The sequence below is a fragment of the Perissodus microlepis genome, chromosome 4 (genome assembly GCF_051167445.1).
Source record: "Perissodus microlepis isolate ML-2025 ecotype Zambia chromosome 4, ASM5116744v1, whole genome shotgun sequence".
Taxonomy (NCBI): domain Eukaryota; kingdom Metazoa; phylum Chordata; class Actinopteri; order Cichliformes; family Cichlidae; genus Perissodus; species Perissodus microlepis.
This window is the reverse complement of record NC_140464.1, coordinates 21118882-21263060: the sequence shown is the minus strand read 5'-3', so window position 1 is coordinate 21263060 and position 144179 is coordinate 21118882. Positions and strand designations below refer to the sequence as shown.

Genomic DNA, 144179 nt, shown 5'->3' with positions numbered 1-144179 from the left:
AGCTCTGAATAAAAACCGAGAAGTAGCGCTGTCAGGGCAGTCACCACAGAGTTCTTACAGTAACAGACGGACGAGTGTCAGTGAAATGATACTGAAATGTGAAAAATATAAAAATTTGTTCTGTGATGATGTTCAAATTGGTGTGAATAAAACAAACATAACCCAAAAGTTTAAGTTAGTGTCTGATCAGTGTACGCATCACGCATACAAACATGATGAATCATACGTTTTACAATGCAGCACACTTCAAAGAAAGCACTACAGGCAAAGGTTTAGAAGCATTACGGTAAAACCAATATAAATATGATGACTCTTTTTCTTTTAAAATAGGAAACAGTTGAAGATAAATTAGACAAAGAATGACGGCACAGGAAGTGCTGCTCTGTTGACCCCCAAATGGCCAAACAGTGATAAGTTTCCTTTACCAGAAGGCAGATCTAATGATAAATACTGAAAGTGAATCATTTATTGCATAATAAAGCTTCGAGCAGGACTTATAAGGGCTGATAATGAGGCCATGACACCCCCACCCCCAAAAAACTCCCAGAAGAACAGGAATTAGTTCATATCAGTTCCATTTAATTTAATTTAGTTCATGTTTAAAGCACAAAGTCAAAACAAAAGCTGCCCCAATATGCTTTGTGCTATAAGGTAAAACACCAAATATTTAGGAGAAAACCCTAAAAGTCAAAAGCCCTGCTACGAGTTAATACCTTTCAATAGTGGGAAGGAAAAACTCTCTTTTGACGAGAAGAAAGCAGTAGAACCAGAGTCAGAGAGAGGCGGTCAATTGCCACAACCTGTTGGGAGAGAGAGGAACGAGAAGAGAAGGACAAGAGGATACAGTACAAACCACAAACAATGGGCGACAGAAGACAAAACTATGAAATGATGAGCCACCGAACTGCGTTTGACTTGTTAATCAGATAGACAAACTTTCCCGGTTTAAAGAATTTTTGAGATGTCATTCTTAAACTGAAAGCTTATCTTATCCTCTGCTTTGTTTAGTCACTTTGTATTAACACAATAAATGCCTCTCATTGTCAACTGCCATTGCAAAATACTGACAGCGTATTTCTATTCAAACCTGCTCAACTGCATTACTTTTCAATGTCTATTCTTATCTTTTCACGTGAGAATCAACAGCTGCGTGAAGGGGACACTGAGGAAATCAAGAAGAATCGACAAAGCTTCAGTCAAATGAGTCCCATCATTTAAATGTACTTTAACTATTTTAACTATGTTATTAGATAGTAGCCCTGTGCCCTTAGATTTTTGCATTCCAAACAACTGCTCAATTACAGCCCCCTTAACTAACAAACAAACAAACAAACAAACAAACAAACAAACAAACAAACAAAAATCATGGGTTAATTTTCCACTTTTCCAGCGCCGCCTAAAGCTATGTTATCTAAATCATCTGTTACTATGTGGAGTGGGCAGATCTGAGTGCTTACTTTCGCTTTCGTGTTCCTTGAAAAAGGCCATTTCTGCTGATGGAAACCGCAATCTGACCACACACGCAAACTGTTAGGCAAATAGTCCGTAATTGTTTCTGCGCGCACGCAAGCCGTGTACAGACAAGAGGCACGTGCAGTGGAATTCAAAAACCCAAACAAACGAACGTATGCGCGTGCTTGCAAATGTCAACAACGGTGAGTTCGCTGTTAGCAGTGATATTTATCCTATGCGTGCCTATGTGCCTGTGCTCGCAGCTAGGTGTGCCTCTGTCTAGCGTCTGAGTATATGCTCGCATGTTTGCACTGATTACAAATCTGTATGTGCAAAGATGCAATCCTCCATCCTCTTCCCCTAAACCCTGCCCTCTTTGCAGCTTTGTGTCTTAAACCGCCTTGCCATTTCCCAGAACGTGGAGGTGAAACAGCAAAGTACAAATGAACAGGACTCCCTACCTCAACATAAAGAACAGGTTCAGGAATTGGTAAAGTGGTTCGATTTGACTCTCATTTTGAAACCTTACAGCTCTTTTTCACCCTCGCCATACATCAACTGCATTCAAATGCTCTTATTTTTCTTTTACTCTAAAAATGCTTGAATTCTCTAGTGACTATGCATTTATAGTTTGAGATTCCAATGGCTTTTTTTAACAAAGAGGGTTTGTGAAAAGGTCTCGGGCTGTAACCTCAGCTCTAACCTTTAACCTGTGTATCACAATATGCGATTTTTGGCTGCTGTCCTACAGTGTCTTGGCAATAACTTTAATATTTATTGATTATTTCCTGAAAAAACTCCCCTTAAAAAAAAAAAATCCAAAACAGAGGGTTAAAAGTTGGTTTCATTATTATTCTCAGCAACGAACGGGGTCATCTCAGTCATTGTGTGTTTGAAAAAAACAAACATAAGAGTGCATAAACATTACAACCCATATGCAATAATTTTACAACCAAAGATTTATTTTTGGAAGGAACATTTTGGACTTCCATTACACATGTGCCAGGATTGTCCTTGCTCTGCCATTTGCATCCACTTTATGCAGGCAGGGCAGAAGGCCAAAGTTTAAACACAGTTCCCAGCATGTCGAGCCTGCAGGAACTGATAGCAAGTTGAAATCCCTGTTCACCAAATTTCCAGCGTGTTTTAAAAATTGTAGTGTGATGAGAAGTATGCAACGTGTCCATGATGTTACAGATTAAATAATTAGATTAGATGACTCACAAATGCACTGAAAGCCAACAACTGAGAGCGGACTGACTTGGTGACAGTAAACAGAGGTAAAATGTTTGCTTATCACACACGCCAATGTAAAATAAGCAAATGCATATGCATCATTCACAGCAGTATAGCCAGAAAAATGGAGTGGTGTTTTTGGTGCAGATGTTCATAATGTTGCAGTAGCAGTATGTTACTTCAGCATCTGGCCATCACTGCTAACTAAAGTTACAGCTGATTCACTGGATTCCACCTTTTTACTGTAGCTGCGTGCTGGGTTTTAAATTCTTCTCCATTTTCTTTTTTTAGAAACAGGTGGGTGGCCGAGTGAGGCCTTGGCACACAGGGTTTTCATGGTAGGCACACCTGAGGACTGTTTGGCTCAATTAAGCTGGTGTATTTAAGGAGTGGAGTGGCAGTTATTCTTCGCCTTATCGTTGTATCTCCTTGGGTGGTAACCAAATGGCAAACTTACAGCAGCATAAAACTAACTGGCAACTTGCCAGACAGATGAAAGAACACACAACACGAGAGAGATTACAAGAAGGAAGTGAAGCCAACTGAGGGCTTAAATACCCACATGAGGTAATTCGGGAGATAGAACACACCAGGAAACACAGGTGAACTAAATCTGACTAACAAGACAAAGTGCACAAGACAGGGGACTGACAAAATAAGACAGGAAGTAAACACACATTGAGACTCAGACTAAGATGCACAAACTTGACAGTGGGACTGGGAAAAAGAGATACGACAGACTGGGGAGTGCAGGAAGAACATGGGAACAGGAAAGATAAAAATCACACAGACCAGGACGATGGACATATTAACTACACAAGACAGGGAACAGGGACAGCCACAGAGACATGACTGAGGAGACGGGGATCAGTTTTTTGTTAAAAAGTTCGTCAGACACCAGGAAGAGTAGCTGCTGCTATTGCATGAGCTAATTCATTCCTCACTCCTAATGTAGTCATGCTTCTAGAATTCCCATAGCTAAAGTTTCACTTTTATTTCTTCTTAAGTGTTTTATTTGTGCCTCATAAAGTGTTGCAACGCCTTGTAATTGAGTGGCTATATAACGCATTCATCTGGACTGCGCTGTTTGTAAAAAAAATAAATGAAGTACTGCTTGGGGAGGAAGCGTTCGTCCTTTTTTACAGAGCCTGTCAGCCGGGGTCAGTGTAGATATTTTATCTCTGACATGATCACAAACTGCACAAACTCTTTCCATAAACAGATGCTTGCATGAAAACATGCAGAGTCATTGCATCCCTGAACCTTGTTAGGTGATGGGCTCACCCTTGCAGACAGAAGCACTTCAGGTAAACATAAACACACAAGGTTTATGAGAATAAATCACATGCTAATCATGCGCACGCGCACACACTCATACCCACGTGGCGTATTCATCAAAACATGTTGCTGGACAGGGTCATCATTATATATAGAGTATCACTTCATGTTTCCCTGATGTTTCAGCATATTTTAGGAAGTGGCAGAAAGTACATTCACTGAGGTTTTGGATTATATGTGGTGCATTTTTGTTGTATTCATTTCTCCTATACAGTGGGCATATATTACAGTATTTGCTTTAGCTATCAGACTGCTAAATTTTAAACTAAATAAACAAAGCAGGGGGAAATATAGCATCAGTGAATATTTGTAAGCAGTTCCACCACATTCCTACCCTCATAGTCATTTTGCAACTAATGCGTAGAATAATATTGCCATAAAACAAAACAAATATCTGCTGAGGATTATTATTTTATTTTTCTTGTCCTTTCTTCCATAAATCATCTCACGGCCTTCCAAAATGCAACCCGTTTCACAGGGCCTACCCCTGCAACTAGAAAACATCGTCTGTATATAGTGTGTTTGTCCGGATACCGGTTCTTTCCATTTAGTAAACAGAAGTGGTCCATTCAAGAACTCTGGGTGAATTTCAAGACATTGTAGCTCACGTGATTAACGTATACCAACTATCAATCAGTTCAGTTTGGAATCTCCCCAAAAGGCCCACCAAAAGAAATCAAAATTTTCCACTGCATGATGTCTTTTGTAGTCCCGATGCCAGTGATACATCAGCAAACAAAGACAGTCACAGACTAGACACACAATGTCCACTTTAGCCCCTTTGTCAAGCACACGACCGAGAGCTGACCCGTCGCTTTGTTTGACTCTCCACGTGTTAAAAACTGTTTCATGCATGTCTGATTAGTAAACACCCCAATAAAAACACGGCTCAGATAATAGATCAGAAGTTAAAGTTGGCAGCAGACCAAAGCGGATTTCTGAGACAGTTTGTGTGCTGCGTTAATAGGAAATGAAGATCTTCCTAGTAGGCTGTGCATTTCTCCGGAAAACATTTAATGTTAATATCACAATGGGGAAGCTCCTTTCATGTTTAGTCAGCCAGCTGACTGGCCGGTTCGTCGGAGTGTCCCTTCTTATGAACCTGCTGTTCTACTGGCTGTAGCTGTTTTACAGTAAACCTTTGCATCTTATAAGAGAGGATCCAAAGAGTAGGTTTAAGAGGAATTTCTGTACAGGGCCATTCTGCTGATGGCTCTTTGGAAACAGCAGTTTAAAAGCACATAGTTAAAAGCACAGAGAGCCTTAGTAGCAGGAAACAATAAGCAATTAGCAGGACTAATAAGTGAATCAAAGTCCACACTCTTGTCATGGAACAGGAGAAATATTTCCTTTAAAAAGTGTCTGTTTGTGCAAGACCAAACCCTAGGAAGCCAAGAATAAGTCTGTGGAGCAGGAAAAAACACGTTAAGGCTCAGGAACGGATCTCAGAACAAGCAGATTGAAAATAAATCTTAAAGGAAAAATAACAATCTAATCTTTTTGTTTTTTTGCAACCTGATAGAACAAAACTGTTTAACATCAGGCAGGAAAGGAGATGACTGAAGGATGAGGGATTTTTATACGGCTTCCAGTAATTTTCAAAATTCTGTAATTGCTTCCAAATGTTGCAGGAATTCGTGGAAAGCGGCTTTACTGTGATCTCATGCACAGTTGCTTTTTTTCGTGTGTCTTGTGTTTTTTGTCCCAGTGCCTCCTCAGAACCTCCTTCCTATAACTGCCGAAGATTAGCCGAAAGGCAGCTTCGCATTTCACTCTAACTCCACTTCCACTTTCATTCCAGCTCAGTCATGTTTTAACAGAATACAGGAAGGACTGGATCAAATTTACCCTGCTGGAACTTCAGACAGGCATGACCGAGGCCTGCCTATTCTTGTCCTGCCTGTATCCAACCTTTGCACACAATAACATTCAGAAAGATAAAAAAACCAAAACTAAAAAAGTAGACAACAACTACAAAAACAGTCGTGGGTGCTGCTTTCCTGAGAAGCTTTTTGCTCTGCTTGTTAAGAAAATGATTAATTATTAACTCATCTTTGTTGGTTGCCAGCAAAAGAAAAAGCGGATAACACTTCTGACTAACACACAATTCCTTGCAAGATCATCAAAACACAACTCTTTCCCTGAATTTTAGAAAACTGCCCCGCTGACTACCCAAACTCCTACGGTCTTCAAAATCTTTAAAAGTATCCGTCAGTGGATTTCGCTCTCCTTTTTATTGTCTTGATTATTACTATTTAATCTTTCACCTCTTCAGTTATGGTCTTATGATTGGGATTTTTCATCTTAAATGAAAATGAAACTGATGAACATAAAGTAAAAGGCTATAATAAAGTTTATACACCACTAAAAGTGATTCGCTTTATGATTTACTGCACCACTGCGCACTGGCAATTACAGATGTAGCATAGCAGTTTTACAGCATCCAATGGAAGCGTTGCCTAAAAGATAACTGTGGTAGCTATTCATGTATTATCACAGTCAAAATGCAAATAACATCATCCAGGGCAAGTGAAAGTAGAACGAACAGTGTTTTCCAGAAGATTATGAATTATTGTAAATGATTTCAGGTCCACTTTTGAATCTCCTTTAAAATGAAAGTACAGACACAAAAGGACATGAGTTGACACACAGGCTGTTTTGTGAAAGGAAAACCGATTAAAACGCTGCTTGATCATTTGTTTCAGGACTACAGGACAAGTTGAAACATTGTAAATTACTGTTGCCAATATCTCTGCAGACCCAAAAAGAAAAAGTAAAGGTGATAAAGGACATTAAAACAACAGCTTGCTGCTGCAGAAATTTGTGCGGTGCTGGGACATGTTCATGCTGTTTTTCATCTGCTGATTTTTGGCAACTAATGCTTGTTATTGTGCAGGACATGCCGTACTGTGCAAAAGTCTTTTGATAACCTTAATTTTTCTTTATTTTACTGAGGACTTTGGGGAATAGGTGGTGTGATTATTTGAGATATGCACAAGCATGAATAAACAATAAAGAAGGCAAAAACAGAGTTTATACAATTCTAAAAAGCTTGAAATTCAATATTTGGTTTCATCACCTTTATTCTTTAACACAGTCTGAACTTGCTTAAAAAGCTTAGCAGTCTTCAGGAATAGTTCTCCAGGCTTCTTGAAGAACATTCAAAGCTCTTCTTTGGATATTGGCTCCCTTTTGTTTCGTTCTTTGTCCCATACTGCTTCAGTAATGTTGATCTACAGGTATTGGGGAGGCCAATCCATGGCCTGGCTGTGTGTTTTGGGAATCACTGCATGCTGAAAAAGTGTTAAGTGGCTTAACAAAATAAAGAAAAGGAAAAAAAAAAACATCCCTCTGGAAATGGTCTAGTATGCAAATTAGTGAACCAGTAGAGTTCCAGTTTACATGAATGTTTTTCAGAAGGTATGAAATTCCAAAAAAAGCTAACTATTATTGGCACAACAACAGGCAGGGCTTACAATATGGGCATGGCTGCAATGAATCTATAAACTTTGTATCTTCATACACCAATTCAATATCTGACCACAGGTGAAAAATGATGAAACAGTGTGTTTCTGTCCCTGAGCTAAGGCCAGAAATAGCCTTTTGCACAAATGTCATAATGTCACAATAATGTTAACTTTTTATTTTTGGGATGCATCACCACTTCATTGCGTCATGCCGTGCAGTGGCATGAAAACAACAAAACAAGCTGTAGTTACTAAATGTACATGCAAAAAACAAAACAAAAAAATCTCTGAGGAAACGAGGAACTCACGTTATTATTTCATAACACTGTGAATGGTTTTGGATTGCATGCAGGCTGTTTCAGTAGCTGTAATTTGTATTTTTCTGAGTCATACTGCAGTAATACAAGCAAAATGTTACCTGTTGATGTCTTTGCTGAAATAAAAAAGGCCTTCCTCGAGTAAGCTGTCATCTGCATTTTGCTCTAAAACCCATATATCACCGCCAGGATTTCGAGAACCCTCACTGTTGTGCATGCCACCCATGCTATGTAGACCGTAACACCACTGATGGCTTTTAGATGATTAAAGGTGCTTGAAAAAATGCAGCTGTTATTGAATTTAATGGGTGCCCTGGTGATATCTTGTATGTATTCACTCCTCCATGGACGTTCTGTGCAGCATGCAGCGTGAAGGTGTGCATCTGTCTCTTGATTCTCTCCCTGTTTCACAGAAATGAAACTCATGGAGCATGTGCAAACATTGAAGTAAACACCAAGCGCATTATCATGTAAATGCAAGACACGTGTGCATACACTGTTGCAAAACTGCATTGCTCAATGTATCATGATACAAATTTAGAGTACATCTGCAATGCATGCAAGGAAATCCAACACTGACATGCAGCACAAGCAGAAGGAGCTGTGGCATGCGTCCAGTCTAATAAAATGAATGTGTTTCTCCTCAGGGCTAGAGCCTTTAACTGGCCTATCAACACAGAGCAGAGACAAGTAGACCCAGAAGCATTACAACATGCAGATAAGTGTACGAAAAGTTTGATTAAGCCTGTGAGGTATTTTCTGAGCGCAACCAAGAAATACACAATTTGCAAGCCAAGCAGTTATTTATCAAATGCAGCAGTCGAACAAAGACTCAGTAGCCTGTTTGAAGGTCAGCTGTGCTGCTGCCTCAGAAGACAAAAACCCTGATAGAAGACCGTGAAGTTTCACAATGAGCCGTGAGATCAGTTCTTAAAAATGTAAAGTGATGATTGGCCGTTCTCAAACATCCTCTTCAGTTCTGTGAATTGTTTAAATTTGTATGTGTTACTACAGCAACTTGCACATGGACACTAAAGTTTTCCACGGTAATGCTGTGTGAGGGGGTGTGCGCCAAATCCCAACAACAGTCGCTTAAAGCCGCTCTTTAATGTAACATAAATATCCTGCAATAACTCAGAGAAAACTCCAGCAATCAAACAACCAACTCCCCGTGAGCAAGAAATTGGCCACAGTGGAAAGGAAAAACTCCCCTTTAACTTGAAGAAACCCCCGGCACAAAGAGGTTGGAGTTGAGGGGACAGAGACGAGACAAAAGATGCAAAGCTTATCATGGATGTGAAGCTCAAGAGCTCACAGACAGAGTTGGGATATATTTAGAACTATTACTTCTGCTCGTGCAAGCACCAGGCTGATCTGACTTGTCCTGTTATAAAAAGAAACACGCTCACACTCCTCACACAGTCTGCCTCTGCTATCATATGCCTAACCGTGTGCATCTTCCTGCCCCTTTAAGTAATTCACATCAGCTGATCTCCAGCCTTTTCCTTAACTTTCAGTTTACTCGTTTTCAGCCTGACAAAAATGACCAGCTGAGGACCGGTTCCTCTCTCTGTAATGTGATACTGAGTATCAACAGCTGCCACCAATAGTTTCATTTCTCTATGTCTGGCAAAACTGTACTGAGAGACGTGAATGCTCGCAGCTGTACGAGCAGAAAAGTAAATCTGCCCTCTTTGTTGTTCTTCACGCTGCAACGACACTTCTTTAGAAACTAAGCAGAAGTGACCTCACTGACCACTTTGTCATTTGTGATACAAGCCAAGCCGAGAAGCCCTCATTCCAGATAAAGCATCGATGAAGTACTTTATCCGCGGTAACAAGAAATCTGGGAATTCTTGAGTTCAATCGGGCATCGAATGAAATTTAAATTTATTGCCAGATTTCCCTGAAAACATGCTTCACGTTACAGGAAACGCAGGAAGAAATGCACCTTGAGAAAAACACTAAAGCAAGGTTTTCTTTAGGATTCAAACACGAATGAAGCGCCACAGCTGGCTGCTGCTGCCTCCACGCCATGTTACAGTTGAAGACACACACAGACACGGGCACACACTCAATTGCTGTTTCACACACTTATTGTGAAACAAATGGCAGGCATAGTACCCTTTTCTGAGAAGTACTACACCTCACATAATCTCATTGGGCAATCAGATTTGAATATTCAAGATAAGACATAAAAAAGCCACCATGAGACTCCAGTTAAAGATAATTATTAACTTTAATACAGCCACTAGCTATCTGAAAATCTGATGACTACATATAACTACTCACCTTAGCTGCAAGGAAGTGAAGTTCTGCAAGCAAAACAGTGAAATTACTGTAAGGATGTCATGCTGTGCACATTTCTGCAATGAATTACCCCCAAATGTAAAGACCCTGCAGAAAAGAGCCAAATACAAACAACAGAGAGTTGCATCTGCAGCACAAGCATGACTAATTTACAAGCCCAAACCTTTTTTGCTATATGTGCATGTATGTTTTCTTTTTAACATTATTTCTGCAAAAAGATGTGCATATTTGCACTTCTTGGACATGTTAGGACACAGGAATGCTACATGTCATCTTTCGCCATTAGTATTTGATGGAAAGGGAGATGATTATCAACCTGCAGGGGCAAAGTTACAAAGAAAAAAAAACAAAAGGACTGAGCCTGATTTTTGATGCCATCTCTGAACATGAACCGGCATGCATGTTTAGGCAAACAAATCTGAATTTACATCATTTGAATTTTTTTTTTTTTTTCCAAAAAAATATATAATTAAGAAAAACTACAAAAACTACAACCCCCTAATGACGAAGTCAATCTAAACACCAACAAAAACTGCTCCCATTACTCGAATATACCACCTCTTTCTGTAAACGTCCTGCTGTCATGTGGCTTTGCGGTTTTGTTTTTTTTTTAATTCTTGAAATTTCAGTTCAAAGAAGTGAAAGAGTAAGCTAGCGATCGTCCTCTCTTAGTTTCACTTTCGTTTCTAGGAAAGGAGGAGGAGGAGGCGGAGCAAAGCCTGTTAAAAAGCCTGTGAACTGTTTACCAGGCTTCACACACACAATCTAACGGCTGGAGCTCAAAGCCCAGAAGGTGTAAAGGTTAACCCCAAATGCAACTGTGCACCCTGCATCCTGACAACCGAGGGATTATTTGCAAGGAATTCTGCTCTTTGCCATCACAGCTTTCGCACTTTGGGATTACAGACCATACGGATCCTTAAACCGCTGCATCAGTCAGAACAAAACGGTGAGCCTTTATTTCTCTCCATATATATATATTAAGAAAATAAAAAAGAAAAAAATGATATATTTGGTTGGGATGCTTTTGGGGGGTGGAAAATGGCGATGGAGAATCGTAGCTGCTTTTGTTTTATGGGAAAACAGCGTTCAGAAAAATGTTAAACCATGGATCAGGCTCAGGTTTCTCTGAGCGCAGTCTGGCTGAAGTGAACGGTAATCATAAGAAACTTTACAAGTCAAGTATTCGTCTGAAGGGCTTCAACATGTGATCGTCTCGGATTTAAGAGTAAACGGCCGGATATCAGCACAGGTCGTCACCAGTGTTAATCATTACTCTTTCCTTGAATTTAGCTCAACTTCCATCCACTGGTGGCGCAAGTTTTTTTTCTTTTCCTTTTAGATCATTTGCGTTAAAGAAGGAAGGAAAATACCATTAATCACACACAGGATACTGTTGATTTTTTTATTTATAGCTTATAAGAACAGGATGCTTTAAAGAAATCAAGTCAATGGATTTTAGTGTAAATATTTTATCTGAATTCTTAGTTAAATGATGCTTAAGTCATTGCAGAAGAAGCAGTAAAATACTTGTGTGTGTGTGAGTGTGTGTGGGGGATACGGATTGTACAGTAGTCTGGCTGTGGCAACCATCACTGTCGATTTTATGCCGGCTTAACCGCAGATCCAAGTCATAACAAAGCTGAACTGCTTAGTGGAAACTACAAGGCGTTTCTCGTCTATCTGCGCACACCAGCGCTCTTTGTGCTTTGAGAAGTCTGGGTTTTTTTCAAAGCTGCTGTGAAAGTGATGCTAGCCTCAGTTGTGAGTGAAAAAGTCAATGACCTTTCTGTCTGTTTGTCTCTCAGGATGTCAGTGTGGTGGTTAGAGATGGGAGAGGGTCTGGGGCCTCTCTCCCCTGTAGGATGGTAGCCGACGGCACGGTCGAAGGCCATGACAAGACCCGCTTGTCAAGCTTGTCATCATCATCATCCTCATCCTTGTCTTCCTCCTCCTCCTCAACACTTCGCACCGAAGTGGAGCAGCTTCAGCGTCAAGCCAATCAACACCGTAGAACGCCCTCCGTCTATCTGACTCACTTTCCGACGTTCACCTGCAAGGAGGACTGCAGAATCATCACAGACACAGCGTCCAAGCTCGAGCGCTGCGGCTTCTACTGGGGTCCCCTGGGAGTGGAGGACGCTCACCGCATGCTTCGGGACGCCCCGCTGGGCAGCTTCCTCATCCGCGATAGCCGTCAGAAAGACGTCTTCTTCACGCTGTCCTACCACGCCAAGACGGGACCGGTCAGCGTGCGCATCGACTACAAGCGCCAGAAGTTCTCACTAGCGGGCAACGAGCGGTCTTTCCAAACACTCTTTGCCCTCTTGGAGCATTACATCAATTCTCCTAAGAAGAGCTTGAGTGTCCCTTACAGGAAATGGGAACCGACGCTGCAGGAGCTGTGCAGGAAGCGCATCTTGGAGCTGTGTGGAGGGGCAAGCCAGGTTCCAGAGCTGCCGCTGACACATGTCGCCCAAGACTTTCTGTTGGAATTCCCTTACAAACTGTAACCAGCTTACCATACAAACTGTTGACAGTATTATTTATAATTTCAAGAAGGTTGCCCTTACCAAGTAACAGCAAGGGATTGGTAAAGCCTGTCTGCGACTCAGTGGAGATTGAGACTGCTGTGATATGGTTACAGGGAAAACCCTTTGAGCTGAAAAGCTCCCAAATGCTCGAAAAGGGAGAACACGTTAGCAGTCGAGTGCAGACAGCCTCCAGCTGGAGTGGGTTTGTGGCTGACATTTCAACATATATTACCTCTAGAGACTCAACTCCCAGTTTCACATGGACAGAGCACCTGTTGCTCTTGAGGAAGTATGAAAAGTTGGGATGTGCTGCATTAAAAGAAAACTACAGACACAACAGAGCTGTTATAGAGATGAAAGAACCGGTGGGCTCGCCTGTGAATGCCGCTGTTCCACTGGAAACTGTAGTCCAACATAAATATTATCCAAGGACGTTAAGAGAGCGGACATTTAGACGCATGGAGGGATGGCGGAGGGTACTGTTGCCATGCCACAAAGGAGATATATTTTTGTAGCAGGTTTAAATACTCTAATAATGTGGAATGTTTACATCACACATGAATGTCAATCAGCACTGACTCTCGAACTGTCATCTGTCTCATTCTTGAAAACCCAACGGAGGATGTCAGATTGTGTCGAAGACAGGCCTCAAACACATGTACTGTAACTCTTAGCTCTCCTGTCTCCCTCACAAAGCTCACATGTGAGAGTTTCGTGACTGAATTGAACATATTTTTTTAACTTGTCTTATTATTCTATTTTAAATAAAGTATTTAAACTCACTGCGATAGTTATGTTTTACTTTTTAACTTATCCTGTCATTCCGCACTGACTTGTGGGAGTTTTGTGGAAGTTAAGTGAGAGAAGGAGGGACAAACACACACACACACACACCCTCACATTACAGACAGACAGACAGACACGAGGAAATGGGGAAGGTTATTGTACAGTATACCGTCACTTGGTGATTCATCTCGGTAGGGCAAAGTGACAGGTGGGTGGGGTTACTTTGGTAGTAAATGGACTGTTACGCTTAGATACAGACACACTTACCAGAATCAGGGGGAGAGGTGACACGTAATGAATTGTGTGTGTGTGTTGCTTTTTCAATCTAATTTGGACCCAGTACAGATTAAAATGCTCTCAAGAGGAAGTGGGAAATTTTTGGGGTTAGTGGTTAGACAGATACATGATAGATCAAGGTCAGGCTTCGAGTTATGAGAAATAAACTTTGAGTAGGGTAGGAAATGCATTAATCGTATGTTAATGAATACAGTGAGTTGAAGTAATAAAAGAAATCAGGTGATAACAGTGAAGACAAACTAAACAACAGAAGCACTAACTTAGAGGCTTGCTTTCCAATCAAAGCTGGGTTTGTCTTTTCTTTTGATATAATCAGTACGGCAACAGCAGGTGGGCACGCCTGGTTGAGTGCGACTCACATGACTGGAATGTGTGCGTATTTTTTTTTAAATGAAATTAGCATTCACACTTCATTGTTACTACCACGCTGCCCTAAAATGAACTAAGGGGTGTGACTAATACCTGATGATAGTGATGCAACTGTGACTTTACACATACTTAAATAAAGCTCTAGAAGTAGCAGTAGTAGCAGCTCTAACTGAGCGGCCTCAGCCAATAGTTAAGGGACTTCCGTCTGAACCCACAACCAGACTTTTTAGACCTCAGTATGAATGGATTTAAAAGTCCTTGTTTGCCTGTTTACGTGTTGAGTATCCGGCTTGTGAAGACATTCACAGACTGCCAAACACCAATGAATCTTTACAAGTGTGAGTGTACGCAGTGTGAACAGTTCACAGCTACCTGGCAATGGACTAAAGTATTGGGCCGTGCCACTTAATCTTTGGAGTCACATGTTTTCTGTCCCTTTGCTACAAGTGAATAAAGTCAGTCACCTAGAAATGTGGTTTGCCTTTACAAAGATTTGTGAAAGCCCCAAAGCTCACTAAAATAGAGTGTGGCGTTGTAATAGGATGCCATTGTTGCGGCAACCTTTGTGGCATGGATTCCTATGGCTCAGCAGCTCCCGTGGACACAATGGCTCAGTACTTTTGTCCTACCTTTTTTTGGCCTACCTTCCAGCCTTCCAAGGCTTTTTCCTGTTGGCATGTGTACTGCTTAAAGGAAATCTGATGTAGTAGTAGAGAATGCTATGATGGTATCCGCTGGTTTACACTTTGGTTTTTACAGAAATCAAAGTGAGGTGGAAGTAGAGCAGGTGATCTACTAACTGGAAGGTTGGTGGTTTGGCCTGGTTGGCTACTGGCGGCTCCAGTCTGCACGCCAAAGTATCGTTGGTGAAGAAACTGAAGCCCAGGTTGGTCTCTGATGTGTTCATCGAAGTGTGAATGTGTGTGACTCTCAGTTAGAAAGCACTTAGGTGTGGAAAAAGTGCGTGTATTAATGGGTGAATGAGGTATGTTGTATAAAGTGCTTTGACTGCTGAAGCAGAGTAGAAAAGCAGTATATAAGAATCAGTCCATTTCCATTTACAGATATAAAATATAAGATGTTCACAAGTGACCGTATTAGTTGGTGTCAATTGTATATTGTCATATTGCTAATTACTGAAAGAACCAGGCTACGTGTTAGCCCCCCAGGTGCCAGTTTCCCAGCTGATTAAGCCTTTCCTTTCCCTTCCTAAAGTCTGATTTCATGTAAACTGATGTTGTTTTTGTACATGTAAAACTGCAAATGCAGAATGTGTGGGAACTGTGATCTACATGTGACTCCAAAAAAGGTTTATCGCCTAAGAGCATCACAATTTGGCTGAATTTAGCAGTTTCATGACATTTGTGAGAGCAGTGTGTCACCGTTTCACACTGTGTAGAGCACATTTCATTTCTGCGCTGATGTTGTCAGCTTACCTAAACTCCTATCCTTTCCTCACAGCTAACCAAAACTCCAACGCTGAAAACCAAACCTTACCAATAAAGCTCTGTGTTCTTTAGGGGAATTTTTTTTGAGTCTAGACAATTGAAGCCACACACACACACACAAACAAACATAAAACAATGAGTCATACTGAATATAATACTCACAGTTGATTCAAGTAAACTTGACTAGTTTGAGGATATAATTACCTCAGCTTGAGGAAGAGGAACACACACCAAGTCATAGAGTGGATTATGAGTAACGATAATGATTGTAATGCCCTTGCTTATATAGGCGCTATCAGTCATCCATTCTTATAAAGACTTATCTTAAAATTATATTTGATATTGACATTTGAGCGCAAGCTGTATCTCGTGGAGTGGGGAGGGAGGGAGTTGAAGGCTGGTGACGAGTGAGTCACACAGTAGCGCAGTTTCACTCTGAAGCGTCTTGGTTTTAAGGACATTCCTGACTATTTTGAGAAGTGAAAGGTGAAGTGAGGTGTTCTGCAACTATGTGCTTATCAGCTGATTTCTGTGGAATCCTCCGCGTGGAGTTTTCTGTCCTTTACTTGCACGCGCTTCTACAGAAATCAATTGACAATCAATGCCCAAGGGGAGAGAGAGAGAGAAAGGGACGCTCAGAACGAGGCTGGCGGAGAAGCGTAAAAAGAGGAGGTGTTGCATGACGTTCAGTATGAATGCGATGCTCCATTTTCAGAACTGTGATTCTGCTGTACTTTTATTCGGAGGGTTCTGATGAAAGAGATCCTCCCATCATCGCAGCACATGACTGCTTCTGCGGTGGAGGCTATTAGCCCCCTTTTAGCTTCCAGGCAGGTTGCTGGAGAGCCTCGCTGCTTGCTTGAGTTTTCTTGGACGAGTCTTTCCTGTTACTTCTTGTTGAGAAGTGATGAAAAAACAGATTTCCCTGAAAAATCATTAGTCATCCATTTCCTGTTTTCCATTTCCTTCTTCCAGTTCTTGTTAGTGGGGATATTTCACAATGAATGATGTGGTGATGGCAGATCTGTGGAACTGCTGGTCATCAGATAACCACAGCAAGCTTCAGAACTGACTTTGCCAAAAGTGAAGAGGCTCTTCACTGAACCAATCTTCTTATCATTTCACAGATGACCACGTTGTACAAACAGCTTTCTGGTCATTTTTTCAAAGAAGTAACTAAGGAGCAGAAGAGGAAGGGTCTCACACTGAATTGACGACACCAATCCTGACACTAGCTATAGCTACGCTCCACTGCTCTATGAATCATGTGAGTCTGGTGAAAGCTGCAACCAGACTGGTTGGAGGAGGTAGAAGCGGTTTTTCTAGTTTTTGCTTCATACGATAGTGTGGGAAAAATATGTTCAATGCTAATGTCTAAATAGTTCCCAGCTAAAGCATTTCCAGACTTCTCTCGTAAAAGACTTCCCTCATAACAAGAGGAACGCACACACAAAAGATTAAATTTTTTCTCAAACGACTAGACAATCACATTTGATCTGATTCCGTTGTTGGATTCAAGACATATGACTTTCATGAGAATAGCAGGTACAGTAGTAGCAGTAGCAGTTGTAGGAGTAGTAGGACAAATTTATATTATATATCCATATCATCTCACTGTGACCTAAACAACCTACTAACCAAAGCTAACCAAATAAAGCAAACAAGATGTGATTGCAGTGCAGACTTTTAGCTTTAATGAATGGGGTTTAACAAAGGTGCTAAGATCATTTTAAATCCTCCCTTGATGTCATATAGCTGAATCTGAGTACACTTCAGAATTCATCAGCACTCACATCTTCAATTAGTTGTTTCTCTCTTACTCTAGACTTTCCCCACAAATGAATCTCGGTTTCATGTGTCAAGAACTAAGCAGGCAAGTCTAATCTGGCCATCATGTTCTTGAGTGTACTGATATTCAAAGTATCTTCTCTCGCAATATCTTCACAATCTAATGTAAAGATACCAAATGCAAGTTCAGAACTTGAAATCAACCTCAGGTCTTTTACCCACTTAATATGTCATTGAACAACGAGGAAACAGGTCTCACCTGTAACTGCGATTCAGTCTATCATTCAATAAAATTCAATAAAATTAAATTTGTAAATGAGTTCTGTGTAGGAGTTAATTGCTGTAACTCCTAAGCAGTTCATACAAAACAAAACGAAGACCCTTGAAGTAAAGCTGAACATCGGAGACAAAATGTCAATAAAGTGTCATTGTCCAAACGTGTATGGATCCAACTGCGTATGTATTGAACAAACAGACAGTTTCATGCTTAATTATCCTTCAGTAAGCATATTTTACTAAATACTTAACCTACATTGTGGGTGGTTGCAACTAATAACTCATGATAGTGAGGATACCCCATAGAGCCTCGTAACTAGTAGTAGGATTATGCAGTATAACACAGAATGTGCCAGCAAAAGATAGAAAACCATCGACTTTGTGACCAATTCAGTAAAAAGGACTAGATATTACAGTCCCTGCATTGCTTTAAATAGAGAAAATCTTGAGGGATGGCTGTTATGAGGAAAGGCAGCCCAGACACTTTACCAGTTTGGGACACATCGTCAGTAGTGGACCTTGGATTCATTGGGTGTTTCGGCCATTATCACTAGACACCCTCATCCAAGGAGGCCTGACATTATCTGAATTTCTGATTCATCTATTCATGCCTGCCCTCAGATAAATGAAACAGGCAAAAAAAAAAGAGAGTATATTTAAGGTTTTCCCCCTAAAATAAAGCTCAGAATTAAAAATTTACTATATAAGAGAAATCGCATTAGGTGCTTGTTATCTTTGCATTATTATGCAGAGACGTCACAGAGACTTAAATGGCGCATCATTCATTGCTTTGTGTACTCATTGAGAAAATTTTGAATTACCGACACTTACAAGGAACTTGACATTGTGCAGTTACCAGAACAATTTCAGATCCTTGAGTCACAGAATAGCAATTTATGTTTATGCTTTGGCCTCCCCCAACCTCCCCCCCGACACCCACACATACCCACACACACTTGGTTTTGAAATGAATTTGTGCGTGTCTTGAAAAGTGTCAAAGAGGCACACTTTGACTTCATTCCATGATTTATCATATCAGAAATACCTGACTGTCATCCATCTACAGCCTGTAGTTAGCATGAGTGTGTTTACCAGAAAAGGTCATAGGGTACTTTGGCCAGAACAACACCTTAACTAACTTAGCCTCATCATAAGGTAACAAAATCTGCCTTCTAGGTCTCCTAATATGTTACAATGTTGTGTGAAAGTCTTGAGCCTACACTCGTTTCTCTATTTGATTAATTAAAACATGTGCAAAGATAAATGGAAATACAATATATAAGGCAAAGACAGAGTTAGTATGACTGCCTTTATTCCTCAACATAGTCTGATCTGTCTTAGGGAGCTTTTTTGTCTTTTCTTTAAGTAGTCCAGGCCATTCAAAGCTCTTTCTTGGATGTTGGCTTCCTTTTGTTCTGTTCTCTATCAAGATGATCCCACACTGCTCCAATGATGTTGAGGTCCACGCTCTGGTGAGGCCAGTCCATGACTGATAGTGTTCCACTGTGTGTTTTTCTATCCAGATATATTCTATGGACAGTGTGTTTGGGAAAATAATCAAGATGAAAAGTAAAGCATTGATCAGCTTTGACAATATCCCCAACATGAGTGTCTGAAATGTACGCCTAAACCTTGACGGAGCTTCCCTTGCGTTTATGGATGGCTGTAGACACTCACTGTTGTCCCTCTCTCTTGAACTCATATCAGTGATGATTTAAACCAAAAATTTGTCATTGGATTTGTCATGACATGACTTTCGGATACTGTTCCTCTTCTGTAGATAGGCTTGATGCTTTTTTGTCCTTCACTTGTCCAATTTCCTCAAATATTTTAAGGACACACTGCACACCATGTTGAGATAGGCCAAGTTTTCACCTAATAACTCTTTGGGAATCACATTGTTGGTGAAAAGTTCTTATTTTATGTCTATCAAACTGTGTCACCTTTGGCATTTTTTACAGATTAAACTAAAGACATGGAAATTGTTGGGACTTTCCTCTAAAAACAATCAGGTACAAGAGCTGCACTGAAAATGAGTGAAAAAGCAGCCAATGTCCAAAGAAAAAACTTTGAAAGACCTTCAGAAAGTCTAAAGAACAACTGCTGTGATAAGTTATTGCTGATCAGATAAAACAAAAGAAAACAAATCACATGAAATCTTGTTTCCTTGGAAGCAAAATATAGAGAAATGAGGGGTGACTCAAGACTTTTGCACAGTACTAAATATCACAGTGTAAAAAAGACATGGTGCGGGTGGGGGGAGTCAGGCGCTGAACCATTTCTTAGCGGAGTGCAGTCACTTCCTGGAATTTGTGCTGTTTGCCTGGTGATACTAAGAGCTAGCCGTTTCCCGTCTTTGGGCCAAGTTAAGAAAAATTACTTTTGTCTGCTGCACAATGTGGCACACAAGTCTCCTTAAAATATTATAACTGTTCTACACGTTATACTTAATCCATTTCTACTAAAGCTGCCAAACGCTCAAAGATAACCTCAGTTCAGCTGCACCGTGCACCACGAACAAAACCAGAGCGTAAGTGCACCGGTTATCTTTGATCAACAGCATCATCTTAAAAGTGGCACATGTGAAGTACGATGCACTTTTAAAGAGAATCATTGTTTCATACATATGAAACACATATGAGTGCACAGACTAATCTCCAATCATCGCAGTCACTGCGGTTAGTACAGAGAAAACACACACACACAGAGTGTTGCTGCAGTACCAGGAACCTCTTCACTTTTACGCACACATCACCAGACTTCCCTGAAGAGAGGAACCGCGATAAACAAAAAAAAAGTTGACACGTACAGACCACACAATGACTGAGGGTTCCTGCAGCAGCCACAGGACCATAACATAAGGGTGCGAAGCGTAACGTCATAAGCTCCAGCAGATTACCTCTCACATGCACATTCAAGTCAAAAAGACTCATACTTGGAAACATCCTCATTATATCTGTTAGAACTGCAGAGCGAAAAATGTTTCTTTTTAGAGAAATGACAGACATCCCCGTCGAAGTTTCATAGTGACATCGAGGTGGTTGTTTCACCTCTCTCCTGATGACTCCCCAGATTTTAGGACCAGATTTTGAGGGCCTGATTTCTCAGAAATCACCATGTTTCAAAACCAAATACATCTGAACTAAAATTGAATCAAATGACAAATCAGCCTTAAAAATATTCTGCGAATTCCTTGTGTGTGTGTGTGTGTGTTACTTGACACCAAACTCAGTCGGCGGCAGAAAGGAAATGCAACCCAAACATCAGTGGAAATCTTCCCACACTCTCAGAAACACAGAGGAGAACCTCCTCTGCTGTGCTAGAGTATTGAGCTGTGATTCTGTGAAGAGGGGAAAGAAAACCACAAGCAAAAGAAATGAGCACCATCCTCTCTCACTTTCTGTCTGCAAGTAAAACCTGAAGGGCACTCGGAGAGCACAGACCTCGACCAAGGCCAGTAGTCCACTATTGTCATTAGTGGACTGGGCTAAATGCATTTTTCTTTAAAAGTGGATGCCCAAAGTGATCAAAAGCCAGACAGGCTTTTTTTTTTTTAGCTTTCTCAAAACAATGTTTCGATTAAGTGCAGTGGAAAAGTACTTTTTAAAAGCCAAAATCCATATGATAATGTGACTTGGTCTAGGGATCATCTGTCAAAGCTGAAAACAGACTGATCCACACACCATATAAAGTTTGTTGTATGGGGGTTTGAACACAAGGTCATGGACTGCCTGGTGATATAAAATGTATTTGTCTTGAACTCTCATACCACTCACACAGAAGTGTAAGTGCTAGCCTTTTTATAGTCTGTAAATATCCATCAATGCGTCCACTTATCAGAGTCATGTCTACCAAGTGGACATGTTGGCAGTCTATTGCAGAGCTAGCAAGTCTGAGGATAATCTGTGCGCATTTTAGAGATATGTTTTCATGAAATCCAACGAAGGGATCTGTGAACTTGCCCTGATTAATTGATTTCAAAGGTACCTCATGTGCTACATTGCTTATGGCACAGAAAACACCATTTAATCAGTTCAACATTTGTAGCAAGAACATGTTATATAAAAATTGAAGCTAATGCTAAAACGCTCAGCTTAAACAGCCAATCAGTCGGCAGAGGATTTTTTATTAAAGTAACTACCTTTACTTTTAAAACTCGCCTGTTTAAATTTTAATATTGCTTAAAATTATACATAGTTAAGCCTGTTGCAACACTGAGTAACAGGTGAGGGCGGACTTGGCTGCTAGCTGGAAGCTAGGTGTCACCTCAGCTAAACCCTTGTCAAACACAGGCCCAGAGAGTTGCCAGTGACTCCCTGCCAACCACCAGTTGGTAGGGAAAAATTTGCAACTCGCAAGTGGTTGGTGAAAGGTTGCTGGAAGTTCCGGGTTGTCGCCAGGTGATAATTGTCCCAAAGCTGGTGCTGTCCAAACTACTACTGTGGTCACCAGTAGCTTGTACGGAAGGCGCTGATTTGTCTGTAAAAACTTACCTATTTACTCTCAGAGCAGTAGTGAAACTTGAAAAAGGATGACACAACGTAGGGAAGTATTGCTCAAGACCACTTTAAAAAAAAAAACACACACAAAAACAAAACAAGTCTGGTGCCTGGGATGTGAAATTTAAAGAAATGAGGTGCCATTTGCACAATACTGTAAATTACAGTGTAAAAAAGATCTGGTCATGTGCTGAACCATTTCTTAGCAGTGTGCATGCACTTCCTGGAATGTGCAGTTTTCCAAGTGATAAGTAGAGCTAGCAGTTTCGCCATTACCGGCGTTGTACCAGGTTAATAGAGATGACTTTTTTTCTGCTGTATATTGTGGCACAGAAATCCTTTAAAACGTTAGAAGTCAGCACCTGCCTGTACTTCAAAGTGCTAATTATGATGCATTACTTTAAGCGTTAATGAGACTTAAATGCGTGGGTTTGGAAAGACGGTTTATCTTCAAAGTGCCTTCAAAGGAAAATTTATACCTCAGCACAACTTTTACTTTGAAGGTGAAAGTTCTCCATTTATGTTTTTCATATTTTCACTGCTTGTAGTTTGTAGACAACTCTTCCATCTTCCATGCACGCTACTGGCAAATGGAGCTACTGACCAAACCAACCCCAGGCAGATGTTTGCTGTAACAGTATGTACCTCTATGCAACCAGTTTTATTCTAGCAACTACCAGCAACCACTTGCCAACTAGTTGTGGAATACACACTTTTCCCTAGCAACTGCTGGTTACCATGGGGTGACTGACCAGTCTGTAGGCATGTGTGAATGGGGCTTTAGTAATCAATTTTGAGTGACTGCCAGCATCTTACATCTGGGTGGGAAATGCACATTTCTACCTTGCGACTGGAGGTTGCTGGATTGTCGCCGACAGGTCTCTAGGCCTGTGTGACTAGCAACCCAAAGGTGACATTTCTTTGTGGTGCTCATTCCTTTTAAAGCATCATCATATTCTGCTGATGTGAAATTGGGATGCAGTGGCAGAAGGCTAAGCAGGTTATTCCAGATATCCTCCTCCATAAAACACCTCTTTCTCCGGCATGCCCAGGCCTGATAAGATAAGGTTTCTCAAGTATAACCAGGGCCTCCTGCTTGAGTGCGCAGGGAAAATCCCAACAACTGTGTGTTTAATTGTAAAAGGTTGTACTCTGTACTGTTTTACACCATTTAAGCCTAATTTGCAGTATCTGTTGACCTAAAAAGCTAGCTAGCTTTAGGTGATAAGTATAAATCCAGCTTCTCATAACCTCTGGCTTTACAAACCATTGGATAATGCACATCTTTTATATACAGCCTGCGGCTTGCCCATCCCGCCACCTTTTCCCTGACTCGTGAGTCAGTCAGCTACATAATCTCCTTGGCAGAGATAATAATAAGGTTCACACTGCAGTGTCACTGTAGTTAAGTAGAATAATTTATTGCATTTCTTTATTTAGTCATCTGTTTCAGTTCATTAACAATAATTACAGGTTTAAAAGCTCATAGCATTTACAGAGCAAACAAACTTGTCTCTCTCACACACACAGACATGCACACAGACACGCACGCACACACACACACGCACGCACGCACACACACGCACGCACACTCTACAATCAGAGACTTATGGAAGCTTGTGACTGCATGTTGTGGTAGAGATTGGTAGTGGCTGCAGGGAACATGAAAATATGCTCCCTACAAAGCCTCTTATCAACTCTCCAAACTGTGCCAAGCCTCTTCAGCATGTCCGTGAACTTCACTATCATTCGGCTGCTATTTACAGTAGCAAGATGGAAATAATAAGAGACCGTATTGCTCCGAAGTTCTCATTTTAGAAACTTGTTGAGGACTGTACAGTTAAAAAAATAAGAATGTTCCGAGCATTAAGACTTCAGCTGCGTGAGGATGGCACAGAAAAAGATGGTGTGTGAGCGAGGAGGAGGTGAATGGCAGGAAATTATGGGAATAGATGGACTGAAGAATGTGCTTTAATCCTATAATTTACAAATCAAGTCACAAATTCAAGTTAAAACACACCAGTTTCATTCAAATTGATCAAACACTGCTGTTTGGAGAGACAGGTTACCCATTACATTCATTTCTCCCCTCGTTGGTTAGCTCTTAAGATTATTGCAGTAGTAAAGCTTCATTCATCTGATTAAAAGAAAAAGGAAAAAGAAGAGGAGCATGTGAGGGTTTCCCCCCGTGACACTCATGTGAGAGCTGTGACTTGTTCCTGAAAAAATTTATCTGTAATGCCACAAGAATAATGAAAAAATCCAAACACTGTGTTTTAGAAATTTTTGGAGGCAGTAAGCTCTTTTTAAAAATAACCCTCTTTTTCAAATTAAGGTGTGAAAGCATTCATCTAGTAAAAGCCAGATCCATGGAGAATGAGCTCACGTTAGCGTGTCAGGAGGAAACCAGCAGATACATTCAACCCAAGTGTTGTTTTGTGCAGACTTGAACATCCAACATCACTAACATTAACTTGTGAGTTTAATTCAACAAACCAACTTTTACTTTTCTAAAATAAACAATAAATAGCTTCTCAGTTAGCAACCTGTGTCCCTACAGACTCTCAGAGTGAATGAATAACTGAATGAACAGACTTGAGCAGTACTATTCCAGTTATTTTACAGCCCTTGAGCGATCCCGATCAGATTTCCCATTAATTCTTTTGGTTAGTCATGGCACTGATTGGTTATTCAGCTTTATGAATTAGATGAGATGGTGAACATTTACAATTTGAGACCTGCTCCCGCCTAGCTTATGCTAGAGATGACTTGATAAATTTTTAAATGCACTGCTCACTAAATGGAAAAATATGTAAAACCTACAAACACACCCCACCCAACCCAGCAGCAGTTGCAGGGTGACAGAAACTGCTAACCCATCTGACTTGCAGTGGTGTTCTGTGTTTAGCATAGTCGTGAACACCACCGAAATGCATGTGGTGACCCGGTATGTGAAAATATGACACAAAAATAGGTCTTCGAAAAGTGCAGCTCGCAGCAGTAGCGTGTGGTATGTGTTTGAGCTCATACACAATCAGAATGAGTAAAAAACGTTGCTGGTTGCGCGCCTCGACACACGTGCCAAAAAAAGAAGAAAAAGAAGAGAAAAACACGAGCTTAGAAAGCACGGAAAGCCAAATGTGCTTTGAGCCCTCGTTGACCAGTGTCTGTTTTGAGTCTTTCTTCATGTGCAAATACAAAATGTTGAGATGCCTCCGAAAGCCTCTTGGACTATTCACATCACTTTCTAACCTACAGTGTCCATCATGAGCTTGGTATATTATCTATCACACTGGTGACTGCACGAGTACTGCATGTTCCTTAATCCAGCTCAGGTGAGTCTGGTGTTTCAGTGTCTAACTCTGCATTATCAGACTCTGCAGCTGTCACGCCTTCTCTTTCTTGCTCGAGGTCCCCATTGAGCTCTTTAGGTGTGCCTTCACCTTGTATTTCATCTGTTCTCTCTGGAACCTCATCTGTGGGTGTGACCGTCTCAGTCGTCTCAGTGGTTTCCTCTTTTACCGTTGCATCTGTTTCAGTCTCATCTATCGGCGAGCCGTCCTCCTCGTCTTTCCTAACCAACTCGTCGTCCCCCTCCTCCTCCTCCTCTGCGATAGAGGCATCTGGTCTCTGTAGGGACTGAGCTGCTGTGACGTGGCCGGTGCACAGGTGCAGGCGAGGTGGGTCGGCAGGCGGCAGCAGGGTGAGCGACTCGACGCTCAGGGTGTCTGCGCTGTTGTCGGTAAGGAGTGAGATAGTGGGCTGGGAGGCTGGGGTGAGGCTCGGGGCCAGGGCCGGAGCTGGAGCTGGGGTTGAGGGAGCAGAGGAGACTAATGTTACTTCTCCACCTCCTCCTTCACTTTCTCCGCCTGAGGACGAGGGCGGAGTGTGCTCCAAAAGTATACCGTCATCTAGGAGAGCAATAGAGAAGACAGTGAGGGAGCTAAACTCAGAGGCAGACATTTCTACGGATTAGCACTGGGGTGGGAAATGATGTAGCTTGTAGCACAGTCCACACAGGGGACTGTGGGTAAAAAGAGCAGCTTCTAATTAAAGAAAACAGATAAAAATACAGAGGCACAGGGTGAGTGTATCAAGGTCAATTTAAAGAAAGTTCATATCGGAAGTCTTTGCATAACAGACAAAAACCTTTCAGTGCTCCCTTATTCACAGGGTGTCAGAACCACCGCTAACTCTGCACGTTAGATTTGGCAGATTTTCACACTAGTGCCCTTCCTGATAAAACCCCAAATGAATCTGTGTTTCCTCCTGGGATCAAACCAGGGATCTTTCACTTGTTGGTTAAATGTGTACAACTGTACCATATTCCATTTTGGCAAAATTCAGTATTTTCCAATTCTAAAGGTTTCTGAAACCTTTAGAATTTTAAATATACACAGCCAATAGGAACCTGAGACCACTGAGGATTTGCATCAACTGGAAATTGAGGCACACAAAGCGCTCTGTTTACACTGTAAAGAATCTGCCAGTCCCCGCTGACAAGGTTAAGACTATTTTCTAAGCCTCTTAGAGCCTAAATGTCCTCCATCATGGAACCACTGCACAATCTGATTTTAGTAGCTGTGGCAACAGGAGCAATACTAACAAAAACCCAGCCCTGACTGTATACTATAAACTACGATGTAGGCATACTTACATCGTAAGAGTGTGAGGTATGTTTCACAAGAGTAAACAACAACAGAAAAGCTGTTTTAGAGCAATAAAATAAACTAGACGAGTATGTTTGCATGATTTGGAAACATTTGGTCTAGCCTGCTCCATCTCCACCCACATTTGTCTTTAAAAAAACAAAAACAAAACAGTTTCATCTATTCAACTCCTGCATCACAAGCATCGCTGTTCTACTGTTATCAATCCCATCAGTGAATCCGATCAGAGCAGCCTTTACCTGCTTTGGTATTCAATTCAATGATTCCCAGTTTATCATGTGGTTGGTGGTTCAATCATGGGCCCTTACATATAACAGTGTTATTGTGTAACTACTAAACCCCAAAAATGATCAGTATATCATCAGACATGTCTCTGTGTAGAGGGTGCACACGCAGATTATAGCTTTTTATAATCTTCTGTGTAAAGTCCCTTAAACAGCTGATAAGCCTCACTGTTTTCTCTTTTATCTTATTCACCATTCAAAGACTGTCTCCCTGCACATTCAGAAGATGGCCATGCTGGAGCACCTCTTTTCTGACGCACAGGTTGTCATGCCAACGTTGCTTTGCAAGCTTGACTATTGCTTGGAAAGACATAACAGTGGACTCATGAGCAAGAAAATGGCTGTTAGTCAATTTTATTTATTCGGCACCAATCCACAACAACAGCTGCTTCATGTAGCAGGAATCTACTGAATCTGCAAGGGAACAGTGCTGTGTTGTAACTATTTAACTGATGTGGGAGGGAGCCAATATGATTATTTACATTGTCACGTCGACCACACATAGGCATCTATACGACACAGTGAAACACCACTGCCAGCTACTGTGGTTTTGGAGGTTTGTGTATGTAGTTGTATTATAGTTACACCCAAAACTCTCCATATGTCAAGGAGGTGTGTGTGCATGCATTGTAACACAAATATAGTTGCTCAGCACACTGGCGTGCTACAATAATTTGCAAAGGAGTTCCTTTGTCACTTAAATGTTTTATTTAAATTCAGAGCATGTGTAATATAAGTTTGTCTTCATGCTTACGCCTGCAGGAGCTGTGGTGGTTTGTGTGCGTCCGTGTGAGCGTTACCTGCAGGACTCTGAGCTGATGTCGTGCTTGCAGTAACAGAGTCGCATCGCCCCGTGCTCCCGCTTCCACTGGAGGGAGGTGAGGGTGAGGAGAGGGGTGAGGGAGTGTGCTGGGGCACGCAATGAGCCACTGCAAACCCTGGAATGAGTGCAACAGACAGACTCTGTTTACCCTTGCCATTAGCAACTCAAACGGTCTCTTAAGTGTTCTCTGCTACAAACACACATAAAAAGAGGCGTTTTTAGTCCAATATTCTACAAAATAAACTAATTAATGTGGCTCGTAAAAAAGCTTGGGTAGAATTTAGAAACCTCTACGCTTGGGCAGATCCCACAGCTTGCAAACATTTCCCAAGAAACAGTGTCTGTTCTTGAGCTAGAAAAGGCTTGATTTTAACTTCATCTGCATGCTACATATTTCCACAATGAATCCAGCTCATCCAGATGTTATTTTGCTTAACCTACATATTCCTCGCTCAGTTTCTTAGAAGCCCATGGCTGTTAAATATTAGCATAAGGGTCAGCGTATCACAAGCATTTACTGATGTCATGATAACTTTTACGTACCCACTGGGACACCTGTGGACAAAGCCGATATGTTTTTGGATGTCTGTCTGTCTCCTTTTAAATGTGGAATCTCTTGAACATCTGAAGAGAATTTCTTCAAGTGTGACACCAACTTTTACTTGCAAGGATGAACTAATTAGAATTTAGTGAACAAATAAATAATAAAGTCAAGGTCACAGTGACCTCGAAGTTACTGTGGAGGGAAGCTTCATTATCTTGCACGAGACTCCATTTGGATAAGAGGGTGAACTGAGTAAAATCTGATGGTCAGTCAGACCTGTACCTGAATGAAAACCCTGCGGTCGTACCTCAGGATGTTCAGTGCTATTCGTTACACTATTTCACTGCAAAAAACGATGAAACTATGATTTCACTGCGACACTTTCAGGACATTATTCACCACCACAACACAGCAACAGAAGTAGCAGTTGTGAGCATATTTAATATTTGGCAGATACAGATTTGGTAACACTAGCCCTTTATACCTGCTTACACACTACACACACTGGACTGACATGGTAAGGGCATGCAGTCGTATTAATTCAAGCTCTAAACTGTTTCAGCTGAGGTAATGATACCGTGTCAAGATTTAAGAACAGGCTTCTTAATCTACCCCACGTGTTGCCCTCTGGAAAAATAAAATTACTAATTGGGTGCCTTGTAACTCCAGAGGAGATTCTCCTGCTAAGGAGGACAAAAGAGTCGTATTCAGGAGCTGAAGATACAGTGAGTACAGTGATATAACTCACGGAAATCCATTGAAAAGGGATTATATTAGTGTACTCAGTGGGACTTACTCACAGGGATTATATTACAGGGACAGACGGAGCGACCGAAGTAAAGCACAACAGTATGAACAGTATTCACTGCTTTATCGAGTGAGGAACCATATACAGGGAACTTCACAAGATCTCAAAATAGGCCTTGCCACATCACTGTTAGGTTTTAGAACCACATGGATTTCTCTAAGCCAATCAGCATAGATCAGGCTATGTAACAGATAGTGACATCATTGTTTCTAACCAATCAGCAGTAACCCACAGCATTTCGACTTCACAGTTCTTTTGGAATTTGGGAAATTCAGTTTTTCGCCCCTGCCCACTCTTTCATCTGTGGTCATAATACTGAAACTAACAGTGGTGGGTTGATGAAACTCACACATTATGTGGTTGAGTAGTTGCCCTAAATGTTCAGATATGTGTTGTTTGTGTAGGATTTCTTGAAATGAGTGAAATTTTGGAATGAAAACGGTGGCGCCACATTTGCTCGTTTGACACGTTCAACTAAAACTGGAAAGTCTATTTTTAGATGTACACCAGATGCATGTAGTAAGCCATACTTTGGGTATTACAAAAAAAAAAAAGATATCGCACATCATAATGTAGCGCTCAATAAGTAAATCCCAGTAAACTGGATGTTGCCACAGGATTGTGTACTATTATACAATGAGAAATTCAACACATTTAGACATTTCCAAGCCACGAATAGTGAACAGTGTCATTATGTTTAGTTTTATGAGCTTATAACACCTTTTATTGCACTTACATTGCCTGCACTGGTATCTTGTCTGCTAAAGTTGATTTAGTAATTCAATATGTATGATTTATTTAGTTAAGATTGACTTTGTGTTCTATATTTACAATTTAGATCTCAGTATTTTTCAGTAGATCTACACTTCACTGTTAATGTTTTGTTCAAAGTGGGCTCAGTATAGACTTCAAAGTGGACACTCTTTTTCTTTAAAGCCGTCTGCTCGGCTTCTTTATGGAATAAGGGAACTGCAATTCAATTCAGGTTTATTATAGCAGAAATCCCAACAATACCCAAGGGAACAACTTCTGTGCTACAGAATAGAACATCCTGTGTTTGAGAGTACACACATACTCAGTTTTAGAGTTGGAGCGATCTTAACGCTCTGAATACGAGTATAAATATCTCAGCTGGGTTTGATTTCTCTTGAACCTTCAGTTGTGTCACATTACAGCCTCACTAAGAACCATGAAGAAGTTAAGTCACTGGGCAGGACTGTACTTTGATGTGTGTGATATATTTGTGACAAGCAGACATGTCAGTTAAGGAAGTTAAAATAAACATTTCTATGTGTTTTCTTGTACATTTAACATGTAAACAGTGTATATTAACTTAATTGACCTTCATTTGTAACATAAAAATGTCAAAGTATTTCGATGAGCGCCCTGTAAAGGATGAACAAATGCAAGAATTTTTAAAATGCAAGTAATATGAAGGGACTTTTCAGTTCAGTTTTGAAGAATCCCTTTTCTATTCAAAGCATCTAATCATCTAACACTTATCTAATGTTCAACCCCAACACTAAAGAAATAAAAGCAATAACAAAACCATAGTACCACTGGGTCAGACGCTATAAACAGCTGGTCTGAGATAAAAGCTGAGACGGTACGTGCATCTGTGTGTTACCTGGTACTTTATCGACAGAGGCAAAAACTGATCTATTTGCCGTGGGATCATTTGGTGCCCGCCTAGACTGCTCGTAGAACCGGAAAGGCAGGCCACTGGCTGAAGTGTTTGCAGTCTGAGCGAAACCCAACACCTCTGTTGCACTGGGCTGCACAGGCAGGTCCAACAAAGCTAAAGAGAGAAGGAAAAAGTGAAAGTGTAGCACTGACCTGTGGGACAGGTTCATGTTACAGTTAAGGATCTAGTGCAAACTCCAGGACACAAAATACCCACTTGTCTTTAATACAATGACAGTATTGCACAAGAATCTTGAACCACTCCTTTTTATAATTTGCAAAGTCAGTGCAAAGACGCCATAACATGCAAACATACATGGAAATAGTATAAAGGATACAAGGAAAAAATGCAGCTGATGCCAGGCAGAAGCTTTTCAGATGGTATTGCATGGTGGTACAATTGTTCAAATTTGGATTCATCACTCCATCAGACCTGTTGCCACTGACTTTCAGTGCAATTCTTGTGTAATTAGGCACAACTCAGCCTTTTCTCCCAGTTTCCCTTCCTTAAGAATGGCTTCTTGGTTCTTGGCTTCTTCTATCTTTCCACTGACATCATTTCTGATGAGGCTTTTTAAAGGGCACATTACATACCATACTCAGGTATTCCAAGGGTTTGGATAAAAGAAAAAAAATACATTCAGCAAGCCTGGAGAACTGTTGCTCAAGACTTCTGTAAAATTAAAAGCGGAAGTCTGGCTCCATGGAAGCAAAACAAAGTCATGAGTGACGGCTTTCTGTACAGTACAGTAAATTTTATTTAAGCAAGAAATGTTTTTGTATGCACAATTATATCGGCAATGAGTCAATCTGACACTGTTGTTGTGACCACACTGCTATTTTGGTGAGGATCACATCCTCCTCAACTTTGCTGCATTAGCAAGATTTTATATTGTTATGAGTTTTGTGTAATTCTAAAGAATCTGGACTTCAGGGGGGGGAAGTACAAGGGACTGACGGGTAAATCCATCCTTATTTGCCAAAGGACTTTTTAGTAATTTTTGTGTTAAAGGAAACACCCACCACTTTAGCCAGAAAATGGTCAAACATATCCTGGCATAACAGCAGGCTTATTATAGCAATGTAAGAAATGACTTTGAGATCATCAGAGCGCCACAAAAAGAAAACAGACATACGACTGACAGCTTTTTAAAAAAGGGGAAGAAATCACTTTTAGAACTTAGAAGAAAGCCAGAAGCTAATTCAGGGAAATGACCTACACTACGTCAGTTAACAAAGAGATGAACTTTCACTTCTCTTGGACTGAAGTTTCCCAAACACAAAATTTAGTAAATTGAAATGTCTTTTAATAACTAACTAACTAACTAACTAAATAAATGTCTCAATTTATATTTTGCTTAAATTGAATTTTAGCATTTTGTTGAGGCTGTGAAGCCTTCCTAATGTTTGCTTCAGTTCTGGATTACTGATTTAATTTTTCACTGTTAAATTCTCACTGTAGGTTACTTCTGTTTTTTAAGTTTCTGTTGGCCGTTTTACCATGTTCACCAGAAAGCAGCAACTTTCTGTTTTAAATAAAGTGTGTTTTCTTGTAAAAGTTGCTGTACTGAACAGTTTCACAGCAGTTTCTGGAAGACTTTCAGTCTCAGCGAAAACAAGCCACTAGCTTAACGAGAAAAGTGTAATTTTGGGTAAAAACAAAAGACTTAAAAGGTGGTTTTTCTCTGTGTGTTTTCTAACCGGCAATCCTTTGCATCTTCATCCGCCGGGCCTGGATACGGCCTTTGGCTAGCCTCTGTTTGGCGATGATGCAGCGAATGTGGTCTGCAAAGATGAAGTTGGCCTGCAGAATGGGCAGGGGCTTGGCGTGGGGGTTGGAGCTGGGCTTATGAATGACGATGTTTAACGCTCTGCTGTCGTCCTCAACGCCGGACACCTGCATGTCCTGTTGAAAGAGGACAAAAAATGCAAGATAAGATGGATCAAATTGTGTGAAATAGATCTGCATTTTAGTGTCCCCAGAGGGACAACAAAAGCTGACTTCACAAAGAGTCAATAAACACTGAAACAGAAATAAATCCATCTGTAATGTCAAACCACTCAACATAGTAACAACAAACACGCCACAAAACCCATCCTGCAGATATGTTTTAAACTCTTATTCAAAAGTTCAACATATCTTGGGCAAATGCATTTTTGAAGCGATTCAGCACGCTTTTTAGAGATCTTCTGCCAGAAGGCAACAGCTCATATTCAGGTTGGGAATATTCAACGGGCCTGATAAAATCCTCTGTGCCTCTCTGATTACAGACAGCTCATAAATGGACTGGAGGGGGAGGTCTTCAGTCCTCCCATCACCTTCATGGCAGACCGCACCAGATGCGCCAGCTTTGATTTTCCCTGGACAGAAACAGTGCCATGCCATAATGGTATGCCATACCTTACCAGAAATAAAGTAGTAATCGATGTGAATGCCAAAAACCCCTATATGACAAAATTAATTAGTTTTGTTTTAAATTACATTTTTATAGGTTAGCATTCCTTTAATTTCTTCATTTTTGGGCCATAGTTTATGGCTATTTGTGTGTATGTTGGAATGAATGTCTGACAGTAGGGCTGATTATGTGTCAGTTTACGGTTCTGTGTGTTTGAATTTGTGCTGCTGTGTGGCTACCCGTTGATGACCGGATGGAAATCATCACACCAGCAGACAAAATTGTGTACCTTAGTGAAGTACACTTAGGGATCTGTGTTTCTGTATAGTGTGGCTAAGTGTGGCAGTGTCATCCAAAAATGTAACAATTAAGTTACCTTGGTTATTGCTAGGACATCTATTTGTATAGTAAGTAAGTATAGTAGAGATGGACCGATCCGATATTACGTATCGGTATCGGTCCGATACTGACCTAAATTACTGGATCGGATATCGGAGAGAAATAAAAAATGTAATCCGATCCGAAGTATCACAAAATCACCTCACAAAACGCGCTACTTGGCGTAACCCAGCTCGGCGCATCGGAGCAGTTTGTGTCACGTGATAGAGCGGCTGTTGTCTGCGAGACCTGTCGGCGGTCTGTTGGAGCATTTGGAGCTGCTACATGCTTCCTAACCGCGGCATTTCATCTCGGCGAAAACTATCCCAGAGAAGTAAAGCAAGTGTGTAAGTTCATCCCTGAATGTTTGCATAGTATTTCCACGTTAAGCTTAACAACTGATATATTGAGCCACAGCTGGACTGGCCATCAGAGTTCCATACTGAGGAAGCGATTTGTCCCGTACTTCAGCTAGAATTAAAAAGTAGACACAAAGCTGGAGTTATTCTGTCTTTGCTGCGCAGTTGCATCTACTTCTCTCATTCACTCCCCTCCCTCTCCTGTTATTACTTCAAACATGAAACTGATCAATGATCAGCTGATCGGCTTTTCTGCCGCAAGTCCCGTCTTTCTTGTTTGTTTATCGCCCACTTTGCGCTAGAAAGAGGAGACCAGCGGATAAACAACAGCAGCGCGTTTAAGCGTGAAAAGCTGTTGTTAGAATGTATTTAATATTACTTTCTAGTATCAGCTGAGGTTTGCTGGAGCCAGGCTGTAAAAGCTGCTGGTCATGACCTTGGTTTGGATATGTGGTGAGAGTGAAACATGAAGATGGAAACCAGGAGATGTCCTTACTACATCATCAGAGCTGAACAGGTGATGGAGAAACAGGTTTACCTTTTAGGTGACAGGAATGAGTTGAAGGGAAGTTATGAACTGTTTCTGAGAGACAAATAACACCAGGATCCTTTTCTGTGTAGCTGACAGCTGGTAACTGTGCAGGGGCGGATCTAGCAAAGTTTTGTCGGGGGCCATGTAGGGCATTAACAGGGAGAGGTGGGCACAGAGAAATACTTTTCTTTATGTCATTTAAAAACTTTGAATAAATAATTATCTGAATCTTACAACAAAAGTGTTCATCTGATCAAATGTATAGAAATCCATTATTGTATATAGTAACTACTAAGTCATATATAGACCCTAGTAAGCTATAGTACTTCTTCCTTTGGGAAGGTACCATCTGTGCAGTCTGCAGTTAAAGAAAGATGTTGAATCTATTTAGAAAAATTATTGATTTCTGTGCATTTGTTTTACACTTGCATTAAATTAAAGTTGATTACATCGATTAAGGGAGGGGGGGTGGTTCCCTAATATTTTTGCTGGGAGTTGGCAACCCTATTTGTTAGGTAGGTAAGTACTCTTTAAAATACCAGAATAGGGAGGATGGTGTAGGTTTAAATTTATTAGATTGATCAGTGTTGCTGAACTATAAAATGTTTTGGGGGGAGTGCATTTTTTGCATACAGGTATAACAGAATAGCTTCAGTCTCTTGTTTTTTAAAACTTGAGTATGAACTTATACAAAATGCTGCAAGATATTTATAAAAAACAGTTTTATTGATTACAAAATACGCTATATCGGATTCATATCGGTATCGGCAGATATCCAAATCGGTATCGGACATTAAAAAGTGGTATCGTGCCATCTCTAAAGTATAGTAGGTGAGCTAACACAGCCCTCAGGTATACGCCAGTGCTGATGGATTTGAAGATGGAGAGCGTACTATTAACCGTAACACTTTTACCTGTTAAAAAGGATAAAAAAAATTAAATAATAAGAGGTGAGACAGGTATTTGACTCTTTCTGTGCTTTCTGTTAAAGCACATGAGGCTGCAGCATGCTAAAATAATCAAAAGACAATATACGGGCGTAAACCTTGGGAATTTCCAGGTGTAATGAATAAGCTGAGTCATGCTGGTGCTTGCGTCATCTGTGTTCCTTTCATGCCTGCAAGCAAACTGTACATTCAGTTTAGCATTCTCATTTTACTAAAATGCTTCAAAACATTTCATGACAAGTTAAAGCCACTAGTATAAAATCACTATTTTCTTTAGGACACGGTTTCTTTGTAATTGGAATTATGGTTATTTTCAGAGGACAGGAAGCGTATACGAGTCTTTCACTTCGGCTGCTGAAGAGTTACCTGCTGGCAATAGTATGCGGAACAAAATTCGTACTCAGCATGACTAAGCATTTTCACTGAAATGGGTGAACTGCAACTGCACAAACCCTCAAGGCATCACTAAGAGCTTTACATGTCTCCTGTAAAAAGGACACAATGAACTGAGTATACAAAGAAAATGCCTGAGTAATGAGAACGCAACAAGACAGCAATACGAAACATCCTGTGCTAGAGAACAAAAGAGCAGAATTACACTGGAGAACAAAAAAGAGATAAATCAATATGAACAAGTAATGACTACAATATTGCAGAAAAAAATTCATGGTTTTCACTCAACATTTAATTTCAACTGAAAAAACAAAACAAAAACAACAAACGCGTACACTTTTTTTTTCCTTACTTGCAAGAGACCGGCAAATTTGACGACACCCCATCCAAGGCGTTTGCTTTCTGGTTCCACCAGACTCATCTGGTACACATCTACAGCGAGGAATCTCTGGGCCTGTCCCCCATCTTTACTGACCACCATACAGGCTATCAGGTCACTGTTATCTGAAAAAGGGATCACAAACATAAACATCAATGTTTTTTTTTTAAATGTTTTTTTAGATCTTTTTTTTTTTTTTTAAAACATATATAAAAATTGTAATCCATTTTTTAAACTGTTTACAACATATTTAATATGGCATTTGGAGTTCGAGCCCAGAACAGCGTATTAATAATATGTATATTATTAAATAAAGGACTATTTACTTCTGCCAAAGTGTTTCAAGTTAGCTCTGAGGCGTTTCACACACACCAGTCAATGTCATGACATGTCTGTAGAGACAGTTCAAACATTTGTTATGTCTCAAATCTTGGTATGTACTGACTCATGTCAAATGTATTTGTGTAGCACTGGAGGGCCTTACAGCAGGATAGAAAGAGGAAAAAATGACAAACATATGTATATAGGTTATGATATAAATTAAACTTTGATAAAAATCACAAGCAAAAAGCAACCTCGACTAGACTTGTTTCCATGTTCAAAGACGTCTAGTTATTTACATCTGCCACGCTAGTGTTTACAATAGATGTGTTTACTATGTCACCACCAGTCCAGGTTGTTTCCACTACAGCCTTGGTAGATGCAATGTCAAACACTGTGAGAGGACCCAGTCCTGTATGTTATGGCCCCAGGACAGCTGCTTTACTCTGCAATGTGCATGGGAAGCTACCCACTAGAAATATAATCAAACAAAAGTTTAAGAGGAGGATACAGACATGATTTATTGATAAGCCACTTCAAATAATAAACTTGCTACCCTCGATTTAAATGACTGAGATCAGCAAAAATGAAGTTTTAGCTGATCGCAGGTGTTCAGGAAGTTTTTTCATGCTCAGTAGAGCACGCGCTCAATGTTCTCACGAAAAGTGAGAACATTGCAGTACTGGACATGCCAACTGGACACGATTACACAATGCAACGCAGTAGCAAAGCACATGACAATAATTGTTGGACAGGTATCGAGGCAGGTGAGATCTAATGTCAGTAATCCAAGTGTTTAAATACAGTCATAGTAATGTCATAGCCAATAATAGTTGGATTACCATGGGAAAACTTTTCCAAGAGGTAATGAGGCTCTCGGGGACTGAGGTGAACACCCCAGGTAGTCCACACACCACATGCATGGGACTGTTTATTCACCAGAGTCCCCAGAGTAGTGGGAAATAACCGTGCCACCCCCCACGTCTACCTAATTTCTTTTGGAAAGCTTGCCGGGTGAAAAGGTCTTAAAATATGGAGGACATTTAAAACAAGACAGTTTGGCCACTTAAAAAATAAAAAGGTGTTTCCAGAAAGTGTGCCAGACAGCGTACAATATTTAGCAATAGCAATAGTTATAATATTTCATATGTATTATTAAATGCATATTGCATACTGTATAGGTCCTTAAGTATCAATGAATCAAGATGCAATTCAAGTCCAGACTTTCATCTTTAATTTAAGGAGTTTAACAAAAGCATTGCATGAAGTGTTTAGGAATTATGGCCCTTTTTATACTCAGTGTAAGGAAGAGGGCTTCCCTACAAGTATCATTTGTATTGTGGTAACTTGTACAGCACTTTCGGAGCACCTCTGCCCTTTATTAAAAGCACTTTAAAACTAGAACTTTATTTAGCACTGCACTCAGTACCCCATTTGCAAAAGTAAATCAGACATCTGACTGACAAGCAGTTTCATGGCCAGAAGAGAGCTGTTACCGTGTTATTCCATTATATATAAAGCTTATAAATGACCTCGGATTTGATGGGCAGACAGTGGCAGTGAGTTGACGCACACAAACACACACAGTCAAAACACACAGAGTGCTTTAAAGGACAGTGAAGAAGCTCTGCTCCCACGCCTGGAAAATACATCAAGACACAATAAGCCCACATGTCCAGTTCTTCATTTCAATTTACCACAAAACCTACTGTAAAGTAAACACGAAATACCGAACTGATGATCTGATGTGACACCACTGGTTTCGATCTAATTATCACCCACCTCGACTGACTCTAAATGTAAACCAGTAACATTAGACTGACGTACAACCCCCATGAGGAATTTCTCTTGCAGTCTCTCACACTTCCCTTCCACTTGATGATATTTATGTTTCATTTTTATTCCTTAATTTGAATTCTCAAGTATTCTGACTAATCTACTTTTACAGTGCAACATGACTAATCCTATGAACATAAAGCAACTCAGATTCACATATCTGAGAAAACTAGTGGCTTTAAATTTAGGTATTTAACAACAATATGCTTCTTACACAGGGCCAGCAAGCTTTTGCTGCACATTCATTCATACATGCAGCCTATTTAAAGATCAATGGGGATTACCAAGAACTCAACAGTTCCTACTGAAACAGTGAGCAGTGAAAGTACCTACAGCTGGAGATACAGTCATCAATTTTCGATGGTAACACAAGGGATGCCGACAACCAAATGGTCAGAGAAACTAGGGGAAGTTCTGCACACTCAATCCCCAGAATAAACGGGGGGAAAAACCGTGCCACCCCCCATGCCTACCTAATTTCTAGTGGAAAGCCTGCCTGGTCAAAAGGGCTTAAAACATGCAGGACATTTAAAAGAAAACAAATTGACTCCATTCATTTATCACTGAACTTAATAAGACTGAAATTACTTTTATTAATACAGACAACTGTTAGAGAAGGACTTTTCTATGAAAGACTTGAACCTTTGATCTATTAGTCCAGAAGAAGAAAGGTCTTCACAAAAGCAGTTCTTGTCTTACTTTTCTGATTCAGATTTTGAGGTAATTAGAATGAGACACCTTGGGCAAAAAAGCAAGATATGACTTGAGATGTTCAGCCAAAAAAAACCCAAAAAAACTCTAAACAAAATCAAACAGCATATGGCTGCCTAACTTCAGTATTCTCTTCAGCTTTTAAGTGTTCCCAGTTGGTTGTAGGCTGCATGAACAATACCCCTATTCACCAAGGTGAGAAGAGAAAAATGCAAAACATGTGACTCCAGTTTCGTTACAGGCCGTCTTACCCACAAGCAACAGCTGGTCACATTTCCAAATAAATATCAACATATAACATCAGTTCTGAGTTACATAAACGTATAATAATTTGTTTTACTCATTTTTTTCTACGTTGGTTAGGGTTACGAAATCAATACACCTACATGACATGTTCTCCAGCGAACTTGAAAAGTTTGTACTGAAAAAGGTCCTCTGTGGAGGACCAGTTTAGACTCGACGCTGGATTCTGGAAACCGGAGAAGCACGAAAAATGAATTGTGAATGCAATTGAACATTGTTCACTTTAACCTTCAAAGGGTTTGGTCTTATTTCTTATGGCTGAGGTGATAAGAAGGATTTTTACTGTGTGGACCTTTACAGGGATAATAAACATTAAGCTCCATGTAAACACAGCCCACGTGAACTCTAAAGGCAATAGTAGAGCGCAGATATTTATCAAGGTTAAAACAACTCCATGCACACGCAACTGAATATTTGTGGCCCCACAATAAAGCACAATTATATACTCTCCCACTCTGCAACACAAAATGTGGCCCAATCAGGAAGCCTTTTTCCTCCATTATCCATTGTTCAATTGACTATGTGCACGTTAGCATATGCTACTTCCGGTGCGGAAACTCCTGTGGGGAGCTTTGTTTCCGGTGTCCTATTCACGCCCTGTTTACGGTCCAAAACAAGTTAAGCAAATGAATGAATCGAGCGGCGATTTACATTTCTATAGATGTCTTGGGCATTTACCCAATATATCTGTAAATGATGTTCATCGACAAGTCGACAAGTCGATGAACATCATCATAGTCTGACTTGCCTCAGAGCAAAAGAGAAAAGGGATTCAAATGTTATATTTCTCATCGCGGGTGTTATGTTCTAAAAATAACCAGCGATAGGTGAAATCAAGTAGCCAATTTTATTTTTTGACGGTGCAAAACGTTTGGTGGACATCGTGAACATACAGTACTGCACTTCAGAGTCACACTGCTAGCGATCGATGCAGCGATTGTGTACTGTACAGGAGAGACGTCACGGAGGAGATCGTCTGCAGCGATCAGGACGCAGGACACAATGTGACGTAAAAAAAAAAAACGTGCAAACTTGCACTAAAAAAATCTGCGAAACAGCGAGGTGAAAGGTGAACCGCGTTATTAGCGAGGGACCGCTGTAATTTTGAAGGTAAGTCACAACATACCCTTCGTACATACTAATGTATAGAAACCCTTACCAGCAATCATTCATTTTTTGTGTGGCTTTTTTCACGGTTCGTTAACATGCTGTGTAGGTGTGTACTTGACTAGCTGATATCGACATAACAGGGAAACATCTGGTTTGACTATTCTTCACCTGTAGTTTGAATGCTGAACATTTGCCTGTTTAAATCATAAGACCAGTCACTATACAGAGATGTGCTTCTGAATGTGGACGATGTGTCTTCTGCTGCAGTAATGCAGTTCTGCTTGTGTTGAGTGATGTAAACAACTGATCGATCTAAACGCTTTAAACGTCAAAATTGATCACTAGATTTTTTATGACACAACAGTGGTGAGTGTTCCCACCTTCTGCTCTTTGTAACTTAACGCGATCTTTCCGTTTTCGAGTTTTGGACATGATTTTGGAGTATATCTTCGCAGTAGCGATTGACCGCAAAGTAAAGCTACCGGAAATGTACAACCCCACATCCGGTCTCAAACCAGGAAGTTAGCATTTTCTCGTGCACAGGGTCAATATAATAAAGTTTGTCAGCCCTTAGGGGGCTAATTAAGAAAACATAAAGGATCCAACCCACACACCCTACATTTTAGGTAATGTTCATGAATGAAAAAGTCACACTTCAACTGTGTGTGTGACTATGCAACCACAGATTTATTCCTCCAGAGAATACATATACTAAAATACATATATGCTGTGTAATTTAAGAGTGAGTAAAAAAAATGTTGTGAATGGAGGCGGAGGCAGCCTAATGGTCAGAAAAAGAATTTTGTGGGTGGAAGGTGGCAGGTTTAAATCCCCCGTATACAGGAAAAACCCTCCACCCTGCATTATTACTCTGAGAAGTTGTGTTCTGAGTCAACCACCTTGCTTTAAAGACAAAGCAAACACAGGAAAATCTTTTAAACCATACGTAAGATATATGACAGAAAATCAAGAGGCATAAAACTACTGGAAATCAAGTCAAACCTGATATGATCAAGACTCTGTTAAAGGCTATCTTTACCTTAATCTGCCACAGACTCCTGACTGGCATTTGGAATCATCAAAACATTCGTGGTTTCAACCACTGAATTAGACTTGAAAGCAAAAGCTAAAGGGAGCCATTTGGTTTCAATAGCTGTATTGCCATCTATTTGTCACGAGTGTGTTTGAGGCATCAGCCCGGCTTCCCAAAAGACGGGTGTGAAGAGACATCTTTCACTTATAGCCTGTTCACACAATCACAACACAATAACATAAGCAAACTGCAGCACAACTGTGACACTGACTGAAAGCAAGTAAAAAAAAAACAAAGAGAAAAAAAAGACAAATTGCTGAGACACTGGTTTGTTCCATCCATAAGGCCACAGGTTTACATCAACGTGGTTTCCAAGCACCGACAGTGCAGCTGACTCAACAGATGAAATGATAAAACTATAAAGGCCGCAGCTCACCAATACTAAGGTAACAACCCCGGTGGAATTTATTAAGCCCTCTCGCTTTCTGTGGTAATTCTAAGAAGTCGATTTTATTAGTAATATCTTTTTAAGGCGATTAAGAAACACAATGTAAAAAAAACAAATACACGCCTGTGCAATATCAGAAAATTATCATTACAAATAATAAGACGTCTTGATTGTCTTAATCAACGACAGCAGTAAAGCCGACTCTGTGATAGACAACCTGAATAAAAAGCCCCATAATTTGCATAATAGAGCAGATATGCAGAAATGCTCATGTTTGGGGAACTAAGGTGGGGATACACATGACTACATAAACAAAAAACAAACAACTTATTGATGAATAAAAATATAAAAATGATGGAAAGAAATCAAGCAAATACAACTTTATATCAAGTTTTTAAATACATTTATTATGTTTACTATTAAATCTGAGACATAATACAGGTTTACCACTTGCCCTTTATATAATTTTGCTGCTATGATTGTAGTAAAGTCTGCTTTTACTGACTCATTTTATCCTTTCTGTATGGTTTAGGGAGTTTCAGTCTGGCGTCTTTACTGGAATGTGTTAATTTGTAAGGGTTTCTAATAAAGACATGGCAACTGCATGCAACTGATATTGGTTTAATGATAAGAAATGGATTTGCCTTTGTCCTGGCTCAGAAACAGTATTGTGTCATTTGGCCTTTTCTAACATTAAAAGTATTAATGGTTTTTGCACATGCTGCTTAAGAAGCTATGCTGATGATTTAGTGTTTAGCAAATCTGTGTATTTCTTTTGGAATAACTCTGATCTTCATAAAGATTTCATGACGTGTTTATACTGCGAGCTGTTGTGACTGTGCTGATTGTTACTTCTCTAAAGGTGTGCTTAGTCTCTCTCGAACTGTTTTCAGATGTTTGGTTTTCATATTCTGTTTAGATACAACACCTGTACCAGCTAAAGAATATAGATTCTGCAATACTCCATTTCTTGAAATGCAATGTTTTTAATGCTGCTGCATGTGCACACGCACACACACTTATGTTGTTGTTGGTAGAAAGCGGACTTGCATCGAGAAGTGGTTTGCTATGAGGTTGACACCTGTACTCGGAAAACCTTGCAAAAAAAAAAAAAAAAGGAGCCACAGATGCATACAGAAACACGTACACAAGAAATGTTTAAGTATGGATTTGCCGTGTGAGACACTGTCATCACTCTCGCTCGCATTACTCTGCAGTTATACTTGCGATCCTCAACAGCAGAGCAGAGCTAACCACGTGTAAGTTTCTATTACGTCTGCATGTAACAACTACAAACCTGTGCACAATATGAGAAGACGGTTCAGGTTATCTCTGTGTAAGATAAACCTCTGTGCACAGGTGTTTGTGATTGTTCCTCAAGCTCGTCTCTGTGTTGCTGTGGTTACGAGTGCTTGTATGTGCATTTACCCACAGTAGTGTGTTGCATCTGTGCTGTATACCTACTGGGTGAAGAGCGTGAGTGAGAGAAGAAATGTGACAATCTCGTGTCGTTATTCTTTTATCCTGTTGTAAGCATGGAAATAAATCTGCACAGCAGCTGTAGCTTGTGGTCTGGTATTACACAGTGTACAATGAGTATGCCTTTGTGTCTCTGTGTGCGTCTTACTGAGGTCTAAGACATCGTCTGTCTTGATCAGATCTTCAGGTCTGGTCAGAGGGAGCTGTGTTTCGGGTTCTCCTTGAAGCTGAAGTGATAAGGACCGCAACATGAAGAAAACCCGAATCGCCTGAAGAGATGAGAAGGCCCACTCATAAACAAACAGGCACAAACACATACAGAGAAATTGCATGCTACAATAAACCTTCTGTCTAAAACTGGCAGTTTTAAACACAGGATAAGAAAAAACACCCAACAGTGCTCCTCTAAAAATCCTAATAAGAGTTTTTTTAGATGACGGATGCAAACCTTTGATCACAAAAAACCTCCAAACCTTTTTTAAAATTCTTCTAAGTGAAAATTATTTCACTGGTTTGCTTCGATGTGCCACAACCCTTCAAGAAAAACTCAACTACAAGTCCTGATTGTCTGTGTATGTCCACTGAACTTGGGTGTGTGAGTGGATTTTCTTTTGCCTGTCTGCTTCTCATTTGTGAGGACTGATATTTCTGGAAGTGTACCAAGAACAGCCAGCATGAGCTACAACAATAGATTTATCCAGGACACTGTCACTGATAGGGATGGGTATCCGGTACCCATCGGCACCGGTTCTGACATAAACGGTAGTAACCAGACCGAAAAGCAGCGCACATTTCGGTGCTTTATTTCGGTGCTTTTTTTTCCTGAGCTGTGATACACTTTAGATTCTAGCCAATCATTTTACGTTTCCGAGGATAGTAGGCGGGTCCAGGTACGTACGTTCTTTTAGAGCAGAGCTACAGATTAAAAATGCCTAAGTCCAAGCGGTCAAAAGTCTGGCTGTATTTCACAGCAAAAGATGCAAACTCAGCAGCAACAAGTGCTTTAAGCTGATACTGTGATACTGTCAAAGGAGGTAAAACCTCAAATCCGATGAAACACCTGGCGACGCATAGCGTTTTTTTTTAAAAGCCGAGAAATGCGCCGTATTTGATAGCTTGCTGCGAGACCTCACACCGTGCACATCTACTGCGGGTGGGTTGCCAGTTATCGGACCCGGAGCAACATCCCCCAAAAACCCGAAGAATAGAGTCCTGGCCCCTAGCCCTGCCAGTGTAGCAGAAATGATGACGGATGATGATGGCAGCAGCCGCCGTTCTTCTCTGCGTGAGTAGCTTAATGTTGTTCGTGTGTAATTTACGTTGAGTAGGCTAACCACGTTATTACATTAATGCATGTAAGGTGAACTAGCAAACATCATCATAGCTACATGCGGCTGTCTTCTTGTTTGATGGCAGATACTCCCTTCACCCTGGCCAAAAAGGCTAAAATGACCAAAGAAAAAGTGGAAAACAGTTAAACATGAGAGGTTTTTGGACAAAGTTTGTGTTTTTTCCATTGTTTAAGCACTGCTTCCAGCCAAGAGTGATACCATATATGCCCCATAGCTGCAGAAAAGGCTAAAATTGTTATCTTTTTACAAAAAAACAGCTGAACATGAGAGGTTTTTGGACCAATTTTGTGTTCTCCATTCTTTAAGCACCGGTTTGAGCACCGGTTTGAGCACCGTTTAAGCACCGGCACCGTTTCAAAAGTACCGATTTGGCACCGGTATCGGATAAAACCTAAACGATACCCATCCCTAGTCACTGAGCTTGTGTGTGTGAGCGGACGCACCCTGCGTGTCTTCTCCATGTCTCCACAAGGAAGTCTCTTTACAAAGTCAATACCGGTCAGAGGAGTGCCAGTGGGTGGCAGCAGTATTGAGGCATCCATCATTAGATACTCCACATTCAGTGGCTTACTCTGCAACATAGAGATGACATTGTATGAGAACACCCAGACCTAATAGCAGAAAGAGAAATGTGCTTGCAAAGTCGGGCTGATGTTTCATTTTGAACAGGGAGGGGAGGAAAGCAAATATTAAACGAAGGCTAACCCACCGTCATGCTCCTGTATTCGTCCTCAAACATGTCCAGAAAGATTTCTTCGCCCTGTGTTGACAGTGACATTGAAAAGAAGTTTAAAAACAAGAGAAAACGGGGGCAGAAAATAAATACATTCAGTATTAAAGAAAACCATTTTGGGTGAAAGGCTTTCTGGGGATTTTTTTTTTGTGGGTGCAAGTCTGTGCATGCAGAGTGTGAAAAAAAACAAAAAAACAGCATATGCAAGTGCACATTTTCCCATAGATACATGTTAAGTAACACTTTTATATATAATCCTGTGCTTGGTTTATTTGGGTCCACGGTCAACTTCCCAGTGTAATGACATTCTTCTACTGTTGCACACAAGAAACAAAGTACTGTTCCCAAGCTAATATAACAAGCTTATGCATGCCCTGTCATAATAAACATGCTATTAGGAGCACAGGGCACAAGTCCATCTCATCTGTCAATTCCCCATCAAAAAAATTAAGGTGTAATATTAAACAGAATATCCAGGCCAGAAAGAAACAAGACACAGACACATGTTTACGGTCTACAGAGTTCACGAGGATCTTTTTTGAGACACTTGATATGGTTTCGGTTTCTTTTTGACACCTTTACCTTTTGACACATTTGCATTACCTGCCTATGCAAACAGTTTGTCTATGACAGTTTAATAAGAACAAGGTGTTCTTCTTCAGTGTAAAGTACATTCAGAATTGGCAGACGTAGAAAAGAACTGGTGACTTTTCCGACGTGTTCAAACACACCACCACCTGATTCTCTTTCAAACAGTGTATATTAATGGTGATATAATCAAAATAAATTGAGATTTTAAAAGCTGAAATTAATATGCACTAAAAAAAAACCCTCACTTTGTAGAAAGCAAGATGTTTCCTGTCCAAAAAGAACAATTTGTCAAACAACTGAAAGGCAGGTCTTTTGGCATAATGTACTATAAACAGAGACACGGACAGACAGGGCTTTTTTCCTATGCCCAAGTGTTTTTAACCTAACATTCACACAGTCACACTCCAGTGGATACATCAGGGGCAACTCTGGGTTCAGTATCTTGCCCAAAGACACTTTGACATGCAGACTGAAGGAGCCGAAAGATCAACTACCGACCTTCTAGATCGATACAGAGAGCTCTAAGATTTAAGATCATTGATCTGAAAGTGATGTTCAAACAGAAGCAGACTTTTCAGCTGAATAATGATCCAAAACACATTAGCCAAACAACCGATGAATTTCTCAAAAAGAAATCAAGTAAAGGTCAGATCTAAATGGCAATTATATTAAATTATATAAAAGTATTATATAATATGATGTGATATTATTTAATATAAATTAGTAATTGTATTAAATTAAACTTCATGTGCTTGCCACAAAAAATAAAAATACTGGCAGGTGCCAGTGCTGCCAATCAGTCTCTTAGTAGACACATGTATGGTATAAATGTGAAAATCCTTCTGGAGTTATTGCATTTCAAGACTGTCAGAAGACTTGACCTCTGACTTTGACCTTAAGGTTGAGGACACTGAGATTCGAACTTGTCTGAGATTTTAAGTAGATGCACCTATGGTATCAATTTCAAAATCGGTCGTCTCATTCTTGATTTATCACATTCACAAAAGTGGGTGTCCACGTCGGCCCATCCAGCGGGGTGACAACAATAGCCTACCAGCCTTTAACAGCTGAAGGGTAAAAACACAAAGACCTGTGTAGGTTGAAGGTATTGTCTTTTAACATACTTAGCATTAACTTGGTTAATTAGCAGCACAGACAGAAAGCAAAACACTCAAATGTGTTATTTTCTGTTACTTTTTTTAGCTTAAGGATGACACAGACATGACTTAAACGGACTTAAAATTGATTTTCAAGTCAAAACCGTAGTGTGATCCATGGAATATTGATAATAGATTATCAGTATACTGCCAACTGATTTTATTGCTTCAGCTTTATTTACCAAGTGTCTATGATTGCATATGAAAGTGTGGAAAACTCTTGAGCTGACTGTTAGTTCTTTACTTTTTGTGTCCAAGCGCACAGTTTTCTGGTCAGTTTTTATTTACTCATATCATGTGCCTGGAGCACTGCAGACTTTCTAAAAGGTCTTTCAAAGTCAGTATCTGATCATTTTCAGAATCTTTTTTTGATTAACCACTTAACACGGACCAATGAATCATTCAAGAATAAAAAAACACCTAACTCAAGCTATGCCCCAGTGTTGTGTCCACATGAAGAACCAATTTTAATATGTATCTTTAGGCGCTTTGTTACTAGCAACCAGTCACAAAAATGATTTATTCCTCTTTTTTACAATGCAGTAAACACACAAAATCAGAATCTCACTGAAAAGCTGTGGGGGGAAGTACAAACAGGAAGGCCATATGAGAGAAAACCTAAATCACATTTCAAATGAAAGACTATGTCATTAATAAAGTGGGCTGAGTTTCCAGTTTCTAAGGCCAATGGTGTACTCATTTTTCCTCCAGAAGAATATTATAGCACTGCTGATGTTTTTGCTCTTTGAACAAATGGCTTCCCCCTTTAGTTTTTGTTTAAATACACTAAATTTTATATAGCACTGTTTTAAAGATGATCAAATATCCTCTTGTCCAAATAAATTAATCTCTTCAAATTTGTCTATGTCCACTGGACATGTTAAAGTTTCTGAATATTTAACTACAATTTTGTTTTTCTTTTGGTTTGTTTTTTTTGTGGTTCATCAGAAAACCCTGTTCAAACTCACAGAACCTTAAAAATTTCCACTCTGAGCTTATAATTGCACCAATAAATTTTTTCTCTGTGAAGGCAAAACCTCCAAATGAACAAAAAAACAGCATTAAACATTTCTGAGTGGTTTTCCTTTGTTTAGTCACAAGATTTAAAAATTTTTTTGGTATTATTTTCAGTCACTTCTCTTCAACATTTTCCCAAATGTCGCAAATAACAGAATCATGACTGATGCCAAAACTGATATTCAAATTATCAAAATGAAACAGAAAGCCAGCTACCGGCTATTTAAGCATGCAACTATGACATATAGGGTATGGAAAACACTTTCAGTTTTGTCTCCTATACAGTACCTTCAGAGAAATGGCTCCAGTTATTGTCAGTGTCTCATGCACCTACAATAAAGTCTTATCTCCAGAAGGTTTTACTTTCATTTGTAAAGTTTCATTGTCAGACAAACCAGAATTTACCGGCAGGTGCTGATTGAACTTCGGTTCAGAGACTATTCAAGAAGGACTGGATTTAAAACCAGACTTTTTTTTTAACTTCCTATTTAGACTCCTTGTAAATTATCCTTGTCTGTCTGGTAGAACAACAAACTTTACATTGTACGAGTGCCAAAAATCTCTCGTTGCAACATTAAACACTTAAATGTTTAACGCTAATGTCAATGTTAATCACCGTGTAAGTTCTTTACACTTCTTTCATACTGATATACAATTCAATGTGGGGGCAGGTGAGACATAAAAGCAAGGCTCTTATTTTTATAGGTTAGCATATGAATGAGTGAATCTGTGTTATTATGTACTCGCCTTGTAGAACTGTCGCAGTAAATGCAGACTCTCCTCTCTGGCACCCTGCAAGCACAAACATGACAGTCTGAACAGTCATTCGGGTATCTCACACACACACACACACACACACACACACACACACACACACACACACACACACACACACACACACACACACACACACACACACACACACACACACACACACACACAGACTCATAAACACATACAAAGACTCACAAATAAACATGTAGCATGCAAAAAGCACAGAGTACAGATAACAGTGGAGGATACAGGGTGAGATAAAACTGTAAAGGATTTGCATTATATTTTGTGCTTCAACCGAAAGCAGTTTTTCCTCTACTAGAAGCTCAAGTCCGTATCTGTGTCAGATATCTGTGGTTTCATCTGCACAAAAACACTAAAAAACAAATTGCAAATCTTTTTTTCTTTTTCCCCCTCTTCATCTAACTATTTATTGTCTCTCAGCTAGCTGGTAACAGAAAGACCTATCATACCTCATATCAAATCTTTCAAAGCCATTAAGTGTATTTCCCATAACATGGCTCAATTCCTCTAAATAATTCTGCTATTGCCATTACTGGAAAATAACGCAGTATAATAAAATGTCAAATCTGCAATGGAATTTTCCAGATAAGTTGTTCTATGGACATTGATAAGATATAGTCTCAGTGAGCACCACTTATCCAGCAGCTTACTTTACTTGTAAAGGCAAAAACTGTGTTACTGACTGCTGTTCCTGAGAAAGACAGACATGTCAACAATACTAAATAAAAACCCACTAGTGAATTACATTCACAGGAACCTGTAAGTGTAATTCAACTGTAACGTCAATGCCTGTGTGTGTTTTAAATGCTGCTGTGATGAAAGTAATGATCTGAAAGTTAGTAAAATGGTTGATTATGGATGATTATAAGCTCTTCCAATGAGTTTAAAATGTAAGTTTTAGATTATATGGGCCATATGGCGGTGCAGCGGTTAGCACTGCCAGCTCACAGCAAAAAGGTCCTAAGTTTGAATCTAATCTGAAGTCTTTCTGTGTGGTTTCTCTCCTGCAAGAGTCCTCTCTGGATTCCTCTCAAAGTCTAAAGACAAGCATAGGGTTTGGTAAATTAATAATCCTAAATAGACTGTAGGTGTGAATGTGAATGGATGTCTCTCTCTATGTGTTAGCCCTGCAACAGACTGGGGACTTGTCCAGGGATAGGCTCCAGCTCCCCTTAGACCCTGAATTAGGGTAGGATGAATTATAGCCATGGTCAGATCACCATCTGTGTGATATTAGCCGTTAGACCTAAATTAAGCAAACAGGAGGCTTGACGTGCAGTATGTGGTAGGGTTGCTGTGCTCCTCCTGTGAGCTGATGCCCAAAATGCCCGTATAAAGGATAATCTTTTGTACAAATTGAACAGGAAAGCCAGTCTTGGAAACTGAGAGTTTATAGCAGTCCAAAGCCTGCTTGTTTGGCTAATAATGCTCATAATGAGCACTTAAACCGTCAACATAACCATTTAAGCTTAAACAGCCTGGACCCCCCCAAAAAAAGTGTGTCTTCATTTCTATTAAACTGTGTCAGAGGTGGGAAATTCTCCAAGCAGAAACCCCCAAGTGATGTTTAACCGATACCAAAAAAACAGTTTCACCAAACCTGCTGCGAAAAATAAAAGCTTTTAAAATGACCAAGATAAGGTTTCAGTTTAAAATTGTGAATTTTGTAAAAGGAAAAGGAACTCATTGACAGCTGTGCAATTTCTTCCTAGAACTTTATGTGCGTGCAAAAAAGCAAAAAACAAAGGGAGTATTACCCTGAAGGATGATCACAAAAAAACAAAACAAAACCCAAATATGTAAAACAGTGTGGGCTGCAGAAAAAATGGATGTCAGTGTTTAAACAGGGGGCAGATGGGAGATCTGTAAAAATATCATCAGTCACTAAGTGGCTCTAACCAAGAAGCCTTGCAGCTGTGAATTCTACAGAAGTGACACAATTACATGGAAAAGGGTTGTTTCACTCCTATGGATGACACAATTTTCAGCATTTCACTTCCTGCTGAGGTCCCATGTTCCCTCAAGCAGTTTGTAAGAGTCATAAAGTCTGCTAACAGGACTGTTGAAATGTCACAGGAGCATGCTTGGGTGTGCTGTACCTCCAGGCAGGCCAGATGAACGTCTTTGATAATACAGTTGCTCCCAGACAACACAGACTGCTTTAACAAAAGGCAGCTCAGCTCGAGGGTAGCTAGACGCACTTTACCATCTGCACACAAGCAAGAGAAATGCATAAATAAGTATCTAATATAACACATTGTTTCCTGTTAGGTCAAAAATCTAAGAAATGCATCACATGCATCATATCATGCAAAATGTCTATACATGGTTTGTGAGCTTTAACAGCTAAAATTTCTACCTCATTTGCATTTTCTGGGTTAGAAATTCTCGTAACAAATGTTTTTGCTCAGTGTGCCAGTGCATACACTATATGTTCAGCTTAGCAATATGCAAATAAAATGAACATCAAAAGAAAAAAAAAAAGAAGGTACTTTTTTTTTCTTTTTTAAAGGTATGAAACACCACACCAAATGTGGAAGTGTGTGTGCGTCACCTGGCAGTGCAGCTTGGCTCATAACTCTAATAAGTCTTTCTACGAGGACCACGCTGTAAGAACTCCTCTCCTGGTCTGGAACTGGCAACTGCAGACGCTCCAGAAGATCAAGGTTGATACCTACAAACAAATTAAACAGAAAAACAAAGTAAAAGAAAATGCTAATTCTGAGCCACGATCATTAAGGCTGTCATCTTGACTCATCTTTATTCTGGGAATCTAACGTATGTAATATGTTTAATTGGTTCATCAGCAGCACAGATGGAAGGCAAATCACTGTAAGCCGTAGAGTTTTACTTCCTAAACAGCTGCGACACCACTCCACCACATTTAGGTTTTTTCAGCTGAAGGATGACACAGACATTACTTAAAACCTAAAATTATTTATGAAGTCAAAACTGAGGTGTAATCATAAAAAAGGGACCTAACTCACGAGATAAACCACTGCTGTGTCCACAAATAACAGACAAACTAGCAAAGAACCAATTTTAAATTGTATCTTTAGGCACTTTGTTACTAGCAGCCCGTTGCAGAAACACATCATTTAATCCCATGTATTTAGCTGAATGAAAAGATAACAGTTTGACAGGCAGTAAAGAGTATTTTTGCACCAAGACGCTGATTCCTAAAGACCTGTTTACCAAAAATGTGGAGTGTGTTCGTAAAAACTGTGAAGAAACTGAAGAAGTGGGGGACATCTGTATAGTGAAACGGCATTTAATTCTATTCTACAAGAGAAGAAACTGCATGTTTTATGAAATAGGAAAAAATCCTTCTACTGTTCACTGAATCCTTATATGAAATAGTCTCAGTGGAAAGGTGAGTTGTCAAGAAGTCATTCTTAAGGAAAAATGCTGAAAAGACTGAAGTATGCTAAATTACAAAAGAACTGGACCAGAAATCAGTGGCAACAGGTCTGATGGAGTGATGAATGCAAATTTTAAATTTCTGGTTCAAATTGTTGTCAGTATCTACAGAGGTATTCAGGAGAGAGGTACAAAGGTTTGCAGCCATCTGTAAAACAGTGTGGAGACTCAGTTCTAGTTTGAGGTGTCATTTTTCCAACTGGTGTTGCAAATCTGGTCAAAATTTATGGATTTTGATCCACCATGCAATACTAAAGGTATAGACTTTTCCGCCTAACATTGATCCCAAACACACTGCCAATGCAGTGAAAGCATATCTGGATAGAAATACACACAGTGGATCACTATCAGTCATGGATTGGCCTCCCCAGACGTCAACATTACTGAAGCAGTGCGAGATCACCTTGGCAAAAAACAAAACAAAAGGCAGCCAATATCTAAAGAAGAGCTCTGAATGTCCTTCAGGAAACCTGGAGAGGTATTCCTAAAGACTACTTAAAGAAATCAGAAGAAAGTTGCCTGAGAAAGTTCAGGCTGCGATGAAGAATAACAGTGGTCATAATACCAGACACTGACTCTCAAGCTGGTTACAACAGAAACTTTTTGCTTCATGTACTGCATTTCCTTGTATGCCTTCACATGTTTTAATAAATTACTGCACCTATTTCCAAGACCTTTGCACAGTGCTGTGTAACACTGAGTGCTCAGGTAGAGTAGAAAAGCACTATATAAGAACCAGTCCATTTACCATTTGCTGTATACAAACAAATGAATCTACATGTATTTTAAAGAGAACAATCATACAGCCCTTGGAGCAAACAGATGTCAATAATTTTCTTTGTTACTTCATATTCATTCACTTAAATAGAGAGACAAAAGCCTTATTATTACATGTCAAAAGGTTTATGCCAGGAAAAGGCAGGAGGAGATGAGAAGGGAGGTGATTAAGAGACTCTAAATAAGAAACTATGCAGCTGTAGATTCTGTAGAAGTGATAAAAGTTACATGGAAAGGGTTTTTTCATACAATGTGAAATCTAAGAACATCAGTCTTTAATTAATTTCATTAAGAATTACCGTTTGACAACAATTGTAGAAAGTTAAATTATGACTCCTAGAACCTTTAGAGCAAGATAAAAACCATCTTATTACAAAGTAAACATCACAAGCCTGCAAAGGAATATCTGGGTATGACAAAACCTCCTTGGAAGTGCTGTGGACAGATGATGTTAACAGTGAGCTTTTGTTTACCTTTGCTGTGTGAGACAGCGTAAAGCAGGCAGAGGACAAACAGTGCGTGGTAGTCGTCACTGGTGCAGTCAAGGGCACTGTACACCATGTCTAAGAACGGCCTGCAGGGAGCGAGAAAGAGACAATAAAGAGAACATAGCTTCAGTTAACAATTCTGTCTTTCCCATTTTCAATTCTTTAGACTTTTAGATGAGGTTTACATCGCACTGCACTCACGTATGTTTGTGTGTGTGTGTGTGTGTGTGTGTGTGTGTGTGTGCGCGCGCGCGCGTGCATGTACCTGCTCCTCTGTGTGTGTGTGCGAGTAGCTGCAGCTGTCTTCTCCTCATCAGTGATGTTCTGCTCTGTCAGCTCTGGCACCTTACACTTCTCCATCACCACCATTTCTATCTCTGCACAGATACACACACACCGAGATACATACTTAGTATTTACTTACATAAATCTCCACATATTTGGAGAACCACCTACCTTACAGAGTGTCATTCACATTCACATCACAAATTTAGCACACTTACAGACACGAAACAAAGAGGCTCTAAAACGTATGGACCAACTGAAGTCTGAAGGTCTTAAAACGTACTAAAGCTGCCAGGAAACCTCACATGTGTTCCTCACAGTATTTAGAGCAAGCAGGTTAAAATTAGTAATTAATAGTAACACATCAATAGACAAAGGAATATTTAAATCTATTATGAAGAAAAACAGATCTATTTTTAAACTTATTCTTTAAAATGTTGGCAATTTTATCACTTGTTTTATCAGTTAACAGTGGTAGGCGTCTTTGTTCCATCCCAAATGGTACTCATGTCATTCTGAAACCACCTTCCCCTGCAGCCCATGACCACATTTGTGCTTTTAAAAAAATGAGTAAAGAAAAAAAAAGGTTGAAGCTGTTAATGCCTCAGTATAAATCAAAGCATAAAAAATGAATCATTTCAGATGCGTGAAATGGTCACATTTTAATATAGACACACACACACACACACACACACACACACACACACACACACACACACACACACACACACACACACACACACACACACACACACACACACACAGAGCAGGAGTGAGAGACAGGCGGAGAGATGAGGAGCACAGGATGGATGGTGTATCGCTGTGGGAACCGATACTGCTACGTGGATTGTGCTCAGCACAAGATCAGTGGTAGCCATGATAATCATGGGGAAATTAAATGGTGCCAAGAAGAGTATGCGGCAAAAAGAGGGAGTCCTCATCTTAAAACAAGCTAAAGAGAGGGTTTCTGTTCTGATTGTGCAGCGTTGCCTGTTTTTTACTCCTGTTACTTTTTCCAGGAATCTTTTATTTCCTGAAAAAAAAAATGATGAGGCTGTATAATATAAATTTAAACACAGCTGCAAAAGCATGGAGATCACATTTAAGCATTTACTTGTAGCTGCAAATGAAAAGCAGCAAAGCCACCACATTTCCAGTGAAAAATGTCAGGTGTTCTTTCTTTAAAGAGTTCTCTCTCTTTTCTCTTGAGGATAACCAGAGTGCATGGGAGACCACATTGGATTTATGGCGGTGAAGAAACACTCACAAACACAGTCCTGTACTGCTGTGTCCAACGAGACACACACTCACCTTCCGCCGTCTCACCACTCGCTCTGCTTCCCTTAGAACTCCCACCTGCTCCTATTCCCTCTGTACCTTTTCCCTTTTCCCTCTCTCCTCCTCTGCCACTGTCATCATCCCAGCCCTCTTCTAGTCCTCCTCCTGCACTGCTGCTTCCGCCCCCAGCCCTTTCATCATCTTCCTCCTCGCCCAGGTTCTTGTAGTTTGGCCTCTTCTGTGTTCTTTTGCGGCCACGATGGCGGGACAGCTCCAGTGAGCGCTCCAGAGACTCCGGAGGCTTGATGAAGCGGCGCATACCTCCCGCACTTGCCTGATGGATAGAAGCAAAACAGGACAGAGGCCAGGGTATGAGGAGAAAAGGAATATATCACCTGTGGATCACTCAGTTATTATTTTAGTCAACAACACATAACCATAACCTTCAAAACTGTTTTAAACATAACATCACAAATGTACGAGCTGCAATCCAAAACACAGATACAAAACCTTTCCATAAAAAGCCAAAGGAATTCCTGATGTTCTGATTTGTGGTCGATCAAATTTTTAAGGTTGTCTCACTGTGCACCTCTAGGCTGTTTTCAGTGCTGATGCTATTTTTAAAACAACCTGTGGAAGTCCAGTTCTGAGAAGTTTCACATGTGTATCTGCAATGCAAGCCTGAACTTCTCCACTGTTTCAAAACAGAGAGCCTCAAGAGTTTCCTTTTGGAAAAGAAAAAGAAACTCAAGCTCAAATCAGAGGACCACCGCTGGTGTTGAGAGAAGATTCCATTGGTGCAGCTTAAAAATTCTTGCACTTTAAATGCAATGCGATTGGGGTAAAATGTTTTGATGGCTTGTAACAAAGTTTGAGTCATTTCTTTCAGATGCTTCAGGATATCAGAGTAGTCAGTAGTCATTACTCCGAGTCAGCAGTCTGACTCTATGAATAACCGTGTGAGCTGTTGAAAATGTTCCCAACTGCACTCCTCACCTGACCGAACATCTTTAGACTTATAAATTCTTGACTCCTATGCTCAAAGCTGCTGTTTGCTCTCTGGGTTCTAAGCTAGAGACCCAGCAATGATGACTGCTGATATGCATGTCAAGTATGTAGACTTCAAACTTCTGCAAAACAGAAATTTGACTGTGAACACTTGCACTTGTGTTCACAACAGGACTTCCATCTAAAACAGCAGATGCACAGAAAGCAGCCCAGAGGTGCACAAAGAGAAAGCCTTGCAGGTAGGGCTATGCGATATGACCAAAATCTCATATCCCGATATAAGAATTCTATCGTCCCGATAACGATATAAATCACAAAAATGTAACATTTTCTGTAAATTCTGTGAATCTCAGGCAGCTCGACTTGCGGGAAGTGTTTCCAGCTCCGCGTCATGTAGCTGGAGTCGAGTGTTTTAACCGATGCATGAAACTATACATTTTTAGACATAAGTTGTAATGGCCGCCGTTTTCTTTGTGAGTATTTATTACACAGCGTGCTGCGGGGAAAAGCCTGTTCTAACGTTTGAGTCTAAGGTTTATTTTTTTAGCACCTGACGGCTCTTTAATTCTCATCCGTAAATAATCTGCTCTTTCACGTGATTGTTTATTTTGAAAAGTCTCAACAGGATCTTGAGCTTTATTATGAAAGGTTTATGTGGAACATAAACAAGCGGACACGCGATGCTGTTACCGTTGTTGTTGCTAACCACAACGCATAAAAACAGGCGCTTGTCCGTTCGTAGTGTGGTTATATTAAATATAAGAGAAAGAGAGAAGTTTAAGAAATTAATATAGCCACTACAGTGACCATCAAAACGGAGAAAAAATATTGCCGTAAACAGTTTATTTTGCGACACCACGAAACAAACGATAGCGTAAAATGAAACGATAGATGTTTTTAAATCGTCATCCGATATATATCGTTATATCAAACAGCCCCACTTGCAGGGCAATTAAAATCAGTTATGTAAACTAGATATCATGTATTGAAGTCTTTTTGGCAGGGCAAAAGATAGGCAGTGGTCCAAACAAGAGAAACAACAAAGGAAAGCTGTCAGGTGGTAACAGGAAATGCGATAAGCCCCCGAAAAAAAATTAACACATGAACACAAGTATTTGCAGAAATTGCGTATTTAATTCTATCTATATATAATTTTACTTGTGTCTATTTATTGTCACACTAATTACAAAGTCTTACAGTAAACATACACTGATGTTAATCAAAAAGCCACTTCCCACTTCATACATTTTTGGACTAGTTCCTCTCTCTCACACACACAAAAACACACACGCGCTTTGAGGCCCTTCTGTGTGGCCATACTCAAACTTTGAGAAACCCACTTTCCACATACAGCCCCCAAACCGACACCAAAACGCACATGCACACAATCCCACAGGAAACAACTGGTAAATGATAAAAAAATATGCTGAGCAGTGCTGTCACTTACAGTAAGTATAACATGTGTAATTGTGACAATCTTCCTGTTGCACATTTTAATCACAAACTCCTTACTGCTGCACATGAATATGAAACTCCCGGACGTTTCAGAGACTGCAAGTAATCATAAAGCAGTCATTTCAAAACTTGATGATCCTCTAGTTCATTTTCTACATACAGCACTAATAGTCTAGTCTGACGGAGTTATGACTTCAGGTAAGATTACAGTTAAAGTTAGTTTAGCAGCAGCAATTAGACAGGCTACAACAATTAAGGGCATAAAATGTAAGAATATAGAACATAAAATCAGCCTTTATGCAGATGATGTGTTACTTTTTCTCCAAAACTCTCAAACCAATATCTCTGGGGTAATTGCATTGATAAATTCCTTCTCAAGTGTCTCAGATTATTCAATTAACTGGTCGAAATCAACAGTTCTTCCGATTAATTGCTCCTTCCATAATTCTTCTCCTTCCCCACTGCAATGTGGAAATATAAAATATTTAGGTATCAATGTCTCTCCTAAACTTTCAGAATTAACTAAATTAAACCACATCCCACTTTTAAAGACAGTAGAAGGCGACCTGGCTAGATGGAAATCTTTACCCATATCACTCATGGGAAGGGTCGCCGCTATAAAAATGATGATCTTGCCAAAAATAAACTATTTATTTTCAATGATCCCAAATAAGCCATCACAAGATTGGTTCAGATCTCTAGACTCGTACATTTCTAAATTCCTTTGGAAAGATAAACCCCCACGTATCAGCTTAAAAACACTACAAAGGACCAAGGATAAAGGAGGATTAGATCTGCCTAACTTTAATCACTATTTTTTAGCCAACAGGCTTCAGTTCATCTCTAGATGGTTTAAACACACCTTCTTAGATGAACCTTGGATAGATGTAGAACAGGCACTATGTAATAACCTAGAAATTTCAGACCTACCATTTATCAGCTCAAACATCAAACGACATGAATGCTTTAAAAGCATCAATATTAGCTCTTCTCTGACAGCATGGTGGGAGTTTCTAAAAATGACAGAGTCTTCATTAATCCCATGCAAACGTACACCTATCTGGAACAACCCGGACATATTACAAAACAATAATATGATTAACTTTTCAGATTGGAGTTGCAAAGGAATTAAATACTTGGAACATATATTGGAAGGAACAGACTTTATTTCGTTTGACAGACTAGTTATACAATATGGGATCAACAAGAAACGATTTTTGGAATATCAACAAATTAAATCCATAGTAAAAAAGAAATTTAATCCCAGTGAAGCTGAATTACAAACACCACCAAGTGTGGTACAATTTCTTAGTCTAAAACCCCCCAAATTATTGTCTAAAATATACAGAACACTTTCTAAAATAGATGAATCAATATCCCTTCCTATTGCAAAATGGGAAGCAGATTTATCAATCAACTTAGACCCAAACCTTTGGTCTCAGATATGCTTAAAAACCTTTCAATGGATCAGAAATCCCAGTTTGCAATTAATACAATACAAAATATTACACAGAGTGCACTATACTGGTCATAGGATGTTCAAGATGGGCTATACGCCTTCCAACAACTGCTCACACTGCACAGCAAATACACCGGACAATTACATCCATGCTCTTTGGTTCTGTCCACCAGTTCAGAAATTTTGGCGTAAGATATGTGAAGACTTATCAAAGTGTCTGAAATGTAACATTCCAGCCTCCCCTTTAGTATGCTTGCTGGGCAACTTGGATGAGGTCACTGCAGAAATAAACACAGCCCACGTTGTTTTTACGGCCCTATGCATTGCCAAGAAAATGGTCCTCATTAACTGGAAAAATAAAAATAATCTTAATTCTAACCAATATAAAAACCATCTAATAGATCACATTAGTCTTGATACAACCTCTGCCATCACATTTGATCAATCCCTTTGGGCTCCTTTGATCGGCTTCATCACCTAGTGGGGGTGGGGGGTCATGGTTTGGTCCTGCCTTCGCTATTGTGGTTGATGTGGGGGTAGGGACGGCCTTAGGGCGTCTGGGGAGTCCCTAGGGACGTTTCCCTGGAGGGCCTAACCTGGGGGCTGTGGCCATGACCTGGTTAGAAGCTCTGGGGCTCTTGGATGGTGTTTTCCTTGTGGCTGCGTACAGCGGAGATGGGGGAGGGTCTGTGCTGGCGGACGTTGGTTACTGGCCTGGTAGCCTGGCTGCCCCTGGGAGGGTCCGGGAAGGGCGTGGAGGCTTGGGGGTCTGGGGGTGCTCCGCCCCCCGGTCTGGGGTGCTGGCCGGGCCTTGGGGGCTTGGGTCCTGGCTGTTGTGTCGCCGGAGCAGTGGGCGGGTGGGTGCAGGGGGGCTCAGCCCCAGTGCAGGGGACCTCTGGTGCATCGGCCCAACTAGGGGGCTCTCTAACTGGTGGGGAGGTTGTTACATCTTTGCAGGTGGTCTCCTCACTACAGGAGCTCACTCTGCAGGTGGGGGGAGAGATATAGGAGAGGGGGAGAATGAACTCAACCTGGGTGTCTATTGTCTTGTGTAGTTTGGGAGATGATTGGATGATGGGGTGGGTGCAGTTTTCTCTGGGGTGGAGTCGGGTGGGCTGCCCCGGACTCTGTGGGGCTGGGCAGTGCTGCTGCTGTGGGCCCCGGTCCGGATGGGCCTGGGCCTCCTTGCCCTGGTGGGTTCCAGAGCGTGGGGGTGCCTACTGGGGTCAGCGGGGGAGCTGGCCCCAGGGAGGGGCCGCTTGCCCCTCCCTTTCTTCCCTCCCCATCCTCAGCTGCCTCCCTATTCCCGCTCTACCACACCCGACCACACACGCAGGGCTTGGGGTGCAGGTATGTCACCAGGGTGCAGGGGAGGCACTCCCCCTCTGTCCCCTTCTGGCCGCCTGTGCCTCAATTTTATTCTGCAACCTAGACATCCACATTACTCACACTCTCACATAACACATACATATAGGGCCTTGGGGGTGGGCACGTTTTACAGCATCCAGAGGATGGTCGTTGTACTCCAACCCACCTCTGGCGCTGGTGCCCTACCCTCAATTTTAAATGCATTTAGACATTGAGGGTTTTCGGGAGGAGCCGTGCTGCTCTCTGAGAGGAAGCTAGTACCATGCTCTCCTGAGTTTTAAATGCACTTTAGAACAGCACACAACAACATTACATATGAGCGGGCGTAGGGAGGTTTGAGGTCTTCACTCACCCCGGTTCTGTTAGCCGTCAGGGCTGGGGGGCTGGGAGGAGGTGCTGGCCGTCAGACTGGGGTCTGGGATGCGGGGCCTCCCTGCTACTGCAGATAAGGAGGTGGTCCGCTTGCCTCCACCCCAGAGAGAAGGGTTACATCTCCTGGGTCTAGGTGCGGCTTGCCCCTCTGGGGGCGGGGGTACCTGGACCTGGGATATAGAGTATGTTTGGGGAGTGCGACTGTCTGTGCAGTGTCTATTTGTGTCTGTCTACACGTTGGGTGAGTGCCGAGTATTTGGTTGTGCATATGGGGGTGGGAATGCACGTCTGTGTCCGCGTGTGCCTGTTTGTCTGTGTCTATATGTCAGGTTGGGTCTTAGACTCAACCTCTCTGGGTACATCTCAGGCCCTCTAAAGTACGGAGGCCTATCTCCCCTCACCACACTCCCTGCCGGTGGCTGATGCCCTTAGACGTTGGTGTGTTGGTGGTCCTTGTCATCTGGGGCTGGGCGCTCATGCATGTACCGGCTCACTCCTGGTGGCCGATTGGCGGGGCCGGGCGCCTGTGGCCCGGCTGGGCTCCTTCCGGGGGGTGGGATGCCCTCAGGCCTCTGGCCTCTGGGCCTGAAGCTCGGTCCTCTCTGGCACAGCTGGCTGCCGGCGGAGCCCGCGGGCACGCCACTGCAACCCCCTCTGGCCTCTGCTCCGTAGCTGCGGGGTGACCTCTCGTTTGGGGCTCTACTCAGCTCTTCCCAGGAGGGTGGCACGGTTCCCCCCCTCCCTTTGGTGGTCCTCCTCGGGTCCTTGTACTCTGGGGCCTCTGGATATCTGGGGCCTGGATCTCCTCCATACCTGCTTCATACCCTGGTGGGCTATGGCTCCCCCACACTCCCTAGCAGATCGTTACATGGAGAAACCTTTGGAATACAAGCATGCTGATCCACACAGGTATGCACACAGGTGTACACACGGGTGTTCACAGACGCGGACTACACCTTTCTTGGCTGCTGCCTCAAAGCACATTGTGCGCTGTCTATCTTGCGTGCTGCACAATATCGTTTATTATTTAGTATCTACTGTTATCTACTGCTAGCTAGTTTATTGTGATGGTGCTGTTTTTATTATGCTGCTCTTTGTTGTTTGCTTTCTCTTCTGTTTTTTTTCTCCATACAGGTGATCCAGGCGTTTTGTTTGTTTGTTTGTTTGTTTTTTCCTTTCTTCCCCCCCTTCTCACCGTCTCTTCTCCCCTTTGGTTTTCTTTCTCTCCCTCTCTTTCTTTCATTCTTTCTCCCTGTCCTATCCCCCAGTCACGTCTGTCCTGTTTGTAGCAACCGAAAATAAAATAAATACATAATTATAATAAAGGTCAATCAAATGGACCAATATGGCAAGGCCATGATGATCCACTTGGTAAAATAAATCCGCTTGGCATCTTTCTTGGCCTTAAGACAACAATTCTGATGGCTAAAGATCCAAACGGGACACAAAAAAAAAAAAAAAAAAAGATTACAGTTAAAAAAACAGCTGACCAAACAGTTAAGAGTGGAAAACAACGTCTCATATTCATGTTGATGTAACGTCGACATGTGTTACCCGTGTTAACATTTCTGCACACCATGTCCTTATAGGTCAGAGCTGTTTTAGGGTTTTATAAACAGCTTAAATTTGTGGGTGATTACTGTATGAAGCCAATAATTAGCAAATTAATCTATTAACTGACTGATTGATATTTAATGAGCAACTACTGTTATCAGCACTTTTTCTCTTTTAGAAATTATAAGAAAATGATGACGAGGTATCTTCTGAGATCCACGTTGATCCATGTATTTTCAGCTTTATGTTCTACCAGAGAAGCTTAGCAGGATTAAGTTGAAACAGCATCCTTCCTGATCTTTTATCAAACCTTGGTGCAATCCTTCACTGTTTGAAACAAGCCATTTGGCTCCCTTACTTTTTCCTTTAAGCCATCGGTCCTCTGATTGGCTCCTCTTGCAAATAAAAAAAGATTTCAGTATCAAGTAAGAGGGGCTCATGGGGACTACTTGTACATATGCTAACCGTGCACTTGCAAATGAGCAACCACTATTTCAACAACTCATTGTAAAAACAGGAAGTACGGAACATCGTAAAAGGAATTGATATATTTCATTCATCCTCTGATTTAGCAATTAATTTAGTAAGTATTTATCAGATTATTAAGGAATTACAATAATGATGGTAGTGGCTATAAAACTAAACAAAACACACACTTTAATGGCTTCAGGGATGATGTGAAACAGGACTGAATTCCAAGATAATCCTTTCTCTCTGGTTTCATTTCGTGAAAAGATTCACCTGCTCTTACACCGAGAGGAAGAAAACTCTGTATCTCACACTGAAACTGGGTGGCCTGATTTCACTGAAGTTCTTGTGCTAACACAAACCACCAAACACAAACATGAGCATGTGACCACGTCAAAACATACATGCACTTACATACGAGCAGGTGTCTGAAACCATCCTCGCTATTCAAATGTGTGCCTAGGATAAACCCAGTATCAGTTTCTCTCCATCAACCTCTGGTGAAGGTATTGTGGATGAATCACTGCAAAAAGCTGCATATTTATATACATCATTTAAAACCCTCGCTTTGGCCCTTTCTCCTCCATCTTTTCTTTCTTTTTTATTAATTTCTTATGACACAAAGGTATTCTTGTAACAATTAAAGTCTTAAACATGTTGCCACTATTATTTTATTTTATGCTTTTTAATTTAAAATTCAGAAAACCTTAGCTATTAGGTTTTTTTCCCATGCTTTAAAAATACTCACATACACTGTGTGTTACTGGTAGGATTACATTGTAGTTACTGCTAAAAACACAGTGTGTATTTTGTCAGAGACAAACCACAAACCAGTATCAGTGTGTGTGTGTGTGTGTGTGTGTGTGTGTGTGTGTGTGTGTGTGTGTGTCACACCTGCTAGCTGACTATATTCTGGTAAACCGCTCGCAGTCTAAACCAATGCTGAGAAATTAATGGAGGTCAGGGAGCATGCACGACATATCTACAAACACACACACCCGCTTGAAAGTAGGGTGCCATTTGCAGGTCAAAAGATAAACCCAATTTTCCTGCACAGTAAACGAACTGCACGAACTTACGTTACGCAAAAAAAAAAATACTGCCACATGCATGCAAATATCAAAAACATGTATCTAACTGGTGCACTTGCAAGTAAACACATCTACAAAAGTGTGAGAGAAAGAGAGAGAAAACACTTCTTCCAGGAAAGAGATCTGGGTTAGGTGAGCCAGCTCTGTCAGTGTTCCATCATGTGACCTAATTTCCTGCCACATCAAAGACGAACAGGAGGTGCCATTTGACCACCTGCGCAAAAACAGAGCCCATACCTCATATGTCTGCTGTTTTATCTACAATAAATCAATCTATAACACGGTACATGTGATTTAGCAGATACGCATGCAACTTCTGAGTGTCTACTTGGCATCTTTAGAAATAGTTAGTAGCACTTCCTCAATTAACCATGGTGATGTCACACAAATGCGTGGCATGCATAACACTTGTTCGCTGCACTAATGTGCTCATTAGCATTTTTATATGCACCAGAACAAAATGCCAAATACACTGCTGCAGGGTAAATGCCAGTAAATCACACAACCTGCACCGGTATCCATCTTATCAATGTCAATCAGTCAGAAAAAGAATAATTAATGTGCAAATGCAAATTTGTGTTGCCTAGTGGAACGGAAAAAAAAAAAAAATTACCCCCGGTAAAAAAAGAAAACAGTAACTCATGGATAAACACAACAAATATGATTTGTTAATCTACTTGATTTTACTTAAGAGAAAAATATATAAACAGGGAAAGTGATCTTGAATGAATATCTGGCAGGTACGTATTTGGGTCTGGCTGCCTCCTGTTGTGGTACACCAAAGCTGTGAAGACATCACGCCTCTAGTTATATTCACTGAAAAGGTAGGCCGTTTCTTACAACAGCCAGAGAGCTCTTGCGCGCGCACGCACGCACAGACACACACACTCAGCACAGAGAATAACCACAAGGGTTCTCAGAAACGCTCACTACCTCGGCACACCCACCTGGCTTTAAAAGCAGATGGTCAAAAAAAAAAATGTAAGAAGCAGGGGCGGGGCGATGAAGGAAGAGAAACTGAATCAAGAGTAGAAAATGAGAGGTGAGGGGAACTGGATGGGGAACATTAGGTGATGAAAGGGGAAGATTAAAACGGTGGCAGAAAAGAAGAGGGAAATTACAAGAATATGCAGATGGAAATTAAAGGGCACGGAGCAGTAAAAGGAAACCGAATGCTGCTATCCAACGCCGTGGCAGGAAGACAGAGAGTACGACAGGAATCAGGAGTGTTCAAAAAATGGAAAGGGAAGAAAAAGAAAAGTCAAGTAATTTGCATATTGTTGCCTTGATGTGGGTGAATCATGGAGAAAACCATGACCCTTCGATCTCATAACCACCTACGCACACTTCTGGAACACAACTGTGTGAGTGTGTTGTGTATGTGTCCATGCGGTTGCTTCGTAGGTGTGAGTGTGCACATTTCTTGTTTGTATGGTGTACTCACAGTTTTACCTGTTACAGTACAGTACAGTTTACAGTACATTAACATATACAGTTAAAGTGTGTGTGTGTGTGTTACCGTGCTCTTGTGCGTGCTGTGAATATCTGTCGGTGTGGTGAATACAGACAGATCTCCGTTGAAAATAACATCTGCAAGGGCATTGACCAGTGGCTGATAGTGGATGATTAGAAACACCTGAAAAACAAGATCATAAACACAAAATAAGTAAAATCAGTTTCTGGGCCACTAGAGCTGAATAGAAAATAAATTATAGTGTTAAAAATTCATTTAGACATGATCATCTGCACCAACATGTAAGCATTGCAAATTACACAAATATAACTGGCTCCCTTTAGTTAACACGATTTACAGTCACTGGCCACCAAGTGTGTGTTAATGCAAATACCTGGCAGGAATTCATGTAAACATGAGCAAGGAATTCAAACAAAGCATCAAAATAGGGGAAAGGGGTGAGTTAAGCTACTCTGAACGTGGCATGGCTGTTGGTGCCAGACTGGCTGGTCTGACCATTTCTAAAACTGCTGATCTGCTGGGATTTTCCCACACAAACATCTTTAGAGTTTACAGAGAATAATCTCTAAAAACAAAAATATCCAGTGAGCAGCAGTTCTCTGGGAGAAACTGCTTTGTTGATGTCAGAGGTCATAGGAGCGTGGCCAGACTGCTTCGATAACTTCGGTAACAGTAACTCAAATAACCACTTGTTGAAAACTCAGAAAACTGAGCCTACAATTTGGAGCATAGGTTCAACAAAATTGGACAACATAATATTGGAAAAATATCGCCTGGTCTGATGAGTTTCTCCATGAATCCATCCTGCCTTGTATCAGCAATTCAGGCTCCTGGTAGTTCTGGTGCGGGAGAAATTTTCGTGCACACTCCCAGAGTATTGTTGCTGAGACTTTATGACTATAGTGCAGAGGTCCCCAACCTTTTTTGCGCCACGGACCGGTTAATGCCCGACAATATTTTCACGGACCGGCCTTTAATGTGTCGCGGATAAATACAACAAAATAAAACTAGTACCGGTACCGAAAAAAAGACGATTTATTCATAACACACGTGAAAAGACCCAGGAAAACAGAGTTAAAGATAAAAACGATAACAAAATAACGCTGAAAACCGATAAAAACCCTGAAAACCACACATTTCACACCTGAGCCTCAACTCTCGCGGCCCGGTACCAAACGACTCACAGACCGGTACCGGTCCGAGGCCTAGGGGTTGGTGACCGCTGCTATAGTGCACCCATCTTCTGATGGCTGTGTCCAGAAGGACAACGCACCATGTCAAAAAGCTCATATCATCTTAAGCAGGTTTGTTGACCATAACTATGAGTTCAATGCACTCAAAAGGCCTCCACAGTCACAAGATCTCAATCCAGCAGAGCAACTTTGGAATGTGGTGGAACGGGAGATTCATATCATAGATGTGTCGCACCTGTAATGCTGTCATGTCAATATGGATCGAAATCTCAGGAATATTTCCAGGACTTTTGTTGAATGTATTCCATGCAGAACTAAGACAGTCCAGGAGGTAAAAGTTGGTTAAAGCAAGTAATAACAAGGTGTAAGTAATAACTAATGCAGCATAAAGTAAAGTTTTATTTCCATTATTCACATAATAAAGCTAGTAGAAAAGGCTTTACAAAGAGCAGCTTGACTGTATGACAATACACCACCGAATTAAGCAGCCACAGCAAGATTACACTCACAAGAGTGTCAGCAGGCAGGTGTGTGTGTGTGTGTGTGTGTGTGTGTGTGTGTGTGTGTGTGTAACTTACTTGAGACAACAGATAAAGGGACACCTGAGGGTTGATCTTCCGCTCTTCAGACTAAAGAGAGAGAAAGAAACAAGAAGATTTAAGGTGATATATAATAACAACAAGAACATAATGTGTGTGATAATCATTTAGTAGTACGAGTATAACAGTCATGACCCATATTGCAAGCAAGTAAACATTTATCATGTCAAAAGAAAAAATATTTGATTTAAACAGTGTTTTAACTGTCTAATGTTCAACTATCTGCATTTATAACTCATAATAATTACGCTTTCACCTGGAATATAATCTTTTCAGCTCACCTTTGTTTTTTTATAGATATGTTAGGGCTGTGTGATATGACACAACACACTGGATGATGAAACATTGTGCTGTTGCAAAACATGTTGCTGTTGCATGTTGCAATATTTTTTCATTGCTTTATATGACGATTTGCAATAGTCACCACGGTGTAAAATAGTATGCAGAGTTTATGAATGAGAAGCAAAAATAAGCTGTCAGGTGCTCGAACTAAACTTTACACTTAAACGTTAGAATAGGCTTTCTCTGTGGCACACCATATAATAAAGATCAAGATAACTAGTCATTACAACTTGCATTCATAAATGTATATGGTTTCATGCATTGGTCAAAACACTCGACCCCAGGTATACGATGCCCAGCTGAAAACACTTCACACAAGCCGAGTTGCCTCATTTATATTAGGAGTGTCTGCAATGCAGCATACTATGCAAAAGATATGTGGAAGAACAGAACAACACGTCTCTGAATGAACTTAACAGTGTGCTTGGACACTCTGCATTTGAGTCAAGTTTCCTAACAACCATACAGGAGCAGTAATGATAGCCAGAGTGAAGAGTGAAGTTGTGTGTGGTCATCTAGTGTGTAAATTTGGAAGGGGTGGGGAACTCCAGGGCTCAAGGGCCGATGTCCTGCAGGTTTTAGGTATCACCTTGGGTCAACACACTTGAATCAGATGATTAGTTGTTTACCAGGCCTTTGCAAAACTTCAAGACATGTTGAGGAGGTAATCTATCCATTTAAATTAGCTGTGTTGGATCAAGGACACATCTAAAACCTGCAGGACACCGGCCCTTGAGGCCTGGAGTTCCCCACCCCTGCACTACGGGATAATGCCACATAAGGCCCATATTTATTTCATTTTTGATTATTTACTTTAAATGTAAAAAAAGAAATAGTACTTTTCATATGGTGATTACATAACTATTCACTGAATTTATAGAAAACGTATTATAATGATATATAGTGTTATTGGGATAGAGGGAGAGAGAGTATTAAAAGGCTTACTGACCAATCGAAGCACTCTACACCACACATATGGCATACTTTCTATGTTCTATGTAATTTAAGATTTTACCAAATCATATGCAGGCACAGAAGACCATGCAAACTCCACATGGAAAGGCCCCTGAATGGTTTGAACTCAAAACCTAGTGGTAACCTCTATGTCACCCACACAGCACCACCTGCACAAACTGGCAAATACCTAACCGTAACTTCTAACTCATAGCTTTTCTGAGGTGATCAAGCAAAACCACTGGTTAGTCATTAATCAAGCTAAGAAAAAAAAAAAACTACTACTGCAAACTGAACATTTTTCAACTTTTTAATTTTTCAACTTGATAATTAGCTTAGGAACAGAACCATACTACACTGCATGTGTGAAATGAAAGGAGGAAACCACTTCAATAAAACACACACTTCAACTTTTGAACCTGTGAACATGCACTTCAGAGTAACGTACCGTCTCAGGACTGACCAAAGAGTAAACATAGAGTGGCAGAAAGAGACGGTTGAGGAGGTGGTCGGTTAAAACGTCATTAAGGAATTCACAGTTGATGATGAGGATATCGTTTAGGTAGTGGAGGTGGTCAAGGTGCTCTGCTACCAGGTCACTTAGCTTCCCCCTGTTTTTATGTCTAAGACACAGCAATGACAGACAGACAGACAGAAAATAAATAAATATATATAACATAGAATAATAAGCATGAGCCACATCAAGGCTTCAAACAAGGACACTGCTGACATCTAGAGGCTACAGTGAGAAAAACACTTACTCTTCATCTGTCTGTACACACTTGTCCAGTTCGATGACGTGGCTGCCGATAAACCAGACCAAGTTACTGAAATATGGGACCGCGGTCTTATCTCGAATGTAGTGCAGCATGTGCTGGTTGTCCACTAGAGAGAGTAGAGGCATGGAGAGTTATTATCAAGGTCAGTTCCACAAATACAAAGACTCATTCATGTGTACACAAAACATGTGATCCTTGAGGAATACCAGAATATAACCAGATAATTATACACATTTAAAAGCATATTAAAATAAAGGATGATCTTACTAAAAGATTAAAAAAAAGTAATTATTAAAAAAAAAAATACCCAAAGGGTCAAAATAAGGACACAAATTGTCAATCCACTATCAGTAAAGCCAGACGAATTTCCCTTTTATATGTAAATTAGTCAAGAATAAAATGCTTTGCCAATCAGTTTTTGCTCTGTTTAACCCAAGCTTGTGGCCTGAGCTTTCCAGATGCACCCTCTTGAGAGGTGGCCAGTTTAGGTAAGAGCAATTTTCACACATTAGGTGTGTTTACATATGTTGGGATTACCACTGTATTGGTGGAATGAGTGTGCATCAAAAGGGTGCACAGTCTGATTTACTGCTTTAAGTTATGCTATTCAACTGAGGCCTGCAAATTTAAAGAAGAAAAAATCTTTGAAGAATGGGCCTGACCTCTTCGGCTTGCTCCTAACTTCTGCTTAGAGAAAGGCAGCTCCAGGATTATTAGCCACAATTAGAATTTGACCGATATTTTTAAGGCTAATATTGACACTGATATTTGCTGATATTTTATTTCTTCCAGGCAAACAAAACAGAAAAAGTTTCCTAAACATCTGTTATTAGTAAAGAATCATTTAAGTTGTTAACATTCTACTTGGATCATTTGTTCACGTGTTTTGTCAAGAGGCAGGTTGCAGAGTGCCCTCTGGTGGCCAAACTATGCAACATCAATGCTGAAAGCATGCCTGAAAAGTATTTCTCCTCTGTCTTTACTACTTAATATATTAATTTATTGGTCATTAAAAATGCTGATACTTCTGGATCATCAAATAACTTTTATTGATAAATCGGTCTTTAACCACTGCACTGCCTGCAGTCAGATTAGATTGAGGCTAAGCCATGTCTTGGGGAAGAATACTAGAAAATAAGAAACTATCTGTCCTATTGCTGTAATAATTTTTATTTCTATTATATTGCGAGCCTTTCAGTGTTAGAGCGCAGATTTTATTTGGGGCAAATATACACAGAACAAAGTGAATTTGTTCACAGTTAACTGGAAGGTGAAAATGTTTTTTTAAAACCTGACAATGCAATCAAAGTTCTGCAGGTCTGCTTATTTAGAAAAAAAAACTTGTTTAAAAAAATCTGGTCAAGTCAATATGGTTTCTGATGCTTATGGGTCTAACTGCAGAACTTTAACAAGCACAGTTACACTGAACTCCTCCAATAATAGACTTTTTTTTGTTTTTTGTTTTTGTTAATTTAATTTGAAGTAAGAACCGGCTTCACTTTAACATACAAGGGTTTTTCAGGGGAAAACAGACAATCAAAAGAAACACAGAAGTAAATGTTCTTTACGTGTTGACTTAGGTGAATGACAAAAGCAACATCCTGTAGTAAACACCACCAGTCGAATTATAGTAACACTTTTTCATGGAAAATCAAAATGCAAATAAAACCACATGGTTATTATACTTCCAATCCAGACAGGTCAAATTGAGACAAGTAATGCATGAGCAGCCAAATTAAATTCATGAATTACACAATGGATAGGGAGACACTGACTAAATAACCACAGTGATCAAAACTGTTGAGCCCATCACCAAAATAAAAACCAACATGTGGGGCTTAGCTGAAAATTAGGTCGTTGGAACAACAAACCCAAGAAACAAAATGAGACCTTTTTTTACTGCATGAATGAAGTGGATGATACAGAATGATTGAAAAGAATTGTGATGACGCTAATACCCCATACATTTAGAACAAATACACCATTAGGAGCAAGCAGGGCTGGGTAACAATTCACATTAAAGCTCCCCCCAAAACCCCCAGACTAAGTTAACACTATAGAGCTGAGGTGTCTTGACATCATTCAACACATGAAGAAGAGTAACTGTAAAGAAACTGAACAGGATACCAAGCCCTGAGAAAAAGACTGAATGAATGGAACCAACTTACATGAAACTGGAGTTAGGCAGATGGGACGCGCAGAAAGAGGAGGAAGAGGGAGGGGAGAGACAAAAAGAGGAAGAGTGGTTGTTGATAAAGGAGAGGGGGGGGGGGGGGGGGGGAACAGACACAGGTTCAATGTGAGTAAAGGGGCGGCTGTGGAGGGGTGGAGGCTGGGAACGACCTCACAAACATTTATTAAAAAATAGCAAGGGCACACCTGGAAAAGGAGTTGCATATGTAATGTACATATTTAAAACTTGTTTTGGGATTTTATGGAGGATTATGTGAACAGCAGACACTGAAACAAGCAGCCCCCACCCCCAAAAAGAACAGTTACATTACTTGAAAAATCAGCGCAATAAGAAAACCTGATTCTACACAATGACTAAATGCTTTGGGTTCTGAATTAAATCCTTTTTCAGGTGGCCATCTGTTGCAAGGCATGTCCTAAGGAATCATTAAGGAGCATCAATACGAAGTAACCTTCACTGCAATATTTTTAGTGTTGTGATACTCTAAAAATCCAACTAATTAAAACGATTAAATCAGCAAAGGGTTTTCCACAATTAAATTATTATTATGCACAAGTGTAGTAGGCAGTCTAAAATTCAGATGTTGTGGCTGGTCCCATGACAATTCTCACAGACTTGAAGTCAGAGTTGCTACATTAAAATGATGCTTCCTCTTTCAAAGATTCCTTATTAAAGCATAGCCCGTGGTCAGTTTAGCAATGACACATCCCCTATAATACTACATTAATTCATAAATGACTTTTGTTCTTATATTGTACAAGTTGTACCTTTGGGAGTTAGAATCAGGATGTTATGGACGGCGGAAGAAAGCCATGTTGTACAGAACAAAGTGTTACATGCGGGACGAGACGGACAGATACGGACACAAAGCAACAGCTTGTGAGACTTTAAAGCCTTTACACTGAGCAGCTGTTTCATTTAAGGTGACAATAAGCATGACATGTACAGAGAAGCCAAAACCATACAAGGCAATACCAGCTTCATCTGCAATGAAATGCAGACAGCTTGGACGCACAAGGAGCGCACATTGACGGCAGGAAGGAGAAACACTGCTGCTGAAAAAGCTGCTGAAAAGGTGTCGATGTTCAGACTGGTACTGCTTTCTGTAGTCTTTCTGAAAGACCTGCAGCCCCCCACATGACAGAGCTACAGGTGAAGGGATTTCAACACCTAACTGTGCATGGTGCTGGACTGTGTGTACTGAAGAGTCTCTTTACAGTATGGTGATTGTAACGTTTATTCTACCACGACTTACTGTGAACTTTAACCCTGTGAGTTGAAACCTCAGGTAATTTTATTAGAACCAAAAAAAAAAAAAAAACCCAAAACAAACTACAACAAGTCTGCTATTTTGTCTAATTTAAATTGTTACATCAAAATGTTTCTTGTTTATTTTTAATGAAATCTTAAGTGTAAAAGCATTCAATTAGCTTTCCAGGGACTATAAAGAATAACACGAGAATCTTAAAAACGTTAAGAATAAATAGTTTCAGTTTGCAAGTGTGGATAAAAAGTTCTAATATTCATATTATCATATCCAGTTAGAATTCTATAAAAAGTAAATGCATGTCATGGTTATAAATAACAACATCGCTTGGACAAAATCTTGTAATGAATAATTCTCCTAAAAAGGCTAATGCGTATAACCAGGAAGATATCCAGACATTGATGTGCATCCACATTTACAAAAAAGTTTGGATGATGTACAAAACGTAAATAAAAACAGAATGCAGTGATTTGCAAATCTTATAAATCCAATCTTATTTTATTCACAGTAGAATACAGATTCAACCCGAACACTAAAACCGAAAAGTTTAACTCTCATGAAAAGCACTGAATAATGTTTAATTTGATGGCAGGAGCTGATATCAAAAACGTTCAAAGAGGGGAGGAGATGGGGGGGGAGGTAAGAAGCTGGTAGAGTAATTGGTGCTACAAAGAAACAGTTGGAAGAACATTTTGCAACTAATTAGGTTAATCAGCAACAGTTTAGAATTAAAAATGTGCAGATGCAATAATGTGCACAAGAAAAAAGCAAAACAAAATAAAAAACCCTTGTTAATAAATTTTTGAACAATTTCAATGTTCCTCAATGGAACATTAGTCTTTAAATATTTCACCATCTACAGCAGCGGTCCCCAACCCCCGGGCCTCGGACCGGTACCGGTCCGTGAGTCGTTTGGTACCGGGCCGCGAGAGTTGAGGCTTAGGTGTGAAATGTATGGTTTTCAGGGTTTTTATCGGTTTTCAGCGTTATTTTGTTATAGTTTTTATCGTTAACTCGGTTTTCCTTGGTCTTTTCACGTGTGTTATGAATAAATCTTATTTTTTTCAGTACCGGTACTAGTTTTATTTTGTTGTATTTATCCGCGACACCTTAAAGACTGGTCCGTGAAAATATTGTCGGGCATAAACCGGTCCGTGGCGCAAAAAAGGTTGGGGACTGCTGATCTACAGCACATAATATCAGAAGATTCAGAAAATCTGGAGAAATCTTTGTGTGTGAGCGCCAAGGCCAAAACTCTGAATTCGATGCCCGTGATCTCCGGGCTCTCAGTCAGTGCTCTATTAAAAACAGGCATAATTTTGGCCTCAAGAATGCTTCCAAAAGTCACTGTGTGTGAACACAGTTCACAGTGACATCCAAAAACGTGGGTTAAAGTTCTATCACGCAAAGAAGAATCCAAATTTGAACAGATATGATACAAATGCCCCACATTTTGAAACATGTTGCCGCCATTAGTGTTAGAATATAATTATTGGTTTATGAGATCTGCAAATCAATGCTTTCAGTGTTACCAAAATTTTACTCATTGTCCCCAATTTTTTGCAACTGGGGTTGCATGTTGACCCTAAATAAGCAACAAAACATTAAAAGAAAGAAAATTTGCCAGACTGCTTTTTAGTGTGTATTTGTTACAGTGTTACCTGTCAGTCATGCTCATGCACCAGAAGCAGCAGCAAGAAGAGGGAAGAACAGAGAAAGGCGGTGGGCAGTCCCAGCATCCCGTGAGAGTGTGTGGATGTAAGCAGCGTGTGCACGTGCGTATTCACGGCACTCACCTTTGTAGACGTTGAGTGTGATGGTTCGGACTGCGATGCGGACCATGCTTTCAGGGTGGTTGAAAAACTTAATGGCCTCGGTGTACAGGGCAAAGTCATTAGTGTGCTGTGTGTGGGAGACAAAGAGTGGGCGCTGGTGAGCAAGACAAGGCACTGCACCATTTTGTTCAGGATGCAAATGACCACAGAGAGAGATAGAAAGCTGCTAAAGGAGACAAGAGTGCTGAATTTTGAAGGTTAAAACTTAACAGAAGCAGTAATCTTATAACATTACTGTTGTTTTAATGAGAAAATACTTAAAAAAATACAAAATACTGTTTTGTGAGATTCAGAGTGGGTCCACTACAAAGCTAGATTAGTAAGTTAGTGAGCTATGTTGATCCTAAAATCAAGAGCTTTCTGTATCATGTAAGTGGCTCTCTTTCCCCCTGGCTAAATCGCTGTAGAGTTTCGTTTTATAAACTGGCTGGAAGAACCACTTTTTTTTTACAGATTCTCTGCTGCAGTTTCATACATGCAAACTGTTAAGCTGAAAATCACTAAAACCAATTTGCATAAATTTGGTGGTTCGGAAAATATTTTTTAAATCTTAGTATCCTTGATTCTAATCTGCTGCTTAGTAACAGCTGGAATTGGAGCTACTAGAACACAGTACACACATTCAAATTCTAATTGATTTGACTTTTACCTGCTGACAATCTAAAGCGATTTCTATGTCTCCTTTATTAAACAGTCTGACAGTAACGTTTAAACTGGATACTATTATAGCTTAAAGTTTCAAAGCTCTAATGTGCAGCTGTCAACTTAGAAATAAACAGCACAGCAGAGAGTGCACTCAGTGATAAAATTAAAATTAAACTGTTATTTTATTGCTATGTGTGCTCTTCAGATTAATGATTTTCTTCAGCATTAATTTCTTGGCCTTTTGCAACACCGTTGAAAGGTTTTTATTTTTCTTTACTTTGACAATGTCTGATTGGAAGAGGTGGCACTCACGTGTGAAGAAAGGGTCACATGACCTGTGGAATGCTCCTTTTTATATGAGCGTGCACAGAGCCTTGACTAGAGAACCCAACTTAACAGAGACCTTATAACCACCGTTGTGATACCAGTCAAGCCAGCTAAGCTAAAGAAAGCCCAGCTGTGTCAAACGTCCCTCGCAGTATATCCCCCTGGACCACCTCACGTACTGCTAGACTCATAATAATCTTGTGGGCATTGCAGTGTTGTTTGTTTTGCCATTAACTTTTCAAGTTTTCATCTTTTAACTATAAAATTCTAGTATTGGCATAACAGTTCCTACAAGAAATTTGAACAAACCAATGTACTTAATTCTGAGCATAATGAGCTTAACAGCAGGGACTTCTTCTTCTAACCATAATAAGATTTTAGAAGCTCAACACGTCTCAACATACCAGCACGCTCCACTTAGCAATTCTGCACAACAACCTGATAACTCTGGATACTACTGTTATCTCTCTCTGTGCCAGTGCCCGATTGTCCACCCGACCATTCCTCAGTTGCTGTGACCTCCAGGCAGTCATAGCTGCGAGTCAAGCATTTAAACAGTCACCCAGAAGTCACAGCAAATGAGGAGTTCTGAGCCTGACACCAAACCCAAACCCACTTTTTGCAATAGTTTTAAAAATGTGACTTGTGTAGTTCTGAGAAGGAGGAAAGCTGAGCAGTTATCAAACGGCGCCATCTGCAGGAGAATAAACTATAGCTAAGACTCCAAAATAATCAAACTAATAGATTAATTTAAAATATTTATATAACATATAATAATATAAACTGCTTAAAAAAGGTTTTAATTCTTTTTATAATTAAAAAATATATTTGACTTTAGACCAACAATGTGTCAAGTTGGTTATTAACACTAGGTATTTGTTAACACACAAATTAAAACAAAAATTTAATAGTTAACTTAAAAAGACATAAATGTTCTCAGATCTACACAACAGGTCTGGTTTTGGCTTCAGGGGTAATGCTACCATCAACAGTACACCAATAACTTTCCCCAGCACAAAGAGGCCAAGGGAAAGACTATAGATATCGCTGAAACATCAGAGGTTAGCAACATCACAAATCAATAGCGTGGTCAGAGTTCTTGGCAACAATCTAAAACCTCATTTGCAAACAAATGACACACAAACACACAATATGTATCATATAGAAAAATAGATTTAGAAACAAGCCCAAGAAATAATGTGTTCGTGCCACGTTCTAAAAATTCAGTTATTTGCTGTGTGCAGTATCTCTTAAATCAATGCTTCTACACAGGAAGCCAGTATTTTGACAGAGAAAATGTGCTGCTGATTTGCAGAAGCTCTGTTTCTATGTTCTGCTGCTAATCTGCATGTTGGGATAAGCACACTGATAAGCTTTACTGGCAGAAAATGCATGTGACAAATACGGTTCCAGACTGAAACTTACTTTAAGTGTTTTTATTTGTTTAATTGAAGGCATTTCATTTCTAAGGATTGTGATTTTAGAACAAAATCAACACAGGCACAAGTTCAAGTGTTGTGCAGTAATTGTGATTATATATACACAAAAAAGAACCACTCAGATGCCTTGTTTTTTCCTGTGCAGTCTACAGCTTCCTCATTAAACCACAAAAACAACACTGCACATGTGGAAACAGCCTGCTCGGCCTGCTGGTGTAGCTGCATGCTACTCTCTGCCCCTCACTGAACAGAGTTCACACAATGAAAAGTATGCCTACAGCAGGGCAACAGGAAGTCAGTACTACAATTCCTTTTGAGTTAATTTGTCAGTGGGTTGCTAAGAGAGTTTGAAAAGTGGCAAAATGTAATGACAAAGTTAACAATAAGGAGGTGAACTGAAGTTTGCACAACTGTCCCCCAAGCACTATTTGTATATAATTTCATACTAAAATAAGTGCATGTGTGTAGTAAATTAGATAAAATATTATATGTATTCCTTCAAATTACTTACTGAGGGGTAAAAAAATTCCATTTTTATCATTTGCAGTTTCAGACAGTTGGCTGATATTACAAATTTGCTTCATTGCACACTGCTTCCATCCTTAGTGTCTTATGTTTCACCACTTCCTTCCCTCCCTCGTATCTCTCATAAAGATATGCAGACACTGAGCAGAAGGTTCTCCATGTTTTGTTAGCCTATCTTTTTCCTCTCTCACATCATCCCTTCTCCCCCCCGTGGCCTTACCTCATTATAGAAGAAGTGCACGGTGTGGTTGTTAAGTTTGAGTGACAGGGTCTTAAGGAAGGAGATATAATAAGCCATGATCTCCTCATCCGAGAAGTCAAACTTGTGGACAATAATGGAGTTGACGTGGTTGTTTGATAAGAGATAATCTGTAATGAGAAAGGAGGCGACACGTTTAGGGTACAGAGAAGAGATGGCTTTTATTAAGCCTCCAGACTGTCATGCAATTTATCTAATAGCTCAGCATTTACAGAAAATGACACAGTGTTAAAAGCTGAAGGTGGACTGATTCATTTCACTACCTTAGGTTTTCTTTCACTGTTATTGGAGCAAAGGTGAGGTAAAGCTCTTGTGGTGACTGCAACACCTTGCTGAAATACCAACTTTGGTTTATGTTTATAACAACCCATTGTGAAATGGACAGTATATAATCTACTAAGATTTTGGTTCCCCAGTAACAGATTTAACACTGTCTGTGAAGTTGGATTTAAGAAATAAGTGCTGAAAGTTAAAGTTTTTAGAACTTGTTTAGTGCCATCTTGTGCCAGTTACAGACTTACATTAGTTTATGTTACCTAACCACCGTTAGAACTGATAACTCAGTGGAATATAAGGAGACTAAAACTTAAAAATCAGTGTAAGGGGATCACTTTTGTACTGCCCCTCACTGCCATGTATTAGCTGTAATATTCGGTTTTGCAAAGCACTTGAAACCAGCGTGAAGGACAGTCTGTTTCAATCACCAGCTCGACAAGCTCTTATACAGAATGCACCAAGCCGCGTGATCAACTCGCAAATCAGATGTTTGCCAAGTGCAATCAGCACTATTTTATGAAATAAAATAATATCGTTTTTTTGTCCATTGCATACATCAACCTATTTTTCCTGCGTTAGTAAGAAACTTTGTTATGTTTGACCATGTGGTAACCTGTTATGTTGTAAACTGTTTAGGTGTGCTTGGGAAAAGAGAGACTATTTTATTGTATAAAACAGGCCTCATTGACTTGGATTTTTGACTCCAGCTTGTTGGTCCAGTAAACCACCTGTCACCTGAGAAAAACAGATTCTCCTTCACACATAGCTCATTTACAAAGTGCTTTATAATCCTGGATATTGCAGCTAACAGGTGGATTATCCCATTTCAGTGCAGCTAGCCAAACAATGAAGAACCACTTCCTGCTTAACAGACAGAAAGTTAAAGTACAAAGTATAGACTTGGTTTGTTAACAACTGAACATAAAAACTGTAGTACTAGAAAACAAGTAAAAAAAAATGGAAACACGATTAAAGTTTATACGGTTGAAAAGAGAATAAAGGGTTCAAGAAGCTAGCTGTGATTATGTTAATTTCAAGTATTTAATTAATGGTATAAAAATCTGTTAAATTGTTAGCAGAAAACAACGGATAAACAACTAAGTGAAAAACAACAGCTTGCTAAAAATGTGAATACGAAGTTGTATATTATTAGAAATGGTTAGCGGTTTAATTATTAGCTGTACACATTTAAAGTACATATAGTTACATTGATGTATGGATAAACTGTGGATTTGTTAGCTAACAACACAAACTAAATAGCTAGAAACATAGTCACATGAAAGAAAGTTTTCACAGAACTTTATACCGTCAGTGCTTTTTACTGCTTTTACAGTTTTTACAAGGTAAGCAGTAGGCAGTTGCAAAAAACAGGAAAAGAGTAAAAGTGGAAATGACCCCCTTAGACTTCTTTATTTTTCCCTGAGTTAATGGTTCTATCAATAGTTACCTAACATAAAATAATGTCAGTCTATTAGCAGCATTAGTCAGAGAGTGAAATGATGGAATACTACTTACATAGGGAAGTCTCATGGCTAATGTTTTCAAAAAGTATATTGAGGGTCTGGAGGAGCTGGACACACACGTAACGTCCAGACTTCTGACGGAGGATGTTCAAGAAGAAGGCAAACATGTTCTTCTCCAGGAAGAAACTGGTCACAGACAGAAGACACAAGCAGGTAAAAAAAATGTATTTCAAGTTGACTGAATAACATACAATCATCATAAAATGGACAATGTCTCTTAAAAAAAAGAGAGAGACATTACCCTGCTTACTAATATTATGGTTAGGTGTTTATTTATCATTTTCATACAGTATTCTTAATTTACAGCACTGTGCACTTGAACAACCTCTGAGTGTTGGCTAAAGACTTTTGCACAGTACTGTAATTCTTATTCTTATCGCAGTTGTTCTACTCACTACACCCAAATGCATCTCAGCTGACTCTCACTTTACTTTTCAGAATATTTCAACACTGTTAGACCATCATAATTTATGTGCAGCGATATACGGACTTTCTTCACTTACAGACCGCAAACTTCACCTTTAAAAAAATAATCTCAGACTAGTTTTTTGTTTAATATTAAGTTCTCATTTTAGAGAAGTAAACACTTCAGTATTTTGCATCATAGAAACTGGATAATGTTTAAAATCATCACTTTGATAGCAGAGTAAGATGTCAACTTCCACATTAGAGTGCCACCTTCATATCTGTACTTAAAAGTGATGAATCGCACACTAAGACTTGAACTGGGACTTACTCAAACACAGAGCTGTCATTCTGGTCCCCCCAGATGAGGATCTCTGTGATCGAGCGGATGGTCTCCACCAGAAGGTTCCTGTTGTGATCTGTTACTGTTGTGTTTTTTGTCAAGACGTGGTACATATACCTGATAGAGAGAGTTACAGAAATAAGGTGAAAATGTGAAAGAGGAGGTGACAAAAGCCATTTGTTTAAATTTGACTGAAGTCATTAACATTCACATATCTGTATCTAAACCTAGCAGGACAACGATTGCACTGATCTCGTGACATTGCAGAAAGCTGCTAGATAAACCTAACAACGTTTCAAAGGAATATTGACAGATGCAGTAGCGCTGTCACTGGGCTAGTGCAGTGTAATAACCACTAACCTAGAAACTTGTGCACACAAGAGGTTTCCCTCATTTAGCCTCACTATATCCCTGGCTCGGGATTTTATGTGCTGATTCAGGTTGATCGAAATCACCTCTCAATGTCATGCACCTGTTGGGGTTAAACGAATGCATGTTTTCGTACTCTGGTAAAACCCAGTGTTTTCCAGCATGAGCTCTTTTAATTCAGCCTCCATGCAAGCTTTACAAAATTGGTAAATACAGTTCTTCGTGTATTAATGATATTCAGATTAAAATTTAATTTAAACACTTAATTTATCGTCTAAAATAGTGTCAATTCGGTTTTTGTCTGCAAGGACTACATCAGATTTTACTTACCTCGCAAAACATAATAAGAAAATCCAGTAATCCTTGCTTTATTACAATTTGATTGAATAAATGCATTTACACACATTCACTACTGCTAAATATTTGGCTAAATATAACGCTGGTAAAAAACGACTGTCGTTTTCAACCAGCGACCACTTAGGCTAACATTAGCTTATTTCATGCTAACTACTCACTTCAAATGGTCCAGGGAGTGGATATTTTTCGCTTTCCCCTGTCCTCCAACCCAGCTCCGTGACCGGCCAAACATGGTTGCGGTTTTAATGGGACTGCAATTTTGCCGGGCGCCTTGTTTTGCTAGTGTTAGTGTTCGTATCTATCCATTACACCCACTTTCCCGTTCGGCTAGCTGCTTAGCAAACAGGGGGTGATAGGCGGTGATGGCAGCCACTGCGGGGTCATTACGTAATAGCGTGGGCAAAGGGAGTTGTAGTTCTTTTCTCTACGAGAGGGTTTACAGTAGAACTGAGAAAAAACTACAACGAATGACTTCCCATGCTATCAATGATGGTTAAAGCACGCGACCATAACTGTTATAGTGATTGACAGCTCTAAGGCCAATCAAACGCCGACGCTTTGGTTGGTTGCTGGTTGGGACTGTTTTGATGCGGTTGCCAGAAATGTTAAGACGGGACATTATAAACTATAAATAATTCGACGTGTGTTTTTGTGAATAGTTCGTCTCTCTCTTGGGGGGTCCGGGTGTGTAAACAACAAGTCTGCAGTAGTTTTCTTGCATTTTTTTAGACTGACTTCTATGCTACTTTTTTTTTTTTTTTTTTTAGCTCTAGCCACCAGCTGGCATGGCGTGAATTCAACAAACTCACGGAGTCAATGCCAAGAATGCGTCGAGCTAACTGGCTGTGATATTTGAATGTGTTCCTCTGGTTATAATTAGCTATGGACTTTATGTTGTTTAGCCCGCATGATTTCCTGTCGTTTTCTTCTGGGCCGTACAGATAAGCTACCACATTGAGGGCTTCCTCTGAATCGTCGTTGCAGGCCAGGACGGGCCGAAATGGATGCCCCAATCCCAGCTACCCACACAGACTTCTAACGCTGACAGCAACAACTTCAGGCCACGCACACACATACACAAGAACCCCGATCCGTGGCTTTATTTATTTTCTATGACACACCAAATTTATGCCCAGCTAGATTCGGTGGAATCGCTCCTGGACGAACTCCCATATATGTTTTATTTGGGCCTGTTCTTTGTCAACGTCCTGATCCTCTATTATGCCTTCCTGATGGAGTACATCGTCCTGAATGTGGGGATAGTATTCCTGCCTGAGGATATGGACCAGGCACTGGTGGACCTCGGGGTGCTGTCCGACCCGGCCTCTGTTCCCTATGATACGGACACGGAGCTGGATGTGTTTGAGGGATATCTGGAGTGACAAGGCGGTCCTGGAAGGAAAAAACGGAATAATCAGATTTTGATAATGATGTTGCTGGGATCAAGAGGTCAGGCTGGTGCTCCCTGGTCAGCAGTTTGTTGGGAAAATGCCTCAAAGTGGATGCTTCTTAAGCTTTTTGTTCAGAGAGGCATATCAGGTAAAAAGTAAGCAAATGGCACAAGTGCAGTCAAAAGTTTAAGTATTTAGACAGTCATAGTTTTGCAATTTTGATTCTATACACCAGGACACTGTGATTGAAGTACAGACTGTCAGTTTTTCTTTTGCATTAACTTTTTAGGAATTACAGCCTCTTTTTATACATAGTCACCCATTTACATAGGCTGAAAAGTAGTTCTTCAAGTGTTCATTTGGTGATGATTTCCATGGGTTCAAGACTTCTAGACAAAATATTTTTATCCAAGCAGTTCTTGCCTTTAAAATTTAAAATCCAGTTACTTTCGAAGCTCTGAACACGGAGGACTGCATAAAAACAGCTGTAGTTTCTAAACTGTTAAATACTTTTGTGCAATCCCTTACTTAAAGCTGGAAGTCTGCACATGATTGTTTGATTGTTAAAATCCACCGTGGTGGTGTACAGAGGCAAAGATTGCGTAGTTGTCCAAACACCTAAGGACCAGATTGTAACAGTCAATAAGTAAGCACCATATATTCAGTACACTTTAATAGCCAGTATATCTGTTATAAAGTCAGATTTAAAAATCAAGCTCTGCCTTTTTATGATGCAGTAAATGTTTTTTTGTGTCTCTAGGTTGTCTCGACTTAAAGACAGGTAGCCTGAGGATTCATCACTTGCAGACTTATGATCTGTGACTGTTTGATGGAAAGAGCACTTTGGGAAGGCGTGTTCCCAGCAGAATATCAAGCAACCACAAGAGGTTAGCGCTGGCCTCTGCTACCCTCGCTTTGGATACAGCGAAAATGGAAGCACAGCATGGTGCAGGAGAACGGAGAGAGACAGCTGTTCCCTTTGGAAGAAAAATTAATGTTGCCAGGGATGTGGATCTATCCAGGAACTGGAAGTTCACTCTAAAAGCAAAATGTGTTTGAAACTTGCCGCATCAGCCACGGTGTGATGTCCTACAATGTGACATATGTCAGTAGAACTGGTGAAGTGCAGGAAAACAAGTCACCGTTTTATCCTCTAATACAGAATCCAATTCTCTCTTAAGAACATCCTCGCGGAGATTTGGGTCCACTAACATCACCCTTACTCTCAGAAGCACAGCTAAGAATTATGGAAGCACTGGTGAAGCATAACACTGTCTCTGGACTGAGGCGGGGAAGATGTAGGACATAAAAGCGCTGTAAACTTTTTAATATTGTCACTGTGCCATTCACCACAAGTCAGAGAGTATTAAAGTGTCGAGAAAGAGGTATTTCTTTAATGCTGTACCCCTTTGTTTAACCTGCATCGCATCAGTAATTAGGCGGAGTGGTGACCACTGTGATCACAGCTGGCCAAACCTGTCAAATGTCTGAAAAGGAGCCTCTAAAGAAAGGCTTCCTTCTTTTCTTTTTTTAAAAAAAACAACAATTTACTGAGAGACGAGATGCATTATGCTGACCGTCTTCAGAGGATTTTGAGCCAGCTGTTTAATTCCTTGTGTTCTCCTGCTTGTGCTGTCACAAATTTAGAGCTGCTTTTTATGAAGTGTATATTCTCAACAGCAATAATAAACTGGATTCAAGCAATGGATCAGTTACATAGTTATACAAATGAAATGGTTCACAGGTAACCATTTCATCCACGAGCTTGGCCAATTGTGGATGGGGAGAAAGTAAATATAAATTGTCTATATTTTGCTAGACAGCTTTTCACCGAGATTGCTGGTGCTGGTATTTTCCCTCGTCAGCACTCAATATAGGGAGATAATAATCCACAGCCACACTGTGTAATTAACTAATAGGGAAAAAAGGGAATAAAAAGTCTTGCTGTGATACAAGAACTTGGATGAAAACACAAAGTAATTCAAGAATGTTTTTCAGAGAGTTGGCACCAGAGTTTAACAAAAAGCCGATCATTGATACCTGATACCAAATCGTTTTTTATGTGGGTTAAGGCCTTGGTGATATTTTGGTAGTTGTTTTTATCAAGATGTCCGTAGCTGAGTTTTTTTGGAGGGAAAACGTGTTTGGAAACAGTATTTAGACCACAGGGCACTAAAACTCAGGATACTAATAAAATATATAGTATGAATACTGTGTGTATTCCATACGTTTATGTGGAACTTAATCAAACAGGAACAGAATCAATACGAGGTAAGGCTGTGAATAGGAGATAATATTTAAGGAAGTGTGTAATCTCGCTGTCTCATGCTGTAAACAATGTTAGCAGGCGGCTTTCTTTTCATTGACCAATGTCAGTACAACAGTGCTTCTTAGTTTTGGTATGAAAACAGTAGCATCTGAAGCTGTAACAGATTTTGTACAAAAGTCAGTGGCCATGCTGTTTCCCAGGCATGCTACCCTGTACAGGGCCACCATCATCATCATCATCATCTCGCGGGCAACATACAACCTGTGCTTGTGTCGTCCCACCGCATCGGCTTCTTTGCAGACATGCACATGCTCAAATGAACTGTAGAGTTTTATTTTCCATTGTGTATTTAATAAACTTTGAGCGAATGCCAGCTTGTAGCCTCTTTCTTTAAACCATCAGCTTGTGTATTTCTGCAGGTGTGAGGATTTTATTAATAATCATGTGCATCAGCGTGATGTCATATTGCTTTTTAACCACAAGAGGGAGTGAGTGCAACAGAGAACAGCAGCAGTGGCTTCAAATTGTGGGAATTCTTTGAAGTCTCCACAATTCGATGATGGAAATCCCCAACAATGCTAAGTGTTCAGATTTGTTAGAATTTGCAAAGCGTGGTGGGAGTACGCTCTGCGTGATAACTGCCAGATGTGACGGACTGTTATTTGATTCGACTCTGAGAAGCGGTGCTGCCAGGAACTGTAGATGGACATTTGCTTACTTTCAGGTCTATTCATAATGTGAATCCAGTATTTTCCCTTTCTATTTGTTGAGATTCAATCTCGACCCAGTTCTTTCATAACCAACAATTCATGCTTCACGTGTGAGATTAGTAATGAAGTATCTCACAAATGTAATTTTGTTTTTTATCACTTCGTCGAGTGCGCACGCAGAGACTGACGTTCTTAAAGGTCAGTTTGCATCGAAATGGAGAACAGAAACATGCAGTGAAGGAAGTGAAAAGAAGGGGTTTTTTCAAAAAACCCATTGAATTCAGTGAACACAGGGGCATCAGTGGAAAGAAAACACTAAAAATAGTAGTAGGGTGACAGTGTCAAAGCATTTTATTATTATAAAATTAACCAATAATCAGTACAGTATAATTTATAGCCAGAAAAACACACCGTTATCCTCTCCCTCTCTCTCTCTCTCTCTCTCTCACACACACACACACACACACACACACACACACACACACACACACACACACACACAGAGCACCACAAATACACAAATAAAGGCACCTAAAGGCAGATAATGGCAAAAACTTGGACAGACAACTATAAAAAAAAACAAAAAAAAAAACAAACAGCCACCTTTAATAACAAAGGGTGACTATAAAAGTGCAATTGTGCTTTTTGAAGTTGAAAGTACTGAAAAACAGTACACACACACACACACACACACACACACACACACACTTTGTAATGCAGATAGTGGAATGTTATGAAGAACCAGCAGCAGAGAACAAGCAGCAAGTACGTCAGTTGTAGTGCAATCTCAAGTTTCACATAATCATTTGTTTGTGTCCTTTCCTTGCAAGCACACATGTTTGAAAATGCATTGTGCAATTTAAGTATACATCATGAGATGCATGATGAAAACAGTTGATAAGCTTGTAGGGAGGTATTGCATTTTAGTGCAATAGGATGCGGCTGTCCTGCTGAATGAGTCTCTCAAGCACACCGAAGGGGATGCACTGGTTCCACATCCTGGGATGATGAAATGAGATGAAACAGGGTAAGAAAAAAAAAAAAACACAAAAAATTGGAAAAAATAAATATGTGTGATGAAGTAACATGAAAGAGCTCCTCACCTTAAAGTCTTAACTTTTGTACAGTTTCTTAGGCTGGCTCCTAAGCTCTGTGCGCCGACATCTGTTAGTTTGTTAAACTTTACGCTGTCAAAGAAAAGTGAGACAGAAGTTAGATGTGTTTTAACAGAAAAAAGCCTATAGCGCAAATCCAGACATCGTAATATGTTTTGTCTATAATATGAATACATGAACGCTAAAAATAAAACCAAAGCAGAAGTAGCAAAAAATGTGGAAGTGCTCTTTGCTTTTCACTTGAATTCCCAGTGAACTTCTGTTTGAAAATGCTTCATCGCAGAAATAAACATTTTTACAACCTGGTATAAAAACAGCTTTGGGACCACTGTACCAGGCAAAGACAAAGATAACCTACATAAATATAAAATGCAGTTTTTAAGTTATTTATTTTGATTTATTAGGGAAAAAACTATTCATATGTCACAAGGTGGAATGGACAAGTTTAACTGAGTGTTTTTTATTTTGCATGTGTTGCTGTGTTTTATTAGTTTCAATCTTTTAATAATGTACAGTGTTTAATTCTTATGGTTTTATTGCATGTTTTTATTGTATGTATTTGTTCACTTGTCCCAGAGAGACTTGACCCCCCTCCTGATCACTAATTGGACACACCTGGGAGGTCACAGAGGAAATAAGAGGGCCAACAAGAGGGCCTGGCAGGACAGAGACAAGGGAGGGACACCGGAGGAGGGCAACAGGACGCCGCCCTATCTCCTCTCACGGTGAGACTATAGTGCAGGTGAGACACAGCAAAGCAGTGGGCAGAGTTGAGAGCTCTGCCCATCCGGAGTAAGTCCCGAGTGATACCGTGCTAGAAGAAATCCCAGTGATAGGAAAGAACAGTGACTGTTGCTGTCCCCTCTCTCTTCTGGCTAGGCTGCTAATAAATCTTTATTTTAAATTTTTTTGTGCTATTCGAAGGTGTACTTTCTAGTGTATTTCAGATCATCGTCCTACTGCAAAACCAAAGGATGCATGTACTTAGGGCCAGGAACTCCTGGATGGACATTTTCCCTCAGGTCTATCTGGTAGAGAGCCGAATTCATGGTTCCATCAATTGCAGCAAGTCTTCCAGGTGCTGAAGCAGCAAAGTAGACCATCACACTACCACTACCATGTTATGTTCTTTTAATGAAATGCTCCATCAGTTTTACGCAGATGTAATGGGACTCGAAACTTCCAGAAAGTTCAGCTTTTCTCTCATCAGTCCACAGAATATTTTCCCAAAACCTCATCAAGATGTGTTTTGGCAAACGCGAGCCAAATCCATCTGCCTTTAGTCAGAGCTCTACAATGGATGCTTTTTGTGCCCACTGTCTTCCTTTTTGATGAATTATGAACTCTGCCCTTAACTGAGGGAAGCGAGGCCTGCACTTTAGATGTCGTTCTTGTGACCTCTTGGATGAGTCACTCATGTGGTCTTGGAAAGTTTCATCACTGTTCTAAGTTTTCTCAAGCTGTGGCTAAGAAGCAGAAGCAAGCAGTGGAGTCCAAGAGCCTTAGAAATGACGTTATAACCTTTTTCATATTACTTTGTTTCTAAATTGTTGCTTTATATTGTGGGATGATGTTGCTTTTTGAGATCTTTTAGCCTGCTTCACTTCATCAGACAGGTTCTTTGTAATTCAACAAGTCTGCCAGTAATCAGCCCTGAACGTGGGTAGTAAAACTGAACTCAGCTTTGTCATTTAAAAACTGCATTTTGTATTTACTCAGATTTATACCATACCATACGCCTGACTTATACCAAAATATGTTTGATGATATTTATTTAAGTGTGATAAATATGCAAAAAACTAAGAAGTCAGGAAGGGGCAAGTAAGCTTTCACAGCATATTAAAGTGATACATTCTTAGGGGTGTGGCCACTTTGACTGACAGGTGAGCATCACCTATAAACCTGGGTCTCCTGTCTGCTGTCATCATGTCAGCTAATTCAAATGACTGAACCGCACCTCTCAGTCATGTTTGTCGTGCTGTGGTGTAATTTTTAAAATTATGTGTACATTACTTAGCACTAAACTCGTAACTTGTCTCACTGCAATACATCTGTACAGTCTATGGAAGCACCTTGATATCCAAGTTTGCTAGACTGACTCACTTTCATCACAAGCTAAAGACCCCTTTCTAATTTTAAGTAGTCACTGGTGCCTTACTGTGAGTGAAAACATAACCAAACAGCAAGCGAAAAAGGACCTTAAAAGTATATAAAAAAATTAACTAAGTGAAACTATGTAGAAAAATAACTGTCAAACAAATGAGTTGTCTTGTGGTCAGTTCCCATCCACAACCAGTCCCTGCCTGTGTAAGTGGACTTACTGTCAGTCTTTTAAACAGGAAGACCTTTGCTAAAACAGAACCTTTTACACTGAAATGTATAAGAACCTAATTCTTAGCCATCAGTTCCAAATAAAAATGTCAAGTCTTACTCAAGGTCAGTGAGGGAAGCCATGTGTGGGAGAACAGCTGCTAAACTCTCTGCCCCTTCATCAGAAATCATGTTGCTGTAGACACTGGAAAAAATAGCAAGATAAAGAGGGAAGTGAAATTATGTGGGTCAAAAGTAAGTGCCACTTTTAGGTTCCTCTGTAGTCTGTAGGCAGATGTTACCTTAAACAGTGCAGATTAGGCAGGTCCTTCAGTGTGGCTGCTAACTTCTTCACACCCTCGTCTCCTATGCAGTTCTGTGATAGACTGGAAACCAGAAAAAAACACAACTAAACACACGTATCAAAACTAAGTTAAAAGCTAGACTGTGATGTTTTTGGGGGGTGTCATGGGAGCTCAACTAATTGTGTCTTTATACCACCAATGACAAATACTCACTTAAGTATCTCCAAAGAAGGGAGTGAGACTAAAGCACTGGCCAGCTTCTCTGCTCCTTTGTCCCCGATCTTGCTGTTCTCTAAGCTAAAGGTGGTGAGAGAATGAGGCTGTCAGTTACTAGAAACATCTCATAAACACAGAGCGATGCCTTAAGCGTAATACAAATAGAAAAAGTGTGCTGTATACTTACTCCAAGTGCTGTAGGTTATGCAGCCCTGGCAGGAGATCCCACAGCTTCGGAAGAACCAGAGGACCATTATCTGGACCAAGTCTACAGGGAACAGTATCATCATTATCATCACCAGCTTCACAGTGACAACCATAATAAATTCAGATATCAAACATCTGAGCTACTTACTCAAACTCCAGCTTGTGTAGCTCTTTAACTGCTGGCACTCCCTCAGACAGGATGGAGTGAGACTCGCTGGAGCTACAAGTGAATATAACACGTTTTCACAAACCAGTATGTTGCAGTGTAAATCTGAATGTGTTGTGCAAGTGTGTGGTGTATTACCTGTCTGATAGCCTCTTGTGAATGTGTATGTTCACCAGCTTTTCCAGGTGCTCTATATGACACACCTGTTTAGCTTTCAAAGGATGGATTGTGAACTTGGACACTGCCCTCTGGAGGAGACTTTCTTCGTCACTCTGCTCCAGCAGCTCCCAGAGGGTGATGGCATCAGCAATGCATGACCTGGAGGACCCACAACACTGTGTTTAACACTGCTATTGGTGCTGGTAAAGATCAGTGACTATCAAGTCACAAAAAAGTTCCCAATACTATCCTTTAACCATTTAAATCCTGAGGATTGAACCATAAAAACGTAAAGAAATACAAAAGATTACAAATTAGTTCTCTGGACAGGCTTAAACAGGATAAGTAAACTATGACCGGACAGCCACAGTTTGTGGGATAGTTGTAGCAGGGTAGGGTTTAGAGCTGTATATAAGCACTACCTGTATGTGTTGATGTTGTTGAGGCCAACCAGAGCTCGAAGTCCACAGATCTGGATGCCAGAGTCCTCCAGGTCCAAACAGAAACTTCTGCCTTCAGTTCCCCCCTGTTCAAGTGCTTTCTGAACAGTGAACACATCTGGCGGGCTTAGTTGAACTCCATGAAACGTCAGGAACTCTGGAAGATTTGCTGCCAGGTGTGTCACCAGCCGAGTCCTGCCAGCTTCTCGGCCACCATCACTGTCCGTAAAACTCGCCTCGTAGACGTAGTGGCATGCCTCCAAGATTTGGGAGGGAGTAAGGTCAGCGTAAGAAAGCCCTTCCAGGTGTTTTGTTACCAACCCCTGCTTGTTAGCCACCATATCTCTAAAGGCTGTCTCTGTATGCGTGTGGAATCGCTGCAGTTCTGTCCTATTGTGGAACAAGAGGCCAACTGCAAATCGCTGAGTGAGCTCAAGTTCCTCCCTTTGAGGTCGCCGACGACCTTTCCCCCCAGACTGGAAAGGGAGGGTCTGGAGAAAGGACCGGTCTGTTAAAGTCCTGGAGAAGCAGAAAGAGAAAATGTGTCATGGGAGATTGGGGGATTCTAAAAGTCTGAAAGTGAAAGAGAAAATAGACTGCAAGTGGAAAGGCTTTCATTTTTAATCTAACAGCATATAAACAGTGGATATTATGATATTTTAGCCCTACTGGCTTTTGATGAATCTGTAAACGGTTGATTTCTACCTTGACAAAGCCAGATGTACTCCTGCAATGTAACTCTGAAGGAAAGGGTTGGCCCATAAGAGGATCTGGTCATTTTGGTGATCAGTTAAATCATTGGTGGTCCTTTCACTGTTTTCAGTCCTCTGTTCTGTCTCTCCAGCTTCTGTCTCATTTTCTCCTTCCTCCTTGGTACTATTTGAGAGGCATGGACTTGCTCTCAGCTGATGAGAGAGAAAGAGGCCTGTACTCAGACCAAATGCCTTGACTTTGGCAGATATGTCCCGTCCTGTGGGAAGGATGGAAGAGTTGGCTTTCACCCCTTCCCAGGCCAAAGAGCTCAGCTGGGACAACAAGTCAAAGTCCTCCGTTACGGCTTCTCCGCCACTGCTCCTGAGATCCTGATCCACTTTGTCTACTTGCGCCTCCTGATCTTGTGCCTTCTTTGCCCTTTGGGTGCGAGAGGAAGTGCGTGCCTGCGTTCTGGACTTCGCCTGATTATTTTTCGAACACTTCTTCGCCTGAGAGGTATTTGAAATTTGTGTCTCAGTGTCTCTTATGGATTGTGCTTGAGCTTCGGTGTGTGTGGGAGTACTCCTGCCGTCTTTATCCATTTTTAAACACAGCACCTGATGACAGAGCCCAGTTAAAGTTCTTGGTAGGACATCCACACTTCTAGACTGCTCTAAAATCAAGCACACCAGCCGGCATAGTCCGGGGTTCCAGCAAAGGAGATTTAGGTAACTCATGCTCTTTAGACTCTCCAAAGCTGATTCTCTGAGGCCAGGATCAGAGAAGTACTGGGACAAATATGTTTCCACATTTGCTGGGGTAAACCCACACATCTCAAGAAGGCTGTCTGTACGCCTGAGCAGCTGGCTGGCAGTTCCCCGTGGCCGGGTGGAGAGTAGAAGAGTGCAGCCTGGAAGCAGGACCCTTTGAAGAATGGCAGAATACAACTGCCTTACTGTGAAAGTCTTTGCCATGCTGTCTTTTTGCAGTGAAGCTGTTAGGTCTTTTTCCTGAGCTTGAAGTAGAGTTTCATAGTTCCGCAATTCATCAAAACCATCAAAAATGATGAGCACACGCTTAGGGGCTGCCAGGATTTGAGCATACACTGCTTCTGGGTCCACACAGGATGGGGCAGAGGAGGAGAGGTTGAGCAGGAGTGTCTGAAGACTGTAGACCGGCTCTGTCACACTGAGCTTTTTGCCATCCAATAGGAATACAAAGTCAAACTGAGGGATGCAGTCTCTGGACCAATCAATACACAGCTTCTTGATCAGAGTGGTTTTTCCCATGCCGGCATTGCCAAGCAGCAAAATGTACTGTCTGGATTTTTCTCCATTTGAACCATCAAAGATCTGAGTGGAAAAAGATAAGCAGGCAATGAGTTTAACAAGGTTTTTTTTTTTAATTTAATTTAATTTTTATTTTTTTTATTTTTTTTATTCTTTTGTGATATAATCTGTCCAGTAAAAGTGACGCTCCTACCTGACTCAGTGGCAGCATGGTTTTTTGCCGATCTGTGTCTCCCTTGATGACTAGCTCCTTGTCCAGGCATTTGTTTGTATTTTTCCCAGAGCGAACTACCTCTCTTTGGCTCACTTGAACATCTACATAATGAGAAGACAGGCTGAGGCCCGCCTCCATATCCTGGTAGGTTTGACTCATGTGAGCTTTGGCTTCTTGAATGTAGTCCTTGACATTCTCTAAAAAAGAAACAAGACTGAGTACCAAGCTGGTCCTCCACAAACCATTGTATATTCATGAGATCACTGTAGACAAAGTAAGAAGAGATCCTTAAAAGCCATGCGGTAACTTACGTGGAATATCAAGGACCTTGGGAGACTGAGGAAGAGGTGATTCCTTACATGGAGACATTTCTGAAGTGGAACAAAGCATGAAGTTTGTCACATGCCAGAAACTCATAACCACAAGGAGGAAGATTTGAGACAGATACCGATGCTCACCATTGCCTGGGGATACAGGTGAGGTACAAGGAGGAGACATGGCTTTGCTAGCTGTTTCTGACAGAGAACCCAGTGGGGACGAACTCATTTGGACCGGAGCGACTGTGCCATCGACTACAAACAAAAGAAAAGAGAGTGAAATGACTGCATCGGCACACAAACAAAGCAGATGTTACAGAGAGCAGTTTCCATGTTGTCTCTTAAAAGGCAGAAGCAAAACCATAATGAGGAACAACAAATAGCACAACATCACCAGAGAAGACAAGAAATAGAGAATAGCATGCACACATGGACACTCACACGCAACCGCCCCAGATAAAAGATTTAACCTTTTTTTACTCACCTGGGGAGAGTGGTGGTAATTGGCATTTGGGGGGTGGTGACACAGTAGGAACTATATTAGAAACAACAGTTAGACAATGGACTACTTGTACAGGGTATGCACAATAATCAGTACACATTAAATAATTAAAGATGTCACTGACATGAATAACACGACCACCAGTGGACAGAAACAACAATGGCAAATCAATAATTACGATTGAAAAGAACTTTTTTTGCATTGTAAATAGACATGATTGTGTTACAGGTGTGTGATTGCTAATCAAGGCTGTAGCAAAGCCACAGTTTTTCAGAAGAAGCTTTATGGTCAGATTGCCAGGGCAATTAAAACTGTACATCAACTCATTTTCTTTGCATAATGCTCAACACCCCTAGTCTGCAGTGTCAATAAAAACGTAACACCAGAAGAGTCACAAATGTCACTTTCTGCTGGGCTATGACATAGCAGTACACAGGAAACACTGTTAACTCTTGGCATGCCGGTATTTAACTCACCTAATATATATGTAGGTGTAGTGGCGCTGCGGGGGAGTGGAAACCTTATGAGCGGAGGAGGAGGAGAAAGCTGGACTGGATTTCCTGCGGAATCTGAGATAGTGATAAACTGAATGGGAATCGCAGAGCTTGTTTGGGAAGGGTAGATGCGAAAAATTCTTGGTGGAGTGGTGGTGGACATCGGTAAAGTCTCTGCTGGACTCGGCCCTGATGCGGGATCACTGCCTGCAAAACAACCAGAGCTGGCATCAGTTTCTGGGAACTGGTTTAGTCAGCCTTGAGAGTTATCAGAAAGGGAGTTGGAAAAATGACAACAATGGTTTGTTTTTCAAAAAACAGCGAAAGATTTACGGTCACAAACATCCTCATTGCAGAGCGCTGTTGAACTTGTTACTCAAAGACAATCGCATTCCGTATTTACTTTGAAACGTGATTACTTTGTGAAAAGGCGTTGCACTATTTACCTCCTATTGAAAGTTATTTCTTACACTACTCTGCATTACTTCACCACTTCATCCCAGATGTACTGTCACACAATTTCCATCCAAGAATGAAATAATAAATCTTACATTCAATATCTCCAAAAATGATTAACTCAATAAGGAGAGGATAGATTCGGTATTTGCTCTAAACCATCACTTTCTTGGCCCTTTGTGCAACAAACATGAAGTAGTGTTTAACCTTCTAACCCTGAAAGGTTTCACTCTGCTCTGTCATTTCTCTTATCATCATGTTGGGTGATCATGCAAGTGCAAATGAAAAGGGAGATCAAGCCAAAGACAAATGGACCAAAGTAAAGTGCATTACTCTGCAAATACAGACATGTATACTTAAATTTGAGTGTCCTATTTCTATTTGTGGTGTAGTATTTCATTCTAAGCCGAGCCATTAAATCTCTTCAGTGACCAGCAGCTGCTGATGTAAATGAAAATACATGCTCGGGTTTTTTTTTATCACATTGCGTGGTAAATCGGAACTATAAAAAGCACCAAACTCATGTGAAGCGAGGTGGGTAAGGTGCGAGTTCTTCTTCTAATTCTTTGGCGTAAACTCATGACTTACAACTTCAAGTTCCTGTTTTTTTTTTTTTTTTACAAACTAACTGGTTCATGCACATCGGTGGAGAACTATCACCCTGTGATCCAAAAGTCTAACCACTGAAATTTCATCTGAATTACCTTTTTTGTAAAAAGTCACTCTCACATGCACGTGCTGAAAGTGGCTCTTTTTCATGCTAGCATTTTACCTTGGAGCTATGCAAGGGATATTTGTAATATGATATGATATGAATTGCAATATTTGACTTTAATAACCTATCTTGCAACCCTGGTAATCCTCTTTCAACTCTTATCCTGCAGAGTTTCACTTTTTCAGATCAACGTCACTTACAGCACTTCAAGTTCAAAGCTCCAGATGTTGCCTCAAAAACGGTTTCAGTTTTCATGACTCACCTGGCTCAACAGCTGGCTCAGCCTGTGACTCTTTGGTTTTTGGTTGACCTGCATGAGTTGAAGAACCAACATTACAACATGACAGCAACAAAACATGCTCAGAACATCCTTAATATGGAGATCTTTTACTGTTACTAGAGAATGTTATTTGTAAACATATCCTTTTCTTTTTGTACCAGATGGTAGTTCATTTTCATGTGATCTTCTATAGTATTATTCCAGATTTGATTAGCAAAAAACAACCCCCCCCCCACCCCCCCCCAAAGCATCTCTTAATATAGTGATACGAATGGAAACCAGTGGCTGAATTTTAAGCTCTGAGTGTTTGAACTTTTTCCACTAGTCTTAAACATACCAACGTAATTAGAAAAGTAAGAAAGTGCAGTGTCAAGTGCTATAAACACCACAGTATTATGACTACCATAAAATGATAAATTGTCATTATAAGTTTAGTTATAGTAGGCTTAAGAATGTGTCTATTCCACTGGGTCCCAAATGTAATGTGGGTTGGAAACTCCATCATTTGTTAAACAATCAGAGGAAGACTCTGGGTTAGTCACCTGATGGTTTTGGCCGTTTTGCTTTGGGGCTTTCATCCGAGCACTGCTGTGGCTGAGAATCTGGAGAGGGAAAAACATGTAAGCAAGACTTTAAACAATAAAGTGAAAATGACAAGTTAGAATCCTAAAATTAAGTTTTATATAACAAAAAGATGCTGGTAGGGTAGATGCTGTTCTTTGTGTAGTTACGAGCCAATCATTACCTCTCGGTCTTTTTCTCCTTCGTGATTGGCCTTTTGCTTTGGGTTCCTGTATCTGCTCAATGCTGTTGGCGATGGGTACCTCAGCTGCTGTGGGGAGGTCATCAAAGGTCCATGGATGAGGAACTAAAAAAGTCAATGTAGCATTTAGCAGATGCCCCTACTCGAACGTGTTGTCATTGTCATGGCATTTCATTACTGAATTAAAAATCAGTAGCTTTTCAAGGCATCCTGTGACAGTTAGATAAACAGTAGGATTTGATTGACTTTTAAATTATGGTATTCTGTTTTTATTTACATTGACACAGCCTCCCAGTTTTGGGGGCAACCAGGATGTACATGGGCTGCCTTCATTTCTTTTGTGGATACTAAACAAAATGTAAAGACTGGACCAGAGTCCGGTCCATTGTCTGTGGGCTTAATCACATTTGATGATGTTGTGAGAGGTTTACATTTTACGGGCCGTGCATTTACAATATGCTGGGTGGAGATTTTTGTGTTTGTGTACTAAGATAACAACAAAGGTGTTTAGATGTATATTGTAGTAGATATTTAGTTTAAGAAGACTGTGCAATCTAGTCACCATTGTTTATGTACAGGGGCAGATCTACTATGGTGGCATGAGGTGGCATGTGCCACCTAAAAAAAAATCTCTTGCCACCCTTAGTGTCACCCAAGTTTATTCAAATAAGCTAGCATTAACACTTTGAGCCTAGCTACAAGTAACACTGAATATGAGTATGTTGCATAATGTTACCCGATGCAAGACCTGCAAATGTGTAAAGAAATGGCTTTGATTTTGCTGATTTCCATGCCACCCTAACAAAATGTTTCTAGATCCGCCCCTGTTTGTCTAGCATGCTAGGTGGTTAGCACCATTAAGAAATGCTGGCATCTTTTTTTTTAAGCTGAAGGCAAACCACCTCACATATCGAGTAGCCACGGCTTCTCTGCGCAATGATCGATGTTAATGAAAATAGCTTTTTTAGTTGCATCAAAACACTGTTGCAACTAATGTAAAATTTTAATATTTACTTATTTAAAGTTTACTTAAGAAATTTTACTTTTACTTACTGATAAGTAAAAGCTATTACAGCTAATACTTGCATAAAACTTGCATACAAAAATCTATATAAATATAATTAATTGTACTCCTTATATTGGATAACACTAAATTAATACATGAAAGGGTTTAGGTGACAATTATAAATAATCATAATTACAATTATAGCTATAAGATACATTTATGACAGCCTGTGCACATGTTTTGTTGCTGCAAAAGTAATGTGGTCCCCTTCAAAGACCTTTGAAGAGATTCTGCTAAAAATCTTTAGGTTCATGTTTAAAAGATAAAACAGTAACTTTGATGGTCAGTTACTCTTACAGAGAAAATAATCAACAAAAGAGACGCTTATGTTATTGCTAGATTTGTCTTATGCAATATTAAGCATTATGATGGATAATAAAGCCAAATGGGTCATGGCAACAAAGTGCCAGCCTTCAGATTCGAGCAGTAGCCTAACTCTGCTTTGTGATTGGGTCATCATTTAGATGTTTTTTTTCTTAAAGGTTAATTTATAACTACAGACTGAAATGACTGAATTACTTGTTGACGTCACTTAAGAAACTCTAAATTTCACTGAGCCCCTCATCCTGAACGTTCAGATGAGGAAGTGAACCTCCGACTGTGACACTGAAAAAACACAAACATTTCTTTACTACTGCGTTTGTTGTGTTTTGTCTTCCTTCCTCATTATTCGGGAAGGTGAAAACAACACTGGTGCATTTCTACAACTAGATTACCACGTTGTGGTTGTAGGCCTCCACCACTCAGACCTATGTAATGTGTAAGATTCCTACACATTACATACACTGGAATTACCCAATTTAATGGTGGTAGTTTTAATGTTATGCTTTACTGTTGCTTATAGTTTAGATTATGGCTGTCCAATATAAGGCCCAGGGGGGCAGAATTGGCCTGGCAAAGACTCTGATCCGGCCCATCATGCATGACTTTGAAAATGTGAAGGGTGGCATAAATTTTGGACTTTTAATTGTATTTTGCTAAATTTTACAACTTTTGCTACATTCACGTTACACCAAAGTAATAGAAAAATAATTAAATGCCAGAAAAGATCCATTGTTTTCACTATCCATTGTGGAAATGTAGCAGTTTTAGCTGAACGAGTCCTTGTGACAGATTTCCTTCATGAGACTCACCATGAAATTAATAAATTTACAGGAAAGATTCAAGTTCTCTGTATCTGACCAAATGACTAGTAAATGATTAGTAATGACACTGATACTTTGAACTTTTGTATTAAATGAATTAAGTCATGACTTATTAAGAATCATATTTGACATTTGTGTGAAACTTAGTCATAGCTTAAGATCATAATAACCATAACCTTTGAATATCAACTAATTTTACGCAGTTATTTTATGAGTCCAAGTGATTGTCTGTGATTGACATCAGAGATTCACTGCCATGTTCTTTGTTTTCTTCTGTTTTTCCTCATGTTTCTAGCTCTCCTCCCCTGTCTGTATCTACACTAGGATTTAGATACAAAATTAACAGTGAAGTGTTCTTTTTTTTTTAAGGACATCAAATGAAGAACATGTTTAACCTTATTATGTTATGTGGGCTCTGTTAAACACTATGTGACAACAGGTACAAAGTAACAAAAGGAGGTTCTTACGGCTGTCGTTGAGTTCTAAGTAGTCAAAGAGGGAATCAACATCTGAAAAAGTGCACAGAGGTAATTATAATTAGATAATAAACTTCACATACATGTGAGACACGTAATAGAAAATTACTATGTGCGGTTTTACATATAGTACACTACACATGAGTAAACACATATAGATGTTTGGCTGCCACTTACCCAGCAATTTTTCATTTATATCATCATCCAAATTATCTGAAAAAATAACAATACCATCATCAGATAACAGAATTTCAGTTTCAAAATATAAAATATGTAAAGTTGATGTATTCATTATACAACACTGCCTCTTTTAAATATGTTAATTACTAATTACTGGTGGAATAGATTGGATATTAGACAGTCAATATTCATTTATTGTTTATTATTTATTATTTGTCCTGTGTTACATGCAGTTTTTCAGTCTGTTTGTTTAAGCTTTTGTCACGGCCCGTGGCTCGGCATCCAGGGAGCCGTGGGAGGCTGCGGTGGCCACACCCTCGGGCTTGGCCACCTCCAAACCACCTGCGTCTCATCTGAGGCAATCACCGGAGGACTACTTCAGCCAGCTCTGACGGCTTCTCCTCGCCAGTCTGTAAGTCTCCTCCCAGTGTGACCAGCATTCGGCGTGGAAGCCTGTGGCCTGCCTGTCCTCCTGCCTGACTGCCTCCCTCCCTAGGATTCCCTTCACGGGCACCTCTCCCCTCCAAGCTCCACGGTCCTGCTCTACCTGTAAGCCTCGGCAACTGATGAAGTCTAGCTGTTCATTTCTTGATAATCTGCGTGCTGTTAACTGTGTCTCCCCTTTCTGTTGCAGTTTCCCCACGGTCCCGATTACGTGCTCCTGGGCTCCACGCTCCTCGTTTCCCCCCGTGGCATGAGCCTTAGTTTTTCGTTTCCTTAACGTTGTTAAAAGATTCCTCAGTTCAATAAAAACTTGTACATAGTTCTGAGCTGCGGTGTGCTGAGTCTGCTTTGGGGTCCTGTTACCTGAACACTCCGTGTTCTGTGACAGCTTTTACTGTCCTGTGCTGCCTTCCTGACAGTAACAGCTGGTTCAGTGAAATATTCAATCATATTTTGGGGTGTTGGACCACCCCTATCTCAACTGTTAAGCTACCAGTGGTACTAGTATATTTTCCAAAGTGGATGGATTCATCAACTTCACTTCAACTGAACAGAAAGACAATGATCCCAAACACATGAAACCCAGTTCTGGAATGATAAAGCAGGCTAACTTTAAGTCTCTGCAATGATCCTCCCAAAGCCCCCGACCTCAACCCTACTGAAAGTGTTTGGACTACTAAATAAAATTCACCAATTCTTCCAAGAATAACTGTCAGAAATCTAGCAAGAATTAGCAAGAACTGCCAAAAGCTTTTGGTAGCGTTTTAATGGTTGAGGTGCACCTTCCTAAAAGACATTTAGCTATATAATAGTGGTGGAGTATGCATGTATTTGAGCCTGTATGTGAACTTTTGACCCCGTGTGGATTTGAGGAAAACAAAGATAAATTCAAACTTGTGCGCCTAATTCTTGTTTTTATAATTATTAAAGTTGCATGCAGCACAATCGTGTAGAGCCCAAGTGTATATAAACTGTTTAAGATTAAACTGCATTTCATTCAATAGTTGGTGTTAAAAATGTCTGCTCACAGATAGAAAAATAGAAAGAAAGGAGTGATAATAACCATCTGTGTCTTATTTAGAAGTGTTTGTTTGTGTTTTCACTGCCTCAACACATAATTCACCTTTTTATTATCAATGCAGAAAAACAAAGTAGTGACAATACAAACCTATCAACAGATCCGCCAAGTCCAAAGGGACTGCGATGGGATTGGGATCCACTTCCAGCATCTTGACATCTGGTGGCGCATAGGAAAGAAATCAAATATCCTAATTGGTTATTATTATATTTGTAGGTTAAAGTGGAGTTGAGGATAAGCTGAATAAATGTTGGTAGTTAAAGATCGAGTACAGGGGGATGCTTTTGTCAAAGCTGCAATTCCTTCAAGCTATTCCTAACATAATGCCATCACAATAATAATGGGTTGGACAGAGACACCCTAAAAACACAATGCCTGTTGTAATAATAGTAATGTGAGAAAACAACAGAGGATTTACTGAAAGAGAAGAAAGTAGGAAAGCAGGAGAAGTAAATCAGCTTCCTGTCAGTACACGATACACTACAGTATCTGGCCACAGTCTGAAAAACCATTAACACCTTGACTTTATCACTGTATGGTTAACTGTTCAAACTGTGTTTACAAATATGCACTTTGACTCTGGGGGAAAAGAAAAACGCCTGTGCTGGAATTTTACTTGTGCAGGAATCTCAGGTAAACCTGCTTGCAGAGATGACTACTGAGATCTTTTACAGCCTAAAGACACCTTTAGGATAACCACGATGTGGACAGTAGAAAAAAACCCAACAACACCAGAAAAATCAAAAAGCAACTTTTTGGCCTGATGAATCATTACTTGTACAATAAAACACTACACTGACTAATTCTACAAATCACCCAAATTGCAGGAAGGCAGTTAAAAAAGACAAAAAGGATTTCATGCAAAAAAACCCCACTCCAGTTGTTTTAAAGGTGATCATGCACATAAAGGTGCCCTTGAGCGGTGTGGTTGTCTAGCAGTCTATAACCATGTGCCCATGTGTGGTGCCATTTGAGCAGTTAACCAGGTAGTTCACAACACACACACACACACACACACACACACACCTTGTTTATTAGACCAGACACAGAGGACTACAGTCGACTATGGACTTTCGACTCACATCCTTGTTTAAAATTTGTCACTGTTTTTCTGAGAACCACTAAAAATAAAGCAGTATATATGTGCCCATTACCTCCCTGAATAAACAAACAAACAAATAACAGTGCAACCAGTTGAGTTACTGATCGCACACAAAATGTGTCTCTAATGAGGAACTTGGGAACCTGAAGCACACAAAGCACCATGCTGTCTGCACAACTAGAAGAGCAAGACCTTAAAAACTAACAGTGAAAAATAAATATTAAAAAGAAAAGAAAAGAAAGAAATATTTTGTTTAGTCCTGAGTCGGAGTGCGTGAAATTCTTTGTCCCTGCGCAGTCCCACACTAAATGGCTGCCAACTATTACCAAAATATTTTAAAAGTTACATTGAAAGTGATTTTCAACAGTTAATGTACTTCAGTTGCCCGGAATTCCCCGCAAATCCCCAACTGGACTTACTTTCACTTACGACAACGTCTGATCTATTATTTTTGTGCACTGTACACGTGTGGGGTCTATGATGGTGGGTGCGACTCCATCTGGTCACACAAAAGCATAATGGAGTTGATTCTTCTTGTCATGGCTGAAACTTTCAAAGCCAAACGCAGAAAACCAATGCAGGTGCTGAAGCAGCCGCTCAATTAAAACTTTAACCTAAATTTGCTTAAAAATTACTAAAGTGGCCCCTGTAAATTAAAGGAAAAAAAGTGTGGAAAATCCCCGACAAATCTTATTATTCTGTGCCTGCGCACTTTCATGAATCCACAAACCCAGTCCCACCGGAGCGCACCGTGGCTGATATTCCTACCTGTCGGGTCTCTCTGGGTGATGCTCAGGTCCTGTAAACGCCCTGATGTGATGTATAGTCTGTGTGTCTCAAGTTCCATCAGCCGCTGCATATATCCTCAGATGACCTATACACTGAGAGCGCGCAACCTGCTGTGGCTCACAATGCTTTTGCTTTCACTTTGCCTAACATGCCTTACCAAAAGCACCAAGCCGTTAAAGGGCGGTTCTGTGTGCAGAGTGCACCCTGCATCTGTTTTAGGTCTGTTTTAACAACAATGGAAGAAGCAAAGAAAACGTTCAAGTGGCGCGCCACGAGGGACAGGTTTATGTTGAGGAACAAGGGTGACGTAAAGCAAACAGGTCACTGTGCGTTACAGTCGCCACAACATCCTCAAATATCCCTTTGTTTTTGTTTTTTCCCGGGCAACATGAGCGTCAAAAGGGGGCTCAACTATTTTGCAGGCTACTTAGCTTCATGTAGTCTGCCTGGCATGTTTTGATGGACTTTTAATTAACCTCCTAGGACCTGGCATCCACATATGTGGACATCACATTTTGGGTTGTCTAGACCAAAATACTACATTTTGTTTTACAAGGGCCTGATATCTAATTACGAGGACATTATACTGCCACTGTTCTATCGAAATTTAAAGCATATGTGGATGTCATTTTTCTCAGAAACAAAAATCAAGTAAGTTTTTTTTAAATTACGTAATTATTTGTTTTTACATTCATCAGGTCCCAATCAGCCCAAATAGCAAAGAGAAATTAAAAATGCATGCAATGAAAGCATTTGGGTCTTAGGAGGTTAAAGCTTGTTGTTTTAGTTAGGTGAACTATATTTCTCCCTCATTCCTGCATTGGAAGTCTTTAGATCTTAAGATATAACTGCACTTCACCTCAAATCTAAAGCTTGATCTTGCACGGGACAACAGGCATCAGTAGCTCTAAAATGGATCACATTTTGCTTTAATCTCTTACTGTTTAATTTTCTTATTAATATTATTATCATTAATAGTCATCCCCTTTTCTACATTCTACAACTATGACATTGTTTTCTATCCATTGCTAACAGTATGCTAAATACTGTATGTTCATAGTTTGCCTTTTGCGGATCACAGTGAGGTGTTGTACAGTTTCTGCTCTGTGACCACCTTAAGACAACCGAAAAACAACATCAGCGTTCACTGCCAGGCCTTTGGAATTGACAAGGAAACATGGGTAGTTTTCAACAGTGGAGTGGAAAGTACCTGCTCCACCTCCACCTCGCCGCAGCCAGGCAGATAAACCAAATAGATTGTGCCTTGTTGCCAGACACATTTACATCACGCTCATACCATTCATATCAAGCTTGATCCACACAGTTACATAATAGAGGGAAGGCATTTTAAAAACAATGCGTTCGTTTTACAGAAAGTCATGTGTCTGTAATTAATGTCGCACTGGCCTACATTTATTTCCTTGAGACTTATCATTACACTAAGTTAACCAACTTGATTTTTTGTGTTTGATGCTTTCGGAGAGATTTCTGTTTCACACAGGATGAGTAATATAAACACACACAACACATCTGAGGTTAAGAAATATGTGGGTAAAGACAAAATGAGGGGGTGGAGGAATTAAAGTTGGGCCTCTGTGTAATTCGGTGGGTTAAGCAGGTATGCCAAAAGGCTATTCCAGTAGGCAAGGATCCATTGTGGCGCATGCCACTCCCTTTGCTCTTTGTCCCCCCTTTCTTATCATAAGGAATTGTAAATGCCAAAAAATGCCAACAAACTGCATTTCGTTGCCCTGTACCTGTGCATGTGCAATGACAATAAAGTTGAATTCTAATTCTAATTCTAATTCTAGGTACATCCTTTTCTTTCCATTGCAGATTTGTGTGGTGTGGTAGACAAAAACTTGATCTTTTTATTCATTTTAAAGCTGCAGCAGTAACAGAACTAAGCAATGACGTCTACCTTTTAACAGGGCAAAGTTATAACACAGAAACCTGAAGCTGAAACTAAAGCTCCACACTTGTAACTGACTCAAGGTGGTAACCTCTACCAGGCTAAACATTATCAGAAAGCGTTCTTTGCCAAACTGTGTGCAAACCGAAAGTAGGTTACCACAGCAAAGCTGAACATGGCCGGTTACTAGTCAGACCAGCTTCACCGTCATAACAAATCTAAAGAATAACCTTTTTGTGTCGTCTAACTATTTGTCAGGCCCACATGAAAAAGTATTCACACTTTCATAATGTCTTAGCATTTTGTTGCATACGAATATGACAAAGATAACTCAAATGAGTTTTTAAATGATGATTTAAACGATTAAGGGTAAAAACGTATCGGCCATGGTCGAATTCTTTCTCCAAGTCCATTCCACCACTCTTCGAGAAGATAAGGCTTTTGTGGCAGTTCTTTAGATGTTGCTCTGGACCTCCGGATCTCCTGGATGAGTCGTTGATGCCCTCTTGGAGTAAGAGCATTTGGTAGGTCATCTGTTTCTGTGAAGGTTCACTACTGTTCCACGTTTTCTCCATTTGCGGACAATGTCTCTCACTGTAGTTCAGTGGAGTCCCAAAGCCTTAGAAATGTCTTTGTCTCTCCAGGCTGACAAACCATTTCTTCAGATCGTGACATGATGTGTTGCTTTTTGAGATGTTTTAGCCTCCTTCGGTTTATTGGACAGGTTCTATATAAGTAGAGTCTTGATTCGACAGGCCTGGCAGTAACCAGTGAAATTGAAACTAAACCCTGGGGATTATGGGGATACTTTTTCACACGGGCCTCAATACGTTTGGATAACTTCTTTTTCTTAGGAAATGATCATCATTTAAAAACAGCATTTCGGTCATCTTAATTATCACATTTGTAAATGGCCTGCATTTGTATAGCGCTTTTCTAGTCCATAGGACCCCAAAGTGCTTTACACTACATTCAGTCATCCACCCATTCACACACACATCCACACACTGGCAATGGCAAGCTACATTGTAGCCACAGCCACCCTGGGGCGCACTGACAGAGGCGAGGCTGCTGGACACAGGCGCCACCGGGCCCTCTGACCACCACCAGTAGGCAAACACGGGGTTAGTATCTTGCCCAAGGATATTTGGCAGGAGGCAGCCTGGGATCGAACCACCGACCTTCTGATTGGTGGCTGACCTGCTCTGCCACCTGAGCTACAGCCACCCTTTGTTTCACAATCTGAAACATTTAAGTGGCTTAAATATGCAAAAAGAAATCAAAAGGGGGGCAACAACTTTTTCACAGCACTATGCTTTCTTGACAATGGCATATTTACACCTAGAAGTCATAAATTTGCAGCTGTTGTCAGAGAGTGAGTAACCAGCGCGGGGGACCTTGGAAATAAAAAAGATACATGTGTATGGAAGCTCACCACATCCTATTTTTAACTGGATCCAAAATCAGAATGTCAAAATGAAACTGAAAGTGAACCACACCTTAACCACCAACTCAAGTCCTGGTAGGAATAAAGCCTGGAGCAGGCTTTCTGTTTCCAAACAGACCAAACTGAAAACACCAGAGGATAAATATTTGTCCCTGCCCTGTGCTGACGCCTGAATGAAAGCAGCTTTTGTTCCTGTAATCCTGGGCATTTCATATAAATGATAAATTATAGAAGGAAAAAGAAGGAAAACCAGTGAAAGTTAGAAGCATCTGAACAGAAGCTTAAATGAAACTTACCACAGTGTGACTCCATAGTGTCCTTTATGCCTGTTATTCCATCTATGTCCCAGGTTGCTGTTCCATAAACATTTTCGGTGACCCCTGCCATCATGTCATCTTCCGCTGTAACTGAAGCATCTTGTGGTGCAAACGAGGGACTCAAATGTTGAAAGGTAAATTGTGCAAGTGCCGAACCTGTGCCACACTGTGTGTCCTCAGGCAGACAACACAGGTCATCTGCAGTTTCGCCTGGCCACCACGCATCCAGGAGGCCCCCCATATTGTCTGTGACGTTGTTGTTTGAGTCTGTGGCTTCACAGGCTTCCACAGGTGATGCATTTCCTCCTTCTTCGAAAGTTTTAAAGGGATCCATGCAGATTCCAGGTGTCGCCACCTCATCATATAAAGGGTAATACAAATCCTCAGGTGTGTCCTCAGCATCCAGCGTGAAGCTTGCGTTAAAGTTGCCGGTGCACGCATCGAGTGTCCTGCAAGCGGCTGCAAGCTCCATTTCCTCTTCCAGATCTAAAATAGCACATTGTGCTTCGCCGTATGTCACTGTGTTATCACTAGTTGAACATCCAGTTGTGTTATAATAAACTAAAGGCTGTAACATCCTTCTTCCTTTGTCCCAGTGCTGCCACAGAGGTACAGCTATCCGCCTAGCAGCCTCTTCAATCTGCTCTAACCACTCCCTCTCAATCTCCAAATTCCCCTGATTTACCCTTTCACTATCACTTACCAGCTTCTGCATTGAAGGTGCACTTGTCAGCAGTTCAGTTATTTCATCACTTAATGAAAGTCTGCCATCAAACACTTTGGGTACAGAGTAGAGCCTTTGTGTGGGGTAGTGTTCGTCCATTGCTGTCCCCTCCCTCAATTCCTGAATGAGTTTATCTCTGGAAATAACTTGATCCTCATATAGTGAGCAAGTCTCTGGCTCCAGTCTTGTGCTGTAATGATCATCCACTGATGGGACAAACTCTGATCCTGCCAGGTGGTAGTCAACGGAGGGAGACTGTGACCCACCTTTCCCTACCTTAATGAGCGGTCCATGGCTGAGATGCTGGTGGGTGCTAGATGCTCGAGAAACAAATACCCCATCGGCCTCATCAGATCCCGGTATACACCCTGATTCCCCGCAAAGCAGCTCCGGCGCAAGCCCATCAGTGAATCGATGCAGACCCAAGCTCTTGCTGTACGCTTCTGAGATTATCTGCTCCTCCACCAGACCCTCCAGCAGAGCTCGGATCTCAGCAGGTGAAGCCCAGGTCAGAGCCGAGCGGACTTCGTCCAGGACCTCCTCAAAATGAGCCATGACAACAGTGTCGGCTCCCTGGGCATGGAGGACTAACAATAGAAGCAGCGTATTGGAGTTATTTGAGTTTGTTCTTTATTTTTAAAGGGACTCGGTGATTTTATCCGGGAGGCGGTCGCATGAATGGTAGGAGGTGTTATTTCCCAAAGCCAGAAATGTTATTATTGGTATCATAAGGAAGTGAAGTTACACAAGAAAAGGAATCTGATCGAAGACATTATGGCAGTCTCAAACTTTCATCATCACACATTTCATCTTTAAACAAAGTTACCCGTCTTTTTTTTTTTAACAGCTGGTTTAATATTTTGCCCAAATTCGATTACATGGCTGTCATGTTTCTGCTTTTTCATGTTAAGAAAGAGGCAGTGCCACACTACACACTTTCTTCTGCACAAGTGGGCTGTTTTTCAGCTCAATCACACGCGATAGATTTCATTAAACTATTTAGTTATGATTTGGGGACTTAATCACCAAATAATCACCAAGGCTGCACATTTACCTATTTGTCCCCTTAAGCTCATAAACAGAACAAACACAAAATTCACACAGAACCCCCCCCCCCCCCCACATAAATGTAAAGCCCTCTCCTCGGGTCACATTGTGAATGCGAAGGTGCAGTCCTTGTGTTAACCGATACAATCTTATGCACCATACTGTGAAGTTTTTTGGCAGGGACTAAAACCGGTTTGGCAAAACTACGCATGCCTCAGTGCCATGTTTAGCATTGCTCATTTGCTTAGTAGAAATTGAGCTGCACCTTCTTTGTGTATCTGAGGAGCCAGTTTGTTGTTGTTTTAAGTAATTGGGAGTCAAATGCTCTTATTGTTTATTGGTGATAATGATTTATTTTAAAATAATGGAAGAAAAAGCAGTTTTACCAGCTTTGTCTCACCTTTCCAACCGTTTCCTGGAGTGTTTTATTATGAGTAAATCTAACTTTACTCACAAGCTAAAGGTGAAGCGTTACAGGTATGCTTTACAATAAAGATATTACTCTTATGTATCATAACTGTGGGAAAGACATTAGCTATACGAGTGTGGTTATGATTGTTTTGTCTGCTTACAGGATGCAGATACAGTTTCACATGTATTTTCTGCTTAGCTCTGGAGGAACTACAAGTGTGGAGAGTGTAGTGCACATAAGGACACAAACACACACAGACTGTGAAACAAAAAATTCCAACCAGACTGGTCAGTACACACCTGGCAAACCTGATGCCACACCACTGATACTAAAACAATTCAAAGAGCCAAAAAACAAAGAAATAATTTGAATACTTCAACGCAAATGAAGCGTGTTTAATGAATGGATGCTGTTTTCATTTGGTCATCGGTCACATCAATAATTGGACATGAAGATTTTAACACAATTATGAAAAGACCAAATACATCCAGTGGTTCAAATTTGTAAAATGACCACATATTTATGACAGCTGAGAATGTGAAAAATCACCTAACCCTAAATGTAACTTTTGATCTATGATGCTCGGTTTGTATTGCAAAAGTTTAACTTTGAACATTTTTCAATAAAAAAAAAAACAACTTCTTTTCCTGGAGTTCGATGCCAGCGTTGCCACACAGGTATGAAAATGTATGGACAATTTAAAAATAATTCCAGAAATCTGCAAGTGTACTTCTTTAAAAAGTAAAAAACTATTTGGTTTAGCTGTTCTGTAACTTTAAGCAGCCCCTGCACCGTCATCTGTAAATTAGTAATGCACACATATGCACAGATATTGTTAAAATTGCACTTTCTGTTCAGAAATGCAAGAAAATGATTTGAAATCAGCATATTAAAAAATAACGATGTGCTTTACTACTTTTTTTTTCAAGCTTTTAATTTGTTTTCAGCAAATTTGGGTATAATTTCAATTATGTTTTCAGAACCTACCTGTACTTCTTTATACTTCAAAAACAGGAAGTATTTGGAGGGGATAATATAAACAATCTGCTCATTTGAAATGCAGAAGCACCGATATTAATGACGAACTAAAATCCAAGTTATTTTTTTTCTTTGTTGGCAGCTTAATCTGCACTTTGATCACAGTAACCTGATGACATAAAGAGTTTAAACGCAAAAAAACCAAACTGCTGACCTCCTCTTAACGCAAACATTACCACACCTGCTCAGGCACTATGGAATATTTTTATATTCCTTTTCATCTACTGAGGGGATTGACATAATATACACAAAAGCACCTGAAGCAAATGACTCACTCTAAGCAAATACAAGCTTAATGATGCTGTAGGAAAAAAATGGATCCTACAAACGGTATTGTCAGTACAGGCAAAGAGTTTTCTGCTGCATATTTTTTCCTTTTTGCCACTGAGCTTCATTCATTCCACCAAAACTGATAAAAAACCCATGCAAACGCCAAAAATTGACATCTTGCATGGCCGGGCCTTTACTACCATTAACAGTTTTACTACCGTTCGTCTAACCTGCAGCTTGCAAACAGCCCACGACAAATGTGCTGTTAGTTAAAACTACAGTGCTCAAAATGATATTGCTTTCCTTCAAAACAAACAAAGAAACATACATTTGTAAATCATTGTAAACCCTGACAGCCTCATAAAGATCATTCCATAATGAGTGCATTCATATTCAAAACGGGCACAGGTGCTTATTTGGATGATGACTTTATTGGTTTTATGAAATGGGAAGTAATTTCAGTTTCTACAGACTCTTATTATGTATTCATTTCATTTACTCTCAGTAGTTCTTCAGGAAATACTGCTCTGGCACGGCAGCATCTGATCAATGCATGAAACCTATCACTGAAAACAAAGAATGATAAGATTTGTCTGACTGTCTAACAGAAATGCTGCGATTCTGATATGTACGAGCTCTTGTGCTCTTCGTGTGCCTCTTATTCGGTGCCCGTCTGCCGTCATGTGATCTGCCACGGTGTTCTGCTCCTGTATGGATGCCATCTGATGTGGTCAGATTGTGCTTTGCTCCTCTGTTATCCTGTTGGAGCAGTAATCCTGGACGGCTTTGGGGGAAAGAGAAAGAGGAGAGAAGAGAATGATGATGATGATGATAAATGAGATTTGATGAAGCTGATAAATAAATGTGCGTCAATTGATGGTTTCAGTTAGGAGTGAATCAGCTGCTACGCAAACCGCATTAGACTCCACAAACTTGATCTCATGCTTTAAGCATAATTGAATTTCGATACAACTCCTACTGTTCCTCTTTTGATTGGCTGCTTCCCATTTACACAGCGACCGCTTCCTCTTTCATTGTTTAATCGGGAATTGAGCCGTCAGCTAAATGATCCAGTCATCAAAACCGGCGGGGGTCTTCACTGGAAGGAGGAATACGCCTTACTGTGCATCTAACTTCCTTCTTAAGAAAAATGCAAACTATGACATATGAGGTGCCAAAGGGTTTGTTTATGATGTGCAAATAAAGGGGTGGGAGTCATAAAATGCAGAACTCTATACTTGGCACATCTCCTGGATCCCTGCTCTGACTATCTGACCACTGTGTGCATTTACAGCTGAGAGAAAACAAAGTCAACATGACAGCTCTACAGTAACATCCTGAGCGGTGGGGATAGTGTTGACATTGCTGCAAGTGAGCTGAGATGATTTCTTTTTGGTTCTTGTTGTTTTGGCAACAGTTTCACACCATCTTCCCATTCACCAGTTTTGGCATCCTGTGACTTCGCCCACTTCTCAAAACCTCTATTCTATTTGCAGGATTGCCAGCTGACGGTCAGAAGGGGATTTCCAGGCAAGTCCAGCTGACCTTGACGGCTACACTTAAGTCACACAAGATTTGTTTTGGCCTTTTATGGTTACTGATTGTACGATGCTCATTTGTGTGGGTGTCTTTCTAAAAACAAACTCACTTTTCACAATTTTCTGGTAGACTTGCGCAGCGGGGGAGTCGGGCACCTCGTTCAGGAAAGACCTGCCCTCGTCACAGCTCCGTGCTATCCTGGGATCTAGAGGCACCTTTCCTAAGAGGGGTAGTTTGAGGTCTGCACACATTTTCTCAGCTCCCCCGGATGAGGGAGGGAAGATCTGTGACGTACTCTACAAGGAAGAGTTTAAAGAAAAAAATATGCATGGATCAGCTAGGTACTTTCTTAATCTACACATGAGGAATTTGGGATTGATTAACCGTGTAAACACGACATTTTTCCACTGGGAATTCTAGCTCGAAGCTCAGGCCGTAACCCGGAAAACTAAAACACGCTGCACAGAGAGAGAGCAGATTTAAAAGGGTTGCTTAAATGGCATCTCCCACTCTCCCACATTTTCTTTGAAGTGTGGTGATTTCACTGTTTAGTGATAGGACAGGACATTGTGGTCCTGTTATATCATCTCCTCTAGGCTCAATCTCCCCTCCCAAAAATAAAATGTCAGATGTTGAATAGAAAGGAAACGGCACAAGGCCCTCCCTTAAAGGGATGTAAGAGCCTCAGCAAATTAAATCTAAAAGGAAAAAACACAAGACATAAAAATGTAGAGAAACAGAACTTTGTTGATTTGATTTTGTGCAAGGTGAGCTTGCTTGTGGTTGTGAAAATGAGTGCACTGTATCCTGTTCAGTGTATCTGCAGTATATCTGCACAGGATAGCAGGCGAAGCCTCCTCACAACCTGGTTTTTTTGTAATGAGCTAAAATAGCACAGATGCGAGCACATATTTCAGACCTCTTTGCCTCGTTCCTCTTTTCTGTGTGCTCCATTTCTTTACTTACCAGAACTAATCAAGCGTATGCTCGCAGTGCTTGTATACATTTCTCACCAGATTAGATCAGATTTGTCATTTTTTTTGTCAATGTGGTTCTTGTTTTTGCCCAATTATCTTATCCAAAAAAACAAAACAAAAGACAAAAAAAGATGTAAAATGAACAGAGACATGGATCTGGTGCATTTTTAGCTTATCTGTGTTTTGCACAGGTGTGTGTGTGTGAGAGCAACCTTGCATTTAGGGCAGACAAAGCCGCTCATGTTCTCCACCACCCCGATGATCGGCATCTTAACCTTCTGACAGAATCGGATCTCCTTTCGCACGTCCTGCAACGACACCTCCTAGACAGACGTGGAAACAGGAACCATAGAAAGAGAAAGGCAAAAGCGAGGGTTGAAGTTTGTGTGTATGTGTGGGTGGGTGGAGATGGGGAGCATACAGTGGACAGGGACGCCACACACACACACACACACACACACACACACACACACACCCCCCCACCAGTCTGGCTTGTTTGTTTGGTAATTCCCACCGGGTGTGTGTGGTCGGTCGTGGGTTAGTGAGATCAGGCGGAATGAGGAAGTGTGTCTGTTGCTTTCTGACTTCACTGCACTGAGCTGAGCTTAATCTAAGAAGCAGGAAATTGGTGCTTCACTTCACCAAGTGCAATAAGAACTTTGACACAGCTTATAGTGAGGTCTTCTTAACTGAACACATGTAGAGTAAGCCACATTTATTGACAAGTTGCTAAATGTTCGCCACACTAAGAATCATCAGCAGGAAACATGACTGACAGAACTAGTACGGCTGCTTCATCACAGTCTTTTTACTGTCTGCATGCAGGACAACATTGGGTTAACCTCCTAGTATTTGTGTGTAAATATCATGATGCCCTGCTGGCAGACATGTTGCTGCCCGTTCAGCAAAAACACCACCCTGTGCCTATCCTGTCTGTGGCTTTATCACACCAAAATCACCTTTACAAACCAGGTAACAAAAGCATGTGATGTCAGCGGGTGAAGCAAAACGCTTTTGTGCCGAGTTGACTTCCTATTAAATACGAAAATTTATAGGAAGCACGCCGTGGAAGACAACAATAGAAAACTCTGAATTTATTTTTATTCTGCACAGCTCTGTAGCATGCCATTTCTTTAACAGTTTGTTGTCTACAAACATGTAAACCTGTAAAAAAACCTGTATAACATTTTATTGCGCGATGGGCTCTCGCTTTTCTTTTTCCGATGTTTTCATGATGGAACAGCATCCTCTGTTGGTTGTGGTACACTAAAAGCATCTCAAAAGCAATTCATCTTCATTGACACTCGGCCACAGCGCCATGATTATGACCATGTGGAATTGCTTTATTGCCAACAGTAACAGCACCTGCACAACAAATGTCTTTGTCCCATATAATCCAACCTATTAAAACCTGTCATATCATATTTTTAAAACACTATTTTTGTGCATTAACGTGTGCATTCTAAGACAATCATTAGTGCGAGTGGATTCACCGTAAAGCCCTTACTCTGGATGATCCACGGACTTGTGCATTTGCTGGTGCAAAATTCAACTTTCATCTGTGTTTATGTTTCATAGTGGGCTGAAAAAGCAGGGGTCTCAAGGACATCTTAAACATGTCAGTATACTGTAAAGCCATAAAGGGGGAGCACCACCAATTCCACAAACCAGCAGCAGCATTAGTCATAACAGAAGGCAGCTGCATACGGCAAGATGCAACGTGCTGAGTTTTTTTTTTAGTGGTAAGCCAGTTGCCTACCTGTGGTTTTCGGAGTCAATACTACATGACTGAAATGACTCAACTTGTATACAGAAGTTCAGGTTGTTAAAATCATTTGGGGGAAATTTAGGGAATCACCAAGTGAAGTCCGTTGGACTGAAAGCAGACATATCTGCAGGTCAAATTTCAATTTAAGGCTGATAGCAGGTAGTTTTCATAAGTATTTGAATACATGTTTATATATTATTCTTTTTAAAGCTGCAATTGTTAACGTAAAATAGCTGAGCTAAAACTGAGTAAGTTTTTAATAACACTGAAACCTCTGAGTGAGAGTTAGAGAGCTTTTAGGACACACAGCTTGAGCTATGCAGCTAAATGTCGGGCTGCTAAAGTTTCAGTTTCAAATGAGCTCACAGATGGTTCAGAGTTAACTGAAAGATGCTGAAGTTTAGCTGCAGGTGTGTGTGCGAGCAATAAAGGGGTATCTTGAAATATAATGACTGGAATTTCCTTGTCTGGTTGTCTTTCTAAGAACTATAACTGACAGCATATTCAAACAAAAATTAGCTTTTCATAAAGTCGGAGGTTTCTTCCTGTGAAAAAGGAGCTTATCATTCCCGCCATCGCCAAGTGCTCACTCACATGGGGTCGTTTGATTATTGGGGTTTCTTTCAATAACATCGTTGAGATTTATAGAAATAAAACTGAACTGAATTTCCCTCAAACTGCAAATATAACGTGTACAGAAAGAGTTGAACGCGCACGGGCAGAAATGTTGAGAGCGCAAGCAACACATTGCGAGCAAGCGCAAATGCAAAAAAACTGAGCGAGAGGGGCTGCTATTGTGTGTGTGTGGATAATAGCAAACACTGAAATACATTTTTGCACGCAGCTATGAATTTTGCTGAAATTCAATGAATTACTCCTCAAAATGCAACACTTGCGCTCAAATTTTTTTTTTACGTGCGCTCAGAATAGTGGCACAAAAATAACGCCATACTCTAAGCCCTGGATAGCTGAAGTTTTAGCCACTTTGCCTTTGTTATTTCCATCTTCAGCTGGGTGAAGGGGCTTTAAGCATCTGATTAGCATTAGGTTACAAATGTTTTCATGGTGGTCATCCTGGAGTTTGTGTGTCTTCATTGAGCATGACTGCCTATGTGTGAAAACAGACATGAACATGAAACCCAGCGGCTCATAACTGGACATATATGAGGATGATTGGCTGCTCATCAGTCAAACAACATCTGAGAATGTTTTATAAAAGCAGGTGTGTACAAAGAGGGAAAACCCTAGATTGCACCACAGCAGTGTTTTCAAAGGTTATTGACTTTAAAAAGCTCCCATAGAGCACTTCATATACTAACGTAAACCTGCTCACACTAAAGCCGAGACTTTTACCTGTGGTGTGGTGATGATGATGGCTCCATCAACATGGGTGGCGCTTAGGTACTGGACGATGGACAGGTGTTCGTCAGAGGTGCCGGGTGGAGTGTCTACGATGAGGTAATCCAGTTCTCCCCAGTCCACATCCCTTAAAAACTGCTTAATGATCCCTGATTCGACACAAGTACCACACAGGTTGTTGCTATGTGAGATCTGGAAACATGAGCATCTCACATACACACATCACATTACCGCACCATTTTTCTTGGGTCCTCTCCAGATCACTGCATCATCGGGACTACTTAGCAGGAAGCCAATAGACATGACTGCCAGGTTGTCCTCCACATACTGCAACACAACGCAGAGGCCCCTGTTTTATTATGCTTAAATAAAGAAAATAATTTAAAAAAATAAATAAATCGTTCAAATCAGCTCACCACAGGGGACCATCCAGAGCCACTCTGGTGAACCTACACAGGAGACGACAGAAGGACAGCTCAATCTTTGTGTCCATGTGAGATTATGATTAAAATGTTGCACCAATATATATATATAACAGCTGTTTCTGACAGCTGCCTACTGACTTACTTGCTCTCCCTCTAAACCCATGATCCTTGGAATGGATGGACCACAGATGTCTACATCAAGCAGGGCAATCTAAAAAAAGGAAAAAGAAAGTGGAAGCATGAAAAGTCGGCAGTCCAGTATAATGAAGGCAACTGTCTCCCTAAAGGCTACACAAGGCATTTCCTGTCTGCTTGACTGGGCAACACATCAAAACAATGGGGCTGTATCCCAGCACTAGGAGCCATCCTAAAGCATTGCTTTATCAGCATTTTCTCTGAGGAGCTGTTAAAACTTTGGGAAGTGGAATGTTTTGCGAGGGAGTGTCCAGTTGATCCCCTTACTATGGATGACATCATTGTGAATGAACCTTTGTACTCCAGTGGTTTATGGGTAACAGTCAAAGTTAAAAACTCCCGCTAAGTCTAACATGAGATTTTCTTTCAACTAAGAAATAATGATTTACGCAAACTACACTAAGTTTTCATATGTCATGTTCACCTATATTCAGCCTAAAAAACAACTTTATGTAATACAGTGGTCCCTCGCTATAACGTGGTCCCTTTACCTTTCGCAGCCTCGCTGTTTCGCAGATTTTCTTTGTGCAATTTTGCATGCTTTTTCCCCAGCGGATTATGTTCTGTGTCCTGATTGGCTGTAGCCATTGTCACTCAATCTCGTGCCGTGCCTCCTCTACAGTACAGAATGCGTTCAGCTTGTCAAATTTACATAAATCTTCGATCGCTAGCAGTGTGACTCTGAAGTGCTGCACTGTATGTTTGTAAGTTTTCTCCCCAACAAACACAACAGCGTCGACGAAACGTTTTGCACCGTCAAAGGCAACCGCGGGTGCCTTTGGTTTCATTCTATAATACTGAAGTTATTTTTCTACCGAGGTTTGAAAGTGTTTAAACAAGAGAGAAAAGTGTGAAAATGTTCATGACATCCTGTATCAACTGTGTAGTGACAGGTTTCACAGCCTTAAAACATCTATAATAATTGTTAAAAATAAAGTTGGCTACTTCGCAGATTTCACCTATCGCGGGTTATTTTCCAAACGTAACTCCCGCAATAAACGAGGGACCACAACAGAAACTGCGCACTTATCATGCCATCAAGTACATTCAGGTCTGAAGAGCAGGTTTTTGGTTTGATCATTAATTCTGGCAAACTGCACAGATATTGCAAATTCATCAAAGTATTTTAAGCCGTGCAGATTTAAGGAAAGCAACATCTCTGGTATCACTGGATTGCCAGTTTGACACTAACAAAGTGTTATTAACAGAATACTTTAAACAGAAGACAGTGGTGTACATCTTACGGAAGAAAGATGAGGACAGACTTCTTAATGCAAATTAGAAAATTCTAGAAAAATGCCCTGACTGATGTCTAAAAAACTGATTCTCCCACACATCATATCTCCGGGTGAGACAGCATTAGTCAATATGAGATACTTTTTTTTTAAAGAAATGCACATAAACTTAACAATATATACAATGATTTCTATTGAGATGCCTCTGATGCAGGACCGGAGCCTGACTTTCATTAAATTTAAAGTGCTGTTGAGCACTTTGCCATCAGAGGCTAAGATATTACCGCCAATATTAGAAACTTTACTCTGAAAACAACAAGGAAACTTTACTCTTTAAGAGCAAAGAAGAAATTCGTTAGATTTAGTTCTTCAGGCTTCCTGAAGTCTTTCAAAGTTTTATCTTTGGACACTGGCTGCTTTTTCACTAATCTTCACTCCCGCCCTTCTCCCTGATCCCTCTCAGAGGAATGTGTTTTTGGTTTGTTCGGCCACTTAACACTGACCTATGAATCATTCAAGCATATTTTATCTTTATGCACTTTCTTATTAGGGGCCTGTCACAAAAACACATGATTTGTTCCCATTACTTTAGTTGAATCCACAAAAAATCCCCAAAACAAACATAAGACAGTTTGACAGGAATAAAATGGGATTTTTGCACCAACATCATGATTCACAAATAAATCCAGCAACGGCCTGACACAGGACCCAAGATATGAATCTGCCCCTCCAGTTTATCCATCTACGGTTCATTGAAGGCTCATCATGGTTTCAGTGAAACGGTAGCTGTCAAGAAGCTACTCTTTGGAAATGAGCTTGTGGCAGTAATTTGATAAGAATGAGAGATACTGTTAGATAAATTAGGACAAGAGGCTAACATATTACCTCCAATATTAAAAACTTTACTGTGGGGGAAAAAAACAACTCAACTCTTCCAGAGTAAAGAAGAAATTTGTTAGATTTAGAAAGTGGAAATGTTCAACAGTTTATCAGTGGATATGAATAAAAATAAAGCAGAATTATGCTGAATATTGTTAATAAGTTGTGAGATGTAGGATTGTCTGCTTCATTTTAGTTCGTTGCTGCAATAATGAAGTGAATTCTTATAGATTTCAAAGTCAGTTTATGATGATTTATGATTTTCTCTCTCAGCTCATTTGAGAAACGGCATCAGAAAAGTTGTCCAGCACGTCATCTCACGCGGGAGATAGAGCAGGAGATATGGAATTAAAAACTCAGATAACTGATGCAGATTTACAGCTGAAAATGTTTTTATATAAAACAGCGATCCCACCACCTGCCTGTTTGTACAGGTCCAATAAAACTACTGGTGGCGGCCAGTGGTACCCCTCAGCCTCCTAGCAGATACATCTGTGGTGCCAGTTTTAAAATCCTAGTTGACGTCCTTCTTGAGTTATCGCACACGGATGTCCATGTCGCCGTCCGGCAGGAAGCCAGCAATGCCCCCATCAGCCTTTTATGGCTGCAAGTTAATAAAAACTTTAATGACTGGGTAATGCTTTAATGAGCCCTGTGTTAGCTGTGTCACCAAGACAGGTGTCACTAATAATGCCAATAATAATAAATATTTGTACATCAAGGGATGTGTGCAGTAAATTATAGGTAGTGATGGAAGCAATGAGATAAGGTGGGTTTAATGTGTGAAAGAGTGCTGCATCTGTAAGGTTTGCTTACTGGCTTGCTGCTGGTGTCAGTTCTGTTGTTAATAATTATAATAATAATTCCACTGCATTCCACTGTTAATAACAGGTTGTGATTATGTGATTAACATTGTATAATACTATCGAAAAAAAGTGAAATGAAAAACAGCAGCTGAGCAAAATTTTGACACAAGTTCTTTTATCAGCCTGAGACAGAGCTGTCCTGCTCATGTCAACAATCGAGTGTCAAGTTCGCTGCTTACAGCAAACATACATGTAGCACTCACTCTGCAACTGATGCAAGACAAATAAAAACATTAATTTGGTTAACATTAATTAAACACTGTTGCCATGTTCAACTTGAAACTGTGAAAGCTACACAAGAAACTGGCGTATAAAGAGATATATCTCACAGAAAAACTGCAGGAGACAGACTAATAACCTGAGGCATCTAACTCCATCCTACTGGTTAATATAATCTATCATTGTTTTGAATGTAACTAATAAATTTCTTCCTCGATTAAGCTGTGGCTTCTTTTAGAGTGATAGCACTGTGTTCCTTGTTAGCGCTGGGTTTCAATTATCGATTTTCCAATTCAAATCAATTTTAGCTTGAATAAAGTGATATTGATTTAAACCCTGAATTGATTTTTAAATATAAATGTATTTTGCCAGAAACGCCAGAATCTCAGGTTAAAGCTAAAACAGCAAATGAGAGCAGGTAAACAGATTCCACACAAAGCTCCACACAGTGAGTTGTCGGCTTTCTCACCCGACAGCACGTACACGCCGTCAGTGCTGATAGCTCACAGCTCACTGATTATGAAGCTGCAGGTTTTGTCTCTCTCAGACCAAAATTCACTGAAGCAGCAGCAAAAGAAGATCCTTCTTACTTTGCTGTTTTTCTTCCACCACGATAAAAAAAAAAAAAAAAAAAAAAAAAATCACTTCCTGCACAGCTCTTCTCTCTCTCAGTGTACTTCAAGAACAGTTTCCCATCTCAAATATCTGTTTTCTGCATTATTTGCTTGCTTATTATGCACCAGTCTACCGTTGTGTACAGCGTGTCGGCGACAAGAAAGCCTCATTTCTTCTGTTCAATACCGAATAAATTTAAACTTTTTAAAATTATACCAAATTGCAAAATGTTTAGCTGTGTCTCTAATAAAACCTCTGTAACTTTGCTCTGCTTCACTTCAGCAGCATCAGGTAATATTCATATGTTGATTCATGTTTTTTTTTTTTTTCAGCTTATGATCTACTACAGAATATTTTTAATTTAATTTAATCATCTGCTATAAAAAGCCAGGCCAGGAAAACCTTCATGTTTTTCTGTGTTTTATCCTCAGTTACTTTGACACAAAGGAATCTGCTGTGATGCTCACACCTCTGATGAAGTCTCACAAAAGTCAATACTGATAAATGATCAGAATTAAAATATTTCTGACTGTCGGAGGCAAAATTTCCCAGATTCAAATCTAATCGGGACCCTGTGAATCCAAATCAAACCGATTATAGAAATCAGTGACGACCCCCAGCCATGTTCCTTGTGTAATACAATTTACTTTCAGAATTCAAATATATTGTTACTCTGTCTGCAGTGACCTCTAGTGGTCAGTGTATTTTAATGTTTTATATGAGAGCATAAGGATTTACACACACACTAGCTACTTTGGACACCACTTGTTAATGCAAATATGTAAATATAATAGCCAGTCACACGGCAGCATTTAGTCAATGCAACCTGCTGAATTTCAAACAAGCGGCAGTTCTCTGGGTGAAAATGCCTTGTTGAGGTCAGAGGTAGAAGGAGAACGGACCAGACAGCTTCAAGCTAACAGGAAGGGAACAGTAACAAAAATAACCACTCATTAACCACTCGTTGTGGGTGGCTGTAGCTCAGGCGGTAGAAATCATTTCAAACTTGATTCTTGAACATGACAATTACTGAGATTCTGTATTACCTCCTTTGTGATGTCACTTGCCAGAGCGTGAGCCAAGTGAGCGCTAAAGGTGCTCTTCCCCACACCTCCTTTTCCAGACAACACGAGGATCTTGTGTTTGACTGTTGACAGCTTCTCTCCTATCTCTGCTATGGCTGCAGACACACGGGAACGAGATGAGATGCTTTAAGCTCTTAACTAATCCCCTAATGTATCTGCTGAAGCCCAAATATGTATCAAAATATTAAAGTGATGAGATAATAGCACACGGTCTTACCAGGGTCAGGGGCTTTTGTGGCTCCAGAGGCACAGAGCTTCTGGTTGGGACAGCCCTGGCATGGTGCAGACTTGCCGGCTAGCTCACTTGTTGTACCCGGACAGTCTAACAAGGATAAAACAGAATCCAGTCATCAAGATCTGAGCACCTTAAAGAGACCTAAATATCCTAGATCTGCTTTGAGTGGTTGTCGTTAAAATAAAATGTGGTTGAACAAAATATCTAGAATCTCTGCAAAGTCTGATTGGTGCTTGACTGTCTTTAATATTCTTTCAAAAATGCTTTCAAACAGATATCATCATAACTTTGAGATTTTAATGATTTCTTTGAACTGTTCCTTTTCCACGGTGGGACAATTGTACAGCACACATCTGCCTTTAGAAACAATAACTAATTGCACAATTTTGAATTTATTTTGGATATTTCTTTAATCCATACAGGGTCAGAAATATACATATAGCATCAAATATATACACACACACACATTCATTTTAATGTTTTATAAATGATGCTTAAGGTTCTTGACAAGGCCAAGGCCTGTTAACTCATTAGTGATCACGATTGACTAAAACTAGTAGTTTGTTGTTGCTCACATAAAAATGATTTTCTTTGACAGCATTCAGTAGACTAACCAACACTCAGAACAATGGGAAAGTCCCAGGAACTCAGTGAAGACCTAAGAAGGAGAATTTTAAATCTACACATATTGAGAAGGTCTCTTGGAGCCATTTCTAAACAACTGCAGCTTCCAAGATCTCAGTTTAAAGAATTCTATGTAATTGCCAATTTTGCCAATATCTGAAAAAAAATACCCAAACCGTGACCCTCAGGTGAGAAATTGGTTCAGATGTTCAGGAACAATGCAGGAACCACTAAGGGTCAAGCCTGCCGTAAAGTGGAAACTGCTAAAACACCAGCATCACTATTCACAGTAAAGCGAGTTTTACTGTGAGAGTGCCAACTAAGAAAGAAGTCCCTGCTCCAAAATCCACACCTTCAAACTTGACTGAAATTTATGAAGCGGACAAAATTATGAAGAAGGAGGATTACCTCCCAAGTCTTCAACTTCACCTTACATCAGCAGCTAATCTGGTAGCAGTAGGGTGTTTTAACAGGAAAATGAAGCCAAACAGTTCAGTTCAGTTCTTTTGTATTTCAAACATATACATTCACCAACGTTTCATAAAATCATTCCATACAGTTGTTTGAAAAGGAGTAGGCAGAAGTATATACTTATTTAGCCCTACCCCCTCAGGTTTACATCCTCATCATCTAAATTTGAACAACAAAAACGTATACAATGCCTTCAACTTAGAACATAACATCTCAAAAAAATATTTTCACATGTTCAACTAAAACTATATTTAGATTTGCTAATTTGCAGAAGAAAATAAACATGAGTTTGACTGCTGTCTTGGGTTAATTGCATTTTCTTCATTCTTATACTTATTTAATATTTCTTTTTTGAGTTTTATTTTAAACTGGTTTATAACACTACTGACCTTTATTTCTTCTTTTAACTCATTCCAGGTTTTAACTCCCGCTATTGAAATAGACATCCTTTTCAATGTTGTTCTTACTCTTTGTAATTTTAAATTCCACTTCCCTCTAAAATTATACCTCCCTTCTCTTTCTAAGAACCATTTACTTATTTCGATTGGGAGCATCCCTTTCCTTACCTTATATATTATTTGCACTGTTTTAAACTTCACCAGATCCTGGAATTTTATAGCTTGCGTCCTAATAAAGAGTGCGTTTGTGTGAGCCCTATACCCCTCCTGATTTATTAGTCTAATGGCCCTTTTCTGCATTATGATTATAGTCTGAATATTACTTTTATATGTATTTCCCCAAACCTCTACACAATAACTCATGTATGGTAATAGCAAAGCACAATATAACATATACAATGTTTTCCTATCCAGAAATTGTTTTACTTTCCCCAAGACAGCAATGCCCCGTGCTAACTTTCCCCTCACATAAGTGATGTGTGATTTCCAACAGGCCTTTTGATCAATGATCACACCAAGAAATTTTATGGCATTAACCCTTTCTAGATATATATTATCGACACAAATTTCAATGTTAATGTTTTTCTTATAGTTTCCGAATAACATAAATTTTGTTTTATTTAAATTTAAGGACAATTTGTTTCTATCAAACCACTTCTTTAATATCTTCAACTCCTGTGTGATCACCTCCAAAACCTGTTGAAATTCCGCACCTGAACAAAGTATATTGGTATCATCTGCAAAAATTACAAACTTTAGTATCTTCGATACTTTACAAATATCATTTATATACATAATAAACATTTTCGGACCTAATACTGATCCTTGAGGTACTCCACATTCAATATCCATCAATTTAGATTTAAACTCATTTATTTGTACATATTGCTGTTGATTCATCACATAGCTGTTTATCCAATCCAGTACCACACCCCTGAACCCATATTTTTCCAGTTTGATTTTTAGAATTTCGTGGTCAACAGTATCAAATGCTTTTTTTAGATCTAGAAAGACTCCAAGTGCATACTTCTTGTTATCCATACATTCTGTTATTTCTTCCATTAAATCCATCAATGCCAAAACTGTTGATCTATTATTTCTAAACCCATACTGGCAATTTGCCAACAAATCATGTTTATCCACAAAGCTATCAAATCTTTTTAGAAATAGTTTTTCCAGTATCTTAGAAAACTGGGAGAGTACCGACACTGGTCTATAATTTGTAAAACAATGCTTTTCACCTGATTTATAAATAGGAATAATTTTTGCAACTTTCATTTTTTGTGGAAAAACCCCTTCCTGGAAAGACAAATTAAAAATATATTGTAGTGGTTTTACAATACCATCAATTACTCTCTTTACCGTTACCATATCAATATCATGACAGTCAGTACTCATTTTGTTCTTAAGTCCACTGACAATATCATATATCTCCTTCTCTTCCACTGCTCTTAAAAACATTGAACTTGCATTCCTTTCAATGTTTCCTCCAGTCTCCCTTTCTATCATATCAACCTTTATTTCCGCAGCCAGTTTTGGCCCTATATTTACAAAAAATTCATTGAATCCATTTACTACTTCGTTCATTTTACTAATAGTATTTGTCCCTTCCATAAAATACCCAGGGTAGTCATTAGTCCTTGGTCCATTTTTTATTATACTATTTAATACCTTCCATATCCCTTTCATGCTATCTTTATTATCTTCTAACTTTTTGATGAAGTATTCTTTTTTACAAGTTCTCATTATGTTAGTTAATTTATTTTTATACTTTTTATATTTCTTTTCAGATTCTGTAGTTCTCTTTTTAATGAATTCTCTATATAAGGTGTTCTTTTTTTTACAGGCATTTTGCAGTCCCTTTGTCATCCATGGTCTTCCTGCATACTTATCTTTCCTGTTGACTTCAATAGGTAGGCTGTTTTCCTCTAATAAGGCTATGAATATGCTTAAGAATGCCTCATAGGCTTTAGTGACATCCTTGTGTTTATATACAATAGTCCAATCTTGTTTTATTAACTCATTTTTGAGACACTGCATTGTCTTTTCTGTTCTAATTGTTTTATATATTGTCTTACATTCATTTCTATGAACTTCATAGCAACAGTCATAAGTTACAAAAACTGGTAAGTGGTCACTTATATCATTTATCAATATCCCCCCTTTTATATTTTCTTCCATTACATTTGTAAAAATATTATCTAATAGAGTTGCGCCATGAGTGGTTATTCTCGTCGGTCTTGTTATCAGGGGAAATAATCCCATACAATACATTGAATCAATAAATTCTTCAATACTCTTATTATGATTTGGGTTCAATAAATCAATATTAAAGTCTCCACAGATAAACATTCTTTTCTGATTCAGATTTGTATACAAGTCCTCCATAATGTCCTTAAAAGTCTCAATCTTTGACCCTGGTGTTCTATATATGCAACTGACAATCATATTTTTCTGTTTTTTCATATTTATTTCCACTGTTATACATTCCATCACTCCATCTACCACCCTCGTCATTCTTCTCATTTTTTCAAACCTTAAATTTTTATCAACATAGAGTGCCACCCCACCTCCTTTTTTATTAGTCCTATCTAAGTGGAGGAATTCATATCCCTCTATCTCAAAATCCTCTTCTTTTCCAGTGTTTATCCAAGTCTCTGATATTGCTATCACACCAAATGGTTGATTAAACTGTGCTATATATTCTTTAATAAATTGAAAGTTTGCATATAGACTTCTACTATTGAAATGAACCATGGTTATATTCTTACCCGGCTCTAGGTTCCTATTAAATTGTTCCATTGTATAATAATTACAGTCCTTTAACATTTTGGTAAAAAAATTACAGTCAGGATCTATATTGCTATCATACCCCAGTGTCCCAGTTTCAACATCCATTTGATTTGTTACTTGAAATCTGTCAGACATCTGACTTTATTATATATCTTATCCACATACCATCACCTTTAACAATACTTTGTCTAAGCCAAGTACCAACCAATTTGACAATTCATTGAAAGTACCATCGACCATCCCAATGCTTTGCCTTACATTTTATCAGCCGTATTTTTCTAATTCTGTCAGCTCTTTAATGACTAAGACCTTTGCCTGCTCCGGTGTTCCATTTAACTTAATGAACGCCTTACAATCTGATGTCCAGGTTGACTGTATTTTCTTCTGTTTTCTTAATAATCTTGCTTGTCTTGCAATATCTGCGTTTTTCTTGATTAGGTGCTCATTAACATACACATTCGTTCCTTTCAACTTTCTTCCTTGCTTCACAAGCTCTTTCTTCTGCTTCCTATTAACAAATCTTATAATAATGGCAGGTTTTTGATTCTTGTTTTTCCTTGGAAGAGTATGGCACCCCTCAATGTCCTTACTATCTATTTCAATGCCTTTACTATTGAAAAAGGCCATTACCTGTTCTTCCAGGGAGCGCAACTCTTGCTCAGGCGGCTCCCCTCTCTCTTCTGCTGCTGCTCGTGCATATGTCTGGTGCTTGGTTTCCAGACCCGTTACTATTACATCTGTTATTCTCGAATATTGTTCCAACTCTGCCACTTGTACTTCCAACATAGCAATCTTCTTGTCCTTTTCCTCACTTTGCCTTCTTAATTCTTTAATATCCTCAATTAAGTTGATTATCAGTTTTTGTTGTTTTGCAATGGTTGTAATTTCTTCTGACATAAAGTTCAAAGATTTCTTTATGTCCTCCAGTTCCTCCTCATTGACATTACTTCTTTTAGGCGGCATCTTCTAAATACATGTGCCCCTTTTTTACTGCAGCCTCAATCAATCCTGACGCTTGCTAACTCTGGGCCTGCCTTTTCCTGTAGCTTCACTAGCTCTTGATGGAGCCAGGCTGTGGCCTGCTGGCTGATGGTGGAGCCAGGCTGTGGCCTGCTGGCTGATGGTGGAGCCAGGCTGTGGCCTGCTGGCTGATGGTGGAGCCAGGCTGTGGCCTGCTGGCTGATGGTGGAGCCAGGCTGTGGCCTGCTGGCTGATGGTGGAGCCAGGCTGTGGCCTGCTGGCTGATGGTGGAGCCAGGCTGTGGCCTGCTGGCTGATGGTGGAGCCAGGCTGTGGCCTGCTGGCTGATGGTGGAGCCAGGCTGTGGCCTGCTGGCTGATGGTGGAGCCTGGCTGGGCCTGCTGGCTGATGGAATCAGTTAGGGGAGCCAGGATCAGATTGTAGAGCTTGGTGGATCTGATTTTCAGTCTCCCAGGTAATGGCTTGATGACGTAGGAAGGTGGCAGGATGGGTTCCGGTTCATCCGGGTCGGAGTACGGTCATACGCCAAGCACATCTCTTGACAGTGGCACTCCCTTTTGGCTGCAGTCTCTCCCAGCAGTACACCGCATGGCAAACGCACACCGGTTTTGGAATGGATAAAGTAGACTAATATTAAGTCTTCCCGAAGCCCCAACCTCAACCCTACTGAAAATTACTACTTTAAAAGCCAGGTCAAACAAATTTAAATGATCTCTAGCAATCCTGCCCAGAAGAGTGGTCAAATATCCAGAAAGAACTGTTCTAGAAGATTCTTGATGGGTACCTTATTACATCTAGTTTTGCTAAGGGATCGTGTAATACCAAAAGAAAAGCTGCTCTCATGCGATGGTCCCTTAAAATCATTTATATACAGCTTAATATAACATTCAGCCAAGAGACTACTAAAATGACTTTATTAAAACGTATTCACATAATAAATTATACAACTGCGTAGAAGACTGTCATCGTGACTCAGCAAAACTGGAAGACGTACTGCGATACCTATTCAAATTCCCTTGTGTGGATATTATGCGCATTTTGACCACAGCAATAAAAACAAACAAACAAACAAACACTTTAGTGATACATCAAACGATTTCTGATAAGCTACTAAATAAGCATCACATTCAACTTTCCGAATATCCCGAATTCAACGTGTAATAAATTCATTAAATTAAATTACAACACCTTGAAAATTAATTTATCTAAAACATCCTTATTAATGTCTTTTCAAACACAGACTCAAAGCTATTAATGTTGATAATTCCAACAGAGATAACGGAAGAGGAACAACCGCCGTGTGTTTAACAATCACCGCGACCTTACAGTTAAAAGTAAATTCCTTACATCCACACACAACTTGAACAACATGACTGAGGTATTAAAACTGAAGAAAAGTAAGTTTGAAGGCTTACGCTCTGGAGCATTTTCTGGTACGTCTGCCATGTTTGCAAGGTGTCCTCCAATTCAAGTCTTCCCCTCCAAACGTTCCGGATACGCAACGTGAAACGTCGATTCTATTCTTCTTGTACAGTTTTAAACAGTTTTATCGAGGGACTGTGACAACAGCACTCAATGGGACTTTCTCAGGCTGTACTTGTACTGCGTACTTGTGCGTTCTCGTGTACTCGTGACAAGTCATCAGTCGGAGACCAAGTACTGTTCCAATTCGAAGTACGCATCAAGCCGAGAACGCGAAAAAGTCCCGGATGTGTTCTCGCTCCGCCCGTTTTATCGAGCATGCATCGGTGGTGACTTTTATTTTTTTATTTTTTATTTTTTTTTTTATCGGTGGTGACTGTCACTGCCCGATCCGTACCGGAAACCCGATCGGTACCCCGCATGCGCAAATCTTACGTCACTTCCTCTCTTTGCCAACATTGCGACATTCAATATATTTGAATGACACGGTTAGCGCCCAGTTACTCTCTCTGATCCAGCTGAGTCACCAATAGGAAAAATCTGCTTTTCACAGGAACTTGGTAACAGCAATAAGAGAATACGTAGTTTATTCCAAGAAGATATCGTCTCTCTCCCATATATAATATATTATTGGAACCGCTTTGTTCCAGATATCAAGTGGAAGACAGTCTGGATGGTCCCCCATAAATATTTGATTGTAAATAAGGTGAAAGAAGTCTCATTTAAAATTCTACATAAATGTTATCCAGCCAGTCACTACATGGTAAAATTTAAAAGGGACATAAATACTAATTGTACTTTCTGTGGGGATCATCCAGAAACTGTGACACATCTTTTTTGGTACTGTTCTTTTACACAGAGATTCTGGAAGGAATTTAGCAGGTTTGTTATTGTCCATATTTTAAGGGAGTTTTCTTTACGATGGGAAAATGTTTTATTCTGTTTCTTTAAGTTCCCCAAGAAGTATGATAAATGTTTTTTTATGATAAATTTGTTAATACTTTTAGCTAAATTTTTTATCCATAAATGTAAGTTTACTAACAAAACACCATATTTCTGTCATTATTTTAAGGATGTGGAAATGTACATACAATCAATATCAGACTCCACCAACAAAAAGGCTCTCAAAACAATATATGTATGTGAATTTTTGCGTGTATTCTTATAATTGTTACCTTTTTCTTTTACCCTTGGCTTTTTGTGTTCATGTTCTGTTGTTTTGTATACTTCATCTGTTCGTATGTTGTATACTCATTGTTTGTTAAATAAAGTTTAAAAAAAAAAAAAAAAGGTTAGCGCCCAGTTAGCTCCTAGCATTTCTCAACAGCTCTGCCTCCTTTTCGACTACCGGGACATTTAAACAATGGATAATCCGTATCCGCAACAAATTTTTGCTTTTCTCCTCAACAGAGAGCGTCCCCCGATTGAACAACAGCGCCGTAAAATAAGAAGAATAGTGCCTAATGACAGAGTTAATAATACAGACTTTATAATATGTCACGTGAAGATTCAGCAGCCAGATGAAGTGTTTACTGGCAATTGACAGTGATAGCGGACATTATCATCACTTTTCCAACAATCCTCTCCACACAGACAAGCATAAACACACTCGATTATCACTAAATCAAATTTAACACACGTTTGTAATGACGCTAATTCAGTTTACAATAGGGTTCATTCGCTCAGTCAGCAGGTGGCGGTATCTTCGTACACTGGGGAGTACACTGCCATTAAAATAACAGAAGAAGAAGAAAACCCCTGCACATGCGCGGTACGGATCGGGTAGACCCAATTTGTACGGTCCGACTTTGCACATGCGCAGTAAGGATCGGGAGTCCCGATCTGTCACTATCTTTTTATCTTTTTGTTTTTGTCTACATTATATTAAATGTTTCATTATCGGAAACATTTTAAGAGATAGTTGTTATTCTTAGCATCTTAACAGATACTCTGACCTGTAACTATCGTAAAATGCTTCGACCGGAAATAGACACATTTCGCGCATGTGGGGTACCGATCGGGTTTCCGGTACGGATCGGGTAGTGACAGTGACTTGTGTGGACTTGGTACAGCTAAATCTAAAAAAATAAATAAATTAATAAATTAAAATAAATTAAAAAAAAAAAAAAAAGGTACAGCTAAATATCCCAGAATGCATTTCGTCCAAAACTCAATCGCGGCAATGGCGGACGAGCGGGGCTAAAAACTTTTAAATATTACTCTTTCTGGGTCACAAAATAAACTTTTAAGTTATTTTCAAGCGAGAATGTAGCTGTGTAAACTTCAAATATCTGCTCGATTTATGAAGATATCATATATTTCCAAACGCGCTCCGACGTTTTCGGAGACGTCTGTGACCCGCCAGCTCCATAGCAGACAGCGAGGTCGAGGATTATTAGAGCCAGCGAGAACAGCGGACTCCCGGCACATCGTTTTCAACCCCCCCGCGGTCTTTTCGCTACTCAGGTTAAACAAACCCCAAACCCCAGTAGCTGTCTATTGTACTGAGTGTCCACTAAAATAAAAACAAAAGCGTTCTAACATCTCACCTGCTTGTTTTTATTAAGGTATGTACACGTATGTACATGTACACTATTTTTATTAATAGAGATTTCACTACTTAGGTTAAACATGATATACAAGTCACTTAGATCACTTCTAAATGTTAATGTTTGGTTTATTTCAGTGTTTTATTTGGTCCTGAGTAAACCGGTTTGGCTGTGATTAAAGTTAAGCTTCATAACATATTACTCACAGTTAAATTAAGAGGGGACGGCAGTAAAAACTCCGGCCGGACCTGTGACATCATCAAGTACGCTGGTGTTCCAGTTGTACAAATCGCGAGTCCGTACTGGCGTTCTCGGCGAGTACGTACGCGAGTACGTACTTGAGAATTGAGAAAGGGCCAATGTACTCAATACAGTACTGAGCACAGCAATAAATATGGAAATAAATAAATAAATACATACATACATACATACATACATAAACAATAGATATATCATTTGTATCTGTCTTGTGAATACAAACACTCAGGATCGGTTTGAGGAATTTTTCCTTACATACATTAGCTTGTGAGGCTTTATTTCGAGCATGTTACAATTGTAAAGCAGCTAGATAAAAACTAAAACAAAACAAAAACATAAGAAAGGAAAAAAGGAAAAGGATAGGACATAAGGAAATTATAACAAGAAAACGTGATAAATTAAAGAAGCAGGAAGAAGCATATTCTTATTTTATCCAGTATTCTCCACTATTTGTTATTAATTATGATCATTGTTACTTCCTGTTTATATCCTGTCCAAATCCCGCGAAAAGCAACAACAACACACTGGCCATTAGAGGTCACTGTAGACATAGTATGACAATTTCAAATTCTAAAACTACTACTGCAACCGTTCACAAGATTTTCAAAAAACCTTGAGGTCAAGGTCACTGAGATTTGAACTCGTCTAAGATTTTTAGTGAAGGCACCTCTGGTATCAATCTGAAAATCCTATGGTGTGCTGTCGGATTCAAAAGACTTTCAGAAAACCTGATCTCTGACTTTGACCTTGAGGTTGAGGTCACCAGGGTTAAAACTCATCCGCGATTTTTAGTAGATACACCTGTGATATCAGTCAACTTAGGTGTCCACGCTGCCCGCCTGCCAACAGGCAGACAACAATACTGATGAGGTAAAAAGTTTCACCGTTACACAATGAGACAACCCTATCGCTCTTAAATATGCCACAGCTGCATCAAGGAGGAAATTAATTTGTTAAATTATATTCACAAAGATGTTAAATTACACTAATCAGTAATAGGATAGAGTTAGATAGCTTCAGGTTATTAACCAATGTCGACTGCAATTTGTCTGTGAGATAAACTTTGAGGACAATTTGTGATTGTTTGAGTAATTCTTTGTTGTAACAAAGACATATTAGCATTTTAACAATTTATTCATTAAGCGAACAGGGGTCTCGGTGAGACCCAGGGGAAAAAAAGTATTTTGATTTTGATTTTTTCCATATAAATCAAGTGTTGGGTTGGTAAAAGACACATTGCAAAAACAATTTTGTTTTTAACTAATTTTATTAAAATTTTACAACATGTGCACTACAGTGCACAAGGGGAGTTCATTGATCACGAATGTGAAACTAACAAAATTCAATCCTTTTCTTGATTTCTAGAGAGAACTCTTCATCACTGGTATTATTCAGGTCTTGTTCATATATTTGTCCCTTGTTTATCAGTTCCTCAGCCAAGAGGCGCTTGAACTCCAGGTACTGGGAGTTCTTTTGAGCTTGTTGCATGTCCTCGCTATCTTGTTGGTACTGAAGCCAGGAGTTGGTGATGACCAAATCAATGAAATAACGTGTGGTGCGAACAGTCCACTTTTTGGTCCGACTAGATATTCTGTAGAAGCTGAGCATGCGATCAGATAGGTCAACCCCTCCCATGTCAATATTATATTTGCAACCACTGCAGGTCTTGGGACTTGTGAATTGGGACAGCCAGTGAATGAAACGATCTGTTCATCATACAGACCTTTGTTGGCCTGGGCAGATTGAGGCAACCTTGAAGGACTCTCTTTAGAAGTGGTCTGACTTTCCCCAGGAGATCTTTTTTTTTTCTCATTTTCTGGCAGATCATCGACTACTTTCAGCGAAGACCTGATCTTGTAGAAATGACCACATGTCATGGAATCAGCTATAACTGCGACTCTTATTTTGGCAGCCCAGTACATTCTAATTCTCGGATATCCAAGGCATGTAATGTACACTGAGATTCCTAAAAAGCTATTGATTTCTTCTGGTGTTGTGTTTAAACTACACCCTGAATCCTGTACCATACGCTGGTTGGTCAACAAGGACAAGTCCTGAATGAGTTTTTTGTCAATGTACTGCTGGAAATACTGCTGTGGGCTCCAATCATTAAGTGTCATTAGGGTACCATCATCTCCAATTCTGCATTCTTCCAACAAAGGCATACACCTAAGATAATGGAAAATTAGTTAGCAAAATAAAATTTAGATACTCCAATATCCGATACAGTTCACTTACAACACATTTACACTATCTTTATAAGTTAAATCAATTTACTGGAAAACATTTCTGCACGTTACCCATACTTTTTTCACTCAAAATCAAAAATTCCTGATTCTCCTACATGCTGGTTTTGTACCAGATAGGATGACGGCAGATTTCAGCTGACCCTGTGTCGTTCTCCATTACATCCGCCCCTGCATCTTGATAATCTTTGTCTGGCTCCTCCTGGGTTTTCACCCTCTCCTATCTGGCTCATATGACTCTCATCTTCTGAAAGATCTATGTCTGAATCTCCCTCAATGATTGTGTTAAGAATTCTTTCTGCCTCTGTCAAAGAGTTGTCTACTAGAAAAAAGTGAAATAAATTTAAGTACAAAGTCCTGACGTGCACCAGAGTACACATTAATAAATTAGTCATTTCCTCCGTGAAACTAAATAAGCTTAGGTCTGAAAACCCCCACAAATTACTTACTAGATGTTTATTTTTGAAAATTAATCAAAATCTGAGTTTAAAAAAATATTTTAAATGTAGATATCATGCTTACATTTCTTTTTTTTCATAAAATGTGCTTGTGGGCATGCCAGCCACCAGGGAGCGGCGTTGTTTTAATTATGCTCCAACATGTGCATGGGGTGGGGGTGTGGGGTATAAATTTTCAGGTTTAGAAGTCTTGAACTGAAGTTGCAGGTGTGGGCAATTAATTTCTCGTAAGGGGATATGTGAGAATCATGGACTGTTGTGGAGGGCCGGGACAACAAGAGATTAAGAAAATTAAAATTGAGCAGAACTCAGTTCAACTTATTGTGTCTCTCATGTGACCCCTTGAGAAAATGAATTTCCCACTCCTGATTCATAGTGTATTGTAATAGCTTCCCATATCGATCCTGGAAGGAAACACCAATCCCTTTAAGGTTGCACCAGGAAGGAAAATCTGCCAAATCAAACATAGCAAAGCCAACAGTAGCCACTACTGAAGTCAAAATATTTCTGACAAACCGTGTCGTAATCCTGTACAATTAAAGTTGCTTTTTATGGAATTTCCATGTCACTGTTTTCATTGTAATGACAATAAATTTGGGTACATGACTAATAATATATTGAGAAGTCCAGTGACTCAGGAGGACTGTAACCTCAACAATACAGCTAGTGTTCATCTTAAAATAGACCAAAATGACAAATCACAAACATTTACTTTGAAATCTTTACTTTTAAACTGCAGATTTAAGATATAAACCCTTTTTCCTCTTCTTATTGTTCATGTGTAATACACACCACATTAAGTGGGTCTTCACATTTCGCAGCTGTTTGTGTTCAAACACGTTTAAACTTTATGAACAAGGCTGCCTTATTGGCTCTCTGGTATCACAGGAAAAGGTGATTGTTTGCGAGAGTATCATTTGTCCGCCTTTGTAACCGCGAAACAAAAGAGATATGTTGTTTGCTCCAGTATGTGCATGTGTCCTTGGATATAATGTGTTAAAAGCCAAAGTAGTCTAATAGCATTACCTAGTACTGTTATAGTAAGCACTCATTCATATTTCTAAGGTTTGAACCTGTGTGTCTGTGTGATTTTTCAGTGTATGTGCCTTCCCCTCCTCCAACTGTTTGCAGTGTTCAGACTTTGTAATGTGATATTTTCTTTGTGTTGGCCCTCCCTTTGCTAACTGTCACACTTATTCACACAAACCATTAATAAGCTTTGTGCACTGCTTTGACGTGTGTGGCAGCTTGTTGATCTGCTCTCAGACATGTTTCTGTGTCATCTAAGAAGAAAGGAACACAGCTAAAGATGACTGCAAATTACACAGAAAATAAGTGGAGCACACGAGATGCCAAAAGTCAGTTTCACTAAGACGAGCCCAGTGACTGTAATGACTGTATGAAGAGAAAAACAGCATTACAACTAGAGTGTACTTAAAATAGCTTTGATGTCCTTCCTGTTTCCTTTTCACAAGTCCTCCCCTGCCCTTTACACCCTTTAATGTCAGGAGTCTAAGTGTTAAAATGGTATAGAAAAGACAATTAAAGCTCGGCATATCCATGATTAAAAAAAAAAAAGTTATAAAATAAGCTGTCATGTTGCAGGGGTGCATAGTGCCAGTCTGTTTAAATGGTAAATATAATTGTACATCATCTTTGCAAAATATAGGATCATGGTTTCACTGGTGCCAGTGTACTTCTTGTGCCAATCGCAAGTCCTGATAAATGGGGTGAGTTGCATCAGGAAGGGCGTCTACCCTAAAGTCTTGGAGGGATCAAAAACGCAGATCATAAAGAAGGAGATTTCCATACTGGAACAGTTGGGGCCTGGGTCAACAACAACTGCCTCAGGTGTTGTTGGCCAACAAGGTGAAAACCGTACTGTCGGCCGAAGACGGAGGAAAAGGAAGAGAGTGGGAAGGCATGTTGGGGTGCAGTGAGAGAGGAAAAGAGGAAGACGTCAGAGGATGTTCATGGATGTAGTGTTTGACTCAATGTGTTATGAATGTGTGGTCGATGCGCCACACTGTGTAATTACAGTGTAATTGTGTGATAAATACATCAGTGTTTTTAACAAAATATTAAGAAGACTGACAATATGTCTGTGAATGTAAAACTTATATTTTAAATAAAAGTTTAGATTTTTCAAGAAGTTGTTTGTTTTTACAACACTGATAGGACAGTTGTGTAGTCAACTAGTTCTCATCTACATAATTACATAATTACATTACATGGTTACATAATTTCCTCTGGGCTCAATTATTCTCAAATATTCTCTCAAATATTGCAGTTTCACAAGATAATTTACTGTAGAAATTACACTATCACTGTACTAAAGATAAAGTTACAGTATTAGTAGACATATACACACTTTAAAAATTACATTATTACTGCAAAGAATGGTGTAAAGATTTACAGCACCACTACAGCATTTAAAAAAGTATGTTCCTGTAAAACATTACAGTAAAAACTAAAAAGAATTACAATATGGTGGCTGTGTTTTACAGCAAGGCGATGTCAACCCTGCTGCCAGTTTTTAGCTGTACAATCTATAGCTTTTTTTTTCTTACTGTGAAGACATGCAGAGGGTTGGTGTGATAGAAGACGATGCAAGGGATAGGATGAGATCGAGAAAGATGATCTGCTGTGGGGACCTTTAAAGGGATTAAAACTATGAACATAGGATGTGCAAACATAAAACAATTTCTGTGAATAATTTGAATGGAGGAAAGATGATATGACAAAACATGGACTTCCCTTTGTGTGTGTGTGTGTGTGTGTGTGTGTGTACCATTAACCATCAACAAACACCATTACGTGCAGCTCCTCTGGGCATTTTAAGTATATGGGGCATTATGTTTTGGTAGCTTTTCAGTGATGACACCATCTTCAAATCTCGGTATTACACAGGCAATACGAGCTGACCAGATACCACATAATGAAGTCAGGCGGATTTTGTCTATTCAGCGAGTGGTACACACACACACACACACGCACACAAGCACGCACGCACGCACGCACGCACGCACGCACGCACGCACACACACACAGACAGCCACAGAGTTACTCAGCACAAAACTCAAGCCATCACACTGGGAGCAGTACCACACACACACATTTACACAAACGGCCAGTCTTAACATAACTCACAATTTTCCTATTAGGATTAGTAGAGGGAGTTTTCTGTGTGTGTGGGTGTGCATGTGTGGGTGTGTGTATGCGGTGGGCCAGAGATGTCACCCAAGTGAAGAGGAAAGAGGAAGTAAGCTGTTTAGAAAAAAAAATATTTGGGTGTTACCAGGATATGAAGTTAACAAGTCAGTGTGAAGAAAATGAAACACAGTTGGAAACAAAGTGTTTGTGGATTTTATTTGAGGTTTTGAAGGGTGAACTCTTCACTTTGTCGTTTCCTAGAGTAAATCAGTAAAACAAAGATTTGTTTGACTGAGCTGTGGTGTTATTAATAAGAGTGACAGAGCAGAGCTTGCGTCTACTGTATAGATACGCTTCCAGAAACAGATCTACTTAGTTTTGATTTGACCTCGATTATTTTCCTGCTTCAGATCTTCCCTCTTCACTTTTTTTTGTTTGTTTGAACTCCTCCTCTTTCTTCTTCTCATATGATATTCTCAGTTGCTATAGACATGAAAGGTCATTCCCTTGGAGACTGTCTTAAACTGCACCCACATGGCTTCTGTTTCTGGACATTGGCAGAGATGTGTTTCTTTTAAATTTAGTAAACTCAAAAGTGTCTCACACATTTTTGCCTTTTTTAAGGTTCCTTCAACACTAACAGAAAAAGGATTGTTTGTCATTTTGTCAATGCAACGGAAATGCAAAGCAACCCACTCCCACATTAGGATTACATACAGGCTATGCAAAACAGCTTCACGACACCATGAGGATTACTTTGTGTATGTGTGTGCATAAATGACTGTGGTTGTTGCCCAAGGGATAATGCATGCAAATAAATGATGTTACTCTTCCAAGCCATATTTAATTAATAGCGTACAGTGAATTGATGTATGCTGGTCAACAGATGCGACAACTTGCGGCTTAACTTTGGGTCACACTCACTGTGTGACGAAATCGAATAAAAGTATATAACAAAAAATAAAATAAAATAAAACTGCGCTCTTTATTTGCAAGAGCCGGGCCTTGTTAGGGGCAACTCCCTTTGTTGGTCCGGGGATGCAGACAGCTACACACTTCTCCTGGAATGCATGGAGTCTCCATTCATTAATTTGCACTGACAAATGAGAGGCTGCAAAGAATTAGTTTTATATAGTTGGAAATACACTTCCATGGCTCTTGACCCACTCCACATTTCTACAAGAAATAGCTGCAGTGATTTATCAGAGCATTAAAAACCCCCAAAACAATTTGTGTAATTCCAACAAGCTTTCTAATGACGTCTTTATTTTTCAGCACAGCATGAACTTTCTCACGGCAACTTTCTTGTCATTTCTTTAAGTACTCTTTAGGTATAGTTCTCCAGGACATTTACATTTGGATCTTGGCGGCCTTTCATTCCGTTCTTTGTCAACATGATACCACGCTGCTTCAATAACGTTGATGTCCAGCCTCTGAGGAGGCCAATCCATGGCTGAGCTTGAATGACACACTGAAGGAGTTTTCCATTTATGTGCATGGGATCATAGCCATGCTGATCTCCAGCAAACGAAGCTGTTGGCAGCCAGATGCTTTCCATATGGTATGGCATGGTGGATTAAAATCCAATGGCGCTTTTGTGTGTTCAGAATTCCATCAATTTTGACAAGCTCCCCAACACCACTGGCTGAGAAACCATAACAGAGCCTCTGCTGTGTTTAACAGATGGCTGTAGACGCTACTGTTGTACCTCTCTCCAGACCAACCTTCGACACACTGATGATGATTTTAACCAAAAATTCCAACTTTGGAACAACATCCCTCTGTAACACCAGCTCTTGTTTAGCTCAAGTTCTTGTGTAATTTAGCATACCTCAGGCTTTTCTCTCCGTTTCACTTGCTTAATGATTGCTTCTTCAAAGCCACCCTTCCACTGGGATTTCTGATGAGAACAACTGAAGGGCTGGATGCATCTTCGAGATCCCGTCTATAGGGTTTTATCCTATTTCTTAACGGCATGACTTTTAAACTCTATTCATTCAGAATTTTTAGGCCTTCTTTCGTCTTCCACTCGTCCAGTTTACTCAAATTTTCTAAGGGCACAGTACACACTGTGCTGAATTTTTAGATGATAGTTCTGTGGGAATCACTTTGTTGGTGTGTTATCTTTGGTACTTTTTGAAGATTCAGCTAAATAAATGGGAAAAAATGATGTGTTATTGTGACAGGCTGCTATTAAGAAAGTGCCTAAAGACACAATTTCACAAAACACATTTTGCATGCAAGGGAAATATCCTACACGAAGAGAAGCAACAGCATTATACATCATGTACATGCATTTTGTAGAGGGAGAAGAATTTCAAATGGTTCTTGTGGTTATTTTGGTCGGGCTGTAGCACGAGGAATCCCAGACATCAACTCTTGATACTTCCATCCCCCAGCCTCCATTTCACCCACTAACAACCCAAACCACTGACCACATGCACCCCCTGCTCCCAGGACCAAGCTAATTAAATGGTGCCCCCCAAACAAAATCACCACACTGCCATGGCATCTGCTTCGTGTTCATAAGTAAACACGGGTAATCAGAGGGGCTAGTAAACTGGGGACTTTTGTAAGACACAGACAGTGTAATCATTGTGTGTGTAAATGTGAACTGCTACAATAATACCTCACCTTTGACCTGCAGCCTTCACCACAGTGCAGGGGGATGACACACACTCTCTCACACACACATGCACACACAATTTAATACCATGTCAGAGCACATTATCCTGATTTATGGAGACTTACTTATGGAGACGCCAACTCTCTTAGATTAAGCCTTCTACTTTACAGCACGTGTCCCAAAAAAGGAAGCTGAGACGCCAAAACACGAGTACAGTTGGAGGCCGTAACAGGGGTCACGTTCACCAAAGGGGGGCTGGCTCGTGCCCCTTGCTCGATTCAGCTGTCTCTGTCTGAGCAGGGTGCTCCAGGATAACCATTGTTATCTTGCTTGGTCTTTCTGGATTCTTTATATGTCTTCTTGTACTTGGGTGCAACAGTTGAGGCTGGGGGGGGGTTATCTTTGTTCCAAGGACCCAAGGACGGGAAGCCGGTTGCGTATGCGTGTGTGTGTTTGCCCTCGCGTGAGATAGTGTTTACGTAAAGGAAGGAAGATTAGTTTGGCCAGCAGCCTATTTCTGGCCACACAATGTTAGACATAAGAGTATTTTCACTGCGTTCATGTACACATGATGAGAAATACTTTTGTTACCGTACAAATGACAAATGCAATATTTGCCGTTTGCAGATTGTGTTGTCAGTCTGATATCAGGGAATACGCATGCTAACAGGCATGGTAAGTTTTGTGTTTCACAAAAGGAATTTTGTGTTTTGCTATTTTTGGACTCACAAATTCGCTTTCCAACAGTCGAGGGGCACAAAGGTCGAGCACAATGAAAATAGCTTGACCAACAAGAGCATTTTGTCATGTAACAGCAAGTAACTGTATATTTTTTTGTATCTATAAACATGAAACTTACACACATTTTGAGCTTAGCTCACTGGATTTCTTAAAGGGACAGTTTTTCTTTTGGAGTATAACATCAAGTCAATTTAACTTCTGGGATATTGATCTGGTCAGTTAAATAGCAGAGGGGGGTTGTTGATCAATTTAAGCTGCTTTTTTATTAATGAAATTACCAACAGGTCCACTAGAGGGGCAAAAATGAGACAAACCCCAACACAAAACTGGTTTTACAAGTGGAGGCCACTCACATTTTCCCCTCCTCTTCCTTTCTGACTTTTACTTCACTCATTTTTGCATTTGGCTAGGGTCACTACTGGTAATATGAGGAAATGCCTGGATCCTACAGAGGTTGCACAGGTAGTTCAACCTTGCTGTGCCAAGAGCATGGACTTAATTGAGAGCTGGGTGTGGTGGGTGTGGCCGTAGAAGGCTCTTAACCCACCAGCAGTACTGTTATTTGCTTCTTTGTGCAAGCGTGAAAAGGATGAACACTGCCATACTAGTGTACAGCGTCTGGCTTTCAATATCACCTTGATCTCAAAATATTTGTTTTGCTAATAATTAGGTGATTAGACAACATGCCCATTGGGAAAATGCCGGGAACCGTGTGTTTGCATGTATGCATATTTTTGTGAGTGATCCATGTTCATTAGCTTAGAAAGAAATTGCTGATAAAACATGATGACTAACTGCAGATCTTCAATGTTGGCCTTCTTATCAGACCTACAGTTCCAGTTGTCATTTCCTTTTTGACCGACTGGTTTTTTTATGCATTAGGAAGCCGCAGACCTTTTGCTGCCTAAATTACGCAGTCGCTGCTCTCGGTTTCTTCATTTTCTGTTTTGTGTGTACTTTTTTTAGGCTCTCTGTGTCTGAAGTTCTGTGCCTCCTGTGGCCAGATGCTCACGCAAATGAATGGAAATCTAGGGATGCAAATCCAACGGAAAGTAGCTTGTGTTAGTCCGTTTGTGTTCGTGTGTGTCTGTGAAGTCTTTTGGCTTCAACCAGATTGTCCTAGCTAAACCAGCTCACCAGGGTGGGGTGAGAGAAAGGAAATAATAGCAGGAAAAGTAATGACAGGTGTTTTGCTGCTGAATTATTTCTCTTGCTTATACTTGGCATCTAACACAGGCTGGTGATAGCAGCATAAGGATAATTCTAACACGAATAAGACGGCGACTTTTCATTATGTCTCTGAAATTGTGCAAACCCCCAAAGTGGCCCTCCTCTTTTCATTTTAAACAGGGAGCTTTGACTTCTAAAACAGGAAGCCTGGATACATTTGTGACTTTCTTTATTGTGCAGGACAAACACTGTACAAGTATGTTAGAGGAGTTTTGGCCCTCCTTAATTAAAACGCACGGATAATATTCTGGTATGAGGTTACTTCGTGCAGTGTTTGAAAGGTCTGGATGACACACAGCTTCAGCAAACTGAAAAAAAATATATGGTTGTTTGTGTTGCCGTGTAATTCTAAAAGCAAATGCAATTATTTTAAATGTATCTGCATCAGTGTCAACACTGCCTGAGCCTCTCCCTCCGTCTACCAGAGGAAAGGAAGGGAGGGAAGAGAGAGGTGAAGAAAAGAGCCTGACTGCCAGCATTGTTCCACAATCACATCTTTCTGACTGCTTTCTTTCTCAATGTATAATCTTCTGCATATTTTTCTCCCTCACTAATAATATTGCTTCTGTACAGCAGTATCTTCTATCTCTTGGCTTTGTGTAGTTTTTTCCTGCCTTGTTCATTCTGCCTCCTGCTGATTGCCTAAAGTAGCAGGAGTGAGCGCGGACACACAGACACATACACTCTTGTACACACTATGAGAAACAGGAACAGAGGAGGTGGGGGTGCTTCCTGTCTGGCTGGAGATCGTTGTGTTTCTTTGTGCCTGTGTGTGCGTGTGTGTGTGCGTCTGGCGTGCTTCTAGTGGTAGAAGCACTGCAGAATAAAACGAATTCGAGGGGAGTGGGAGGATTTCAGTTTTCATGGTCACACACAGCATAAATGTCTTTGAATGAGTATTAACATGATGAAGGTCAGAACAGAGTGCACAGGGAGGCAATTTTCCATGACTTGTGATTAAGTGAAGAACAATTTTTAAAGGAGTATTTGAGTTTCTTACAGTTTAGACTATTTTGCTATCACTCACAATGTTTAAAATAAAGTGTAAATGCAAAATTTAGCAGTTGGGACATAAGCAGCAGTACTAACAGTGCATAATTCACAGTGGCCTTCACAGTGTGGGCTGGGTGTGTCTGTTTCTGAAATGAAACTGTTAAAATGCTCGTTTTTGTGAGCAGGCTGCTCTCAAGGCAACTGGCCCATGACCATATGCATTTAAATAAATCTATAATTTTATGTTAATCGTGCAGAGATCATTGTATTTGGCACACCTGTTCAACCACTCTTTAACACTATATCAAATCAACCAATCACATGGAAGCAACTTAGTGCATTTAAGTATAAAGACACAGTCTAAACCACCTGTTGAAGTTCAAGAATGGGGAGGAAAGATGATTTATCTGACTTTAAACATGGCATGGTTGTTAGTGCCAGCCAAGCTATTTCAGAAACTGCTGATCTACTGGGATTTTCCAGCCATCTCAGAGGTTTACAGAGAGTTGTCTGACAAGAAAAAAATATCCAGTGAGCTGCATTTCTCTGGGTGCCATACAATGTTGATGTGAGAGGTCAGAGGAGAATGGCCAAGCTGCTTACAGAGGACAGGAAGGTAAGTGTAACTCAAACAACCACTGGTTGCCATAAAGGTATGCAGAAGATCATCTGAATACACAACACGTCGACTGTTGAAGCAGATGGGTTACAGCAGCTGAAGACCACACGATGTGACAGTCCTGACAACAGAAGACTGGATCGGATTGCTCTTAAGGATTGTTTGGAGTCGACTGTGTGGGAGGTGATCTGTGACGACCACGGAGAGGACATCGACAGCCTGGTAACATGCATTACGGACTATATAAACGTCTGTGTGGATAACACCATGCCTACCAGGACTGTGCGGTGTTTCTCCAACAACAAACCGTGGATTAACCCAGAAATTAAAGCCGTCCTTAAGCAGAAGAGGAGGGCCTTCAAATCCAGAGACAAGGAGGAGTTGAAAAGGGTGCAGAGACAGCTGAGAGGACTGATAAGGAATGGGAAGGACAGCTACAGGCAGAAGATGGAGAACCAGCTTCAACAAAACAACGTTGGTGAAGTCTGGAGAGGCCTCAGAACCATCTCGGGCCACAAAGGTCAGAACTCTCTGCCTGGGAGGGATGTGAGGTGGGCAAATGAACTGAATCATTTCTTTAACAGATTTGATTCAGCCATGAGGCAGTCTTCAACATCGGCTGCAGACTCACCCACCCCCACTACTGCTGTCTCACCTCTGACACCTCAGACACTTCACACCTCCTCCACTCACCCTGCTCACTCCTCCCCACCCCCAACAACAGCATCCAATGCACACTCAACACAAGGCTCCAGTCTGTGTCTCTCAACCACCCAGGTTAGGAGGGAACTGAGGAGGATTAAAGCCAAGAAGGCAGTGGGCCCAGATGGCATCAGCTCAAGGGTGGTCAGGTCCTGCGTGGACCAACTGTGTGGGGTGATGGAGCACCTCTTCAACCTGAGCCTGAGGCTGGGAAGAGCTCTGGAAAACCTCCTGTGTTGTACCAGTGCCAAAGACTTCACGCCCCAAGGACCTCAACTGCTACAGGCTGGTGGCTCTGACATTCCACCTGATGAAGACCCTGGAGCGGCTGGTCCTAGCTCAGCTTCGGCGCCTGGTGAGCTCATCACTGGACCCACTTCAGTTTGCCTACCAACCTGGCATTGGAGCGGATGATGCCGTCATCCACCTCCTACATCTTTCCCTCTCTCATCTGGAGACCGCTGGGAGCACTGTGAGAATTATGTTCTTTGATTTCTCCAGTGCCTTCAACGCCATTCTTCCCACGGTCCTGAAGGACAAGCTGGAGAACTCTGGAGTGGACCATCACCTTACTACATGGATTCTGGACTACCTCACCGACCGACCACAGTATGTGAGAACTCAGGGCTGTGTGTCGGACAGGGTCGTCTGCAGTACGGGGGCCCCACAGGGAACGGTTCTGGCTCCGTTTCTCTTCACCATCTACACTGCAGACTTCTCCCACAACTCCA

General features: G+C 40.2%; 6 protein-coding genes and 1 pseudogene across 9 annotated transcripts; 2 read left to right on the top strand and 5 right to left on the bottom strand.

Annotated features, from left to right (window-relative positions):
* Positions 1-11928: 11928 nt before the first annotated feature.
* Positions 11929-12756, top strand: socs1a (suppressor of cytokine signaling 1a). Its single transcript, XM_084926432.1, has one exon. The coding sequence runs from the start codon at positions 11986-11988 to the stop codon at positions 12631-12633; it is 648 nt and encodes a 215-aa protein (XP_084782558.1). The 5' UTR covers positions 11929-11985; the 3' UTR covers positions 12634-12756.
* A 10761-nt stretch (positions 12757-23517) lies between these two features.
* On the bottom strand, positions 23518-81710 carry clec16a (C-type lectin domain containing 16A). 3 transcript variants are annotated; one of them, XM_084926429.1, is made up of 23 exons: positions 81489-81710; positions 80593-80721; positions 79849-79982; positions 78019-78167; positions 74824-74929; positions 69549-69672; positions 69236-69410; positions 67471-67521; positions 65745-65861; positions 55484-55784; positions 54153-54264; positions 53873-53973; positions 51757-51876; positions 51302-51411; positions 49152-49196; positions 45616-45666; positions 45350-45478; positions 43703-43823; positions 36287-36438; positions 32631-32835; positions 30874-31044; positions 27872-28009; positions 23518-26028 (listed from the first exon to the last, which is right to left on the bottom strand). In XM_084926429.1, the coding sequence occupies exons 1-23, from the start codon at positions 81560-81562 to the stop codon at positions 25439-25441; spliced, it is 3405 nt and encodes a 1134-aa protein (XP_084782555.1). In that variant the 5' UTR covers positions 81563-81710; the 3' UTR covers positions 23518-25438. The 3 variants fall into 3 exon arrangements, with proteins under 3 accessions (XP_084782555.1, XP_084782557.1, XP_084782556.1); XM_084926431.1 differs by having other exon boundaries at positions 23518-25923; XM_084926430.1 differs by having other exon boundaries at positions 55550-55784.
* Positions 81711-81867: 157 nt separating this feature from the next.
* dexi (Dexi homolog (mouse)) lies at positions 81868-85363 on the top strand. Of its 2 annotated transcripts, none has more exons than XM_084926426.1 (2): positions 81868-82869; positions 83482-85363. In XM_084926426.1, exon 1 carries the CDS (start codon positions 82335-82337, stop codon positions 82710-82712), a length of 378 nt encoding a protein of 125 aa, XP_084782552.1. In that variant the 5' UTR covers positions 81868-82334; the 3' UTR covers positions 82713-82869; positions 83482-85363. The 2 variants fall into 2 exon arrangements, with proteins under 2 accessions (XP_084782552.1, XP_084782553.1); XM_084926427.1 differs by having other exon boundaries at positions 81868-82876.
* Positions 85364-86028: 665 nt separating this feature from the next.
* Positions 86029-107868, bottom strand: ciita (class II, major histocompatibility complex, transactivator). Its single transcript, XM_084926425.1, has 22 exons — positions 106277-107868; positions 100821-100889; positions 99206-99241; positions 99020-99061; positions 96324-96446; positions 96121-96180; positions 95561-95608; positions 94110-94334; positions 93616-93666; positions 93273-93386; positions 93126-93185; positions 92794-93011; positions 91324-92663; positions 90601-91137; positions 90158-90337; positions 90002-90073; positions 89834-89914; positions 89644-89727; positions 89428-89511; positions 89247-89330; positions 86804-86887; positions 86029-86699 (listed from the first exon to the last, which is right to left on the bottom strand). Exons 1-22 carry the CDS (start codon positions 107574-107576, stop codon positions 86624-86626), a joined length of 4968 nt encoding a protein of 1655 aa, XP_084782551.1. The 5' UTR covers positions 107577-107868; the 3' UTR covers positions 86029-86623.
* Positions 107869-110200: 2332 nt separating this feature from the next.
* Positions 110201-128307, bottom strand: nubp1 (nucleotide binding protein 1 (MinD homolog, E. coli)). The gene is made up of 10 exons (XM_084926422.1): positions 127867-128307; positions 121168-121272; positions 120912-121045; positions 115999-116067; positions 115848-115880; positions 115668-115758; positions 115426-115580; positions 112517-112627; positions 111437-111623; positions 110201-110572 (listed from the first exon to the last, which is right to left on the bottom strand). The coding sequence occupies exons 1-10, from the start codon at positions 127895-127897 to the stop codon at positions 110520-110522; spliced, it is 969 nt and encodes a 322-aa protein (XP_084782548.1). The 5' UTR covers positions 127898-128307; the 3' UTR covers positions 110201-110519.
* Positions 121287-127860, bottom strand: LOC146388873 (uncharacterized). Its single transcript, XM_084926424.1, has one exon. It carries the CDS (start codon positions 126432-126434, stop codon positions 125736-125738), a length of 699 nt encoding a protein of 232 aa, XP_084782550.1. The 5' UTR covers positions 126435-127860; the 3' UTR covers positions 121287-125735.
* A 3797-nt stretch (positions 128308-132104) lies between the features above and the next one.
* On the bottom strand, positions 132105-133486 carry LOC146388871 (uncharacterized; annotated as a pseudogene).
* Positions 133487-144179: the final 10693 nt, after the last annotated feature.

Bases quoted from the DNA above. Each gene is read 5' to 3' on its own strand.
- socs1a (XM_084926432.1), top strand. From the start codon at position 11,986: ATGGTAGCCGACGGCACGGTCGAAGGCCATGACAAGACCCGCTTGTCA.
- clec16a (XM_084926429.1), bottom strand. From the start codon at position 81,562: ATGTTTGGCCGGTCACGGAGCTGGGTTGGAGGACAGGGGAAAGCGAAA. The intron at 45,479-45,615 runs GTGGGTTAGCCT...TCTATGTTGCAG, and splicing joins ACGAATACAGGAGCATGACG to AGTAAGCCACTGAATGTGGA. The intron at 26,029-27,871 runs GTAACGCTCACA...TTGCTCTCCTAG, and splicing joins ATCAGCTCAGAGTCCTGCAG to ATGACGGTATACTTTTGGAG.
- dexi (XM_084926426.1), top strand. From the start codon at position 82,335: ATGCCCCAATCCCAGCTACCCACACAGACTTCTAACGCTGACAGCAAC.
- ciita (XM_084926425.1), bottom strand. From the start codon at position 107,576: ATGGCTCATTTTGAGGAGGTCCTGGACGAAGTCCGCTCGGCTCTGACC. The intron at 95,609-96,120 runs GTGACTAACCCA...CAACTCATGCAG, and splicing joins AAAACGGCCAAAACCATCAG to GTCAACCAAAAACCAAAGAG. The intron at 93,186-93,272 runs GTGAGCATCGGT...GTTCCACTTCAG, and splicing joins ACCTGTATCCCCAGGCAATG to AAATGTCTCCATGTAAGGAA.
- LOC146388873 (XM_084926424.1), bottom strand. From the start codon at position 126,434: ATGCCGCCTAAAAGAAGTAATGTCAATGAGGAGGAACTGGAGGACATA.
- nubp1 (XM_084926422.1), bottom strand. From the start codon at position 127,897: ATGGCAGACGTACCAGAAAATGCTCCAGAGC. The intron at 121,273-127,866 runs GTAAGCCTTCAA...TATCCTTGTTAG, and splicing joins ACCAGAAAATGCTCCAGAGC to ACTGTCCGGGTACAACAAGT. The intron at 116,068-120,911 runs GTAATACAGAAT...TCCTTTTTTTAG, and splicing joins CAAGTGACATCACAAAGGAG to ATTGCCCTGCTTGATGTAGA.